The sequence below is a fragment of the Tachysurus vachellii genome, chromosome 25 (assembly GCF_030014155.1).
Source record: "Tachysurus vachellii isolate PV-2020 chromosome 25, HZAU_Pvac_v1, whole genome shotgun sequence".
NCBI classification, from domain to species: Eukaryota; Metazoa; Chordata; class Actinopteri; order Siluriformes; family Bagridae; genus Tachysurus; species Tachysurus vachellii.
In genome coordinates, this window is record NC_083484.1 from 7,207,609 (window position 1) to 7,351,787 (window position 144,179).

At 38.3% G+C, this 144,179-nt stretch overlaps 1 protein-coding gene across 1 annotated transcript; it reads right to left on the reverse strand.

Moving 5' to 3' along the window:
• Positions 1-5,074: 5,074 nt before the first annotated feature.
• hs6st1b (heparan sulfate 6-O-sulfotransferase 1b) lies at positions 5,075-74,554 on the reverse strand. The gene is made up of 2 exons (XM_060861355.1): positions 73,690-74,554; positions 5,075-7,437 (listed from the first exon to the last, which is right to left on the reverse strand). Exons 1-2 carry the CDS (start codon positions 74,208-74,210, stop codon positions 6,732-6,734), a joined length of 1,227 nt encoding a protein of 408 aa, XP_060717338.1. The 5' UTR covers positions 74,211-74,554; the 3' UTR covers positions 5,075-6,731.
• Positions 74,555-144,179: the final 69,625 nt, after the last annotated feature.

The following is a 144,179-nucleotide window of genomic DNA, read 5'->3' on the forward strand; positions in this document are numbered from 1 at the left end:
CATAAGCCTAACAGCAATCTCTTTACTAGCTATACCATGCTAACAATAATTCTAAATAATAATAATAAAAAAAAGTAAATGTGTAGAAATACCTTATTTACAATAATTACTGTTCACTGAATGATGGCTAATAATTTATTTATTAATACAATCTACAAATAAAAGAGTTTTCATGCAAATCATATACATGTGTATATATCCTCTATTGTTGAAGGGACATTGTGGTCTGCCATATTTATTAGAGCTCTGAAAGATTGAACAGAAACATGGAATTGCCTAGAGTGAGAAATATATATATATATATATATATATATATATATATATATATATATATATCTATATATATATACAGTATACAAAGACTTTGTTCATGTCAACTGACGTCAGTGTAACTTAGTGAAATACAGTAGTGTGTTAAAAGTGTTCTCATTTCAACAGAAGTTAGCCGAAGATAGCGGTTTTAAAAACAAAATACACTATCAAGTACATTCAAAGTTTCTTTACTGGGTCACTGAGAAACATACCGTGGACATAACGTTTAATAGTAATGTTTTCACAAACTACTTTTTCCAAACGTCCAGTTGAAGTCCAGTTGGTTTCTGAGTCCCTCTAAGGATTTTGTGATAGCTGAAACATCTGCACGTTTTTTTGGGTTTTTTTTAACATGACCTCAGATTTGGTCCAAGACACATTGTGTAACATTTCCATTTCCATCATTTAGCAGATGCCCTCATCCAAAGTGACTTACATTTTTAATATAACTGAGCAAATGAGGGTTAAGGGCCTTGCTCAGAGGCGCAACAGTGGCAGTCTGGTGGACATGGGATTCAAACTCACAACCTTCCGATTGGTAGTCCAACACCTTAACCATTAGGCTACCACATGACCACAAGTGTAACAAAATCACAACACACATTCAAACATGAGTACAGCTATCATATAAAGTAATTACATATGTGTCTTAACTGGCTGTAGTTGAATGAATCAAGTGTTTGTCATTTTAGCAAACTGAGAAATTATGGTATAAGATTTAAATGTGAAATGTACTGGTTTCCTACCAAAAAAACATCAGTAGGCGAAATAGTTAAGAAAATTGCTCGATGTTTGTGTGGACGCTGGCCTGTGAAGGACTAGTGTCCCTTTCAGGGTTCATCCCTGCCTCATGCCCTGTGTTTAGGGGATATGGGAATCTACTTCAACCCTGACCAAAATAAACCAGTTGGTGCTCCTGAATAACAAATCCATCCTTTCCCATAAGGCCTGTCTCCAGGCAGCTGTCGATCTGCATCGGTTATGCAAGGGAGCTGCTACCGGAAAAAAAGTCCTGCCTTTCCATCTGTATTATGAGTGGAGACAGATGGAGACCTGAGACAAAGGATCCCCGTCCAGAGTCCCGGAGAGATTTCCACAGTGTTGCTCTGGTGTTCCTCTTATTATAGCACTAATCAGTGTGTATATGCACTTATTAAACTCAGCAGGGTCTCAAGGTGAACCGGCTTGTTAGATGGTATACTGTAAGTAGTAGCAGTTTGTGTTGAATTATCTTCCATACGTTTTATGTGCCTAAAGTCAGCTGCATGTTGTGCAGGAAATGTTTAAAACCTCACACAAAACAAGACGCAACACATCCACAGAGATAATTAACACTCAGGAGACAAGAGGTGATTAAAAGCATTGGAAATGCCCTGTGCAAGGACACACACACACACACACACACACACACACACACAGACACACACATAAGGTGTGTCTCTCTAACTTGTGGAACTGGAATTAGCACTTAATTTATTTTTTGGTTTTACACTTAACAGTTTAGCATGAAATGACTTTATGCTCAAATATTTATTTATTTATTTATATATTTATTTGACACATTTTTCTTTATATTTTCTGTTAAGACATTTATTTAGCTGTTGTTCTTACCTTTTTGTTTTAATTACTGATGAGGTTTTCCTTGGAAAATTAACTTCATTAATATTCATTAATACAGTTCTTACTTCATTCAGTTTCCAGACATACAGCTGATCCTGACTACTTCAAAGACTTCTTTCAGATAAATAAATATCCCTCTTTATATGCTAATTTATCAGTGACTTTTAAAATCCATGCTTTTAATTGCTGATAAAAATGAGAACAGGCTTCATGCTGCTCTTTGCTATTCATTCAAGCACAGGTCAGTTATAAACAGTCTGAGAGACAGCATTATCCCGCTAAAAGAGGCGACCACCATCGTTGCCATGAAATGGTGTGCTTGATCTAGAACAATATTTAGTTGGTGATACGTGTCAAAATACCATCCCTACGAATGGCATCTCGTCCCCAGGTAAGCGATGCACACACACACACCCGGCTGTTTATATTATACAAATAAAATGTGATTTATCAGACCAGGCCACCCTTTTGCTAGAAAGCAACCTCCCATTGCTCCATGGTCCAATTCTGATGCCCACATTGCACAATGTACTGTGTGTTCTAATACCATTCTATCATAACACAACCTTTTCAGCAACATGTACAATAAAAGCTCTTCTGTGACACAGACAGACAATTACTTTTTACTTTACATTTTAAAACAGAACTAGCTTATTCAGCTAGCTAAAGATTTGCATGTCCTACACGTTCATAAGTCGGGATGTTTGCATAGAGTTGGTTGTTGAGTTGTGAAATGCCAGTATCGCTATACTTTTAATAGTTTACATAATTTATACAGTATATGCTCATCTGTCTCCATTGTCTGAGAAGCATTTGGTGCCTGAAGTGTAGACCTTCAACAGGTTGATCAAAATAATTTTCAATTTAATTCAATGTTATTTGTATAACAATTTTAACAGTGCGATTGTCTCAAAGCAGCTTTACAGGAATATACAAACTCTGACTAAAAATGACAAATTTTAACATTTAAATTTATATTTATCCCAATTTAGATTTTTTTTTATCTTTAATGAACCTTTCCCTTCTTTTAAAATAGATCATTGTAAAATAGATGCATTTGTTAACTATTCATTCATTCATTTTCTACCGCTTATCCGAACTACCTCGGGTCACGGGGAGCCTGTGTCTATCTCAGGCGTCATTGGGCATCAAGGCAGGATACACCCTGGACGGAGTGCCAACCCATCACAGGGCACACACACACACTCTCATTCACTCACACAATCACACACTACGGGCAATTTTCCAGAGATGCCAATCAACCTACCATGCATGTCTTTGGACCGGGGGAGGAAACCGGAGTACCCGGAGGAAACCCCCGAGGCACGGGGAGAACATGCAAACTCCACACACACAAGGCGGACGCGGGAATCGAACCCCCAACCCTGGAGATGTACGTGGAGGCGAACGTTCTAACCACTAAGCCACCATGCCGCCCTTGTTAAATATTATATATATAAAATATATATATGATGAAATAATCATAGTACTGAAAAAACATGCAGGTTGTTACTTTCCAACACTGCTTAAGATTTGATCATTTTTACTCTGATTCGTCAGAATTAAAACAATACGAAATGGACCCACACTCGTGGAATCAGCAGTCTGGGGTTCATTTCAGGTGAACATGTTTGTAGACTGCACTTCTGTTTTTAACTTCTGTTTTAGGTCTTACAATAAGTTGTAGTCTGTAGCCACTGCACATAGCAAGGCCCATAAAGACGGTTTTCCAAGGCTAGGGTTTGTCTGCACAGACCCATGACCTCAACTCCATTCAACGCCTTTGGGATGAACTGTAACGCTGGCCGCATGCAACATATCCTCATCCAAAAAAAATAAAATAAAAAATACCTGACCTCACTAACACTCTGGCGGATAAACGAGAGCAAATCCCTACACACAACATTTCGAAATGTAATCTATCTGTATATCATATTTTACTGTGATTTTGTACAGAGCAGAAGTCTGGAATTTATGAGAAATATTTGTGCGAAAACAATCCTGTCGTCAAGACACCCTGTTTAGTTAAGGGTGTGTTCTCGTGTCTAACTGCCTTCTTCTGTGTTTTTGGGACTGCATTAGTTACATACTGTTGCATGAGAATCTGGACTTCTGGCAAATGAATAAATGAAGAGTGTAACTATAATTGCGGTTAATTACATATTAACAGCGATTGTTCTAATTGCACTTAGACTCTATATAGTTAGTGTAACTATAACTGCAGACGGGAAAAGTGGTGAACTAATATTTTATTTTTTATTTTGATAAAGCAATATGGATATATTGAAAATGTGCTACTCAAACATCAACTGAAGTGTTTGTGTGTAAGAGAGGTTTAGGATCTGTTCTCAGGAAGCCACTCAGAGCACACCTAGGGAGAGACAAAATAAAAAGGAACCAGTTATACAACTTTTTCTTTATTTGCCACAATATCTCTGTACCATTGTTTGTGTGTGTGTGTGTGTGTGTGTGTATAATGAGCCTCCAGGCTGTTGGAGTGCTCACCCGAGGCTTCACTGCAGTCATTGCCATCTGCGTGCCTGTGTCGTTTTCCTCTCATCATCCTGACAACTCTACCATCATCTACCCTCTCACTTTCATCTTCCATGGCTTTTTTTTTTCCCTTCTTCTTTTTCCAACACAGGAAGACTTAGATAGCTCCCAGTGCTCCCAAGTCTTTAGTTAGAAAGTAAACACATCTGCGGCTTAATGAACAGTGAGAGCTTTGGAGGAGTTTCCACGATCGCTCCGATCCAGCACGAAGCGTTCAAAACGAGCGGCAATTAAACCGTCTAAAGGCGTCAAATGGAAGGATAATCGAAAAATAAATAATGATTACAATTAGAATATTGAATAGCATCAATAATAATTCTGGTGTTTTTCCTGTCCTGAAAAGATCCCGTTCACTCCGAGGATGTAATTCGTGTTCTTAGATTTGTTGTTTAGTTTAATTTAATGCAAGTCAAATAAAAAATAATGCATTTATGTTCAATTATTTTAAAATGCCCTTACAACAGGTCAGCCACGAACAATATTTTCTGTAAGAAGACAACATAAAATACAAAAAATGATATCATGTATTTCAATGACAAGTAAATCATTACATACGAAGATCAAATCAAAAATAATGGAGGCTTTTTTTATTAAAAAAGAAAAAAAAATTTTTTATTGGTAACTTTAGGGTCAATTTAGCATAACAGAAGTACTAATACAGTACAACAATATAGAAGATGAATGGAAAACAAAGGGGAGACGTATTTAAAATGTCTCATATTAAAAGGTTCTCTCACACAAATATAGAACTGTACACTCATACACACACGCTACATATTTCCACACTCTCTTATTAGGGCAAGTATGCTTTCATGAAGGATTGACAGAGTCGATTATGAAGTGCCGTCTCTGGCTTTGTCACATTTCTGCACAGGAATCGAACCACCTCGGTAATTGCGTCAGTGTTATACAGTTTGAATGCGTGGAATGTGAGAGGGACTTTAGTGTGGCGTCTCTATGATAAAGCTAAAGTGCAGGAACTGAGAGACTGGCTCGTTCGTGTTGAATGCACTTTCGTTTAGAACAGAAAGAAACAAAGCTTGCACGCACACAATTATATGTCAGTCACACACACACACACACACACACACACACACACACACAAATGTGCAGGTTTAAAGTAGAACTTCATGCTTTTCCCATTAAAAAAAGGATAGTGTTTGTTATCTTGTGTCCTAATTTCTGGTACTATTATTACAAGCAGTTGAGACTGTAGATGAAACCTTATTTCTTTATGGTGTGAACATGTCTTGGCAAAAACATCTCCATTTATCCGACGAGTAAAATGTCGTACCCAGAGAGGCTGAGCACTCACACAGTCAGCACATACAATGATAGAAACATATGCTGGAAATCCAAGGCCATGTCTGTCATATATATTACATATATCTCTCTTAAATCAAACTCAGTCGCCGCGTCTGTTAGTAATAATCTCATGTTGGAAAGTTCCAGTCTCTGCACTTCACATCAGTTCTTTCACAAGAAAAAAAAAGAGAAAAGAAACTTAAGATTTACACACAGAATATAAAACATTCTGAATATCCCCAGAATTTTGCATGACTTTCCTAAGACTTTTTTTTTTTCATTCTTATACAAAAGTAAGCTTTGTAGAATTCTGTTGCAGCTCAATGAAACAACACCTCACCTTACTGGGGGAGATTTTTTTAAGCATTTACAATTTTGTCACTTAGGTCTGAGGGTGGGATATTTGTTCACCCATCCAGAAAGGTGCACTCTCAATAACTACCATCTCTTGTAGGTCTGGCCCAAATTACAGCTTATTAGCTGGGGAAAGACGGAGAGCTTGCCATGATTCCTCTCTGTCTCTGAGCTGAGGAAGAAATAACCCTCTACCCATGATCTTTACCATTTCTCTGCCTCCGCATGTTTCTGTCTTTTCAAAGATTTCTGGGAGAAATGAAAGAAAGGGTCTATATAATGATCCCAATCTTTCTATATGAGCTGAAATAGAAATGGCTCCTTCACTCATCATTTCTCATTTCTTTCATTATGCACCTCTCTCTTTAAAGATTCCTGGGGAAAAGAGAGAGAGAATACCCATAATGATCCCTTCTCTTGGAAAAGGGCACTTCCACCACTCACCACCGTTGCCTGTTTTCCTTTGCATCTTATTCTTTAAAGATCCCTGGGGAACAAAGTCCTTGATAACCACTTTATTTCTCCATAGGCTGGCTCCATTATTTGTCTTTGTGTCTCTCTTTCTTTATAAAGAGAGATCGCCTGGGCTACCATCCACTAACAATCTGGTTCATGTAGTCCTCAGTGGGCAGCCGAGCCGTTCCCTCTCCCCCTGCGCCCTCCTCCCGTGCCAGGCTGTGGTAAGAGCCTCTATTTCGAAGCATCATTCTTTGCTCACGCCTCTCCAGCATGTGTGTGTACTGGTATCTCTGAAGGAACAGGTCCTTTGCGTAGTCATAGAGTTGCATGTCAAGCTCATTTAGCTCCTCAATGCGTTGCACGGTCTTCTCATCCAGGTCGACGCCGGCAGCACGCGTACTGTTGTACTGAACGAATGGCCGGATGAAGCGGAGACGGAAGGTGCGCTCGAACAGGTACTGCGTTTTGCGCTGAAACTCTGTGAGCCCGTAGAAAGCCATGTCACGCAGGTTCTTCTTAGCTGACTCGAGTAGGAGACGAGCACGCTGCTTATCTGGCAGAGTGGATGCATTATAGCAACCTACCAGACTCAAATCAGCTAACATGCGCACCTGCCGGTTGTTGGCCAGGTTGTATGGGCACTCCATGAACTGCTGAAGGGTGCAGCCCGACCAGTCCACACCATCGTAACAGGTGGGAAGCTCCTCGGGTGTCGGTGTGCGGCCGTCACACATGTGCAATGACGTCTTCCATGTGGCGCCTCGTTGCACGTGCCGCCACTCACTTAGGTATCTTGACACTGGGTCCCGAAGAAGTGTGATGTAATAGAACTTCCTGGAAAAAGCAATGAAAAAAATTGTCAGTGACAAAAGCATTTATTATTTTACAAAAATACATCCAAATGCGTCATCTGGGATTTTTTTTTAAAAATGATGCAGTGATAACACATCCCATATTGTCTAGACGGGGAAAAAATAAAAGACTATAAATAGTTTTTCATATCATTATCAATGTCTGCATTATCACATGCCAACATGTGACAGAGAACAAAGCTATAAAAAAAGGAAGTAAGGGAGACAGATGAGAAAAGTGAAGCAACACCGTCTTCCGGAAGCTTAGTGCTCCAGGCTATGGCTGCACTTCATCTATCAGACTGTAATCCCTAGTTACTAGTGCTCTTTGGTCGAATATGGCAAACAGGGATCTTATGATGCTTTAAAGCAATCATTTGAGAGCTTAGCCGTTTTCTCTGGTATAAATCCACACTAATACAAATTGTCGCTACTAGCTTGTAAACCAGCAATAAAAAGGTTCAAAGGTCAATAAAATCCACTACTAAAGACTAGCCAAGCATCAGCAATTAACATGAAACTGTAATCAGACAAAATAGGTCCTTAGTGTCTTGACAGTATTTGTTGATGTTCCAGATTATTTAACACAGTCATTTCAAATGCTTTACACAAGAATGGTGCAAACACAAAGATAAGGTTTTGGCAAATTTGGAATTAAGCACAAATTTGGCTTCTCAGAGAACACCACAGATTGGGTTATGCTTACAGTACAAAAGGACCTACAATGGACACTTGGGTTCAAGTGTTGTACAAGGAAAAAATATCTTGATTGGGCACAGGAGCTGGAAGTCAGGAAGACAGGAAATATGCCCGGTTGAGTAAAGCCAGGTTCTTATTGCATCATGCAAACTCATGGAACCGAAAGTGATGCAAGAAACAAGAGCTATCTTATTTAGTGTGAATCGTTCAGCCTAGAGGTGGTGACATAGTGTGGAACCTTGATAACTTACTGAAGAATCTGGAGATTATTACTGGTGAAATCGATCCCTTCATTAATACGATTTATATCATGTGATCATTTAGAGAAATTACAAGAATAACTCAAATTATACCTAAATTATAAACTGAAAGTAACTGATTCGTTTTAAACTAAATCACTTGAAATAAATCATTAGAACGTCCTCATGCCATTTGCATGCATGATAAATTATTTAAAACGTCAATGGTTTAAAAAAAAAAAAAAAAATGGTTAAATGTCAGATGTCTTATATTCACTGTTAAAAATGTTTGGGGGGAAAAAAGGTTACTGTGTTATAGTTACAAGGGCTAAATGGCATCGCGATCATGGAATCACCCATAAATCGAAGCCATAAATGTGCAGTCATGGCCTCTACATGTGCCCCAGAGACCCTGGCAGCTTCATATTGTCCATCACTTCTCTTCCTGTCTGTCCTGTCTGTACTCACAGAAATCCACATCTTGAAACATCATCACAGGAGAAGGAGAGAGAGAGAGAGAGAGAGAGAGAGAGAGAGAGAGAGAGAGAGAGAGAGAGAGAGAGAGAGAATTGCTGGAACATTCCTGAGACTGAGTGTAATCAGAGTTACCTGTAGTGCAGTGAAGCTAGAAGGCTGACTTTGACCTTGCTGACACAATCAAACATACTAAACATAGGTGCATAAAACACACTTGCCAGGGGGACGTGACTACTCCCAAGGCACGGAATAAACAAACAATTCATTTGTTCCAAAAACAAACCGACATGCCCACTGGTGCATACCAAATGAAAAGCCAATCATAACCCTAGCTTCAGCTCGTATAGAACAGTACTTTCCTTGTTTTAATACACTTGATGACTTCGGAAGACGCTGATAGTTAGCTGCTTAGATGGATGATGCGTTTTAAAGCACGGAAACCAGCGAAATGTTCAGGGTAGCCATTTTCCGGGACGATGGCTGGATGAGATGATCGTTATTTCACCATCTTTACGATGCGGATGGGACGCTTGTTGACTATAACGTTACTTTAGTATGTTATGGAAGCAGGAGTGATAAAAGGAGTATGTGTGTTTGAAGGTGTGTATTTTTCATGCCTTTTCCAGCCCCCACTATGGCAGACAGAATAAGATATTAGCTAATGTTTGCAAGGTGACATCCCTTCATCCTGGCCTTTTATCAACCAGACAAGATAGTGGTAGGGGAAATGGTAGGGGAAATCTACTGCAAAGCAAGCCTTGATTTAATCAGGAATCTTTGGAAGTGCACAAAAAAAACAAGAAATGACAAGACGCTAGGTCCTTGTTATAGAGCAGAAGTGTATACTAGATATCAAATGCTATTATGGGAATTTTCTAAAGCAAAAGAAACAGGAATATCAGGAAAACATTTAACTAAACCCCAAAAGCCATGAAGTCACTTGAACTTTATTTTGGAAAGCACCCAAGTTCCTAGCCTTTGCACAATCTAGAAAATCACCACACGGCTGCTATTTAACGGTGTCAAAGCATCGCAGGGAAAACTTTAACACACACAGCAGGTTGTATCTCAGGCTGAGATTCTTGTACCTTATACTGACAAGATGTCAATGCTAGTTAGCGAGTGTTCTTCACTTTTCCGCTGTGTTGGTAGTTCAGTTCCAGGTTTCAACAACCTGAGCAACTTAACTTTGTGTCCATCAAAAAAGTGGACAGTGCAAGAAGATCGGTGTTTTTCAGGAACAAATCATCGGATGTTTAATTTCTGTACTGTTTATGATACAGGTTTCAAACTTAAGGTTAAAGGGACAAACACCACCAACTGCCTGGTCTTCATTTTAAAAATTCTAAGCATAATAATGAAACAGTTCCTAGTGACCCCGTACTCATCATTTTTGCACCATATAGAATGATGTGCACACATTAAACCTAACTGCCTGGATCACTGTGAGTGATTACAGTGATAATCAATCTGATGTGTGTGATGAAACACATCAGATGTTGACATTAAATGTGATTCACAGATTCTTTCCAAATGCAAAAAGCATACATCGGTCAGACCTTAAAGATGTTGAAAAGAAGAAAAGTGATATGGTGCAGAGAAAGTGAGCTGGGAAACTAAAGCCATGCAGCCATGCATATATTTAGCAGAGATAAATGTGATATTTATATATAAAAAAAAATCTTTAAGCCTTTTAACCCTTTGTCCTAGAAATTCATTTCAATTCAAATCCAATTTTATTTGTATTGCAACAACTTTTAACATCGTCACAAAGCAGCTTTACATAAATCAGGATATAAATTATACATTTTAAATTCAGCCCTTAAAAACATCCCAGAGGTGACAGTGGTGAGAAAAACTCGCTGAGGAAGAAACCTTGAGTAATCCTCACTTGCGTAACACCGGAGAGTGCGATTATCAATAATTTCCCTTCTATAACAGTGTTCTTCACTGTTTAACAAAACATGAAGCCCGTTTTGTTGAAGTTGTCTTGTAACTGATGGAGAACTGAGTGCAAATCTGTCGCACTCCAAAGCCACAGTCATGATTTTTATAAATGTATCATCCAAAGCAATCCCATTTATCTCCAGGCTGTTCATCCAAGGCTTATTCTGCAAGTTACTGGCGTTAAACTAAAGAATACATGTTATATTATGGCTCATAATATTACTACTATTATACTGTATATAATATTAGGTCTTTAAATCATAAAATATATTCTCACACGTATAAAACTTTCCCACTTATTAAAAGCAATAATAGTTCATATTCCTGCACCTTTCATTAGTAAACTCAAACATCTGGTTATCAAATTGTTAAAATAAAACTGTTTGGTGGGAAAAGAAAATATTATAGTGATAGCGATTATAGAATAGTAACAACATTGCTAGTGGAAAATCCCTGGCATGGCACATGAAGTACTCTGAGCAGGCACAAGGGGGCAGAGTACACATATAAACTGCTTTGGAAAGAAGTGTGAGGATTAGTAGCATCTGAGCTACAGAAGTAACAGCTGACTGTGTTTAGCATGATAATTGCATATTTGTTCACCATGGCCTGATGATTTCCATAATCTTGCAGCGAAGGAGTGGAGATGTTTGGAGACAAAGTATAGAGAATAAAAAAAAGGGAAATTCTAGGTGCATAAGAGGAAGTGAGAGGATGTAGAGCTCTAAATAACAACTTTGGCAATAGGTGTAGTGGAAAAAAAAAAAAACTAAGAGGAGGAAGTGAGGAAACCAAGAGCAACAATCCACAACTGTCATAACAGGCACAAGCCTCAGAAAAGTAACCTGACACAGACAATTCCACCTCATTATATTACACATGTACAGTACTACATGCTAAAATAAAATCACAACCTTCCCCATGCAGTTTCAGACATTTTCAGGTCTAACGATCACTTCTCAATAGCCTTTTTCATTTCATCCGTTTACTGCTCTAAAACTCATCCATCTCTTTATCATCTGGAAAAATCTTCACCACGCTGTGAGACAGAGCATATTACGATTATCAAACTGGAGCGGTCGCAGTGAGAAGTCAGCTGAGCTGGCTTTTTAATAACACCGCTCCCAGTTTCCACGGTGATTAAACTCGTGCACACGTCCCAACAGATTAGCGGATCCTGTTCTATCCAATAAAAAGGTAATGGCTGGGCGGCCCACTCTCTAAAGCGCCGGTCAATACCAATAACATGGCTGTTGGGCTAATTAACCAAGCTAACCTAGAACTTGGCCCTGAAGAATGCTGCATAGAGACAGACACTAGATACCGATAGTGACTGAGTATAGAGTGCTGTCTCGGTGGAAAAAAACATCCCACACACAAAAAAACGTGACCTCAGCTATTCAGAAAATGTTTGTCAAAATAAGATACAGCAAGCCTGTACATAAAAATGTGTCTCAAGGCAATATGTGCCTACATTATCCAACTTGCTACGATGCCTTGAGTGCATTTATATGTACAGTATGTGTGTGTGTGTGTGTGTGTGTGTGTGTGTGTGGTAAACAACACAAAATCTTGGATATTGTATAAGCCTAAATAAACCAATTAATGTTTGCTAACTATTACTCAAAGATACATGGTAATGGTACAATGTGAACACACCAAACAATACCACCAAGAACACACCGATATTTTTAAGTTTCTTCACTACAACAAAATTAGAGGAGCTTTTTCATCATAGTGGCTCACATTGTGTGTATAAAAGGCGTTTTATTGACAGTGATAGTGAAATATATTTTTTTGTATTGAAGTAGTGTGGGGATGAGGGACAGCAAGGCAAGACAAGATGGTGACCCTATGAAGCACCATCTGCTATAAGCTCTAAATACAAATCGAGCGGCTTCGAGATATCGGCAGAAGACGCAGGTCTTTCTGAGGAAGAGAACTGCTCGGATTTTGACAAGTCACTCATTTTGACTGAGCTGAAGAAAAGCAGCGGTAGAGGATGCAGATTTTCCTCGTCAACGTCACAGTGTATGTTCTCAAATAGGGAGAAAATGGAGCAAAAGTTTGAAAAAATGAACGAGGGAAAAAAAAAAAAAGATACGCACCTAAGCACACTCGCATATTCAGATCGTGCATCTTTATTTGTTTGCACATTTAGGCGTCCCAATTTCTGCACGATTTCCTTATGCTGGGTTTAAATTTGAGAAGTGGAGCACTGGTACATTATTCATGTGAGGAAAATAAGAAAGCGAGCCAGCTGCCACAGGGTTCCCCTCAGCCTTCTACTGCATCCTGGCCTCACATTCTCACTGCCAAACAGCCTTTGAACATCACGAATCACATTTGCGAGCGCACAAAGAATAAGGTGCTGCTTGCTCCTCTGCACAGCACCGAACACACAAAGACGCTATCTTTCAGCCCGAGTCGCTCCGGCTCAGGGCTGCCGAATGTGTGATGCTGAGAAAACCTTCTTGAATGTCTTGTAGTTGAAGTTGCACTCCTAGTCTCAAGTAGAGAGGAGGCTGAGTGTCTTTGTCTGAACATCCAAGAAAGGCCATGTGAGAAAAATGAAACTCTTTCTCTCTCTCTAATTTCTAAATCCATTCGCACTTAAATTTATTGTTACGAGGATGTTCTGAATGCATTCGACGGTCAGGCTGCGACAAACGTTTATACGTTGATTAAAAAGTTTGACTATTTTAAAAATATTCTAAATATCAAAAACATCTGTAGGTAAACATTCATTACCAGCATTTAAAAAAAATAATAATACTATAGAACTTGTTTTCTCTGAATTTCCCTCAAAAATAGCGTGTATTTTGGGGTCCAAAATTCTGAGACTACACAAAAATTCTGGAAATGCTTTTAAATAAATAAACAAATTTTTTTTTTTTTTTAGAATTTTGCAAATTTCAAATATTTCATTTCAACTATTCAATACTGAAGATGTCGAATTTCTAGGTCACCATTTTAAGTTTAAGCAAATGTATGATACTGATGATGTTAACTCCTTTGTACAAAAGGTCAAAATTTCCACAAGTCTGATCCCTACCACTGTAACGTATTCAGGTGACACACTGATAGATTTGATCTTACACGGACCATCAGGTTGTATATAAATGTGTGGACGCTCTGTTTCAGCTCAAGTGCACATTAAAGCAAAATGGAGATGCACCAAATATTAAGAAACTAAAAAATTCACATACGTATTTTTTAGATTTTACTTTTCACTCAAGTTGCTGCTGATTAATATTTATATTAATGACAAAAAAATGTAATTTATGTTAAACTGAAAAAAAAAAATAATAATAATAATAATTATGGGTTCAGAATTCTTTACCACAATACACAATGTTAACTTTTTTTTTTTAATATTTAAAATAATGGGCAATTCTTGTTAAGTGAAACAGATTTTGAATGTATGTTTGAACATTTATTGTATTGATTGTATGTTTTAATTATTTATGGTGTTTAGAATTAACACTAAACACTGTAGCATTATTATATACTTTAGCATATTATGAGCATGGCACCGAAACCTGCCCGCTGCCCACTGCTCCGAGTGTGTGTTCACGGTTTGTGTGTGTTAACTGCTGTGTGTGTGCACTTTGGATGGGTTAAATGCAGAGAATGAATTCTGAGTATGGGTCACCATACTGAGCCGTATGTCACGTCACTCACATATATATATATATATTCTAATTATAAAATATAATTATATCATTAACATTAAAAATTTCTCTTTTTAATTCTATATAAATGTATGTACTGTATGTATTTAGAAGATAATCGTTCCATACAGCTTTGCTACTCATGGTCAACTTTACATAATGCTTATAAATGCATTATTAATGTAGTATATTACTTAATAAAATATGCAAATAAGATACCAAAGATAAAAGAAACAATGTTAAAGATGTAGGGTTAGGGTTTAGGGATAGGGTTATTCATATGAGATTATGTTTTGTCAGTTTCAACACATCAATTCATCATACAATTCATAAATATAACCATGAACATATATAATTATAGTTGGATAAACTCAGAAAGATGTCTGCCCTCCAGTATGCATCGTGTTTGTTGTTTCAGCAACAAATCATAATTTTGTCAGTTTTGTTTTTTCATTAATCATTCTAATAGTTTGTATTATCTTTAACACAAAGAGATGGCTGATGAAAAGCTAAGTCAAGCTAAATCAACACACATCTTATCTTACTAGTCATTGACAGCATGTACTGTGACCCAAGCAATGGTCCTTGTATTGTAATTATCAATACCTGCCATTTTATACTAATCATTACTACTAATCATGTAAATGGATGTCAGATCTGCAAATCTAACAGGAAAATACGATTCTACACACTTTTAATGATGATCTACATACAAGAACGTCACTTAATGAGATGAACACGGTGAGATTTAGCCCCTGTGACGTTCATCATATAAGTCAAAGATTCGTTTGAGCCTACTTCCTCAATCACTTCACACTCAGAAACAGGGTTATGTGCTGTGCAGTACTTTTCCTCTAATGAAGGTAAAAGTTAATGATACTGGGAACGGCTGCCAAGTGGCTTCAAATTATCCTCAAAAGTAAGTCATGCCACTGAGGTCAGAGGTAATTAACACTCGAATGACACAACAGTCGATCCTTGTGCTCTCTGGCTCTGCTGGCTGGATTCTTTTATAGCACTAGACGAGCTCTTTACAGAGGAGCGGAGCCGACTTCCAAGGAGCACCATGAAAGTGAACAAAAAGCAAAGGAGGGGAGTTCAGTTGTGCCAACTACACCAACAAAGGTGCCAGGAATGTTTCATCTATTAGGAAAGATTAAAGCGGTGCTTCTTCCTGACACCAGAAGGGCCTGACTAAGAGAGATGGTAAGGAGGAGACCAACCAAAGAAAATGATGTGTGTTCAGAACGAGAGACGGCCACGGAAAGATAAAGACAGATAGAACAAGAGAGAAAGGCATGAAATGGGATGAGGTGCTTGCTGAAGGAAGCCCATGGGGAGATAAAGGAAGGCTTGATCCTTTCTGCTGTTTGACTTTGGCTCTGCGATTCGTTCCAATAAATCACAGCTCCTTAGAAGTGTTTTCAGGATATGGGCCGTCCAACTCAGTGGACCAGATGGAACACACACTGCACAGGTGAGAGCACAGGGCTACACAGAGAGAGACCAGAACAGGACAGCTCATTATCCCAGGATTCCTCTTTGTCCCTTATTTTATTTTTTGTTTTTTTTTTACTTCCTTGTCTCACCCATGTTCTCCCAAATATAAACCCGCATAATACACTTCATAAACAAAAGGCAAATCATTTCTGTAAAGCTGTGTTTTGACAATATCCATTTTTAGAAGCAATATATAACGAAAATGTTATTCGAGTGTGTTACTGTTTCTGTAGTAACAATTTATGTAACAATGTTTTTTGTTACGGGTTAGAATTAAGAGTTAAAGGTGGGGTCTCCATTGTTTGAAAGCCAATGTTGACATTTGAAATCACCAAAATAAACACGCCCCTAACCCAAATGGGTCCCACCCCTGTTTTGATAGCTCCGCCCCACACATACTCCAGACAAGTATAACCCAAGTATAACCCAGACAAGTATTTATGGCGGAACCTGCTGGGGCAGCTGATCGAGGGGATATTTTTATCAATAAATGAACTCAATGAGTAATACTATGGTAATACAACTGTGTTTTTGTAGTACTGCGTGTTGTACCATGAAAGGTTTAGCTCCGTTTCTCCCGGAAGGAGACGGTCAACACCTAGAACCCGAGGCAGAGCTAATGTTAGAGGCAGAGGTCGTAACGTTGCTGCCGATAACATGGAAACAGAAGACTTGGAACGTGTGCGCATGTTTCAGGCACAAAGACTTGCAGTAACGCAAGTGAGTGTATTGATTGATTTAATATTCTGAAAAACGTATTCTGTTAGTCGTTCTTCTTGCCTTATCGTAAGCCTTTCTTCGCTTTCTTCCTTTGTTTTTATCCGCCATGTCAATGTTAAAACCGCTTTCTGCTAATGTCACACATGAGCACTGAACACTCTCTCCACCCATATTGAGAAAACACGCCCCTTTCTGCTCATTGGCTACACGTTAGTTTTGTTTTTGTTTTGTTTGGCGGCCCAACACAGTTTTCTGAAGCATTTCTCAAACAACGGAGACCCCACCTTTAATTATTAAGAGAGAGATAAATCAAGACGTTGGTAAAGGAATGACTGTTACGATTTAGAATGATTGCTATAATATATGTGATGACAGGAACTAAACTGTTTGTGGATACGGTTAAAAGTTATGACAAGATATTCATTAATAAATATTAAAAACGTAATCATTAGCAAACTGCTGAGAGGATTAAAATACTTCAGGATGTGATTAATTGGAAAATAATAAACTCCGATGTGGTAACCACATCACACCACCCTGACATTGATTATTTTCTAATAACAGCATGCAGTGTCATGTTTTATTCCTTACATATCAATAGCAAATAAATTCATGCATAAGAAATTAATTAAAGCAGAAGGGTACATCCTTATTCCACCCAGGTGTTCTGCATCAGTGTCACTGATAATAATTGAGCAGGAGACTCTAGGCAGTGTGTCGGTTTTGTGGTGGCAGGTGTACCACCACAGAGGAGGTGCTAGAAAAACTCTAGAAACCCTACTGGAATTCTGCACACTCCCTGGAGCTGTGCAAAGTGGAGACATCGCATCTAATCAAAGCAAGTGAATGAAGCCATACAAAAATGCTGCGTACTGCCTTCTGTGCTAGATAATCTGGTTGTGAAAGGGCCAGTGCATTGTGGGATTCAGGGCTATGAGCATCATTTATAACCCCTGTTCTGAAGTCTCTTTATAACTCACTTTATATAGGACAACATTTAGCTCTAATTGAGGACCAAGCAAAGTGTTTCAGAGACTGAATGGTGTACTTGTGAAATAAATAAATACGGCAACAGAGCAGATAACGGCATGAACGATAAGTTCCTGTAATGTGCAACAGAAACAGGTCATGAGTTCAAATCCTACACAGCCACCTGTGTCCAGAAGTCCAAGGTCTTGATTAAATATAAAAATCAGATCCTCAGTTAGGCTTATTACATTAAGCTACTGGGCTAAAGATGATCAGAAAAGGGACAATTTTCAACAAAAAATGAATTTGACAACAAAAACAAGAGCTTTGTGTGTTTGACAAAGTTATTATTAAAAATTATACACTGTGCACTTACACTGCTTTGTTTACAAGGGTCTAGTGTATGACTTTTAGAAGCGTATTATTGTCTCTAATGGAACGCTAACATTGCTACTACATTTACATTTACGGCATTTCACAGACCTCCTTATCCAGAGTGACGTACAAAAGTGCAAATGTCTTGATCAATCAATACATTAACACTGGTCCACTAGGTTACAGACTTGGGATACAACCTAAAACCTTTTTTTTTGGAATATACATATAAAACAAACAAAAAATAAAAGCCAGTTTCAGGAAGAGGAAGGTCTTTACCCATCATTTGAAGATGGCGAGTCTGTTCGGACATCTAGGGGAAGCGAATGCTAACACCTCGGTGCCAGGACAGAAAAGAGTCCTGCTGTATGATGTACAGCTGTATTATTAATCGGAAGTGGAATTTATTTCCCAGGTGATCGCAAATGGCACCATGACAAATGGCATATAATAAAGATAAAATGAATAAAATTACACATAAAATTGTGCTAATTTGTAAGGTGGAAAGTTCACTGGAGTGTCACAGGCCACCTTGTAGCCATAGCCATCTTCTGAGTAGCTTCTGATCTAGTCTGAGTAGTAAAATAGTGCAGAGAAAAGTGAATCGTGATGCATCTAAGATTTTAGATAATAAATGGGACAATAAAAGTATGTTGTTATTTTTCCAGAAGTCAAATTCCAAATACTGTAGACATCCCATTTGTTACAACTCAAGTCAAAAGCGGTAACGTGAAGCGCAAGTTGGCAGCAGTTAGTTGTCAGTTGCTTTACGGTACGTTTGTATAAATTTGGTGTAGCGGTACAGTCACAAATATTATTTGAATAGCCCTGGATTAGAGGTTTGAGAATGTTCGAATCCCAGGACCACCAAACTGCCACTTCTGGGCCCCTGAGCAAGGCCCTTAACCCTCAATTGCTCAGCTGTATAAATGAGATAAACCTAAGTCGCTCTGGTTAAGTGTGTCTGCCATAAATGTAAATTAGGTTTTGTAAATACATCAAACTTTGGGATTATCCTTAATGCTGTGGAGCTTCATAAAGGTTTTTTTTTTTTAAATAAAGCAAAAAGAGAAGATCATTCAGCTACAAGAATCAGACAGATCAGACCACAGGAGGAGGTTGGAGCCTGATTTAATAAAGCCAGCACATGTTGGGTCCCCACAGAGACAGGCATGACTCCTTCATGCTTATTAATGAGCAACTGCTCCCAGGTGAGTGGCGTGCAGTGAGAATCCTGCAGAAACGCTCAGGCAGGAATAATAACACCCTTCATAAATCCACAAGATAATAAGATCCTCTCCCCTGAGACGAGAATGTGCGACCTTTGACCTCGGCAGATTTCTTCATCATGGACGAGCCACAGGGACACGGAGCCGAGACCTAGACATGTCCGTCCTTCCTCCAATTACTTCAGAGACTTTCCGAAGTAGAGGGCATGCACAACGGACAGTCCATCAAGGTTTATTATTTTATATTAATTTATTATACATCACAGTACAGGAGGATGTTATGTTGATACAAACAGCTCCCCAGAATCTTCTAGGCAGAATATAATACAGAGGGAAAAATAAAAGGAGTAAGACACAAGAATAAGGTCAGGTCCCTCAGCACAACCCTAAGTAACTCAGAGAAAGAAGAACGTGTAAAACAATTATAGTATCTCTGAAGGTGCCTCTACTAATGGAGGAACATAGAAAAAAACCTTAATCACATAGCGTAGTTTCCAGTCTGATGGTCAAGTGAGGTCAATAGAAAGAAATTGTGCTGTGAAGTCTCTTAGTGTGAATTAGATTTTTTTTTTTTTTTTTTTTGAGGAAATAAAAGAAAAGAAAAGCAGAACCTTCAGCAGAAGTGAAGGTCAGCCAGGGCATTTCCAATAAAGGAGTTAGAAACACAGTGGCCTTGAAAAATTCATCACAGATTCTTTTTATTTTTTTTTTTGGTTCACTACACTCCAACAACAGGAAAAAGAGTAAAATAGATGCCATTATTGTCATTATTATCATTATTTTTTGTGGAATTAAAATGCTAAAATATAAAAAAAAAAAAGATCAAGTGAATACATAAAATTGTATTTATTTATTTCTTTGTTTGTTTATTTGTTGTTTATTTATTTATTTACCTACTTACTTACTTATTTATTTATGTATTTATTTATTTATTTTCTGAAGCCTACGTGGGCATGCCCTTGGTCCAGGAGAGGAAACTGGAGTGTACAGAGGAAACCATCAAATTACAGGAAGAACATAAAAAGAGGTCTGAGGCAAATGTGCTATTCATTAGTTTGTCCGGGAGTTTGCCTGCTACCTTTGTAGCAGTGATAGACTGATAGAGTGATTGTGTGTGTATGTGTGTGTGTGTGTGTTCAGTAGTAGTAGTAGCAGCAGCACAATAAACCCCTCTGATTGCCTGAGGGCTACAACACCATTCCCTCATGCTCTTTCTTTCATTTCTGACTGTACCTGAGCTGCATTTAGTTAAATCCTTATGTCGCTCTTCAAAAGAGATGAGAAAGAATGGACTGAAGAACAGCAGGGTTTTAAGGACTCGGATGTACTCATCTAGATTTCTAGATTATTTTCTAAACTGAAAAATAAAAGGTGGGAGATTTTTTTTCCCAGCAGTTGATTATCAGACCTTGCAATAACAGCAACAGGAGGAATGAGTTCAGTTAGCAGTGTTGAGGAAGATTCAGGATGAACTGCTCCAGACTGACACATTCTGGATAAACTCACATAATAGAAATGAGTTGAGAAATTTCAAGATATCGCCTCATAGACATTCGAACAGACGTGTATGTGTCTGTGGTGCCGTGTGCAGATTAATGATGATTCCCTGAACAGGACGGTTTGTTTCCAATGAGCAAGCAAACATAATTCCTGACTTTTCTTTTCTTTTCTTTCTTATTTTTTTTTTTAATTCACCTTACTGCCCACATGTATGATTATACACATCCAATTTAACTGAAACATCTCACTTTAATGATACTACAACAACACGTGATAGTTACTCCATAAAATAAGGATTTCCTTTTCTTTTAGCTAATAAATTAAAAAAAAAAAAAAAAAAAAAAAGAAAATCACTGACCCTCTCAGCACAGCAGCACAAAATTATTTTAGGATAATACATAAACCAATTACTTAAACATTAGCTAATATTAATAATTCTTAATAATGTTTAATATTTGGATCTATATTGTACTGTTTACTATTAGAACATTACAGATTTATTAAAATTACAAGTATAAAATCATTTATTAGCTCCCTTGACCAATAGATTTAGTAGTTTTAATGCTTGATCCTTATTTTTTTCAGTTATTTAAGTTTAAATCCATTCGGTTCAACTGTGCTGAACTATCCAGCTTCGTCTAAGCATCCATCAGCTGCCAAGAAACCATTTGTTGTTTATAGCTGCTAAGTGATTTTCCAACTTTTTTATTACTTGATCTATAGGTGTTTAAGATTTGTTTGTGCTGTTGTGAGCTTGCTTTAAACTAACCTCTATAATAATGCATTAGTAAATGTCATTTATCTGATCATATCTAGAAGTGATGAGCTCAGACGGTTTTGGTTGGATCAAGCTGAATTAAATCATCTAATACCAACAAGAACACCAACTAATTTGATAATGGTAGATTTAGATTAAAAAATAAATAAATAAATAAAAAAAAAAACAACTTACATTATTCCCGCAAACTTATAATTTACACATAACAGTTAAGAACATTAAGAGCATTGCTCCAAACACAAGTGCTAAAATGATCACAAAACTGCTGTAAAATAACATAAAGCTTAGTTATTTCAAGTTAAGGGAGCGAGTGAAGGATTATGTTTCAGCTCCATGCTGATTATGCATCAGCTGAAATTAGAGCAATAAAAAAAAAAGTGTGTGTGAAACGAATGCTGAGTAAAATTTCACAATCAGCAAAACAGCCACTGATAATGTTTTTTAAACATCATCTTTTATCACTTATTGTAGATCGTGTCCTAATGTTATTCTGAGTGTGGTTTGGCAGACGAAAGATAAAACAAAAAGGAGTTTGCTGGGATGAGCCTCTCGCATCCGGGGCGACGGATGGAACGGAGGAAAAATATTTCTGCCGACAGCAGAAAGCAACGGCTATAAACAAAACTTCAGGTCTGTCAGAGCATGTACGAAACTGTTTTATTGATCCTGGAGAATAAGCTGTCGATAGAAAGAAACAGCAACAATATCAGTAACCATCAGCTGCCTGCACTGCTAGATGTGAAGTATGTTATAATTGTAATTACTCATTTAACTTTGATGGCTTTTTTTTAAATGTTTTATTACAATGGATAGAAATAATAACATTAAAACCACCTGCTTAATACCTCCTAGGCCTGCCTTGTGCCATCAAACCAACTCTGGCCATCAAAGCTGTGGTGTGTGTGGTGCCAGACGTTAGCAGCAGGTCCTTTATGTCCTGTACTTTGACAAGTAAATTGTCCAGAAATCATTGCTTGTCCAGCACTTCCTACAGAAATTTGTCATGTTGTCATGTGAACTCTGTCATGTGTGGCAGGGATCATTAACCTGCTCAAAGAACCAATCATACCAACAAAATGAGTACAATCAGGCAGATTCAAGTCGAGAGTTTCAGATAATGTTCACATCAGAATGAAGAAAAAATTCATTTCAAAAGTTGCTGAGTTGCTGAAAGAATAAAAAATATCAAAGTTTTATTGGACACATTTTTTACTGATATCGATCACGTGTCTATCGCGATACATATCGTTATCGTTTTATCGCCCCAGCCCTACTCTAGAGTTATATATATTGAGTGAGGGACAGTTCTGTAGTCTAAAACACCTTGTTTATAGGACAGAGGAATGGTCAGATTGGTTCAAGCTGCCAGGAAGGGTATAGTAACTCATATAATAACTCTTTACAACCATGGAGGGCAACAGCAGAAGACTACTAGGTCTTGTTCCAGTCTGTCCAGCCTTCTGTTGTTGTTTCCAGTAACCTCAAAGTTAGTCATGTTGTGCAATCTGAAATGCTTTTCTGCTCATCATGTTTGTAAAGAGTGATTATTCGGTTTGAGCTGAATGGATGCCTTTAGCAACACTCTCCTGTCATTCCTTACATCCCTCTCATCAACAAGGTGTTTCACCCTGTAGAACCTCTGTTCACAGGATACTTTATGGACTGTTGTGTGTGAAAATCCCAGGAGCTCAGCAGTGTCTGAAAACCTCAAGCCAGCCCATCTAGCAACAACATCCATGTCATGATCAAAGACACAGAAATTAAGACACTTAACCCGTGTTTGCATGAGTTTATGCATTGTTCTGCTGCTAGCTGATTGCCTGAGTAGATCACTGCATTGATGAGTCTAAGTCATGACTACACCTCTTTTTTATTTGGGGTCACTGCAGCGGATCACGTGGTCAACATACTTTATTTGCCGCAGATTTTTCACGCTTGATGACCTCCCATTTCAGCTGGGCTTGAGAGTTAACTCATCAGTGGCTGGATTAAGCACAGGATGCCGCCGGACCACCAGGAGGCATATTATTATGGACTGCTCTTTTTTTTTCTCTTTCAGCTGCTCTCTGTTCATAGTCGCCACAACGGATCACGTGGTCCGCATATTAGATTTGACAAAGATTTTACGCAGTACGCCCTTCCTGACGCAACCCGCCGTTTTTATCCGGGCTTGGGACAAGCATTGAGAGTTAACCCTTCCCTAGCTGGGTTAGATCCCTGCCTGGGAATCAACCCCAGGCCACGGCAATAAGAGGACTGGATCGTGCCACTGAACAACCAGGCGGTGTATTATAATGGTCTGCACTTACTTCACAATAATAGCAAGGTTTCAATGAGAGCTGCACATTTTCCATATCCGTAGCAGCAACCTCAATTTAATTTACCATTTAAGTATGATTTTTAACTTTAAGCCTTCTATAATGGATTGTAATTTTCCACTGGTTATTCTTTAGGCACTATATCCAGGTAGAAGATCCAGTGCATGAGCCAGTTGAAAGATTTTGCTCTGTATACCTGGTGCATGACAAATTTACACCGAAATATTAATGGTGCACGCTTACAATGGGGAATTTTATGAGCTTGACACATTTGCGGTGTGAACACTGCATGGTTAAAGGCTACAGAACCTGTGTAAATAACAACAGCAATTCAAGTGCATGACTATTAAAAATGCTTAATAAGCTGAGCACATCCAGCTCACATCACTGCAGACGGCTCTAAATAACAATGATTTTCAGTTCATGTTAGCTAGCTAAAGCACTGAGATAGTATGAACTTGGGTGAAAGTTTGCTAGTGAATAAAGCATGTGTTTTAGAGCTGCTATGCAGTAGGGCTTTATTTCAGTCTGCAGCAGTTAGATACTAGCTCAATAGGTTGAGATGAAGTTTTGATGTGTGCCACTGCAGCTGGATATTACTGCATTCAATAATCATTTCTATTATTACCTCTATAAGGTCTGACAAAAACTGGATATTTGGATGCGCTGCAAGATCCAAGCCTCATAAAACAACTGCGCTGTTCTGGAACAAAGAAAAAATGTCTAGTCATTGATACAGTGAAGATTTCTGTAAGCACAGGTTTGTTTAATATTTATGGATGGAGTCTCAGGTGTACACACTTTTTTACAGATAAGGAAGAAGAAAAAAATTTCTCAGGACCGAAAGCTAGAAATTCAAGGAAAAAAGGGGAAAAAAGAGGCTGGTGAGGGAACCATTGTTCATAGCTATATAAATGTCAGTAAAACAGGAACTTAGTTGACTTGAGTTACATGTAACAAGTGAAAATTTCAGTTTAACAACAGATGACAATCACTGTTATACGGATTATTGTTCTATATCGCATCCCACCTCATCATTATTATTTTTTCTTTATTATTATCCCTGCTTGTCTTTCCATTTTTATTCCTATTGAAAAATTCGGAAAATAAATCCAAATAATTTGTAAATAATTTACCTCTAAATAATTTAAAGGCATTCAAACAGCTGTACAAACTCAAAAAACACAAAAGAATCTAAATGAAAAGAGAATCTCTCTTGAATAATTTCTTCAATTCCTACCCCACTCCCTCACATTCACTCTGTTCATCTAGATCCTGTACTTTCTTTCTTTCTTTCTTTCTTTCTCTCAGAAATCATGCTCTTTTATTTCTCTGAATTGTTGGTCCTTTTTGACTCAGCATCTCTAACCCTTCACCATCTCTAACCCTTGCCTTGATCCAATTGGCTCACTAATGAGGTTGCTATGGCGACATGCCGACAGGTGTGCTCACAGACAGTTTCACCATCACCAGTGAAAGCCTCCCTCTCATTTTTAAAACCACTGAAGTGAAAAGCACATGCTGCTCTCCTCTTGCTCTTTCTGCACACAACAGCCTGATTTCCTGGTGTCTTTTCCATGTAGCTGTGCAAGCGTGTGTGTGTGTGTGTGAGTTTGTGTGTGTGTTCATTTACTCGACCTGTGTTACACATCTGGGAGAATAAAGGAGACATTCATTAGATGGCACCTCAAAGGCAAAACATGATCATCTATCGGATATTTACTCCCGTATGAGATCCAGCAACATGTGCTTAGAACTTCAGCTCCTGTACGTAAGCAGCTACGTCTCTGCAGCTTAATGAAAGCAGTCTGATGGATCCTCATTTATTAGACTTATGTCTAGGAATTGTACAGAACACCTTGCATTAAGTTCATTAAACTTGTTGAATTTTTTATGAAGCACTGAAGCACTGTGACTTAACCTTAATAAACAGTGATTTAAAAGCCTTAATATCCCATAATAATAAGGGAAAATAACAACATCCATTCATTCATTCATCTTCTACCGCTTATCCGAACTATCTCGGGTCACGGGGAGCCTGTGCCTATCTCAGGCGTCTTCGGGCATCAAGGCAGGATACACCCTGGACGGTGTGCCAACCCATCGCAGGGCACACACACTCTCATTCACTCACGCACACACTAGGGACAATTGTTCCAGAGATGCCAATCAACCTACCATGCATGTCTTTGGACCGGGGGAGGAAACCGGAGTACCCGGAGGAAACCCCCGAGGCACGGGGAGAACATGCAAACTCCACACACACAAGGTGGAGGCGGGAATCGAACCCCGACCCTGGAGGTGTGAGGCGAACGTGCTAACCACTAAGCCACCGTGCCCCCCGAAAATAACAACATCATTTCCCTAATAAAAGGGAAAAATGACAGAAAATACCAGCATGATATCGCAGCACATAACAGTAACCTTAACAAGTTACCTAAAGCAGACGCGTCACGTGTCTATTTCAGCCCCAGTCCAGGCGGTTAGTGATTTGAATAACGAACCATCCCACTAATATTAGCTAAGTACATAAAGTGTGATTTCGGTAATATATTCCGCTCATTTTGTCTCTCCAGGTTTTTGTGTATGTGGAATTTTGTACATATGAGGAGAACTGAATTAGGTGCTAGGCCCACCTATTATTTGCGCCCGTCTACCCTATTATACGTAATTGGCTGGATCTCTGATCAAGTAGTGGAAGTAGTAGCCGATCGCACTCTGATGAACAACTTACCCCGTGCTGTAAGATAAATTATTACTTAAATTAGCCCATGCTGTGTGAATTCTTTTCCAAAATTTTTAAAATACACTGTATTCTGCTAAAGCTAGCTGCTCACATTACGTGTGCCATCGAATGGGAAATGGCTCGTGTTTCCGGTTAGTGTTATGATACAACAGTGTCATGTTACGACAACCCTTCTAAACCTCATACGCTAGACAGTAGAGTGCAAGGTGCATAGTGTTAAGTGCATAATTTCACAGCGAAGCAACAACAAAATAAATCTATACACAAATCAATATACATGGAAATGGTGGTGATTTCCTGTATCTAGTCATTTATTTAACGTTACAGCGTCTCTGCTGTCTCAGGACAAAGATCTTTCCGGTTCCTGTTTTTAAACTTCAGGTGATGGCAAAAAAAAAGATGCTGGTGAAGGAATAACTACTGATTATTGCTCTAGCATAAGTGAGTACAGAAGCCAACAGCTTCTAAAGTGTCCTATTACACGGAATGACAATAGGTTTATTTGATACATGAGCAATAATAAATTGATATTATTTCATATATATTTCATTTAACATTTATTTTCACACATTTTTAATCTTTTTTTTTTTCTGTGTTGTTTCTTCATTTGTGGCATCGACAAGTACAGATTGATTCTTCTGGGATCTTTTAGCTAAGCTTAATGATAAATAAATTCTTATATCAATTCAAGTGTGTGTGTGTCTGTGTGTGTGTGTTACATTAGTTAGATTTTGAAGCTTTTGCTTCAAATATTTAGCATTCTAATGCTTTTAGAATATAATTTTTCCTTTCTTAGGAAACTCCAAAATACCACATTCAAATTCTAACCTGTAACATTCACACTTGACTTTCGTTTCACTTTTAAACAGGTTTGTTGACTCATCAGTAGAAAATTGTGATTATTGATGTGCTCATTCATTCACTTCAGCATGAAAGCTCTTACATGGTCATCACTTTTATTACTGGCCAGTTCACTCACTCACTCTCTCTCACTCTCACTCACTCTCTCTCTCACTCTCACTCACTCTCTCTCTCTCACTCTCTCACTCACTCTCTCTCACTCTCTCTCACTCTCTCTCACTCTCTCTCACTCTCTCTCACTCTCACTCACTCTCACTCACTCACTCTCTCACTTTCACTCACTCACTCACTCACTCACTCTCTCACTCACTCTCACTCACTCTCACTCACTCTCACTCACTCTCACTCACTCACTCACTCTCACACTCTCATTCTCTGTATGCTTTCTTCACATCATGATAGTGTTGTGACTGTACACATAGAAACCCTAAGACCCATTATCAGTCTGTCTCCCTCTCTTTCTTTGTGTGTGTGTGTGTGTGTGTGTGTGTGCTTTATGTAGAATGTGTAAAAATGAAGCCCTGAAAAATGGTGCATAAGAAATTCTGTGCTTGTGTGTATCAGATTAGTTGCTTTTTGAAGATTTTGCTTTCATAAAATATTTATATAATATAGCATTCTAATGCATTTACAATATTATTTCCCATTTGTTAGAAAACTCCAGCAAACCACATAAAAATCCAGCATCTTCCACTCATTTCCCCCACAGGAATGGGTGTGAATATATAAATATTATGAACAGAAGGAATATTATTTGAATAGTGGAAATGTCCCGACAGCTCCACTCTCATTATTTATGAGATGCTCTTCAGTCATGATCCACTTCTACAAGCTCAAAAAACCCAACTTTATTCCAACAGCTTTTGGAAACTGGGTGTGTAATGGAGACAGATAGACTGCGATATACTGTACAGAAGGAGAGCAAACCACAGTGTTTTGAATATACTTTACAAATCAAAATCACTTGTTTGCATGTTGGTCTTCGGGTTCTAACCAAGGAGGGTGAGATTGAGGTCTCTTTACCTTCTCTTATTTTCCATCCATCTTTTGTACAGCTTATACTAAACAGGGCCGCACAGGAGACTGGAATCAATCCCAGGGAATGCAGGTACAAGGACGGGGTGCCAATCCATAGCAGAGCACAATCGCACACACACTTACACACCCATTCAAATATTATTGACATTTCAGATATGTCAATCAGCCTACAATGTATTTCTGAAGCCTGGAGTAGGAACTTCGAGTAACCAGAAGTGTGGACAAAATATTTACAGTGTTGTTTGTTCTTATTTGAGGTGGGAATTGGACCCCGAACCCTGGAGGTGCAATGCAAAAGTGCCAAACTACTAAGCCATGTGAACCCCTTTAATATTATTATTATAACTAGTATGAGTAGCAATAATATGTTGTTCTTTCTTGCTCTTGCTCTGATTTGTTTACTGAACATATAAATTGACATAAAAAGTTAGTAGAGTTAAATTTACATTATAAATGCTATATATTTCGTTAAAAAAAACAAAAAACTGTTAATAAATAATGTCATTTCAGTTAAAACAACTTCAGTTGCTCGAGTTGTTACGGTGATGAAACAAACCGGGAGCATTTTGACATTGTTTTTGTTGTCCACAATCTGCCTCTTTAGTGGAAAATGGAAAATGTGAAATGTTTCCAGAGCCTGCACCACTTCACTGGTTGAAAGCATCTAAACACACACACACACACGCCCCCAATCCCTAGACACCCCCCCCCCCCCAACTATCCACCCCCTCATTCTTTTTCATTGCCCGCTCCCATAGGTTCACTTTCTCTCCGTGTTTCTTATCATTTGTTTTGTGTCCCCCTTCCTCGGGCACACACTTGCCCTTCAGCACGATCGGATTCTTAAGACTAATGAGACAAAAATATGTCAGAGAGCTCAAAAAGTCTGTACACTATAGCAAGACTGGAAATATAAACAGGAAGACTGGATATTTAAAGTGACCTCGATACGTCCTGTTAATGAACAACTCATTAACTCCATTGTACTGATGTCCTCTTCTGTCTCCTGTGCACAGGTGGGTAGGTGTGAAACAGAGACCTCAAGAAGAAAGAAAGTGCAGTCATTTTCTCCCCCGCTGGTGGGTTCCCTAGCTCTCAGATCATTATCTGCTAATCAGTAAATGAAAGTGCTTTTGGCCTCAAGCAGCCTCCCACAATGCAGCCGAATGCAGCTCATTAGTGAGCCTCGTGTTCAGGTCTGAATCACCCACGCTGGCCTTGGATCATGTCACGGTGGGGGACAGACGTGGGTCTGGACTACAGATCAATGTGGAATGGTCCTCAGGGTACGCACATGTCCGTGTGTGTGAGCGTGTTCATGCGTCTTTGTCACTGTGTGTTTCTTTGTCCTTATCTGAGGCCATTAATGCCATAATGTCTGTGTGATGATTAATGAATTGATGAATTAATGAAGGAGTTTCTCTCAGACCACTCTTCCCATTGTGTGTGTGTGTGTGTGTGTGTGTGCGTGTACTCTATGTGTGTATATGTGTGTGCACTAGGATTGAAAAGTCCTTGTAAATTCAAACTTTCAAATATTGATAAGCCTGTAATACTGCCTCAAATAGAAAAAAAGAGCTCTTGCCTTTGTGAGTGTGTGTGTGTGTGTGTGTGTGTGTGTGTAAGAGAGAGAGAGAGAGAGTGTATTTGTGTGTAAGAGAGAGAGAGAGAAAGAGAGTGTGTGTGTGTGTGTGTGTGTGTGTGTGTGAGTGTGTGAGAGAGAGAGAGAGAGAGAGAGAGAGTGTGTGTGTGTGTGTGTGTGTGTGTGTGTGTGTGTGTGTGTGTGTGTGTGTGTGTGTGTGAGAGAGAGAGAGAGAGAGAGAGCGTGTGTGTGTGTGTGTGTGTGTGTAAGAGAGAGAGAGAGAGAGTGTGTTTTTGTGAGTGTGTATGTAAGAGAGAGTGTGTTTGTGTGTGTGTGTGTGTGTGTGTGTGTGTAAGAGAGAGAGAGTGTGTTAATGTGTGTGTGTGTGTGTGTGTAAGAGAGAGAGAGAGAGAGAGTTTGTGTGTAAGAGAGAGAGAGAGTTTGTGTTTTTGTGTGTGTGTGTGTGTGTGTGTGTGTGTGTGCACTAAATTCCTTATATATTTCAACATTTTCATATTGATGAGTGTAATAATACTTCCTCAAATAGAAAAACAGGAGCGTGTATCGCTAAATCCATGGGAAGTTCAACACTTTCATGCTTCTCCCTGACCTTCATTTTTATTTCATAGTTTAGAATTGGATTTATAAAGCACAATCTGACCCATGAAATAGTTCCTGAATTTTGACCGATTAGTTAACATAGTTCCTATATTGACCGATTTCTTTCTAAAACAGGAAGTCAGATTAAAGTTGTGTTGATGTATTAGCCTGACGCTACAAGCGTTCCAGATACAACACAGCACCAAATCTTAACAAACCTGAACAGAAGCTCAGCAAGCTAGAGAACATCCGAGAGTTTAATGAAAGACTTCTCCTGCTGACGGAGCCACAATGGTGTAAATGAACCTGCTACATAACCTTTTACGCAACTAATTAAAACTTCAGTTTATTCAGCATTCAATTTTTTTCCCCCTCAACCAAGCAAATGTTCAAGCAAACAAACAATTTTTTAAAAATGACCGAAGATGTTCTGCGGATTTGGGCTGAGACGTGTCACGTGACGTCATCACGACACGCATTCAGATCTTCATCCTCATCGATTCGTGTGTGTCAAACGTGAGTATGGCTATCAAAGAATTCATTACATACGTGTTTTCACCGGGAGGACTTTAAAAGTAGAATCCCGTGATTGCACTCGAGTAATAGTGTAGAAGAAAAAAAAAAAAATCACAAATTTTATTGCAAAATCAAGCATTTCTGGCTACAACAATCCCAAAAATACACTGTACAATCCTGTAGGGACTGCAGAGTGAATAGTGTGCAGGACAACACACAGCCAAAAACATACAGACAGCCAGGTTTGCACCTAATGAGCTCACAGACTGCTATTATAGAAGAAGACCCTTGTGCTGTGTACATGTTATGTCATTACAGAGAAGAAAAAAACTTATTGCCAAAGCCGGTTTACAAGCAGCTGTGAGATGGCGAGGATTGTTCATTTTTTAATTAATTACCTGCTTACAAGGTCAGGAACTCTGACAAACAAAAGGTTTCGATTTGTTCAATCTAAACTCTTTGCTCGTGAAGACGTTCATAGCTTTATCTGTTTGGAACGCACGGACGAACGGAAACGGAAACGCATCAGAGGAAGGAAGAGGTTTTGTTTTTCTGCTTCCAAGATAGATCGATAATTCTATACGTAATTCCTGATGCCATAGTCAATCATCCCAAGCCTCAAGTCCCAATGGGAAATTGTGCTACATCCATGTAATAGGATTCTTCAGACATACTTTGCTCATCTTTTGTATTAAAAATAAATAAATAAATTAATAAGAATAATAATAATAATAATAATAATAATAATAATAATGAGTATATGATACTACATAATGAAATAAATAAACAAGTAAAATAAAATAAAGAATAAACAATGAAATTAAAATGAATTGATTCTTGAATTGATTTCTTTTCGAACATCAATAAGCAAAAATGTTTTCATTTTGCAAAAATAAATAAATAAATAAATAAATAAATAAATAAATATAAGAAAAAAGATGAAAAGACTCAAGAATTTTATTCTCGAAAATAAGAGCTTAAACTTCGTGTTTGATATTTTTTATATTATCAAATACATATAGTTCTAGTGCATATATAGTTTCTCTCTTTCTTTCATTTTCCTGCACAATTTGCTTCCCCTTATGTGCCCCCGTCAGTCTCTCTCTCTCTCTCTCTCTCTCCCTCTCCTTCTCAGCATATCCCTATAACTCGCTTTGCCCTTAATCATAGCTTTGTATATGTTTCAAGACTCAGCTTTATAGTTCCAGCCAAAGAAAGCAGCTTAATACAGCAGGCTGCAATATGTGGGAGGCATTGACCATATGTACATGTTTGTGTTTCTTGCTTAGTACATGTTTGTGACAGTCTGTCAGTGTCTACCTTTGTCTCAGCATGGGCTAATTAGTCTGTGTGGCAGTAGGCAGTTGTAGGCAGTTCCTACATGCATTATAAAGCTTTTTAAGAGATTAACGGAGCGTGAGAGAGAGAGAGAGAGAGAGAGAGAGAGAGAGAGCGAAAGAGAGAGCAAGAGAGAGAGAGAGAGAGAGAGAGAGAGAGAGAGAGAGAGATAATCATCCTCATCATCATCATCATCAGCCACCTCCTCCTTACCATCGGCATCAACATCCTTCTCCTCGCCTCATCATCACTATCCTCATTCACATCATCCTCCTTATTCTCATCATCACCATCAACATCCTCCACTTCATCACATCCTTATCCACATCATCCTCCTTTTCCTCATCAACATCCGCATTATCCTCCTTTTCCTCATCACCATCAAGATTGCCTTCATCCTAATTATCACCATCCTCTTCCTTGTCACCATCCTCCTTATCATGCCCACACACACACACACACACACTCACTCACGCACTCACATTTATGCTTCAATGGCTTCAATAGCCTCCCTGAGTGTGTGCTATAGATGACTGCTTCTAAATATACAGCAAGGAAAGAATTCAGACCCGCTGGCTTTACAGAAAGGGTCTCGCTTTATCACTCACTTCCACAACCTTCTCACGTCGTAGTGGATTGCCTGACTCGGAATCACAGTACACCAGTACTTTTGGTTTGTTTCTATTGCAATTTCAAAGCAGACCAGAAATGTAAAACATTTGCTCAAAAGAAGGTGTGAGAAAGGAAAAAGCCTAGAAATCCATGTCAAGACTTTGATACACTGGACTGGAACATAGTGGCAGAAAAGCTTCAACTGTTTGCACGTACACACAGAATACTCAATCAAACCTGAAGACAGAGCCGGTGCTAAATGATAAGTTAACATTTAAATAATAATGTAAGCAAACAAATGAAACATATCAGCACATAGTGATAAAGTTATCAGAAATTACTGATTAATTATCTATAACATCGGCTCAGAGAATAGCACAATTTTTGTAGCCGCCCCGGAGACTGTCATGCCTTCTTTTGAACCACTGTTGTGTCAGTCAGCTGTATGGTCTGGTCTTTATAAGCAATCATGTCTGTGCTGATATAGTTTATGATGACCCATTAGTTCCTCAGGAGCTCTCAGTTGCACTATTACAGTATAAACTGTTGTAGAAAGGACATTATTTGCATTTACACTATTTACAGTAGTGTCACCCAAATGAGGATGAGGTTCCCTTCTGAGTCCGGTTCCTCTCACGGTTTCTTCCTCATATCATCTTAGGGAGATTTTCCTTGCCTCCGTCACCTCCGGCTTGCTCATTAGAGATAGGGATAGATATATAGTATTTTAAATTAATTTTAAACTTTAATTATATATTCACTTATTTATTTTTATTCATATTTTTTCTTCTTCTTCTTCTTCTTCTTCTTATTATATATTTATTTATTTTTCTCTCTCTTCTGTTTCCATACTTCTGTAAAGCTGCTTTGAGACAATGGGAAATTGTTAAAAGCGCTATACAAATAAATTGAATTGAATTGAATTTTTGTAACGACTTATATTATTTTTCTCGTTTTAACATCTTGTTTAGAACATCTAATGTAAGCTATACAACAACTTTTATTAAAAATAAATCTTCGCTAAAGTGTAATTTCCTGATGAAATATTTATTTTGAAGTTTTGGAAGAAGTGTTCAGTATCAGTTCTTTGTTGTTGTTTTTTTTTTAAAAACACTCAGGAAGCACTTCCAGTATCTCAAAACAAATGCTAAACGTTATGTTCTACGATATTTCTTAAACATGCTTAAAAGCTTTAATGATGATATAAAAGAAAAACATCAGCATTTATCATTTATGTTTGTGTTTAGTGTTATGTTTGTGTGCAGTTTGTGTTGAGTGTTTAAAAAAAATATTATTTTTTTAAATAAACCCGTCTACCAGACATTCAGTTCAGACGAGTATGCCACGCTCATCTGCGATAAAGGTTCAGCATTTGTTTGTGATTAATGCAGTAAGTGGTGGAGAGATGGAATGAGCTGTTATCTATTTATTTACCTGCAGCCATCACTGCCATGCCATCTGTCAGTGTGTTTTTCTCCCCACAGGGAGATGCCGATTAGAAAGGAGTGGGAGAAGCTTCTAGAAACATTTGGATTGCTCCATATATGATATAATCTATTTTATAAGTCCCAAAGGGAATCTACAGTTGCATAAATATGACTTCTACCAGACACACACACACACAAATCATAATTATTCAGAAAGCCTATACTGCAACCATCCATCATTCTAAAGCCACAGTCACATCCCAGGAAAACAAGACAAAATCCCAAACCATTGACACCTTCTGATGTTAATTTGACATGTTATGTCTTTTGTACATAATAACAAATTGATCCACGTTAGGCCTTTTCCACCCTTTTATCTGTAATTGACAGCAAACTGACCCCTTCAGAGCTAGAAAATCAAGTTTATTTAATTTAATCAAATTCAATTCAACACACACACACACACACACACACACACACCTCCTTCGACTCAGATTCTCCTCGATACCTTAAAGCTGATCTCTGTCATCACTCCCATTGTCCCAAACGCACTATTATCAACATAAGCTTTCTATAATATATAACTGCACTGCGGGGTGTATTATATTATGATAAAATTATTGAATGTCATTTGAAGATAATGATTATGGAAATGAATATTAAATGATTTCTCGAGATGGTTAACAAAAATGTTAAGCGATTATTTTTGTCAAAATAGGCATCAAACTATGAATCCATTTTCTGTACTGGTCATCCTACAAGAAGTCACAGAGTACCCGGAGAAGCGAGGACTCTGGGCACAAGGCAGGGTACAACCCTGGATGAGACACAAACCCTTCACAGGACACAATTACACACACTCATACTACAGACAATATAGAGATGTCGTTATGCCTACAATGCAGGTGTTTGGTCTAAGTGAAGAAGCCCCCAAAACACAAGGAGAACATGCAAACTCGTGGCAGGTCTACAGTACCTATGAACGTAATACTTCCTCTGCAAATGATCCAAAAAGCAGCTGCATGACTTGTTTTGAACCTGCCCAGGTTCGCACACACCACCCCACTGATGTGCTCCTTCCACTGGCTTCCAGTAGGCTGCATGGCATCAGATTCAAAACACTGATGCTTGAGTACAAAGCCAAAAATGGACAAAGCCAACTCCCTCTTACCTTAAAGCCCTCTTCTCTCCTCACAGAGAACCTCACTTCATCAGATCTACCAGCACTGCTCCCACCATCTCTCAGGGTAAGAGGTAGATATACAGCAAGACTCTTTTCTGTTCTAGCACCAAGGTAGAGGAACAAACTTCCCCTAGATGTCCAAACAGCTGAGTAACGCAGGATATCCTCAAACGACAGGTGATAATGTATCCTACTGTATCCGACAGCTGATGGTATCCTACTGTAAGTCTGTGACCTAGTGAACCAGTGTTAATGTATTTATTGATAGAGACACATCGCACTGGATAAGGACGTCTGCAAAATGCTATAAATGTAATTGTAATCTTTTCACACACACACACACACACACACACACACACACACACACACACACACACGCCTGACTGCAAGGAAAACATGCTAAATACACATGCTAAACTGCATTTTTAGCATGTCACGTTATAGCTGCTCAGCAAAGGTTCAGAATGCTCAGAGAATGAAAAACTTCCTCCAGAAAGAAAATGTCTTGTTTGAGATAAGATGTTAAACATATCTTGTGCTTAAACAAACAAAACAAATTCATTTGATAATCGCTCCAGAATCAGGGATAGGAAGGGATGTGGAAAACCACTAATGCTAGCCTAGCATACAATCTTCACATATAAGCACTTTACCAAGCCGAAATGAAGACAGAAACAAGAGTCAAATAACATCTTAATACATAACGCTTCATCAGAAGAGACATTAATAGTAAGTACTTAAAAAGTCGTGCGATTCAAGTCATCGCTTATTTTCCACAGTCTCTATTAATGCGCATAATTAGCTTGTCATATTTTTGAGTTAAATTTCATTAGTAATAGCCTTTCAGCCTAGTTACTGTAATTGGGCCTCTGAGCAAGAATAACATGGGACTGGTTAAATAATAAATTTATGGGTTTGTTCACCTTGATCACATCAGGATACTTGAAGATATTTTCACTAAGATTCTGCTAACAAATAAAAAGATAAAATAAGAGTAGGAGGACAAGGTCCTGGTGCTCTGTGCTTTTTGTTATTGTTTAAAAATGTATCTCTCTCCTGTTCTTCTATCAGAGGTATGAAGAGAAATGCACTGATCAGAGGAGCTGGAGGGGATGATGCAGGAAGATGGGGTAGTTGAAGATAGGGTCAGGGGGGTGGAGATGAAGTTGGTGATGGTGGGCGGGTTGGAGTTATGGGAAATGATATAAAGTGTGTGGTGGAATATTCACTGAACCCAAGCTGACATGCCGCCTCTGCTGAACTGAGTTAATGAGACTGAGGGAGCCTGTGCTTTATATCTAATAGAACCCCTCACTCTCTTTCTTCTTCCTTTCCCTTCAACACCCCCCCCCCCCCCCCGTCTAGCATGCTAATGTCCCCATTTTTCAGCTTTACCTCCCTGTGTAGCTTTGACACAATTACCTTCCGCAGCTAATGTTTAATTCAGTGCAGCGTGTGCATGCAAGTGTTTATGTGAACAGAAACTCCATGCTTGTGTGACCTGGAGTACACACTCATGTGTGTGTCTATGTGTGGGTGAGTGTGTAAAGGTTTTCACACTTTAATGAGGCACAATTGGGAGCTATAAGGTTGCAGAACTGAAGGGAGCTCATCACTGATATGCCACTTTAACAAAGATAGAAGACAACCAGCATATCACCAGCACCACACACACACACACACACACACACACACACACACACACACGCAGATAAGAGATGGATTAACAGTAGTTAGTGCACATGTGAGCATGGAGGAGACCAGACTCCCACTTGTGTGTGTAAAGCTTACCACATACTCGTTGTGTGCATTCGTTTGTACTCCTACATTCACAAGTCAAGTCAATTCAACAAAAACAATTCTCTAGACACTCAATGACCTTGAACCAACTAATTACGTTCTGAATCTGCGTGTCTTGTAAGAAGAAACAAATCACAGCATGTACTGTAAAATAGAGTACAGGAAAAGAGGCAGAGGTGAAAGAAGCAGATATCCAAGAGTTGAGAAGAAGGAAGAAAAGAGTAAGACAGACTGAGTGGGAAGGACAGAGACAGGACAAAAGGAGACAGAAATTAAAAAGGAGAGAGAAAGAGCAACAGATGGCGGAAAGTAGACCAAAATAAGAAGGTAAAATTCAAGAAATTGAATAGGCAGAAAGAAAGACAGATGCAGGTGGTGGAAAAAAAGCTTATCCGAATCTACACTATTATCCTTAGTGCATCAGTCAGACATGTCTAGACATGTTTGGAACAGATGGAAAATAGTTAAAAAGTTGTTGTAGCACTGAACTATAAATGACATAACTATAATAGATATACAGTTCTACAATTTACCCACGCAATATGATAGATTTTGTATTCTACTTGTTCGATTTTTGAAATACGTGAAACTATGCTGACTGAGGCTCAAATGTGAGGCCGTGTTTATGTGTCCATCACCCCATTATGCACCAAAACGGCATCCATACAACAAAATCAATACATCGTTCGTTATTTGGAGCATGGATTACCCAGATTTATTTTCTAACCTTCATGACCTTTAATAGTTTAAGGTTTTATTCAAGAGTCACATGAGCTGTTTAATGAAACAGGATTGAGCATCACACACGCGTCAAAAAATGTAAAAATAAATAAAAAATAATCAATATAGAATATCAAGATGATGCAATTACACTAGGCCTTCTGAAGGATATGAAATTTACTCTAATGTAATGTAATACACCTAGATGCAGGCAGGATGTAAGAGGTTATTTTTAAAAATGTCTTCAGGGCTTAGTAGTTCCTGTAGTAGTTTTGTCTAACAGACTGCAATTTTGGGATTAAGGCACTTTTGTTTGTAGAAAGAAGATTGCGGGATTGCAGACTGGTTCTGAGAAAAGGAAGGCAGCTGAGAAATGAGAAAAGAGTAAATGCTAAAGCCAAGAAAAGCTTGAGGGTGGGCATGTGCCACAGTCGATACAGCCCCACTGGCATCACCCATTTAGGTTCAGTAAACCAACAGCACAATGCCAACCTACAGCTTCACGACTCAGCACACACTCAACTGAGATAATCCTACTTGGCAGTGCTGTCTGCTGGTGTACCAAAGGGGCCGGCTGAAAACAACAGGAGACCACATACTACAGGGATACACACACATGCAGATTTCAAAGTCTGTTAAATCTACTTTGTATCTAGTCTCAATTTATAGGTATACAAATATTGATCTCATCAGTTCCTTAAAAAATTCCCACTTCTGCATAAAGTTTGACCAATCCCTCCTGCTTTAGCTGAAGCTTAGTTTGGGGCAGTGGTGGCTCAAGTGGTCAAGGCACTGTGTTGAGGATCAGAGCTCAAGCCCCAGCACTGCCAAGCTGCCACTGTTGCCCTTGAGCAAGGCCCTTAAACCTCCATGCTCCTGGGGCACTGTATCATAACTGCTCCTATGCTCAGACTTCAACTGCCTCAGTTCTGATATGCGAAGGAAAGAATTTCACTGTGCTGTAAAGTATACAGTATATGGCAATAATGCCCCAATTCATCACCATTAGTTTATAGATCCTGCCTAATCCTGCACAAATTTTGACTAATCCTGCTCACTCCTCAGAATATTAAACCAATCCCAGGTTGCTAGTTTTGGTTGTATCCAACTTCTGTTCCATAACATATAGACATTAAACCACAGTGGCAATGAGCAAAACAAAACATTTACATTTCCTCTTACATTCACAATAGGGTTTTTGCATTTGGCTCACCTTTTAGTTATTACTCTGTTCTTTCAAGAATAAATCAATAAGATAACATTCAGTTCCAACATACTGATGCTCTGGGAAACTGTAATCATACAGGCACTTCATCCGTTCAGAGTTAAACAAAGTGGAGATGAAAAATCTTCAGGATTTACCAGTAATGATTTACCAGTAATGATTTAAGTAAGTCAGTCCACTGTATGGCTATTTATACAGCAACACTTATGCACACACATTCCATACAATCTGGCAGGCAGACAGCAGCGTGTGAAGCTACATGATGAAGACATATGGCACTTGAATGATTTATGAACGGTAGATACACTCGGGCGGGTTGCCAGACATTCAGAGTGATGATTGCAAGAGTGTTTCCTCTCACAAGAAGGTCAGGGAGTTAGACGGAGTTCAACTGTGACTTCAAAGCACCATGTTACTGTTGTCTTGCTGAAGGAATGAAGTGCTACATTCCAACAAGTTAGCGCTCTTATGATGTGCACAAACAATACTAAACACTCAGTAAAAAGACTATGGTTTCAATGTAATAATATTGTATAGGCCATAAAACAACTAAACTAAGATGAAGCATGTGTCTGAAATCGTGTACTGTCACAGAACACACTGCCTTACAAAACAGAAGGCAGAAACAGGCTTGAATAAAGATTGGGAATTTATGGTTTTGACTTGTTTCCCCCATGCTTTTTGCTTCAGTTAAATATCCCGGTACTTTCTCAGCACTGATGAAAAGATTAAAACATGCAATGAAGTGGAATTGCCCAGAAGCATTAATGTAATTTGTAAAATGTAAAATGGGAACTTTACCCTTGAGACGTTGGTCAGTACCTACTGCATGGCTATTTAGTATGAATACAACTCGGTTAGACTACAGCAGTCGTGTGTTGATATTGTCATGTGACATATAACACTGTCATGACAACATGTCATGTTTTTTCTTGTTCAAACCTTTAGCAAGTTAATTGTTTACTCAGGTGTTGTGAAACAAGGACGGTTTAAAGACAAGGAATAGTATTTAATAGCTATAGCACTTAATAACTGCTTCCATCCAGAGCAGTACCGTTGACTTCCGGGCTGGCGTAGCGCCCTCTGGTTACACACTGTAGAATCTCGACGAACATCCGGTTATTTCTGACCTGCTGTTTTTATAAATCCTGAGAATTCAGATATTCAAGTCCTTTGGTGTATCTTTTCTGTTTTTTGCCTACTGTATAGAGTGTAGTAGGAAGTAGGGATATATGAACACATCTTAAACTACACTAAACAAACCAAGAACTAGCTAGAACTAATGCATAATCCAATGGATGGATGAAATGCATCCATGCATTTAATGTCTTGTTGAGGAATAATATTCACTGTTGTTTGCTAACATGTACAATGCAGACGAACCAGCATTTTTCCTCCAAACGGAAACTACCTAATAATGTGCTGATCTGATGCAAGACAAATCTTACCTTTCTCTTGTTATCTGCTAAATCAAGAGTCTTTGTGATGAACGTCCTTGTGAACAACTTCCTTTTTTAATTATTGATTTTTTTTGCAAGTGAACCTTCACACATTATAAACGATTCAGCTGTCATTAAAGTGACTTTTTTATTACAAAACCGGTATTTTTGCAGACAGCAAGTCGAAAGACCGGCATGTCTGTAGGGTAAAGGTGTTGTTCTGATGCCAGTATGATCCTGTGTCATGCAACACAAGCAAGTAGACACTGGCAAACACAGAGTACAGCTGTCCAACTGACCAAAATCTCAAGGGCAAAGTCTGAAATCTAGAAGTTCCCAAAGAAAAATTCCATGAAAAATGCAGTGACATGGGATTTCCCCGAAGAGTTTATCGGCTACATTCTACATTTCCAAGGGTGGAAAAAAACAACCAGTTTACATAAATAAAAATGAAAGCATTTAATCAGCCATGGGAAAGTACCTGGATTTTTAGTTTGAACAATAAGCTAAGTGTGGGCAAACAAGTCCAACCACAAGTTTCTGATATCTACTTTAAGGCTGTTTCTGCCTTCTTTCTTATTTCGGAAGAACTGCTTTGCTTCAGCACAATAAGTCTGTGTGACTAAATGCTTTAAAGGTTGGTTTTTGGATCTAGTTTTCCAAATATGTATGTTCATGATATAGTTTATTCTATTCTAAATTATATTCTTCAAGCTCTGATTTCACTTTAACCGGCATTTTGTTCCCAAACCTCCGAAAGCTAACACACTTAGCAGGCAATGGCTTTCAATTAGCTCAAAATCACAAAATCACAATCTCTAATTAAAATCTTCACCTTAGAATAAACATGGGATTAATTCCAGTTGCAAATGTCCACTACAGAAGTAAACAGCAACAAAGTTACCCAGCCATTTATCTTTCTTAGCTAACATATATATCTAATAAAATGTAATACATGCTAGTTATTTCTGAACCAAAATTTGAAACCTCTGAGATTAAATTGAATCTGTTTGCTGTAAAACATCAACAGGATTAAATGGGGTTGAATGCATTGGCTAATTATTTCTTTTTTTGAATCTTTTTTCCCCTATAGCACAGTTAACAATTTGGTAAATCTTGAATTTAACACTAACATAGTAACATAGCCATAACTCGTAACATAGTGTGCAAGGCTCAGTCTAAGGCTCAGTCTTAAATAAAACAAGCTATACAGAGTAGTGATGAATGTTAAATGAAGGCCGGAGTGTCCTGGCTGCACAGCTATAATCTCCATTACTGAAATAAGAACAGTCATACAAAGAGAAGAGCCCTCCTGTGAGATTAGCCAGGGCCCAAACCCTGCAGTATAATGGCTGCTCTTTTACGACTCCTTCCCTGTTTCTCTAACCCTGAGACATGGTAAGAGTTCACTAATCTACTATTAAAGCCCTTCTTACGAGTGCATTGCCACTCCTATACTCCCATGGCCTCCGTCCTTCCTGTTCCCTTCCTCTGCCTCTACACATGCTTGAACAGACAAGCTTTAATGCCGAACATACTTCCACCAATCCCCATCACCCTCATTATTCTAAACGCTGCATAACTGGTTCAAAGTGCTTTTCCTGGGAGGGGAGTGGAACATATTGCAGTGATGTAATTCACCAGTTCATGATCCTAGTGCTGATTCTTGTGCAATACTTGTTGTGTTTTGTTCCAGTATCTTGCTTCGTTCTCATTACGTGATTATAAATGCCATTAATGAGTTGAGTGAGCAGTAAATTGTGGACTTAAATTAAAGGACCACCACACACAAACACGAAGGCTGGCTCAGCTTCAGACACTTTAATGTTACACAATGAGGGAAAGTGCTGCGTATTGAATCTTCGTAATTGCGCAAACTATTGCACCAAAACAATACGGAGCCAAACTTCTGCACTATAAACATAACGTGAGTTAACCTTCATTTCATATGGCTTTGCATGACATAGTTTTGTAATTAAGAACACATGGAGCATTGTTATGGTCTGCCCTCAAGCACATTTTAATCAAAACCATACACACACACAGTATGAAAGCACTTCATGAGACTAAAACGAGAGGGGTTTGGCTGCTAATTGTGTAATGCAAGGGGGTATACATCAAAATAATTATCAGTAAAAAAAATAAGCCATATCCACCAACAATGGCGTGAATGGAGGCACAACGCTAACAGCAAACTGAAAGATCTATGCAGCTTTCTTCACTGGTGGCCAAGAGCAGAAAAAACAAACGGTCAAGAACTCAAAACAGAACTCAAATGTAGAGACAGAAGCTAAAGAGAATGAGAGTCGTTCAAAAATTACTCACCACCTGTGCACCAGGACACTCATTTCATTCTCATAGGGATGAATATTTCATTCGCAGAGACACAGACATACCCACTGCCTTTGCCATTCACACACAGCAGCCACTCAAAGAACTCCCTAAGGAGCCCACAGCTGCTACTCAAAGAACTCCCCCCAAGGAATATACATCTCCTACTGCGGGGGCACTCAGACGACCAAAACCACCCTAGAAGCTTCAAAATACTGCCTTAAAGATATGGATTAAAGAGAACTCACAGACTCATGGGGTGGACTGTTAAGAGCAGATGGACTCCGAGCAACCCCCATATCCATTTTGATTCTTTTTGTTGTGGCCTAGCCAACTGATCTCAAGTTTCATGGTTTAAAGGAAGAAAGCGACCTCATGGGGTAGCTCAACCAGAATTCCTGAAGATGGGCAAATATTAGTAAGAAGATTTAAGTTATTCTTTCAATTTAGTGTAAACATCTAACTTGTCAGTAGAGGAAATTCAATATGTCTACCAAACACCAATTAGGGTTCAATGGACCAGCACATCATGGTAGCTCTTTTTATGCTAGTCAGCTTAAACACTAGATTTCCTAAAGCTTAATCTCCACCTTGAGCATAAGTTCATCTGGCTAACTTGACATGAACAGTTCTCCTGAGATATTCTATTTAGGAATATCACTAAAATAGAACTGCACCAATAAGTCAGCTTCATGTATTGTTTACTTAAAAAAAAGCAAATCATTTAAAGGCATTAAGCCCTATTTCTTACGAGATCATAATACAATATTAAAGACACTCTGGATAGTCCTCTGAGTCTTCAAGCTTACCAACACTAAGGCAGAACATCTGTTTGATTATTTCAGAAACTACTGATCTCCTGGGACAACCATCTCTACTTTACAGAAAGGTTTGAAGAACAAAAAAAATCTGAATTCAATGAAAAGCCATTGGTGTGAGAACGACATTGGTGTGGTGGAAATGTTTCACTTTCAGACAAGATGCTGTTTATGTTGAGTAGACAGACTAGTATTTAACAAACATTATTATTAACATACATTTGGCCTTTTATCCCTCTTTTAATTAAAATTCATGACCCCACAGTCCTCATTCAGACATATCAGAGAACTAAGGAACAAGTGAAAGGATATACATCTGCTTAATGCAGAAACATATCCAAGCTCTGATAGAGGCAGTCCATTTAATAATATCTTTCTGTGGTCAGAAAAAGGGTATCTCCTACAGAAGCATAACACACTGAACACTAACAACACAGTACAGTCTTTTTAACACAACATTGTTTGCCTCCCTTCAAACACAAGTGGCATGTCTGTTATCTCTTGTCTGCTCCCTGATTCAAAATAGCCCTAGTTTAAATTGGGCCTTAATCAGATGTGGACAATACGATCCCATGGCTGAGGCGCTCAAGCAGAAGATCTGTGGCCTCCCCAGTGCATGCTTCAATCACGCTGAGATTCAAGAGATGCTGAATGTCCATGTGGCCGAAGCAACGCAAATTGCTGCCAGCTCCTACAGAAGGACACATGAGGGTGGAATCAGAAAAACAAAAATGTTTTCTTACCTTGGGTTGAAAGTCAAGAGGCAGAGGAAACATGGAAAAGAAAATGAAAAAAAAAAAGTTAATACATTCAGAAAAGTTTACTTTATAAACAGAGTTTTGCAGATGTATGTAAAATGGCATGTGCATCACAACAATTTCCATCCATTAAGCTTAGCTGGATATTCACCATTACAGTTTCTGTTGAGATTCTCTTACTTTAAGGCTGTCTGAAAATGAACTGAACTGCATTTAATTCCACATCCTAGAGGGATCAGCCAGAGGGAGCCATGAATTTATAATGAAAGTGGTTTGTACTCATTCCAAGACCTTAGGTTAACTTTTGCACTTTATGTTTATGTTTACGTTATCTTTTATGTTTGACAGCATATGAATAAATCGGATTCTGATTAATTAACTTGTCTTACACCAAAACATACCGTGATTTGAATGCGACTGTGGAAACGACTTCACGTGTGTGTGGAAATGATCTTCTGCTAATCACTTATTTACATGTTGTTCGCATCGCTCACGGTCAGATTTAACCTTTTATAGGTTTGATGGCTTTGATGAATGAGAGCCATTATTTGTACAAGGAAATCTTTCTGAATGATCAAACTCTCCTTTACCCAGACTTCCAGAGACAATACCTGCCTCTTAAGTCAAATTAATTCAGCAAGGGACCAACACTGTTCTTCCAAAGCAACAATGTTACCTGAAATATATTACAAATGCCTTCAGCCTGTGTAACCATAATGATCAGCAAGCACCTTCATTTAAAACTGGTCTCAAGTGAACATATTTTTAGATCATTACCGCTACGTTCTGTACGCCTCAATAGCCTTAGGTCAAATATCACTGTTACAACATATTGCTAATGTGCTAGTCGTTGTCTCCGTATCATCTTCCTTCCCTTCTTTCAGAACGTCGACTCTTTCCACAGTGCTATGTTTCACCCTTGAGAATCTCTGAATTGAAACAGTTTGGTACACCATACTGAGCTAATGTTACCGAATACATTACTTTATTATTACAAAGCTATTTATGAAAACAAAATGTTTCCTATTAACATTTAACTAGGAGCTACCCAGTTACATGATTATGACTAACCCTATTAGGTAGTTTCACCGCATTATGGTGAAATCTTCAATCCGCATCTGACGTCTTAGCTACACGTCTGTACGTGTTACAGGAAGGACAAAGATAAGCACTCGCATTTAATCTGTTTAGGCAATTCCGTCGTTCAATTATCAGTTAAGAGATGTTGAATTTACCTTTCAGATTTGTTCATCTTCCAGTTTCATTTAGCTTAACAAATAATAGACTTTTATTTGAATCTGTTAATGAGCATACGTTATATGTTGGTTTCACAAGTTCTGGAACATGTGTTTTTTGAGCAGAGATTGTAAAAGCAGATGTTCTCTGTTTATTGCTTTCACCATCCAGTGAACATGTCTTTCATACAATAATACCGATATAGTATGACTAGACCAGCTGTAATTACAAACCCCCCGTGACACACGAGACAGGGTGACCGTGAATAACCAGTATATTTATATTTATTTTGTTTCCTGTTCTAATTGTCTAAAATGAGGATCATAGTGTACAAACATTGTGCTGCACTGTGGCTGGCTACACAATCAAGGCATCTCTGCAAATTATGATTAGAATGTGCGTATAATAATATTTGTTTTGAGATGTCAATGGATCGCTATTAAATTTATGCTTCACAGTTTGTACACTAATACACTTCTTACAGCTGAGGATTTTTCGAGGTAATACTAAAGGAGTTCCTGACGCAACCAAAACTGGAAATGTCTGGATTCACCAGTGTGATGTATATCTGAGGCAATGCTATAATGTGTGTACCATATTCCTTTCCCCTGCTATTAATGCATATCACTTTGTAGTTCACATCAAACATCACTATACTGTACTGTTCTCCAGACACACACACAAGCCAAGCCAGCCATCCTACTTGACAGAAATTGTCAAACTGCAACAGCTCATTTTAACATATAGACCATCAAGTGTTCGTCTCAGAGTTATTCGAAATCGAAAGCTTCTATGTTAATGCATCTCTCATTATGATAAAAACACTATTAGAATGATAAAGCACAGAAAAAACAAGGCATACAACTTGGAAAAAAAAGGTGCCTAGTTTTGCTTTTGCCTTGTAGAAAAGAGTTCATTTGTTGCTAGCTGGAAGAAGGTTATTTCCTGCAATTCCCAGAGTTATAGGACCAGATAATGATATGTGAGGCAAAGCAATCAGAGGGACAGGGAGAAGATAAAATGAAAAAAAAAATGGAAGAGAAAGAAATAGTAGAGCTAACAGTAGAGAAGAAGTAGAAATGATAACAGATGATAAGGTCACACTAAATCTTTTGGCAGCTTTTTCCCCTCTCTGTATCTGCACTCCAATCAGGCTGGAGTTATGAGCAGGTGGCTGTGTAGAATAGCTCTTTTTACACTACTCTCCACAGTCAAATTACCTTTCTGAACCTCATGCCAAGGTATTCTGCAGAGGATAATCTGCACACCACAGGCCATCAGATGCACATAACCTTTACTTCAAAGACGTTTCAGAGAAATCACCAACATGGTTAGTCCTGTGATCAACAATAACTGCTTAGAATGGCAGATCTTAGAGGTGAATGTAAATTTTCACTTTAAAGGGTCTATAGAGACATTTGGAGAACCTGTTGGATTGCATCAACACGTTTTTCCTCTCTACTGACTCCAGCCGAGGACTTTTAGCAGGTGGTGAACCAGTGGCTCTTGGATCATCGAACCATATGGTCCCCCAGTGAAGCACACACCTACTCCAAATGTGACTTCCAGCAATGTGGCAGGATGAGAAATGGCTATCTGCATGGGCCTTTCTGTTAGATTAAAAACACCAGTCCATGAAAGAGGGCACCAACCCAACAATGCCAATGAACAAAGCACATCAATCAACCTAATGGCCTTTAAATAGCAACGCTCATCAGAGAGCATTGAACGCAGGGTCAAAATAACTTGAATATAACTAGTATGCAATAAATGAAACTAAAACTACAAAACTTCTCCAATGGCAAAACGCCCAGACATGAAGTGTCATGTCCAACAGTAACCCTCATTAACAAGATGAAACCAGACCCAGGACGATATATCAGAGTTTTAAGAGGTGACCTGCTCTTGCCCTAATAGACCCTCCTGCCATGCTCTGCTGGATGCTCCCTCTTAGAACAGGTCCAACAAACATGCTGTCTTCCTGGAATGGTAATTTAATCAGCCTAAAAGGGTCTGCTGCACCATCAAGAATTTACACCCCTTCTGGAACAGCAGACTACTCCTGACCTCTGACTTCAAGACCCTCTCCAACAATTTAGGTCCACGTGCAGGCTATTACTGACCTCTGGGCTGCTTTTAATGACCTAAGGGAGTATTCATGGGGAAATGGAGAAGAGAAGACAAAGAAATGGAGAACGGATGTCATTCTTGGAAGAAAAGGCAAAATAATAATACCATAAAATGGAATCTTTCTTTGGTCAGCAATAATATCTGCCAATGTAACGTAGAGGGTTTTTTAGCTAGTCAGGTTTACCTAGAAAATGAATTGCTACCTTGTAGTCAAGCTGCAATTTCTTTTTTAAATTTATGTTCATGACTGAAATTAGTCCTGTTTTTATGGTAAAAGTTAGTTACTTTCTACAGGATCGCAAAATCTATAGGAATTCTGGGGAGATGGAAATTTATTACATGTAGGGTAGCTATGGCAAAGAATGAAGCAAGCTAAATGTATGAATGTACTTCAATGACAATTCTAATAGTTGACCAGTGTGTCTTCCACATGAACACTAAGTGACAAAAAAAAATATATATATAATGACACAAATTAAAAAAAGACAAACAGTGCTTGTGGAACAGTAAGCCTACATAAGAAGCAGACAACACAGTGTGGTATGACACCAAATCCCCAGCCCTATATCATATTTGTTCATTGCAGTCCAAGCCTGCCTGATGGTAACACATCTAATCTGGGCAGGCCATGCCACAAAACCACAAACAGCTGCTGAGCAAAATTGGTCGAGCGTAATTACACCCTCATTGGTAGGTGAGGATGACCAACCATATAATTAGAAAAGCCCACCATGAGACAGAGCCAAACGGAGTACAGACTTGAGAGGAAAGGAAGAAATAATACTCTTAGATTAGCTCAAAAAGACACATACGCGTGCGCTTGAACAGACGAGCAGCATGGTCATCCTGAAGCAACCTTGCTGTTGACAAACACCAAATTAGCACAGCAGTTCTTCTCCTGCCTCTGACTTTGTAACATTCACCAGAAATACAGTCTACACCAAGCTCACGGCAAAAGTTTCATTTCTTTCGACTTCTTGCCATAAATACCTCCAGAGACTCTGAATCAACTGCAATGAGACAAAATCCTCATAGGACACATTGTGTAAAAATAGATTTGTGCCAACCTGTCCCTTTTACATTTCTCCTTACCGCACGTCGGCCGTTAACGATCGATACGCTATCCTCTTTGGATGACGGGAGGAGGAGTAGCAAATTAGCATGTGCTCCCAGTCTACATTTAACCACATTAGCATGTGAATGGTGGCAGTAGGTCGTGAGCTCTGGGGCAGTCCATTGTGAATTCAACTGTGCAGAACGAGGAGGCAAAGCTCAGTTAGCAAAGCTCAGTCTATTTAACCTGATGTGCACAATGAGTTGGAGTGTCAGCCTGAATAAAAGAGCCGAATATGTTCGGTATAACACGACGGTATATTGTTAAAAAAAGCAGGGATAGTCAGCATTCAACACTTAAAACAGGTAATACAAGAGCAAGACATGCATGTCTTCCTTATAGCTGTTAGATTCCTAACAGAAAGGTCAAGTATAATATAGAAGCAAATCGATCCTTGTGTTTCAATACTACAGCTGATCAGATTGCTGTGTGAAACAATGCTAGTTTTCCGAACAGGAAACCAGCTCAGCTTTGGGAGTAGATTATCTCCTGTGGTTTTACATTAAAACCTCTGACAGGTGAAGTGAATAACATTGATTATCTCATAACAAGGGGTGGATATATTAGCTAGTTAGAGAACAGTCAGTTCTCACAATTGATTTGTTGGAAGCGGAAAAAAATGCTTCTGGGATTGGTCATATTGTGATCGCTAGATAACTAGGTCAGATCAGCTCCAAAACAAATGGAGTGTCTTGGGGTGTTCTTTGAATGCAGTGTTATTACCTGCCAAAAGGTGGTGCAAGTAAAGACATCCAGTAGACCAACAACAGGGTTATTAGGTGCCAAAGCCTCATGAATAGAAAAAGCTATCCCTTCCTCAGAAGAGATAAGAACAAATCGGTGAAAATATTAATACTTGATATGGTGTCAGAACACAAATTACAAATTGTTGGGTGTGGGAATGTGTAGCTAATCATTACCAAAATGTGAGCATCAGAACTGAAAGTGCCTTGAAGTCTCCACTTTTTACTTTTCTTCCTGTAATTTCCACTAATTACGATGACAACACGCTACACTCCATAGTGATTTTCACCTGGTTCAAACTAGTGTTAGACACTTAGGATTTTTCAATAGAAGTGGAAGCTGATGGCTTCGGAGCCTCTGTAGCTTTCCATTTGCACCCGCCAGAGCAAGGCTAAAGCCATCACTCAAAGCTTAGTGGGGTATGATAACCCCAATAATGATGAGGTACAGCTGCTTCCTTTGGGAACACACACACACACACACACACACACAGAGTGTGTGAGAGAGAGAGAGAGAGGGATAGAGAGAGAGTGCTATGTCTTTGACAAAGACATGACCAAAAACATAAAAACGCATACACAGACATGCACATGTGCATATTTAGAGAGAGAGAAAGAACAGAGATTTTGGCTCTGAAGTCTAATTTGCACATCTTAACAGCAGGACCATCTGGGCAGCAGCACTCTGACACATAAGGTGATTACTACCTCAATAAATCATTAATCGCTTCCGCTGTTTCACTAGCATAAAGCCCTGACCTCTACACCCTCTACTGAAGTACGTAGCTTTTCTCACACACATACATGCACATATACACAGACACAGACCCACACACACACACACACAAACATTCATACCGAGCGGAAACTACAGACAAGGCCCACCTGTTTCACAGAGAACAGCTCTGGGTATATGGCTCTGAGGAAGCGTGAAAAGCAAAATTTAAACCATGAGGAACGGCAGCTGCAGGACCTGCTTCAAACCCACAAACCCAAAACCAAAACACCATATGTCTCCATTAGTGGTTGACTGATCCTTTTTAATACATTAACATCAGCCAAGAGAAAAAAACACAACAGGTTCTGAGACCTTTTCTGTCAGAATACAGAATAAACTTCAAGGTAAATCAGAGATAACTCATGCAATAATTTGCTTGTTAATGTTAAGCTACCGATCCATGAGAGACAATAAATTTGTAAAAGCAGATTAAGACGTGAGCTTCAGAGTGAAGTCGGAACGAGTTCACCATATGCTTGTTCACATACTTGTGATACTATGACACTGATGGGTGCTCTCTGTTTCTCTCTCAGCCCAAAAATGTTACACAAACATGCACTTTACATCAACGCAGGTTTACTCCACCTCGCAATGCAATCCAACCGTCGCAGAGTTTGGCTTGAAGCAGTCTGATGCTCTCGGGCAGGTTGTTCTGAGACACACTAGAGCAGAATTATTTATGTTCTCTTCTGCCCAAACAAACTGCACCAAGGGGGTTAAATACACTCGGGGTTGATTCAAACCAATCTTACTGCTGCACTGCAGTATGCAATGCAGAACACAAAACAAAACAAAAAGAAAAATCTCTGCCTTGATTTCAATTCTGAACCGTCTTCAGTGCTTTTATTAATTATTCAGTTATTTTAACATTTAACATTACTGTTTTTTATAATGAGTTCCCTTGTTAATGAAAAGTTCATGAGAAATATCCCAATATCCCAAAAGCCCTGCAAAACATAAATGGCACTAACTTTGTTTGTTACAGAATAATACAATTTCATACTTCATACAACACTTTGAAGACACCAGCATAACCGGAATAAGCATGTCTTTTCACTGCTGCCTGTAAATATCAACCCCCTGAAGACTGAAGGCAAGAAATTAAGGTAGAATTCATGAGCTCAAGGGCAGACATTCTGTCACTCATGTGGCACTCGTGTGGCTCCATTCTGCGTGTGAAGCCTAGTAGCTTTTTTTTTTTTTTTGTAGTTCAATATTTGTGACTCTGGAATTGATGTAAAAATCGTTGAAGCTAGCCAGTCATGAACGTGTATCTCCCTTATCTTTTTTCTTGTAAATTAGGGTTCAAGGTCCTTCTCCTCAAATTCCCGCTCCTGATCAGTAATCGAATTTGAAATGAACAAAAGCTATCTAGGTAGTAATCGCAGATTATTCTAACCTAATGAGCAAATTTAACATTTATGAAGATGTCCTTATCCAGAGCAGCTTACACTGATCTCATTCACACAAATAAGCGGTTGAGGGTTAAGGGCCTTGCTCAGAGTCCCAGCAGCGTCAGCTTGCTTATCCTGGGATTTGAACTCACAACCTTTCAAGCAGTAATCCGACACATAAACCATTCAGCTACCACCCACCCAATATGGCATGAATATTTAAAAAAAGGTGGTGGTGTGGTGGTGGGTTAATGTTGCATTATATCGAAACCCTTTTCAGAATAATAAAGTTTAATGTTCAGAATTTCATATTTTATTTCTGATCTTACAAACCATCATGTGTCAAACAAAAATCTCGACACGCATGCACACACAAATATATGTAGACACACACACTCACTCCATATTCTACTAATGAAAAATTCACTCAGATCATACAGTCCAGTACGGGACGATCACCATCACAGTTTGATGCTGTCCCTGCTGAATAATTGGATTCAGCGTCCCATTGGCATTCAACCCGACACTTCAACATCAATCTGAAATGACAGAGAGCTTGAACATGACACTCAATTATGGAGTTATGCTTCACAACCTACTATGAGAGCTCGTATACTGTATATACTATCTGGAGCTCAACAGATTGAAGGATTACATCTGACACCAGCAAACAGAGACAAGAGAAAAAGAGAGAGAAAGTGTGTTAAAAAAAAATGCTGACAGAAGGGAAAAAGAAATGAGATTAATAGAAATACGAGGAGGCCAGGAACCGGTTTGATTCCTGAGTAAGAGATGACCTTTGATTAACAGAAACTAGGTGAATCATATGCGGGGGTGTTTCCCAGCAGGCTGAGTCTTGATCCTTTGTATCACAGGCCCTAATCCACACACACACACACACACACACACACACACACACACACACACACCGGCTGCTGAATGAGGAACAAACTGACAGAAGAATGAAGTGCAGAGCCTGCATCATGCAATAGTTCAGAAGAGGGATGGTGAAGATCGCTGACTTTCACAGCAGTTTTGGAGAAGAAAAAAAAAAAAAAAATGCAGTGCACACAAGAGTGACATTTGATATCTCAGTTGATTTGAATGTCTGATATCTAGCACAGTCTTAACTAGATGGAAAATCATTCTCAGCATTTTTTTTATTTGTTTTCCTGAAATCTTGTACTGTGGGAGCATTGACTGCCATCTCTTTTGCGGTCCCAGACCCTTCCGTGAGAAATGATGAGTAAACGAGAACCACAGTCTGAAAAAGAAATCAATGGAAGAATATCATGCCACCCAAACCACTCCCTATACTCCCTCGTAATTAGAAAGGCAGATCTAACGGCAGGGTTTTTTTTTTTTTTCTTTTCTTTGAGGGACATATTTCACACCCCTGTGTTTGGGGTGCTCCGTTTAGCTTCCTGTCAGCCTAAGCAGATTCACATTCAGTGGGGGACGACCCAAATCAGCAGGAGGTAGTGTTTGCAGTTCGTCTGTTACTTAAAGCCTGTCCTCCCTATATTATCAAAAACAAAACATACGTGCGTTCTTGCCGTATCTGCTTGGTTTATTGTACTAAATATTACAATGGTATGCTCAACAAATTCTTTAAGAAGAATTCATCTATATTAAAGAGATCAAAAATAACTAAAAAGAACCCTTTCCAGATCTCTTGTCATACTTAATTTCCTTGGATCTGTCATATCAAAAGATATAAAAAATATATGTTTAATTAAACGACATCCCTGTGCTGAGCCCCACTGTGAAATGGCCCGAATACATCCCTTGGCAGGCAGAGTAACCGTCCCACATTTGCATTTTCCACAATTCGATTATCACGCTTGTCGACTGGTTGGCACGGTTCACAGCCCATCCACCCCATCTTACCCCATCCCATCCCACCCCATCCTATCCTATCCCAACTGTTACTCAGGCTTATGTAACCGAGCAGTGATATACACAGTGATCCTCTCTTTTTTCCCCACTGAACCCCGACCCATTTATGCCTTGAGCCATTAACCTGATCGTCCACCAATTACACAGCAAATCTAACCAGCAACAGAGATTTAATTGGCTTGCACACATGTGATAGGTAACTCATTGCCACAAGCAGAACTGTTAATAACTATTCAAATGCATTTCGCTGAAATGTCAAACGTCTGTATTTTCTAAAAGGACAAATCCAACCTGAATGACATGTATATGAAGCTACAATCACACATATCTTTTAGAGACAATGCACCCGAAGATCATTAAATTACAGCAAAAACTGGCAACTTCTGGTGAAATGAGTGACAGCGACCTTTGTTGACTAGACGTGGACGTGTCCAACGATTAACTACCGATGGGATTAAAGACAGTCAAGCGCACTGTCTTTATGATTAATGGCAAAGCGCAAACACTTCTTCTCCACACATGAATTTTAGATGTAAACGTTTTCTCTTTGTCATTTGGAACGTTAGTTGTGCCACCCACTGAAAACGGTATTACTATGGCAACCAGCTTTAGGAACATCTGTATGTGTGAGTGTAGCTTATGTGTGAATGTAGCCTAAGTCTTTATAATTCACATGTGACCTTTAATGGCATGAAAGGATTTATTTGTAATGACTTTTTTAGATTAACCTTTATCAAAATGTTATTCTATTTTCAATTTGGTTAATGCTTTCCGACGTCCCTACATTAGAGGTAACGCTACCTTTGACTACTATTTTAGTGGGATTTAACCCTTTCTTCAAGTTGAACTAAAAAAGAACAAAGTAACAGCACTTTTATCTTTCAGTCTGTTCATTTCTCTCACTTCCTCGTACGAAACCATGCCATATATCTGTACTGCACTCTAGAACTTTGAGTCTCCACTAGCTTGCCATTGAGGTTTATTAATATGACATTGAGCATCGCATATGACATTACAAATAAGTCAAAGTAAGTGAGAAAAGAGCTTGTTCTTTTTTCAACAGGAAATTCTATGTTTATCGTGCCTTTAATATCATGCCAGCCTCAATGGCTATTTTCATGTCAGGACCAAGGTATGGAAAGTGAGATATTTTAGTAGTTCTTATAGTATTACAATAGTAAAATCTTACAGTATTTCAACTAGGTCTGATACAGCACCCAAATGAGGTCCTTCACCTTTAATACTCTATAAGAACACCAGGATTGTCCATGGATTTGGGAAAATGAAGGAAGGATTTTAATTTTTGGAATAAAAGCTTAGATGTGTATTAATATCATTCTTATTTTACAGAGATCACATATTGGTGGTTCTTCACTGTTTAGTAGGAAGCCATATCTAAGTCCTGAGTGTCCAATATGGCAATTGTGTACACGGTCGTATCATCGTATCTGGATTCAAAATGAAGCAAAAGGAATTTTTACATTTATTACTTCTTGTCTCTCGGTCACATGGTAGTACACACATATCCTATGTAACGCATATGAAAATTTAGATTTACATATCTATCTCAGTCGTTTTAATAAAACAGTCACCGAGTTTCCTTCCTGTTCTTCATCTACATCCCCCTCGTGCCAGTACTTATTTATTTCCAACATATTAGCAACATATTAGCCTAAAAGAGCAGAAAATTGTTCTGAAAATTGTCTCAAAATCACTGATCTTTGATGTATTGTTTTGGATGGAAGCAGAATATTTCTTCTCAGTACATGATTGGTCTAAAGAAAACCCATACAAAGAATGGAAGAAAGGGAGGACTCAGGACTGCTAAGCTTTGGAGGCACTTTCAAAATTATTCCACTGCATTTATTCAGTTTAATCATGCTGAGACTGTACTCACTATACCAGGGGTCGGCAACCTTAAACACTCAAAGAGCCATTTGGACGCGTTTCGCACAGAAAAAAAAAAAAAACACAGGGAGCCACAAAACCCATTTGACATCTAAAATGAAGAGAACACTGCATATATCTTTTTTTACCTTTATGGAAAGTATAGAAAAAACTGTAGTGTGTTGCATTTATGAAATCAATGAACTGCTACCGAGTAAACGAAATTTTATTTCTACATCAAAATTTTAACTTGCCGGCTGCAGCAAACCAAAAATGGGTCTGCTTCTGTGTGTCGGATTCCGCAAGTCGGCAGTTATGACGCATATTTTGAGCGACAAACAAATTAAACACGGTTTATTTTAATGTTACAAGAGCATCATAATCTTAGAATTTAGAATTACATTTTTTTAAAAACTAAATAACTAAAATAAAATAAATTTAAATTAAATATTTATTTTCCAAATCTACAGGGAGCCGCAGCAGAGGGATGAAAGAGCCACTTGCGGCTGCCAACCCCTGCACTATACTATATTTTCAGTGGAAAAAAAAAAATCCCACCAGTAAAGTTAATACTGTTATTCCAAACTCATGTTTACAGATTTTATAAAAAAAATCTCCTCAAAGCTTTAATTCAATTCCGCCCTGCAATGAAATGACCTGCTGTAATGCATCTCTGCTTTATTATAGAAAAACATGAATCTTTTTAGAAGTACCTACCTAGAAATACCTTCTTTGTGATCCTAGAAGGTATTTGTAGCATATGGTGTTCTATTTAAAAAAGATTCATTAAGAAACACACAACAACAAGCAACAGCTCTAGAGGACACTAGCTGTGCACCATGCTGTCTGCTGTTTAAGTCTCTTTTTTTTTTGTAAACATTTAAAATAATGCACCAAGCAGAGACAAGTTTAAGTCTAGACTAGAGTTATATACATACTGGAGCTTGTCATATTTCAAGTCTTGCGTGACTGACGTCTTTGAGGAGGGTGACAACGAAAAACTATTTGCATGGTTCGGAATTTTTAATCACATTTGATTCTAACGTCTAATGAAAAGTATGTAGTGGCGTAAGTAGTGGACGTTACGCATCTTTGTAGACTTCTGGACTGCTGAAATGGACACAATACACAACTGACCAGTTGCTGAAAAGTGTACAAGTGATGGCACACAAGGATCACAAGGCTTTATTTGGAGATCAGACTAAGAACATCATGCATCGTGTGACTCTGACGGTGTATTTGGTCTGGTCGTTATTTACACACTATTTGTTTTTTTTGTTTGTTTGTTTTTTTTTTGTTTTGTTTTTTTTATTTTATTTTTTTTGGGGGGGACATGTACATCGGTACTCAAGAACTATAGTGTGTAGTATAAAACCCGCTGGGAAGTGTCGCTTCTCTGACAAGGTATTTTAAATGTCGGCTAAATTTTATTGTTCTGCGTTTTAAACGGGGGGGCACGGTGGCTTAGTGGTTAGCACGTTCACCTCACACCTCCAGGGTTGGTGGTTCGATTCCCGCCTCCGCCTTGTGTGTGTGGAGTTTGCATTTTCTCCCTGTGTCTCGGGGTTTCCTCCGGGTACTCCGGTTTCCTCCCCCGGTCCAAAGACATGCATGGTAGGTTGATTGGCATCTCTGGGAAATTGTCCGTAGTGTGTGATTGCGTGAGTGAATGAGAGTGTGTGTGCCCTGCGAGGGGTTGGCACTCCGTCCAGGGTGTATCCTGCCTTGATGCCCGATGACGCCTGAGAGAGGCACAGGCTCCCCGTGACCCGAGGTAGATCGGATAAGCGGTAGAAAATGAGTGAGTGAGTGAGTGCGTTTTAAACGTTGTAGATGTTTTGAAGATGATAGAAATGAGTGTTTCCTACAGTGTTTTCATACTGAAGAAAAAAGCCTACTAGTCCGGTCCTTTGTCTGAACACAAAGTTAGAAGAATGTAAAGGGAAAAAATCATTATTTAAGCAGGTAATGATTCTTGATTGATTGACATGAGAATATATGGATAGTTCATGCACAGATATTAAACTGGAATTAAATTTGAAAGAAATAAGAAGGAAAATAACTGCATCTGGCTGAAACGGCCTGGATGGAAATTGAATTAATCCTTAAAATGCTTTTTTCTTACATTACTGATCAAATGTCAGGTTAAAAACAAGCAGAATGAGACTATTGAATCTTGCAACATTCCCTACGCAGCTTTAACCATACTGTCCCTCAGTGGAACTCTACAGAACTCTGTGCAGTCTCATGATAGGCATTAATAAACTGCGCTTGCTGGAGTGTAAACTGGCCTCTGGCAAGCTCGACATATGTACATCTTTGTGCACAACAGCGGCAGCGGTGATATAAATAGTACCATACATGGATAATAATTTCACCAATGGAATGTACATCAATCTTATGTCTGCCTACCCTCACTCGAGTCTTGTGTCCATCTCTGGAAGAATGGAGACATCTAGAATACAGCATGCCTTTCGGATGTCCTAACCTTCAATGCGGCTGGGGCGTTTAGGGAAGGATCTTTTCTCTCCTGCTTTCCTTCCTGTCTCTGCTTGGATCTTCTCCTTTCCTCTCAGTTCATATCTGGCTGTTTCTGGGCCCCTTGATTATATACCAGGCCAACTGGCAGGTTGAAATCATTCAACCGCCACCAAGGAGGTCACGTGCAACCAAGTGGCAGCAGAGTAAATTGTAGACAATTCAAATTCCTGCTGGTTAGGGCAACTGCTCAATAAGCGTGCCGGAATGGTACATTTAGAAACAGCAGCAGGTCAGTGGTGGGCATGAAATTTCTAAGAGCTCTGTCTTGACACCCAAAGTACCTACTTTCAAGGAAGACAAGTTTCAAAAGCAAGTAATCATCGAATATAGCATCAATTATCCACAGAGATGGGACGAGACAAGACAGGATCCATGGCCTGCTTTATACATTCAAAAAGACCTGTCAGAGACATTATGGCTGATCAGTTCCTTCAGGATTACTCAGTGTTTTTGTGAACATTCCGGCCAAAAATGCTTGATTTTCCTGCAGTTTTTTTTTTTTTAATTATTATTATCATCATCATCATCAAAATTCGTGATTTGACTTTCAGAGTTTCTTGAATTGGCAAAAATGCAATCCCAGGACATATAAATAGTGTAAATAGTTTTTATGATTTTCAGTTGATTTCTGTGTGGTGTGAGAACATCAGCGTGTCGTATCGCCCACTCTCATGCAGGCTATAACACTCATATTTGGACATAACATGAGCATGTTCTCTAGGAGCCGGTGCTGTCACGTGAACCAGACCAGAACTCAGTAAGTTACACATAGCAAAGAAAATCCAAAAAAATCAAGTTCTGTGTTTCACTGTATAAAAAAAAAAGTCCTGGGGATAAAAGAAACCTATTGTGATTAATTAGACACCAAGTGAATTCTCACTGAAAGCAGTTCACCGAGTGTTTTAAACTCGTCTGTATTCGGCATTATGAGCTGCTTTTGTGTTAAAGCACTCCAAGCAAACATGAACACAAGGAAGAAAACTCGATTATGTTCATTTATACTCGCAGTTTAATGCAAACATTTTATCACAGAGGAGAAATTAAAGAGACCGGTTGAAGAAACTGACAGAATGTTGAACTGTGGTAATTACAAAGTATTTATAACATCATTTGTTCCTATCTCAAGCTGCTTTAAGGATTTAATGGATTACACATTCAGAAAGCAGTTCCATCTCCTGTAGAAGACGTAAGTTCTGGATGCAATGAGGGAAGGATTTAATGTTTAGCATTTTATTGTTTGCACTTGGAACAAAAAATGCTCTAGTTTAAACACCATTAATCTGAATTTGATTAAACCCGTAGAAGAAATGGCACAGCGTCTCGTCAAAGGAAACGCAGCTCCACCAACCAATCAGCATTCACCCGACGCTTAGCTCCATGCAACCCGGAAAACTCGACGTCCCTGCGTGTCATGTTTACCCATGATCCCCCTCTCAGCATCACAAAGCAAAGATGCAAATCCGTGTTCATGCAGAAGCATAAATCAGTATTTAAAAGACCGCCTTTTTCGCTTCCACAGTGAAACTGTACTTGATATAAACATGGTGCTTGAGGAGATCAGGGTAAAAACTGTAAATAGAGAGAAAAAAATTAATTCAACGCTATGACTGGCTTCAAATTCAGCTGTATAGAAAAACTCTTTTTCTAAGCAAAACAGTGTACGTATGTCTTTGAAGGTTTTCACATAGGTACTGGAGAAAATGAAGGCAAGTTTATACAAGTCGGAACTGGTCACGACTCACACGGTTAGTTACACAGTATGACGATGGTTAGCTCAGCTTGAACTTTTTAACAATACAGCTTTAAATTCAAGTGTGTTTATACATAAAGCTTTTTTTTTTCCTTCCCGTACATCATACTACAGAAACTTCAGCAAACACAATAAAGTCCAGACAGCAAGCACAAAACTCTAAGTTCAGGTATTTTATCACTGATTTACGAAAATGTGTCAGTTTATGAACTGTTGATGCTTTACAGTGATATACAGAGTCTCACAACACAGAATCAGTCTTTCTCCTGGACAATTAAACAAATAAAAAAAATTTATAGACTTTTGACTGTTTTTCTGAAAGGCCTAGATTAAAATAATAATACAAAAAAAATAAAATAATAATAATAAGAAAAACAATTTTGGTTATTGAATTCCACCTTCAACAAGCAGGCAGCTAACAAGCAAATCTTCATGTTTAATTAGCTCTCTTCTGCTATACAATCCTCTTTTCCAAGGTATTAATGAATCAAACATGATTGTAATTGTAACTCTGTGAATGAACCGTGTTGCCCTCAGTATAGTATAAACAACATGGCTGCAAAACACAATCAGCTCCAATTTCACATGTAAACACATTTTACTCTACCAAACCTGGATATACACTAAAAAGGCTGTTCTTAGGCTTGGATGATTAACAATATTATCAGGAATACTATCATGGTGTACAAATTAAATATCGGTCAGAAAATGTAGCTTAAATATCAGCAAAAAAATCTGTTTTAAATGAAATGACCTTAATGACCTGCTGCCTTATTCAGAACAGAGCAACAAAATGTCTTTCTTTTGCCTCAAAGATAAAGTTGTGAATGTCTTTAAAAGATGGATGGAGATTTTAAAATGAAGAAAATAAATCATGGTGTTTATCAGGGTGACTATATTATGAGTTTCTCTGGTAATTTTCCACCCAGAACACACTCATGTGTAGTTTTATATAATCCTAAATTCTAAATGAATATAATGAACATGTATCCAATGGCTAGTTATGTTTATTTACAGTCCAGTCCTCAGTTTTCAGTATTCATGACCTTTCTGATGCTTTAAAAAAAACGCTGACTAAGCACAAATGATAGCGATTGCAGCTACACTCTACTCATAAACAGCTTCCAGTATTTTTTTCCAATGTAATGGTGCAGCGTGACGTAGTACATAATTCTGACCCCACCTAATACTTTTTTCCCCTTCAGAGACACAGGAGATACTATTGTCAATCAGCATAAGCCATGGTAAGACACAGACAAATTACACACGAGATCACTAGCTCGGTTGTTCTGACAATTATTTAAGATGCTGCCTTCCCATTTTAATGGAGAATTTTTCAGGTGATGAGTTGTTTCCATTGAACAAGTCATCATTAACCTGCATACAACAGTCAGAACAGAGAGACAATATCTGGCATCATGATTCATTTCTGGCCAAATAACAATCCCAGACTTTTTTTTTTTTTTAAATGGACCAATAAATTTAAAGGCTAAACATGCAGTGTAGCCCTAACTGCAGTCCAGTCACGTACATGTAAAATGTACCTGACCATGTTTCTCTACACTCACATTTTATTTCGAGGCCAGCTACTGATATCCTAGTGTTAATATGTGCAGCAAGCTTGCAGGTTCGTATCAGTGGAGGAGGAGGTGACAGATTGCCTGAGATCACCATGATAGGCTTCTGATCTATTATTAGTCTGCTTCGTTGAGATGGGCATCTTCGTATTAAGTGTGAGACAAAACCAAGCAATCATGCAATCTCTCTTTCTCTCTCACACACTCTCACACACTCTCTCACACTCTCTCACACTCTCTCACACTCTCTCACACTCTCTCACACTCTCTCACTCTCTCTCACACTCTCTCACTCTCTCACACACTCTCTCACTCTCTCTCACACTCTCTCACTCTCTCTCACTCTCTCTCACTCTCTCTCACTCTCTCTCACACACATAACTGTTAAAACTCTTACCATCCTGTCTATCATGCTAACATTCTCTCTCTCACACACACACACACACGTATTACTGTCCATCTGAGGACATTCTCCATACATAATCCCTTACAAAAGTATACATGAAAGGAAAAAAGGCTCTTTTAGGGTTATTTATTGCTTTTGTATTAAAACAATATTCTGGACTGGGTAAATGTTGGGGGAAATTCTCTCTCCATTTAGGGACATTTAGTTCCCAACTTGATATAAAAACATGTGCATACACACTAGGGTTGCAACGGGGCGGAAAGTTTCCGGTAAATTTCCGGAAACTTTCCACAGGAACTTAATCTGGGTAATTTTGTGAATATTCAAAATTGGAATCTTTACGGGAATTTATGGAAATTTACAGGAATTTATGGGAATTATTTGGAAATATAGGGAAATGTATATAAACTATTTTGTTTGGTCATAAGCAGACATGCATGCAAGGTAATACAAATTTTAAAAATGACATCTTGACTGATTGTAAGATTGAATTGTCAGTAGAGCTTTAACTGATTCTTTCATTGAGTAACACAAAAGCATAATAAACATTATTATGCTTGTAATACACATACTGTAATAAACTTAATAATTGTAATAAACATATTTCCCTATGATTGCTGTAAAATGAAAGCATCCCCCACCCTTGTCCTTCTAAAAAAAGTCCCAATCAAAATGTAAAATAAAGCATTTTTTCTCAATCTTATTAGGTCTCTGCTTCTGTGGTAGTCAAGGCCTGGAAAATGGAGGTGAATCCCCCCTTAAGTGATATATGGAGGATTTTTTTTATTTCAGTGAGTGTGTTGGGGGGTCATCAAATTATCTGTGAATGTGGTAACACTCCTAATTTACTGCTTAATAAGAGTTAGTAAGGTAGTTATTAAGTTTAGGTATTGGGTACTATTAAGAATGTAGAATGTAATGCAGAATAAGGCATTAATATGTGTTTAATAAGTACTAATAAATAGCCAATGTTCTATTAATATTCATGCTAATAAGCAACTAGTTAAATGACCCTAAAATAAAGTGTTATTGTGCATGTTATGGTAGAATGCAAGTACATGCAGGGGGTTTGGCCTCAATGGCCCTCCAGTAAGCAGTGTGCTGTGTGCAAGTGACCGAGGAATACAGGGTACAAATTCAACTTAAATTGCCTTAAATCTTGTTGTTTTAAACAAAATTATGCTGCAAGATTTCTTTAACTACATTTAAGTTCCTTGTTATACTGTAGGCAACTCTGCATTTTTTTTAAATTCCCAGTTTATTTCCATATATTCCCTTTAATTCCCATGGAAAGTTTCCAGCCTTGAAAATTCCCGGAATTTTGCAACCCTAATACACACACACACACACACACACACACACACACACCATGTTCCAATAAAAGCCTGTCTCCTGGTTAATCAGTCATCACTCTGTAATTTGTCCTTTCCACAAATCAGTGTGATCTCTGGATCACACTTTTTCCCATGTCCAACCAGAGAGCAGGAAGAGTGGGTTAAGTTTCAAGTCGGCATGCACAGCTGTGGGTTCCTTATTTCAGACAACGATGACTTCAAGCTGTCAATTATATCAGTATTTATTCAAAAGTCGGATTTTTCTAAATTTCCCAGATAACATTTGTTAAAAACCATTTGAACAGAGGAAAGCTAGAAGACAGAGGATATATCAGGCAGTAGGTTAAGTAGAGGGATGTGGTTGAGATGTTGGCCTACTGATAGGAAGATAGTGAGTTCAAATCCCTGGTCCACCAAGCTGCCACTTCTGGGCCCCTGAGCAAGGCCCTCAAGCCTCAACTGCTCAGCTGTATAAACTGAGATAATATGCAAGTCGCTCTGGATTATTGTGTCTCCCAAATGCCATAAAGGTAAATGCACTCCAAAATCCCTACAGTCTTCACTACTGAAAGCTTTAGATTTATTTTCTTAGCTTTAATATGCTTTATAGAGTCTGCTCATGGCTATACTTTGTATTTTAAATTTATAAAAATGCGTTATAATGACATTTCAAAGCTGTAGTGGAGTAAATGATTTTAGTCTTATTAAAGACTAAATAATGATTAGTTTTTATACCCATGTTATTTCTGAGTGTAGGGCCTGGCCTTAAAATGACAATTGGTCTGATTTTCACAATAATCTTCGATAATCATGGATCCTCATTCCTTTTCCTAGTCTCCGTTCCTCCATGGAGAAAGAATGCATAAAAAAGGAAAACAACTGCCAGGAATAAAAAATAAATGTGTTTACAAAACTTGTAGAAACATCAATTTAAAGTGATCGCAGGATTTTAATTATTGAGGTCAATTCAAATCATTATTACATACTATATGTACATCACACACTTGAATGATGGCATTTGAGTCTAAACAATAAAAACTGTTCATCACCATTTCAAAGCAAGGGCCATTTTTTTAATTGTTTCCAATTGCTTACTGAATTAAAATAATTTTTCATATCATTGCATCATTTATTCTAATTTGGTGTTTTGGGAGTTCAAGAACTTATCGATCCTGATCTCCTGTGTCAAGAACTTATCGATCCTGATCTCCCCTCTCCTCATTTCATGATTCCTCCGAGCAGTTTTAAAAATACCTTCCTTAAAGATCGCAGACTTACATCGAATTTCAAGGTCATAGGCTAAAAGAAGTAGGATCGAGGAATCAATTTGTGAGATGTACTGGGATGGACACCTGAATACCAAATAAATGAAAAACAGCAGTGATGGCAGGAAAAGATACATAATTGTGACAGAGAAAAAAAAAATGTTGGGTGTCGTGTTCTGTTTTTTCATTTTAGGAAATTTTCCCTCAGATGTGTTTGGTCATGACTGCGTTCATGTCTGCTACCAAAAAAAGTAAACAAAGAAACTAAAAATCACACAGACTCTACTCATGGGGTACCAAATCAGTCTGGACCAATCATAGACAGTGGGAGGTCTCAAAAATGAAAACGTTTTGTTTAGCAGGTTTGTTTGTTAAAGTGTTCACGCCTCATGCAAAACAAAAACCACTGTGACGTTCTTGACCGAAAGACATCTTTTTACCGAAATCAACATTCAAATGTAAGGCATCATCCTGTGTATAAAATGGTGTGGAAGTTATATGGAAGTTGTTGAAGTTATCGATGCTGCACTTTTTACAGCAGATTTTATTAAGCAGGACATCGAGCCCTGGCAGTCAGTACAGCGATATTATCCGTGTGATCCCATCCTCCCACTGCATTACTCTTTCTTCTGCTTCCTTATACACGTACAGTTCAGCAGCAGCATTGAGCACTAAAGGGATTTGCATAAACGCCACAGTCTTCTTTGGTGTTGAGAGGTTTTAATCCACACTGATCTGATTGGATTAGCACACAAAGGGCTGTCCACAGCCAACCAGAGTGATACACACATACACACACAGTCACTATTCCCCAGGTACCGTACCTTTCGCCGTTTGGTCCCAACACCATGACAGAGTTGAAAGTCTGCCCCATTATCTGAGCAATCCTGGCTTAGAGCTCAGTCTGTAAGAGTGAATTGGGAGGAATGATATGCACCTGTTTCGTAACATGAGCACAGTGGCAAAGTTACTGTACCAAGCAAGAAACACACAGGGATGGACAAATTAGTAGCCCCAGTAGCTGGGACAAGCTGACTTTCTATGCAGTACTGTTTTTTTATTTAATGATTGAGATGCTCTTACAAAAAAATCATTTATTTGGAATGATGATGCTTCTAAATCTCTCACACCCCGGCCAAGACAATGTTTGGATGAATGGCTTTTAAAAAGTAGTACAGTATAATCACCATGCTCCAGTGACAACATCAAAAACGCTATGTTACTGAGAGTTAAGTCTAGTCCTGTAATACATAAGAAAATAACTGGTGCTGTTTTGTTCTTTGGCTGCTTCCTGTTAGGTGTCACCACAGCGGATCATCAGATCAACATAATTTTGGATTTAGTACAGGTTTTACACCGGATGCCCTTCCTGACACAACCCCCCGATTTTAAACAGGCACCGAGTGACTGGTTTAATCCCTGACCAGGAATCCTGGTGGTGTGAGAAAAGGATCCTTATAGGGAGGGAAATAAATAAATAAATAAATAAATAAATAAATAAATAAATAAATAAATAAAAATCACTTTTCTGATATACATAGTAAGATTAAATAAAGACGCTAGCTAGACACAAGTAATAATAGAATATCACCACCCACAGTTGCTAAACGTTGGCCAACAACTTGTTGACTTTTTAATTGTACAAACAATAAATGCAACATTACAAACATAGACTTGTTAATTTCCCTTAGTTTGTAATAAAGCACAAGCATTAAATGTTTCACTTTGTTATGTTAGCTCACATAGACCATTTTTAACCTATCACCTCCGTGGGCTAATAACTGTACGAGCAAAAGCAAAATTGTCATTTTTCACAAATTAGGCCAATGCTCAGAGTCTTGTTCATTAATACATAACTCTTTTTTTCTGATACATACTAATGCTGTAATGTAAATAAGGCACTTGTGGAGTTCCAGTTCACGCTCGGTTGCCAGATAGGATCAGCAGGAGTATGGTGAAAATTGCCCAATTACTGTCATACAATGACCATAGCAGTCTAAATGAATTAAGTGTACTGTAGTACATTAAGAATACATATTCTGATCCACTAACAGTGCAAAGCGGTGCTTAAAATTATAAAATCACCCCTTCACTCCTTCCCTTTCCCGTTTCATTCTGTGATGAGTACAAAATATAAAAAGAGTGAATGCTGAAAATACAGCAGTACCAGTGACTTCATTCCAATAAACCATTTGAATGATTTTTAAAGCCACACGAAGCGAGTGTTCATGTTATGGTCCTCTGTGTTATTGAGGTGATGGGGAGAGAAAGAGAGAGAAAGAGAGAGAGAGAGAGAGAGAGAGAGAGAGAGAGAGAGAGAGAGAGAGAGAGAGAGAGAGAGAGAGAGAGAGAGAGAGAGCGAGAGAGAGAGAGGAAGTAAAAGTGAGGTACAGCTAAAGAGAACTTGCTCCTCATTTGTCTCAGTAGACAGGCAGTTAAGGGCTTAGCAAGCTCTGTGCCAGCTCAGGCTGGCCTGTCCTCAGGCTTCATACTAAATCACATCCTGGAGCCAGCTCCGCTATTATTAACACCAGGACGCACCTTTCTCCAGAATTACACCAGCGGGCCAAAGAGCATTCAAACCCATCGAGAGGCTATCTATAACCCCTGATCCCAGTGCTCTCTTAACCTTCCTTTCATAATCAGCCTCCGAGCTTTTATACTGCCCTGTTTTAATAAAGCACATGCCCCATTTGCCAGCCTCATCTCCAATGAAGGTGAACCAAAAGTTCCAGTGTCCTTCATGCTTGATTGAACTTTATATAGTACTTATATCTCAGCGCTGTTGAATTCTTGATTGTGATTGGTAGGAAAGTGTAGATTTAGCAAGAACTGAATTCCCAAACTAGGTAGTATTGATTAATGTTAACTGCATGGCTCTGACAGCAGCTCCAGAAATAACATTAATGATCAATTTATATGAATGCGTCCCACATTAATCCAAGAACAAAAAAAGAACAAAGGAAAAACACCTAATCCTCGATACGGTGACATTTTCCGGTAAGACTACTACGCTACTGTAATAATCATTTATGAAAGGAGTCATTGGAAAGTGTCAGCACTTCGTAACTGTCAGTTTTAAGCCTAGCGAAATGGGAAAGTCCTTAGGACAGAGGACTCTCCAGAGCACTTTCCAGTTTCTCTGTTACATGACATGCTGCATTTATGTGCCTCATTAACTTTAACAGAGACAAAAAGGAAAAGCTGAAGGAACAACTGTTTTTTTTTTTTTTTTACAGCTTCTATAAAGTAAGTAGTAACAGGAACTAACTCGTCTTGTGAAAACTCTATTACTTTAAATGTAACCATAAAGCATTAAAACATGTGATGTATTGTTCATGATAGTAGAGTTTGTGCCAGTCCAATAATTTGACCGGTCGAGCAGCGTACCAAGAGGGTTAATATTTAGCGTAAAGGCACAAAGTAATTTCAATCTGTGTATAATATCGTACATCTGTGTTCATCACATAAAATTACACTTCCTGTCTTTCTACAGTAGTGTTAGTGACATCATCAATGGACAAAACATTTCTCAAAACAGAATGTTGGATTTTGATGTGAATGAACGCGTGTGAATTTTACCTGAAGCACCTTTATTGTGACCGTACAAATAAATATAAGGTAGCTCGCAAGCTAGCCAACAGGCTATAAAGTGACTGTAACTTCTTCTACATTTATTCCCACTTACAGAGCAAAAACATGGCAGTGGTGGCTCAAGTGGTTAAGGCTCTGGGTTGTTGATTAGAAGATCTGGTTTCAAGTCCCAACACTGCCAAGCTGCCAATTTTGGGCCCTTGAGCAAGGCCCTTGACCCTCCATGCTCCAGGAGCGCTGTATCATAGCTGCCCCTGCTCTCTGACCCCAAACTCCTCAGTTGGGATGTGCAAAGAAAAGAAATCCACTGTGTTCCAATGTATATGTGGCAATAATAAACGCTTCCATGCCCCATTTCATTCGTTCATTAAAACAAACAGCTATATTGTGTCTGAAATTCCAGATTCATGATATTTATTTCCTGTTTATTGACCGTTAACTGTTGTATAAAACATAACTCTTGCTTCTGCAATATCGCTTAATTAATACATTTTTAAAAAATGTAATCGCTGGCAAATCGCAACGCTTTCAGTAGAATAGCACATAAGTAAATAATCCACAGTGAATCTGGTAATATCACACCACCCCAGTGTGGATTATTTTTCATATTACAGCAAAATCCATTGTGTATTATTCTGCACATAAACTCTGGCAGTAGCTCCGGTGACTGTGCAGATTTTAATAAATTATCATTTCTATACAAACAACTTGTATGCGACTTGCATGGCGGATGCTCAGCGTTGTTGACACGGCGAATCGTTCTGTTATGAGACGTTTATCTATCGTTTTGGAAAGAGTCATCACGGTGCTTTGTATCCTTCAGAGGTAAAGCTGTTCTTTTTTTGTTTTCCATTATGAGTTTCTTTGAGACAGAGGGTTTTCTGGTTTCTTCACAACATCTGACTTCTTTAAAAAATAAAATAAAAATAAAAAAAAAAAGGCTGGTGAGGGAATGACTGTATATACAGTAACTGCTAAGCTTCTCCTTGCCATAAATATTTTATATCTTGCCAAATAGAGACAGAGTTAGATAGATCTGTCTGTTGCAACTCAATTTTTGTCTATTTTGGTGGCTCCGATATCTTTTTTGATAATCCTATAATATTTGGACAATGTTGGAGATACATTGATCTGCCCTTTACAACACACTGGCAAATTTGGTGGTAATGGGTATCCTTTTAATTTATTAAGACTTCCAATCGTCTGTCTTGTGTCAGTGCTGCTTTTACCAGGTCAGATTCTGGAGTCCTTAGATAAATTAATCTATATTGGCAACATATTGGCACCATATTATAGTGTGAAATGACTCAGGGAACGTACGATATCATATGACAGAAAGGTGGTAAATGTAAAACTAACTCCTTTTTCTGTTGTTGCTGTATGTTCTTTTCTCGACATTTCTAATATATTAAGTGGGAAGATTATTCTAAAATCAATATTCCTCACTTTATAAAAACAGGCTTCTCAAAACAGAGTTGCTTGTGTGGGTTCAGCTTGCAGGAAGATACTCGAGTACTGCACGTAGGCTCGCCATCTCAGAGACAGCTATCAGGGAGAGCTAAAGCTAGAGAACAGAACATCGATGCAGATTTTTTTCGGCTAATAGACTAAAGTAGAAACACTCAATTTAGATTTGGATGTAAACCAACAATTCACCCGTGCTGATGGTACATTTTGGACTTTTTAAGGATCTTTATTCAACTCTCTGGCTTCGTTTTCAATAATAAGGACTTCCTTTTAGACATTTTCCTGAAGGCATTTAAAGGTCAAATCAGCTCAAGAGCTCCAATGTCTAAATCAGTTCCACTGCAGAAAAACCCAGATGTCTGACAAACAAACACATCTTTTTCAGAAACCAGATACATGGGAAAAGCCTTGTTGCATTTTACCCACCCAGAACACACATAAGGCAGTAAAGTAGAAGAATTGTGCTATTTGCTGTGTAATTATTTAGTCAAGCAGCTGTTTAGCCTAGCACACAGATGTTGCCCAAAACCTGCTGCTATTGGCTACGTGTTAGTGTTAGAGAACTCGACGGCTATGCGTTTAATGGGGGCAATAAAAGCTGCTTCGAAGTGATAATAAGTGACTTACCTAGTAAAATCACAGCAAACAGTCAGACAGGAGGCCTGATGTTAGGATTCATGTGGTTAGGGGCCTTAAGAACCACAATTAGACCATTATGAGGAAAGGATGCCAAGGTTCTTCCCTGGTTACATGGTTGATGAGTGAAAAGAGTGAAAACTTTAGAGAGAAAAGCTACACTTTCAGATACAGTTCATGAATGAATTCAGTCTCGTGAATGCTTGCATTTCATCTAACAAAAGAAAAAAAAAACAATAGATGCATACTGAGAAAATTTTGATAAATAATGTTCCACCAGTGACATTTACTTGAAGATGACACAAAATTGCAGCCAGGGTTATTAAGTTAAATCAGGGGAAATTGACAATAACAGCAAAAGTTTGGAGAAATCAGTTTTTCATCTGATATTAGAACATCTATACGGTATATAAATCCACACTGCAGCTTAATAACTCGAAATTCAGAGCCTCCAACACCAATGCCATTTATCTGCCGCTGTGGTCCACCTTATTGTGAGATGCTAATCTTCAACAACAGCCCTCAATCTTCTAAAGCCACACTCTGTGTGTGTGTGTGTGTGTGTGTAATGTAATGTAATGTAATGTATATTACTGCAACATTACCCCCGGGACATGCCCGTAATCCTTACTGCACACACCATGATGATCATAATGAGCTTCTGCAGCTCCCATAAAACCCATTAAAGAGCAGGAGATTAATCCAACACTCACTCACACCAGGAACCAAAAGACCATTAATAAGCCTACCACTAAAGCACTTTTATTAAAAATGTGATCTTTAACTGGAAATTTTTGAAAAAGATATAAACTCGCTGCTGTTTGTGCTATATTAAAAAAAAAAAAACACTGTTTTTTCTCTTCATAACAAACCCTGGGAAATGTCTGTTTCTAGGCCGTACACAAACCGCTAGCTGCACAATACACAAATTGCATCTGGAGGCCATGATAGGTGCACTTCTGACCTTAGCTTCATTCTTACTCAAATTTGTGATGTAGCACAGATTATGTTTTTTCTTTACAACTGATGAATTCAACCAGCGGTGTACACTTTACAAACACTTCATCTGGTTTTTGACCCTGTTCACCCTTGTGATTGAACATAACGCTCGACATTATGTCTGCTTTGTCTTCACCACTGCAAGTTCCCCTTTCCTTCCTTCTTTCTTCCCCCCCAAAACATCCCAATGAAGCTGAGGAATGCAGGTTTTTGCCTCATTTCCCTAACCAATCACTCCAGCTGTTTGAAGCATGACACGCATCATATGCAAGAACAAACACTCAGAGGTGTTAATGAGCAATGAATAACGTTCTTCTGTTGACAAACACACAGTTTGGCTCATTTCTTCAGCAATAAAGTGATCAACACCTTTTTTTCCCCACCTGCGAACAAGCTGACGGGTGTCTGGAATTTTAACATCGTCTTCCTGTTGTTGGTTTTTTTTTATGCATATTATGCCATTGTACCTCCTGTAAAATTGTACCCCTGGAGCATTGCCATATTCCAGAGGCTGATGACAGGAAATCGCTTTTTTTTTTATGCATTTAGACATTTCACGGAAATTACTCACAACAGGATACACTATTAAATCATTACAGAAACCACATAAGAATTTTATTGTATCAGCATTTTATGGAACCGGATGTAAAGTTCAACAAAACTATGATAGTTTTTGTAGCAATCTATAAATATATTCAGTTTGTTTTTCTGGAAATCCTTTTAAATGGTTCCATATTCAGGGCTATAAAAGAGTGTTTCCCGTTTACAAATGTTAGGAAAAATAACAGTTCACCTCCCAAAGTTGCCTTGGGGGACCCTGATAGTGGACAACACATGAAACAAAAAGAAGTACCTGTGTAAAATAATCTATCTCTATAGAGAGAGAGAGAGAGAGAGAGAGAGAGAGAGAGAGAGAGAGAGAGAGAGAGAGAGAGAGAGAGAGAGAGAGAGAGAGAGAGAGAGAGAGAGAGAGAGAGAGAGAGAGAGAGAGAGAGAGAGAGAGAGAGAGATGGAACAAAATTGTGTACCAAGGTTCCTAATTTACAAATGTACTTCTTTTTGTTCCATGTGTTGTCCACTATCAGGGTCCCCCAAGGCAACTTTGGGAGGTGAACTGTTATTTTTACAAACTGGCTTACTTACAACAAGCAATTTTGGAATTTTCTTTTTTTTTCCAGGAAAGAGAAACATACTGAAGAATGCTTACTGGAATTTTAACCTCGCCTTCCTGTTGTTTGTTCAGGATTTATATGATGCTGTCAGAACTGCAAACTTCCAGTCACAGAGCTTTGTCATATTCCAGAGACATTTTTTTTTTTCCTGCACTCTTCACCTCACTCGTTTTGGATACATAACACAGAGAAATGACACAGAAGATGACAACTTAAAACAGTAAAGTAGCTCCAAGCAGAGTTCTAGAAATCAGTGGTGCAATTTCTTTTAGAAAAAAAAAAAGGAGAGGGGGGTTTACATCTAGCTGAACATAGGGTTCTTTACTTTACAAAAGGTTTTTGTCTGGCTTAAAGATACAACCTCTTTTCTAGAAATTGTTTCAAACGTATTCTAGCAAAGACAGAACATTAACCATCCGCAGGCACAATAAGAAATACGGCACTCTTAGAATAAAGGCTACTGAACTGTCCTTCCCTTGTCACTGGGATGGTAACCTCAAGCACACACTTTTTGAACCTCCATCAGGGATCTTTTACATAGTGTATAAATGTATATAGTGTACCTTTAAATATTTTACTTAAATATATATATCTTTTTAACTGTACACTACCTCCACATTTCCCAGTACAGTACAGGAAAGACACAGTTTAGTACCACCCTGTGTGGTGTATAATACACTGAGTAACAACAGGTATGTGTGTAAAATAGAAACCAGAATATATTTCTATTCACTATGAGCACTTTTCCTGCAGCATCATTCCAGCTTTACTTCCAGGACTTTAAACTGGATCAGTGACATGAACCAAAGCGCATAGTCACATCCAGGCTCATTTCCAAGTGTGCTTATGAACTCAGATGAAGGGGATTTAAATGCACTGAAGGCAGAAACTCACCTCAGTTTCTTTGTCTTGCTTTCCTTCCTGTTGAGGACTCCAGGCACGCAGTTGGTCAGTTCGGTCCAGTCCGCGTGCAAGCCGCAGCTCCAGCCGGTAGAAAAGCGCGAGAAGAGCCACGTCTCCTTGCGGTTCGGTCGGTAGCAAGTGCACTTTTTCTGGCCCGGCCTGCAGTCACATGGCACCTCCAGTCGCACGTTTTGTACCAGGTGCCGCCCGAATGTAGTGCCGCCTGTTTTCTGGATGTGCAGGAACACGATCACGTCCTCGCCCTTGATCTCGAAGTCCACAACGCGCTCCAAGTCCTTCACCGGAAAGTAGTACTTTTTCACATAGTGCGGATCCGGCGTGGGGAAGATGGTCATGTCCTCCTCGGGGAGGTAGCCATGCGCCGGCGTGCCGAAGTTGATCGCACCGGGTGCTACGTACTGGTACAGAATGAGCATGAAGAACACGGAGCCAACGACGATCAGCACGAATTTGCTGGCCCGTTCAGCCATGGTCCTTCCCGCGATGTTCATCTGTCACCATGTCTCACACAGCGGGGTCTCGGGTAGCGGATTTGGCTCCGTTCTCGCGCCCTCCATAGATCAACGGGACCGGAGCGGCTCAACAGACCGCAGCGCGCGCACGCAGATTAAACACTGACACATTATTATCCACTAAGAGCTTTGTGTGGCACGAGCCTCTGAAACACCCGGAAACACCGAGCCTCTGAAACGAAGCGAGCGCAAACGGGACTTTCAGAGATTGCGCTTCCGCTGAACCGCTGCTGTGTCCTACGGCTTCCTTGTCTTGTGTGTGATCATTGTGTAGCGCTCGAGTGAGCGCACAGCGACACCCACTTGCCTACACACACACACATACACACACTCTCACACACACACACTCAAACACACAAACACACGGTTCACACAAGAGTAAAAGCAAACCGAGCATTTTTAATACTCTGGTTGGTGTCACACGCCGACTGTGTATTTAAAAACAAATTTACCTCCGAGATTAAAATCTTACACGTGATACACTTTTAGCTAAGTAAGCAGGCCAAAATAAGTAAGAAAATAAAGACTATAACAGACCTACCGTAAGAATAGTAAGAATAAGATGAAGAATAATTCCTTTAGACTATAAAAGCTTCAACAGTATGATGATGACATGTATTCACATATATACCAAGATAAAGAATAAGAATTCATACATGAAATTCAGCTAGGACAGAAGGAAAATGATCGTTTATTTTAAAAAATCAACAAACAACAAAAATCAAACTTCATACTATTAATCTCCTGATATAAGTGTTAAGGGAATCATTCACAAAAAAAAGTACATTTTTCAAGAATGTGTCTTACCAATGTAAGGCCAAAATATTAGGCTAGTAATAGATATTCAATAAAACTGCAAACATTTCATGGATTTCGAGTGCATGTTGTGCATGTAAAAATGTTCACGATCAGTAAGGAAGAAACAGATAACAAGCGTAGTTGATGGACAAAATAGCCTGGCATTGTGTAACACCTATTTAGAACCGTAAAATTTAGCACACAACAGACTGGGAGGTCTCTGGCAGCAGAGCCTGTTATGCTGCAATGACTGATGGAGGCACAAGGTACACAACTTCACACTTTTTACAATTGCTACTAAGCACTGTGCACAAAGAAAATCACATTTTATGCATTTTTTTTTTCACACATGTTCACATTACAAACACCACAACCATTTCTCAAAATAAATGCTTTCATAAGGAACACTACCACTACATTTCACCAGAAGCACAGTGTCCAAAACACAGGGTGCGACTTAATCAGCCCATAGTCAGCAATAGTCAGGATTTTCAAATGCAAAATACTTCCAGTGCACTGGAACATTTACTATCTTAAAAAAAAATCCCACAATGCATTGCAAACATTGAGTCACCATGTTCCCTTAATGGAAATGGCGTTGTGTTTTCTGCTCATAAAATTTCCACTTGTCACCTAGGTGCAATAAAAAGGGGCCAAAGCATAGCCTGAATGTTTTTGTAATGTGAGAGGAAACCAAAGATCCCAGAGGAAACTGATACAGACAGAGAGAGAACATGTGAAACTGAGGGGGGGTGTTCACAGGGCATGGTTTGGATGAAAACAGGGCATGGTTTGGATGAAAACTGGTGATGTGATAGCTGTCCTGGGGACCCTGTACATGAAGAACACATACTTTTTGCACTTTTTGAGGAAGTCAAGTAAAGTGATCACAGGAAGTGTAAAAAGCACCTAAGACTGGTCTAAAGCATGGATGTATTGTGTTTTAAAGGGTGAATTTAATACATAATAAAGTGAAGGCTATAAAAGTGTATATAATATGCTTTAATATGAATAACAATAATTACTACGCGCTAAAAATATTAAAGAAGCAGATTGTATTTCTTAGAGCCCTCTAGTGCCAGTGAAGAGAATTGCAGTTGTTTCTTAAAATAACCTTCATATAAACTTCAAATTGTTTTAATATAATCTTCTAAAACTATGTGTGTATAAACATAAACTACTGGTAACATTCAGAATGTCAAATATTTATTTACAATATCGATGTTAAAAAAAAAGTGTGTAACTGTGTAAAATGTGAAGCACCGTAATCATGATACACGCAGTTCACTTCTGATAAATCATATCTGTGATTGAGAGCTGTTACATTAAAATGTGCTTTACTTTTGATCCTTTCTGTCATCTGAGTGCTGGTGTTGCAACCTATTACTGTTCAAACTCTATTTGTATATGTGAGTGTAAGCCAGCAGTGGGAGGATTTCTCTTGACCCCTTTCTGGTCACACAGTGATTATTTCTCTCCTCGAAACACACCATAAGCTTCAACCTTCAACAAATGTACAAATATGGAAATGTTCTGCTTAGATTCAACTGACATTTCATAATATATCTGTGCTTTATGCATTATGAGGTTAACCATTTTTAACATTACTCTGGTGTTCCATTATGCCAGTGGAAAGTCATTTGTCTTATCGGACATTTTCTTTCAGAATAAACAAGTGAATTATTAAATATAAAATATAAAATGAGTCAGGACACTGTTGACTTTCAGTGTGAGATGTCTTTATCTCTGTTGGCATAACCTTATACAGAAATTTAGTGGTTGAAGATAACACCTTTTAATTTTAGTTACTCATGAACAAGCACTTGGGGCATCGCAGAGAGCAGATATGAGTTAATGTCACCATTCGCCTGAAAGATATAAACATCTGTGAGAAAAAAAAGGTTTTTGTTTTTCAAGGAAGCTTTTCTAGGAATATAATACCCCTAGTAGTCTATTAAGCACCACTGTGGAGTGTGACGTGACAAAGACTTTCATTCAACATGGACACAAAAAAAAAAACAAGCACAAATTCTATGTTTGTTAATGATGAGAAGCTGAAGTCTGCCACTGTATAGATGGATTTAGAGTATACGAGACCAAGTAGGTTCACATTTGTCTATTAAAGTGTAAAATGATTACAAATAGGAACAACCAAACAACAGCAACTAATATCGACTGTGTACGCCAAACTGAGGTTTAATCTTCAGAGAGGAAATAACTGTTAATTGAACTGCCATGGCTTAAGATGAGATACAGATTATCCAATATCCTCAAATCATATGATTGTCCAGGAAGTGAAAATTGCATTTCTTAAGTTTTATTTTAAATACGTTTGTGAGTAGCCTCTTCTCAATGTCAAGGCAGAGTAATGGTTTCAATTCCCTTTATTTCAGTCAGTTTTCAAATTCATCCCTTATGCAGTAACTGGCCAAAAATAGTATATATGCACAAAACATGCGATATTGCTATTTTAAAAAAAAAAGTAAAAGAAGAAAGTCATGCTTCTTCCCCAAGGTGTTTTATTATCCTGTACAAAGGCAGCTGGTCTAAATGTGCTAGCAGAGATAAGGTCTTTTGTTTTTCAAATATAAAAAGACATCAATTTTAATTTTTGCATCAAAGCTTACATCAAATAACTTAAAAGTAAATTATTTTGAATTTTTGTGGAAATAATCAACGGCTCCCTTCAACTGTAAAGTAAGAAAAGTACACAGTATAAAATGAAAAGGAGATGAAGTGAGGGTTGATTTCCTCCGAGCCCTGACTGCAGATTAATGCAGCCTCTCACTGACAAGCCATGTCAGGTGATCGCACAGCCTGCAACACCACTAAGACGGTTGATTTCCTCAGCCTGTTTTGCTGACATATCTGTAACAAATCATCTACAGTGATGATTGAGAGTGGAAGATGGATTATTCTCAGTATCACTCCTTTTCCTCCAAATTCCTTTGGTGAAGAAACTACAAGTCAGTAGACTGAGAACATGTTATAGTCTATCCATCTATTTTCTGTACCGCTTATCCTACATAGTTATAAACCAGGAGGCTATCCCTGGGGGCTCGGGCCGAAGCCCGACACTATGGACGGGCTGCCAACCAATTACAGGACTCAAACACACACACACTCTCACACTATGGACAATTTAAAGATGCCAATCAGCCTACAATGTATGTATTTGGTATGGGATAGGACAACAGAGTATGTGGAAACCCCATAATGGAGAATATGCAAGTCTGTGCACAGAGGATGGTAATGGGACCACAAACCCTAGACATGCAAGGCTAAAGTGCCAATCATTAAAGCACCATGTTTCCCCAATCATAGTACAAAGTACACAAAAGGGATATTAACAAAATGTAAGGCACTTTAGAACAGACTTGAAAAAAAAACAAAAGAAAAAAAAGCTAGGCACAGATATCTGATTTTAGCTCCGTATCTAATATTTCATCCATCTATTGTCAATTTCATGTAAATATCCATGTTATGCCTTTGTAATGTAGCATATTATAAAAAGAAACTCTATAATGATGCTGAATTCACTGTAAAATGGAGTGACACAAAATCAACACAAAGACCCCTGGATAATGAAGTGCACTTGATGCACATCACATGAAGTCTGGCCTTGGTTAGCAGAATGCAAAAGCTTTCTGACATTAACCTTAGCTATTTTCCTTTAGGGCCTGAGAGCAGCGAAGTGTGGAGGCGGCTCCACTCGCCATAAAGTGCAAGGACACAGTACCCCAAACCTCCCTTTAATTGCATTTAATTAGGCCGCTTTGTGACCAACGGGCTTAGATTCTGACCCCTCCTGAGAGGACGACCACTGAGAGCTAGACAAACTATCAATCAAGTGAGAAGGGAACATGAGGCAATGCATTTGGCATTACAGATTATTGTTGTCTGGTGTTTGAATGATATCCGAGAGCCTTGTGATGTACAGATCGTTTGCATGTGTCGAAAATATTTTTGAGCATTATATATGCTTTATTTTGCTTGTCAAGAAAATATACTGTACATTCTCTACAAATCAATTTACGTACAATTTAGCTATTTGCTATTCACTAAAAAGTGTAATCGTGTTATGATGTTTTTTTTCCATTACATCTAAATGCATTCAGCATTTCTAAATGCATACCATGTGTGAACCGTTTAGGTTTTCTAAGAAATAAAAACCTAAAAAGTAGAGGTGGTATTGTGGTGCATTTGGTAGAATTGATGCCTTACAGCTCCAAGTTCTATCCCAAATTTGCTTACTGTCTGTGTGGAGCTTCACATGTTGTCACTATATCTTTCCGGGGTTCCTTCAGGGGATCTTTGGTTACATCCCATCTCCAAAAAAAATGCCAATCAGTGGACTGCCAAAAATAATTACTCATAGATATGAATGTGTGTGTGTTCTCCAGATCCACTGGGACTATTACCAAAATAAATGTTTCCTGAAGATGAATGAGAAAGCATTGTGGCAATACTCTCATTCCTTGGTTAAATATTGGCAGGAAACAAATTGTGTAACAATTAAGCTTGAACAATTATCTAAACAATTTCCTTTCTCCACAGTGTCTTAGTAGATGCAACCAAGCAAACTCATCCATCTGTTAAGACTTAGGCAGCTGGAGAAAAAAGGTAATGTGTGTCTCATTAACCACCAAAATAATTAGGAAGTGACAAGAAATCAACCAGTCATGTTGGAATCCAAACAGGTGGGAGAATTCTGTATGTATCATAATGAGTTTGCGAAATCTGGGATAAAATGGGTAGAAATAAAGAAGGAAGTAAAAAAAGGAAGATGTTTGGTCATAACAAGCTTCCAGAACAGCTTCAATGAGCCATGGTATAGATTGGAACAGTACTGGATGAGTACCATTCTTCCAAAGATATTCCCTCAATTGCTCTATTGATGATGATGATGATGATGATGGTATAATGGGAAATTGTTTTCTAACACATGGTCCAAAATGTCTCATAGGTGTTCTGGTTGAGATTCTGTAAGTGTGAAGTCACTGGTATGTGATTTATATAATTTTCATACTTCAGTAAACCCTTGTGTCCTGTGGAAGGGACGTTGTCATGTTAGAAGAGACCACTTCCATCAGGTTATAAATGTTTCATCATAGGATAAGGACGATCGGTCAAGATAATTTTGTATTGATTTGTGGTTACTCTTCCCTCTAAGGGGACAAGTGGAGCCAAACTATGCCAGTAAAATGCCTCAGACAGCATAACAGAGCCTTTTTCATTCTTTTTTCTTTTATTTGTTGCGTGTAGGTTTACAGATAGATGTGAACTTAAATGTGAACATTTTAATGTGAACTTTGTAGCATTTGGAAAACTTATGAGACAGTGTCACAACAAAAAAAAGGTATATTATCGTGGCCATTTGTTTTGTTGTGTTTAAATGATGGAACACCAGATATGAAATAATAATAAAATAATGATAAAACAGCATCTAATATCCAGCGATTTTGTAGAAAAGCATGTAATAATTGAAATAAACAGAAGCCATTGTTACACTTTCTTGTATTTTGTAAAAGTGAGTCCATTCAATTAATTTGTGTTACTTTACTGCCAAAAAAAATGTTCTTTATAATTTAGTTACATTAATTACTTAAGTATTAGTATTAAGTATGTAAGTATTTGTTATACACAATTGAATTTAGATAAATAAATGAATAGATAAATAAATAAATAAATAAATAAATAAATAAATGTCATAGACTGTTATCTTGACGATAATTTGAGGATACGTTGAGTATCGTTGAGTAAAGTTGAGTAAAGGAAAGGGTATCTAACATTTCTCATTATGTGAGAAATATTCTGTATTTACCTCCTATTTCTATAACTGTATACAAATTTAAACAAATTATTTAAAAATGAACTACAATATTTTGTAATATAAATACACACATGCACAGAGTATGATCTTGACCTTGTCCAAAGACTATGATCTTGTTCTTGGCCAAAGAGTATGATCATGACCTTGGACCTTGGCCTGTTGTATTTCCATTATTATTATTATTATTATTATTATTATTATTATTATTATTATTATTATTATTATTATTATTATTATTATTATTATTATGTTTTGTTTTGTTTTTTTTGGGGGGGGGGTGAGTTTTGAGCTTTAGAAAGTCTGCTGAAAATCCTCTCGCCTTCTACTTGTCGGGTTCTACAGCCCTTTTCTATAATATTATGTCAGGTTCATCAACTGACTTCAAGTTCACCTTGACCTTTCTCAGTGCCGGTGTGTAATCACAGTCACTTGACTTTGCGGCTTCACTCACTCACTCACTCACTCATTTTCTACCACTTATCTGAACTACCTCGGGTCACAGGGAGCCTGTGCCTATATCAGGCGTCATCGGGCATCAAGGCAGGATGCACCCTGGACGGAGTGCCAACCCAACGCAGGGCACACACACATACTCATTCACTCACACACTCACACACTACGGACAATTTTCCAGAGATGCCAATCAACCTACCATGCATGTCTTTGGACCGGTGGAGGAAACCGGAGTACCCGGAGGAAACCCCCGAGGCACAGGGAGACTTTGCAGCTTCAGTAAAAACCAAAAAGCTGTTTTTTGTGGTCCCCAAATCCACACAAAGGCAATAAAATTGCCTCAAAAGACCTCCCAAAACAACCCTGTCATAATGGAGCATTTTGCTTGACACCACCCACAGACTGCAAACATTAGTGTATTAAGGTAAATCACCACAAAAAGAAAACATTTGGTTTAACGAAGAAGTAAAGGGTTAAGTAAACTTGAAAAAACCTATAGGAATGTATGGCTAGGAGAGGTATTGTATTGTACACATCTTGCCTGTATGAAAGAAAACAGATATTTTTTACAGTTCAACATGCAGTGCAGTTTGAAGTTTGCACAAAGACACCTGATGGATTCTGAATAAACCATTGCAAAAGGATTTATGGTCAGACGGAACCAATGCCTAACCATTTTTTATATGAATTCCAGCATCTATCCCATCATCAAAACACAATCCAAACAGTGACGCACAGAGCTAGAAGCACAATGTACTGTTAATCTGCAGGGACTGTGGAAATTGTCAGGATTGAGGGGAAGATGGATGGAACCAAGTACAGGAAAATTCTGGAGAAGAACTTGAGAAAATGCAAAATGTCATTAGAGCAGAAGAGCAAGCATAAGGCCAAAGCTACCATGGAGGGGCTTGCAAGAAAGAAGGTGGATTTCTGGAGTTGCCAGCCAAAGGCCTTATCTAAATACAATTTACAAATACAAATGGAAGGACTTGATTGTGCTGTCAATTAGCAACAACTAACTAAGGCTGGCTACACATTAGGTGATTTCCAAATCTTTACTTAATTTAAAAATGTGGAAGACCACAGACATAAGGGCAGTTTTAACCGATCCTCCAATCACACACAGTAAACAATTCGAACAGACCGGGAGACCACACACATGCCATTTGTAGTAATGATTTTATGCTGGCGATTCTACAGACATGAAATTTCACAAAAATATCTTGTTGGTGACTCTTTCTGGGCTGCACGGTCTCATCGGCTATTGTGGGTATTCTGTCAGAACCTCCACGATCAGGAATTGTAAACATGTATGATATCTAAGATTCAAGATTGGGGAGGCTCCGACTCCATCAGGATCAATAAAATAATCGTATTGATACCATATATTTGAGGATTATTTAGACAAATAATTGGCTGCACCTCCCCCGATAACTGGAGGAAGCAAATCGGCCCCAAAATCGCGAACCACAGAAAGGTGGTCTGTGTAGAACAGAAAGGAAAAGATCTCCAAATCCATGTGTACCAATTGTGTGGAGAATAAGGTGCCTCTGTGGGGGTACTTAAGTTAAAAATAAAGAAACTATACCATTCATGTGGTATGCTGTGTTTTTTGGGTAAGGGAAATCAAGTTCCATTTAAATCTATAATGTTCCCTAAATATTTACTGCATTATTTATTTACACTAAATATTTTGAATGGGTGTAAATATTTTGAATGGGAAGTCGTGGCCTAATGGTTAGAGAGTTTGACTCCCAACCCTAAGGTTGTGGGTTCGAGTCTCGGGCCGGCCGTACCATGACTGAGGTGCTCTTGAGCAAGTCACTGAAGTGGTGTGTGTGTGCGCACTTTGGATGGGTTAAATGCAGAGAACGAATAGGGGTCACCATACTTATATACAATATACAGCTATACAATAGCTGTATGTCACGTCACACGTCACATCTTCTATCCAGTGTGACATAGGTCATAATGAGCTGTAACCATTTCCACATATTTTCCCAAGCTACAGTACAGAGCAAATAGAAAAGCCTTATTAGCTCCAAACTCTTCTCTTTTTTTTATTTAACACCAGGTTTCAGCCTAGCTCTTCCAGATGCTTACACAATAAATATGTATTGTGAACATTGTTCCTGAATAGATAAATGTACGTATGATGTACGCACTGCACAGCTTTCTGGGTCATTCACAAAGAGTTGCTTGACACTCCACCCAATTCACAGCATTCATTCATTTCTCTATCAAAATCACACACTGAGACATGGGGTGTGTGTGCTTTAGAAGGATGGGGCTTAATTCTGCACTGCATTGGTTATTTCTATCCAAAACTGTGTAACATTAACAGCTGTTGCATCAATCATTCAGTATGGCAGAAAAAAATAAATAAATAAATAAAAAACTCTCGAGATTCAATCAGCAGTTGTTACATTATAGTTAGATATACAAATAAATACAGCAATTATCAATCATACTGCTATCTCTTTTAAAAATTAATTGCAGTTATGACATTGGATGTGGTGATAATAAAGGGAAATTAAATGCAGATAGGAGAAGAGATAACACAGAACAAAGATGGCAACCACACAATGAAATATTATTGCTTCGCCAATGAAGTTTAACGAGTCAGCTTCAAAGAGAAGGGGATTTTATGGCTAGGGATTATTTAACCATTAAAGGCATGTGGCTCATTAACCGTAATCTTACTGACCTCTACATAGAAGCAGTCAAAAGCACAGCTAATATGTGTGTGTGTATTCACAGGGCTAATTTCTAACTATCGTTACTGAATATCTGAGTATTAAAACGAAAGGAAAGTCATAAAATTGAGCACGATCTAATAAACATTGCAGCCAACTAACAAGAATAATGAGACAATTTAATTCCAAATTCCAAATTTAATTCCAAAGACAGTCTTATCTGTGTGGTACTAAATCATGACAATGCCCTGCTGTTATAATTTTCTAAATTAAACGAAATAAAAATGTATATATATAAAAAAAGACAGCCAATATTTGAAAATGACAAAATGGAGAAAAGGATGTAAGAAGAGAAAGTTCAATAATGTGTATTAATTAACGTATGAATAGAAAAGTAAAAGACAGATTTGTTCAACAGAAAGGGATTAAAATAACACTGGTTATAATTAGTGATTCTTTGTTAGTGCCTCTTTCATCAAGGAATTTTACCTAAGGCTCATTAAAATTTGCATAATTCCTAATCTGTCAAATGCTAGCTAGCTTTGAAATACAGTATCCGATACACTACATCTCGACTCGACAATATTTTCCACTTTTTCTTGCAAACACTCTTTTTGTAAGAGCATCTTTCTGTACTCAGCCTACTTCAGGTCACCTCACACATTTTTAGATGGAATCAGGTTTGAGCTCTGGCTAGATCATTCAGAAACTTTGATCTTCTTTTGGTTAAGCCATTCCTTTGTTGAATTTTGATGTATGCTTTTGGTGATTGTTGTGCTGAAAGGTGAAATTCCTTTTCATCTCCAGCTTACTAGCAGACACCTGAAGGTTCTGCAATAAAATCGAATGATATTTGTATTGGTATTTAGATTCCCACCACCTTAAAAACAGCCCCAGTTCTAGTTGAAGAATGGCAGTCCTAAAACATGATGCCACCAACACCATGCTACACTGTGGGTGTTCTTTCAGTGATGTGGAAATGTTTTTCACACCAACTATCTATCCTACATCCCAGACATGTGAAGAATATAAGAAGTGTCACCTGCAGGAAGTAATCAGTATTTGTCAGATTTTCTTGCAGTTCCTTCTATAATTCTATAATAATTCTTTAATGCTTGCTGTCTCTCTCCCCAAGCAGCCTCCCTGGTAAGAAAAAAAATCCTTTTAGGTTAATCAGAATAATTTAATTGTGTGAGGGAGAGACAGGTAAGGACCCGAATGCAGATCGTAGACAGTGTTCAAATTGAGTCTTTAATGGGAAAGGGTTCAACACAAGAAGGGAGATAAACAGAACAAATAGTCCAATAATCCAAATCACAGATAAACAGGGTAAGGCAGGACAGGCAGATATAGGAGTCATACACAGTCTAGTATTCCTAAACACAGGCAAAACAGACAATGAAGTGTAGGTAGGAGACAAGGTCACAAACAGTCCAATAATCCAAAGAGCCAGAGCAGAGCAGGCCGATACCAAAAGCAGGGAACAGGCAGGGTCTAATAGGCAGGCAGAGAAGGAGCAGGCAGAAACACCGACGGTATAAGAGGCAGGGCCAAACCAGGCAGAAGTGTAGCAGGGCAGGCAGAAGTCAGAAACCAGGACCAGAGAAACAGGAACAGGAATGAAGGTGGGATGACTAAACAGAACCGTGAGGCAAGCTGGGAAGACCATCTGGCAAGAGACAGCATGTCGACACCGTACTTAAATAACACATGGTAGCATATAATGTCCGATAACCCAGAAATGCTCCCTCCATGATGGCCCACGACCAGGAAATGATGTCAGGGACTCGAACGTGCATGCCGCTCACGCTAACAAATTGATGACAGCTGTATAATGTTGTATATTAGCTGTATAGATAATGACTTCTGAAAACAATACTGAATTGGTGAATGGTATATTTCTGAACAAAGCTACAGACTCAATTATAAAATAAATTATAAAATTTTCACACTTATGCAACCAACCCATCTAAAATGTTTCTTACTGTTTTTCACCTAATGCAATTTACATTGTACTTTCACACTTAGCCTGGAATTTTTTTTTTTTTTTTTTTTTTAGAATTTATCTTGGTTTAATTCTTTTTCACCACAATAACTTGCCATATTAACAGGGTTGTGTAGACTTGCACTGTACTGTATGTGTTTCTAATGCATTGTTTATCTTCTTAAATTAAATGTATTTGGCTGATGATTTTCCTTAGTGATTTACAACTCAGAAAAGAAACCGAGGAAACAGAGCAGATTAAGGATTCGGGTCTTGCTTAAGTATTTACCCAGTAGTGTTGATGTGCTGAGATTTGCATTTCTGATACCAAGTCCTTAATTCATTGTCTTTGCCACTTTCAAACATGTTTTATCTCTCTATATCTATTTTTATAAGGTAGGAAAACCCCAGACAAACTCTGAGCAGTCCGATAAGCAGCAAAATTTAATTAACATGTGGAGCAGAATTCAAATGCTGACCATCTTACCCAGAAATCAAAATGTCCACAGCAGCACTAAGTTGTGTCTCCTGAGATATAAGGAGATAATATATAGTTTGCCTTATGACAGATGTTGAAATGTGAGTGTTAATTGAAGAAAATTGGATAAAATGAGTAAGAAGTAAAATTCAGAAATCATCTTTACTTTATATTAGGATAAGAAGAGGTGGAATCACTTGAAATGAATACGATTATTATGAAGGGTTTACTCACGCAAAGGAAAGTTAACGTTAGAATATATCTTGAGTTGGATAGGCTGCTTGTTCTAAGAATCGCATTAAATACTATTAGATATGATTAACTCTGAATATTGAGTCTCGTTAATCAAACTGGATACGAACAAACGTATTCATAAATCGTTTGCAGAAGCATTTACACAAGAAATATGGTGTCCGTGAAAAAACAGTGTGGCTGCCATTTATCATTTTCAGCTCTCTGTGAGACTTGTGGTGTTTTGCGTTTGTCACTAAATGTAAATCAGCTGTGCCAATATGAGCTAACTTGTGTGTAGGTGATTGGTATTCATCAAGATATTTTTGTGAACCTTCTCTTAACATTTTACCTTGGTTTTGTCAGGTACAGGAGCTCGTGAAGCATTTCTGCTGCTCTTTGACTGACCTACAAATAATGTAGTTGTTACTCACAAATAGAGTATATAGAAATTACACCATTTGCACTCTCTAAAAATCTGAAGTGTCCCATGCCCTTTTCCAAGTGTCAATATATGTGTGTGTGTGTGTGTGTGTGTGTGTGTGTGTGTAAAGAAAAAAAACACCCCGCACCACCTATCATGTTCTCCTGTCAGCTCTGTCCTGTTCATGGCCTAGATCCATGTGTGAGAATTCAGAATGTGTGAAACCTCATGAACAATCTTATCTCAACTCATGTCTCTGTGCCTTTAGGGATGAAAGAGGCTAAACAATTCATTTTATGATAGCTGTTTAACCCTGTATTATTATTTTAACACTGTTTATAACTAAGCATTGATCATATTCTGTATTGCATGGTACATAGTCAGGGCTAGTTAGTGTAAATGAGCTAGTATGGAAAAATATATCAAATATAAGGGACAAATACAGTACTAAAACCCAAATTAGCAAATGGCAAAGATCATTTTATAAAAATTTTTAGATAAATATTAAAAGATTGTATATGCACCCTGCTTAGTTAGCAGATTCCATCAAAATTTGCAGAAAAAAACTAATTAGATTATCTTACTTGTAAATCCCATTTCTATTTTTTTATTTGACTATTTATTTTATTATACCTTTTTAAAACACTGACCATCATAAAACAAAAGCATTTTACTGCATGTCATACTGTGCATTATTGTGACAAATAAAATTTTAATTCCACAATTAAAAAAATAAAATAAAAATAAAATAATAAATATATGCGGGGTTTTTTTTTCAGATGCTCTGACTCAGTGTTCTAGTCAACAACTAACTCATATGACTTTGTATGACTAATAAAGGCCGCGTTCACACTGCAAGTCTTAATGCTCAATTCGGATATTTTGCTCAGATCTGATTTTTTTTGTTTGGCTGTTCACATTACCTTTTAAAATGTGGCCTATATCAGATACCAGTGTGAACTGTTTGCTGTTTCGAACTGACCCGCATGCGCAAACGAACAATAACAATGACGTCACACGCAGCATGCCGTTGCGCTAAAAAGTTGGCGAGGTTATGGAGGAAGTATTGTATCATCTGGTGCAAGCAAACATATCATGTAATGCTATAATGTGATGTATTCGATGCAAGCATTATGAGCTGGTTCACGTAACCACTTTAAATAACACTCTTAACACACACGTTACCAGTCACGTTTGTGTCACGTTTTCGCCGGCGCAAAAAAAAGGTTTCGCCCGCGCAAAACAGAAAAAAAAAAAAGAAAGTTTTCCCCGGCGCATAATTGTGACGAATGTCGATGTAGATTGACGTAAAAGTCGCATCAAATCCGCCTTGGCTGTTCACACTTCGGCGACATTGGAAAAGATCAGATTTGGGTCTGATTCAGGACCACATATGGAAGTGGCCCAGATCTGATTTGAAAAAATCAGATCTGCGCCAGATTTGAGTGTTCACACTACTCCTGAAGAAGTCTGACCTGGTCACTTAACCCAAAAAAATCGGATTTGGGCCACTTTTACCTGCAGTGTGAACGTGGCCTATGTCCATTCACCAATTTTTCCTGTTTTTAACACATCGACTTTGAGAACTGACTTAAATGGCTGGCTAATATCCCACCCCTTGTGAGGTGCCAGTGTAACGAGATAATCAATGTTATTCACTTCCACTGTCAATGGTTTTGAAGTTATAAATTCTGTGTATACTGTATACGATACAGATTTTCACTAATTATCATTGTAATTGAGTACGTCAAAAGATGCCTGGTGCCAATCCCCTCTCTTACTTCTGAGGGACAAAGTGAACCCTCAGACAGATTGTCAGGACAGGTGTGTTTCTCCATTACTGTTGGCTGCCTCAACTTGGGAATGGACGACACGCTATCACAGTAAACCCGTAAACCCAGCTGCTGATATTCCGCTTCATAACATTCAGGCATATGCTCTGCTGTTTGTTGGCATATGGTAGTTTCCAACAAAGTGCTTCTGGTCTTTGAGACCTCAATCCAATAAAGATCTGGCACACTGGAGGTAATGCACCTAAATCTCAGGAATATTTTTAATGCTTGAACTAGCAGTGGAAAATTTGAATATGAATAAGAATATAGAGTTTGGTGGACACAGATCTTATGGAATAGATGGTTAATGAAATGTAAATGAATTAATTGACAGTAGGGGGCTGGTAAACAGAGTGGAAGAAAATACAATAAAGGGTAGATGGATGTAGGTGGCTCCCAGTGGTGCAAAGAGAAGCATTCAACCTATCATCTAGAATCCTAATGATGCCACAGATATCCTTGGCCAGGAGCTAAGGGAGCAAAATAGCTCTCTTCTGGGAGAAAGTGATTCTCTCTCTCTCTCTCTCTCTCTCTCTCTCTCTCTCTCTGTCAATCACAGCAACAGTACAACAGTAGCCAAGGTGAGCATTTACGAGCTGTAAAGATGGCTTTCACACAAGGCACGTTTTCTGAATCCAAACCTTATGGTGATTGTTCCTGCCCCCAATTTGCATCTTTTGTCATCACAAACACACAGAAAGAACACAAGACAACTCACCAATTTCACAAAAAAGAAAATATTTTGGTGCTATTATGTTTAATTGCGCTTTTAACAATTATCTCTAACATCTATCTATAATAAGAAAGCCTGAGGCAATGGTGGCAAGGAAAAAGGACTCAGAAGGACTCAGAAGGAAACCCATCCTCATTTGGGTGACACTGGACAGTAAATAATATAAATGTCAATAATGTCCTTTCTACAAGAGTTTGTGGTGAAGTGAAATCGTGCAACCAAGAGCTCCTGTGGAATTAACAGCTCAGGATAATTTATGATTTCTTCCTACAGAAGGTTCACTGATGAAGACCTGGGCACAAATCTGACCTATGCAACAGCAGTTCAAAAAGACAGTGTGACAGTCACCAAGTGCATCAGATTGAATGACATTTGGCATCTATGTGCATCACATGGTGTAATTCGTGAGATGTCCAGGAGAATGCAACATTTTGCTGCTCACAAACATGTTAATTAAGTTTTATGGTAAATAATGATGTCATTTGGTGAAACACATGCACAGGTACTTCCTGAATGTGCAGAACTAAGTATGATGTGTGTTGTCATTCATAGGAAACTCAAATGTTTCCTGATCTGGAGTTCAGTAGCCTGCATGAAAGAACAATTTTCCATGCAAACCATGCTCTGTTTCAGACTAAACTGTCAGTGTGAAAGCCCCCGAAGAGGGCAGATAGCAGTATGTTGCACTACCCTGTGACACTGCATGAGCAGCAGTTTGATGTTAACCACAACTGACTTCACATATCTTGGTGGAATAACTTCTTAGTCTTCACCGTCTTCAGTTGTTATGGGAGCATAAGCTGGTTGGTGGGAACTGACAGATGAGAAACCACTTGACGCAACAGAGTTCGTATAAATAGGAAACTCAGAATATACAACGTATACACAATGTAATTCATTCATTCATTCATTCATCTTCTACCGCTTATCCGAACTACCTCGGGTCACGGGGAGCCTGTGCCTATCTCAGGCGTCATCGGGCATCAAGGCAGGATACACCCTGGACGGAGTGCCAGCCCATCGCAGGGCACACACACACTCTCATTCACTCAGGCAATCACACACAAGGGACAATTTTCCAGAGATGCCAATCAACCTACCATGCATGTCTTTGGACCGGGGGAGGAAACCGGAGTACCCGGAGGAAACCCCCGAGGCACGGGGAGAACATGCAAACTCCACACACACAAGGTGGAGGCGGGAATCGAACCCCGACCCTGGAGGTGTGAGGCGAACGTGCTAACCACTAAGCCACCGTGCCCCCCACACAATGTAATAATTGATAAAAATTATTAAAAAAATATATCTTTTTTTTTTTCTTATCTTTGTCTTGGTTTTGTATTTCCTTGCTCATTAGGATGCCTATAGTTAAAGTCATATATAAACTGCAGCCTTTAAAAAGCTTTACTGTCGGAGGAGCTCTCATGCATGTCACACACATCTTTTCTTGTGTTCATTATCCATGCTTTTCAATCAGCCCAAATGTGTTCACTTAATCAACAGTGCAAACAATAAAAAGTCAAGAAACAGCTCAGACTCTCATCTCTGATGCATCTCACATGAAGGTGTGTGTTAAATCATAATCACCTGCAGCAGCACTCACTTATTTCTGCATGCTAATGTAGAATGTGAAGAAATGAAAAGAATAAATGAAGTGAAATCCATTTTCATAATATGAAATGCCTGCTAGAGAAAAAAAAAAAGTTGTTTAAAACCCTGTTGAGGTATTAAGGCAGGCTACAGTGATGTGGTAATCAATGCTGAACTAAACTGGTATTCACTTTATTTCCCATGGGACTGACATTTGATATGTTCATATGATCCAGCTGTTAGAACTACAGGGTTAATTAAGACCTGCATTCAATAGTGAAGGCTAAAAAGAGGCACTTGCTGTGTGCAGGACAGGAGTGACAGCTCAGGCTTCAAGTTCAGAGGAGCAATAATGAGACGTAAGAAAATAGACAGACAAACAGGGTCAGATTTTGAATAATGTATTCTTAAGCTTTTTGACAGATCTTTTTTATATGAAAAGTATTTGGAATTATCTGAAAAGCTCCTTCGATGTCATCTTTTTAATTCCATTTCAAGTAAAGTCTGGCATTTTAATTTCTCAAGCTTTGGCCTGCTTTGGTTTTTAGGTGATCTCTAAAAGGTGATATCTACAGTAGCATAGAACTATACTTCCCACCTGAGGTTGACATCTTTAGCAACTAGAGCTATCATGTGATTTTGCATCCTTAAGGTCATCTGCGATATCTGTATATTCATTTTTGACTGAACATCCTGCTTTACTAAAAGTGCTTCTGTGTCACATTAAAGGCTAGTGCTTTAAACTCCAGTGAGTTGTCAGTCCCCTCGAGCTCACCCTCCTCATCTACGGGTGCTGGATCAGCGGGTTCTCTTGTATCCTGTGTGTCCTCTTTAAAGAGGTTACAGTAAAAACGTCCTGGCTTTTATATACAGTACAGCAGTAGTCTCAGCCAGTTGATTAACTGTTTTTTTACTCTCACTTCTTCTGGAAGATATTTTCAGGAATCTATAGTTTAAGATCCTCACCTTAGTTATTTCTATCTCTCTGTCATATCATCACAGATTTCACCACAGTCTACATAGATTACTTCCATGGACTCCAACTCCCAACTCCCACGCTCCCAATCACCATCCTTCTAATTATGTTCACCTTTGTTTAATTAGCATGTTCCACTAGCACTGTTTAAATGCATGCTTTGTTTCAGTTTATTTGTGTAGTATATATTCTTTCACATCTGTGATATTTATCAAGCTCCGTTCTCAGACACTGGAATTATTTCCTCTGCTCTTGCCCTCGATTTCTGAAGCTTGTATGGAAACGGTTTATATCCTGATTGAGCCATGCCTATTTTTGACCCTACTTTCTGTTTGCCGTCTTCATTGTTCCTTTCTGTTCCAAATTTTTGACCGGTTTTCTAAATCTTTTAACTATTCCTATTTTTGCGATGCTCTGAATCAACAATCTACATTTGCATCTCCAATTGTCTGTGTTCGTGACTCTCTGCTTAGTCTTAAGCAAAACTTTATCTGGCAATAAAACATGCTTAAAATTTAAAAAAATAAATAAAAATTCAGACCCAGGTGGATCATTTAACTTGAACTAGTTCATGAAAGTGTACAAGAACGTGCTCAAGAGTTTCATCTATAATAAATGGAGGCATTAAGAATGAATTTCTTAAGGGGTTTAGACAGCAGTAGAAAAGGGACAAATTTATCATTGATTTTTAAACCATGCTCCAGTCCCTTTATTCATCCCAGATGTTGACATAAAATTCTCACCAGTCTCAATAGCAACAGCAATTAAACAGTGTCCAACTGACACTGGCTCCTCCGGCATGCATTTACAGCTGTGTCGAGCCATCAACACCAGAACACCACCTGAATTTCCCCCCATTGTTTCCACTGTCATGCTCTCATTAATGAGAAGTGCTGCAGTTTCAGGTGTCCAGACCCATAAAAATCCAAATTTTGAATCCTGAAAAGTCCTCCAAATTTGTGACAGCTGTAAACATAGACTGTTACTAAAAAGAAAAAACGTAGTAGTGTCCGAGACAGATAAGGCACACTGACCATCAAAAAGTGCATCTAATAATTACAGCATAAAAATAATAAAAACATACAAGGAATGTACAGAATTTAAACAATTATTTGGGAAAAAAAACTGTTTCAAATATTCAGAATTGTGATCGACGCAATACAGAAAAAAATATGCACCATCACACCTGAATGTGTGTCTCTCCAAACTGTAAAGTATTATAGGCATAGATTTGCCAAAGAGTGGAAAGCATAGCGACTACAAAGAGTCCTGACCTCAACCCTACTGAACACTGATAGGATGAACTGGAATAATACATTCAAATTGGACAAAATCTCAAATCTTCTCATGCTTCAAAATCTAGTAGAAAGCCTTCCTATAAGAGTGGGGGGTTACTATAATAGCAAAGGGGAATGGAATGGACATATAGATATTATCAGGTGTCCACAAACATTTGGTCATATAATGTGGTGAATCATCCGTAGCGTCCGATATTTTTGATTTAAAAAAAACAAACATTTTTTAGATGTAATATTCTGTATGTATATAAATATATGAATTCTAATACTTTAAGTGATTTAACTTATGCAAACTCTCTTTAACTCCAACTGTCATGACAAGTTAATTGTGAGTTATGAGTACATGTAAGTTGAAACAAAGGACATCTTCAAGTTCAGTTCATTCACCAAAAAATCAACCACAAGGCAAAAGGTAAAAAAAATGTCTCTAAGTGTAACCATCTTGAACTTTAACGTGCTTTAGGGTGTTTTATGTGCTTTTAACTGCATGTTTTCAAGAGGCTCTCAGATGTATACACTTAGTCTCGTGTTTAATTGTTTTGTTGGATATTTCTATTGATTTGATGTCTGTTGTGCTGTCTAAGTAGACAGAACTCATTCATTGTTCACTTATATGTGGAAGGAATACACCTGAAATGGGAAACCAGCCCATTTTATGCCATCATGTACAAATTCATGCCTTGGGGAAATCTCGAGTCACCGATCCACCTACCAGTATGCTTTTATACAGTGGAAAGGAACTGAAGAACATAAAGGAAACCCACACAGACAGGCAAAACTGCTGCCAGCAATGGACTGGATGGTGGCTACAATGCCACCTCACAGACCAGATAAAGTGGCTAAAGATTGTAGTGAATTTAAAACTGTATTGTTGAAAAATTACACTACTCTGTGTATAGCTACATCCATATCAGTACAGGAGTCTATAGTCTTTATTATGAAAATAGCAAGAACAGGAACATACTAGCATTTGACCAACCAAATAGAGCCATCGGTGCAAAATAAATCCATTTGTGATTTGCTAATTATGCTATTGTACTTGTTTATTATGCTCAGCTAGTTAAAGTCTATAGGCAGCAGAATGGAAGTGAAATAGAAGCATAAAAGATGATAGACATAGAAAGAAGCGGAGAGAGAAAGACACAGAGAAAGACAAAGACAGAAAGAAAACGTATGTGCTTTATAGAGAACAAATTATAGACTGCTGTGAACTTTAGAGGTATAGACTGAGAAGAAGATTCTCACATTCATCTCCATCCAGGTCTCCGTCAGACTAGCTTATATATCACTCGTGTGTGTGTGTGTGTGTGTCTATAAGTAAGTGTTCACAGAATTATATTTGGAAACAGGCAGGCAGAAGCCGGACACATGGATATCCTCAGGCTGTACACACATGGAGCCGAGTGCTGGGAGTCTGTCTTTGCCATGATCTCATCAGGCCATCTGTTCCACCAATAAACTGCATTGCCTACAGCAGCACAGCGGCCAATCTGGCGGGAGAAAAGAGATCTAGCCTCAGCATCAGAAGCTTTTACTCTCCAAATGTAGGGTGGGTGAGGAATTCAGGAATTCCTCTGGGTGCAGGTGTCAGCATGAATTGTAGTATGTTAAAGCATACGTGATAAAATATGCAGTACAAAAATAGAAATAAATGGAAAGGCACAGAGGAAGACAGCTGCATTTTAAATAGTAGTGTCGTCTATAGTTTTGTGCTGTTGTGCGATTTTTTGTGCGATTGCCAATGCCAGAATATCGCACTACACACTTAAAGGCAAATAGAGATTTGTAGCCATTTGTAAGCACATGACATTTGTGATTTGAATTATTTTCTTAAGTGTTTCAAAGTGCCTTACTGAAGGCATGTCGTGTTTCTACTGAATACCAAACATGCTAAAGAGAAAAGCTTTTCTTTCAGACCAACAACACATAATTATGTATCTTTGTATTTTTTTAGTACATGCGTGCTTAGTCTAACTACTTTTGGTTTCTTCTCCAAAGTTATTGCAGAGTAAATAATCCAATTTATCACACATTCATGTGCTATAGATGAGGCAGGATGAAGATAGTAGCCATAATAAAGATCAAATCTGGGAGGTCATTTTTAAAATCTGTGTAATGGCCTAATCTGTTATGAAGCCTACAGTAACTGATAAACTGAATGAATCTACAGTCTGGGCTACATAGAAATCAGCCCCAGCTTCATACTTCTTCTGTGTCTTTTATTTACTGCCACTAGTGGTGGTGTTACACTTGGTTCCACAAAAAATCTAAAGTAACCTTTCTTTTATTAACAGTAAATGATCTGATGTGATTACCATAAATGAAACGTCATATTCATGTCTTTTTATCTCTAAAAAAGAAGAAAGGCTTTAACCCTGCTAGGACATTTACTGTACACTAGCCACCCCTGCACATAAATAATGCACATTTGTCAACAAAGGTCTTTGCATAAATCTAACAATTATAAACAACTGAAAATATAGCAACATGCTATTATGAATTATAAGTATATATTTTGTAAGTAGCCATGTTGGCCCTTTTTGGTCTTAATTACCTTGAAACTTTTCGGATAATGTTTAGATTGAATAAGTGAAATGCTGTTTTACACTTATCGTATATTTCTTACAGAAATCTTGCCTTTTGAATTAAATGTATGACATTAATACTTTAGGGCTGTATATTATATTTTCCTTTTTTTGTCTTATTTTTCTTCATTTAAAATTGAGAAATGTAATAGGGCAAATAGTTTAGATCTATAGTATCCATGTTACAAATAAAAAGAAAGAAAGAAAGAAAGAAAGAAAGAGACCACCTTTTAAGGCTGGTGGGTTGAGGAAATATGGCAGCTGTATTTTCTCTTTCTTGAAGGATTTGCCTATTATAAACTTTAGGAAGCCAACAGTTATTCTACTAATTCATTCATTCATTCATTTTATACCACTTATCCAAACTACCTCGGGTCACGAGGAGCCTGTGCCTATCTCAGGCATCATCGGGCATCAAGGCAGGATACACCCTGGACAGAGTGCCAACCCATCTCAGGGCACACACACTCTCATTCTTATTCTACTAATTAATTCAAACAATTAATTCAGGTAGCATGTATTCTTTGTCCTTACAGGGTCAAAGCTAAATCTTTAAAGCTCCCTGGATTAAAAACAACAGGGAGCCTTGTTTATAATTGTGAGGGGTAAAGGTTAAAAGAGTAAAAAAATATTAACATGCTTTCTAATTGGTTATGATTAAGGTTAGGTAAACAGCACTGTTTTAGTAACTCTGGTGTCAAATGAAGGCAGTATATAAATGAATGCCTAATAATAGTACTACTACTACTACTACTACTACTACTACTAATAATAATAATAATAATAATAATAATAATAAGAAGAAGAAGAAGAAGAAGAAGAAGAAGAACAATAATATTTATTTTTAGTATTTTTTATTTATTGTTATTATTATACAGATGCATATACATGTATGTGTGTGTGTGTGTGTGTGTGTGTGTGTGTGTGTGTGTGTGTGGTAGAGAAAGAGGGCAAGAAGTGAAGTGCATAAAAAACAGAAATCGTACTAAATGAATATGTGGTTATTCTGATTAGGAAGTACCCTTGCAAAATGAAAGCAAAGCGTTCACCCATTTTGACATGATTACTTCATTTGCCTGTTATGAAACCACAGCTTTAGCACGAATGCTTGCACAAGTGAAAGCATCAGACCCTGGGGGACCTCAAAGCATCCAGATCTGTATAAAGTTGTTATCCCTTGATTCCAAGCCTGATTTTACAGGAACCCCTACGCCCTCAATTAACACAACTGAATTGGAAAAAGTGGGATTCACAGCTTCGGTTAGCTGCTTATGCTGTGTACAGGAGGAGCCAAACTAAATCACATCTGGCTGGATCACAGGGCTGACAAAATGGTAATTAACACTTCTCTGACAGCTACAAATGTCGAGAGAGGTATATGGTAAATACTGCAGCCTAGGGCAAGAAATCTCAAGTGAATCTCTAAACTTAAACTTTACACTTGTACATCCATGGTCAACAAACACAAATGAGAGTTGACGAGGGGAAAGAAAGGTTATAATTTCACTGAACAATAAATATTGAAATATTTTCAACAAGACAATATTCAGTGTAGAGTGAATCAGCTTGATTTCTTTTACTTACTTTGGCTTTGCAGCCACAACGGCCACTTGAACCTTGTCGAGTCGTGATGCGGCGATCCTCCCCTCCCTTACACACTAGCTGGCTTTATTTAGACTCTGACTCAGCGCGTGGGCTGCTGAGTGGAAGTGAAGCAGTGAGGCTATATGTCTAGGCTCCTCAGTGACCCTCACCCACTGCTCTAATGCACAGAATGAGCAAGAGCGTTTGATATCCACTCCACCCTCCTCCATAGCTCCGCACTAAGAGACTGAGCAGGTCCCACAGGGTGGGAGGGGGCCAGAAACACACAATGCTCTCTGAAGTCCTGCAGAAGAAGTTGTGCTGTGTTTGCAGTTCACTATATGAAGAGGATGACCAAGCTGGGTGCTTTATCTCTCAAACAGTGCAAAAAGGGCAGAGAGTTTCCATTCTCATACTCCTATATATATAAAACTAAATTTCTACTTGAAGTGTTTGTCTGAAGAGTCTGAAAAGCCCTGTGCAACCTCAACCCAAGGAGTGCCTGGAGGATAAATCTGGGTGGGTGTACAGCTCACTTCAGCTCCCTAGATCAATATTTGCTTTGAGCCTTGAATTCCATTAGAGCTACAATGACTAAATACCCAACTGTGTATAAGCTGCTAGAAATTGCAATTATGATAAGCCTCGAATTAAAAAAAACAAAACATTGTTGAATGTAGTAACGTTTGGGTACTATTTCAACATAATATATAGCTGCAAGCAGCGATGACGGGCCTTCGCACGTTTGCTATACGGTGCCTTCCAGAAAACAATGCACGGTGGGCAAGTGCATCAAGTAGGTAAATATCAGTGGACTATTTTATGTTGTTACTGACCCATTTGGGGACTGTAGGTGAATGAAACCCCACATTTTAGACAAACGGGGGCGCTAGTGAGCCACTTAAGAGACTCACCTTTGTCTGACCTTTTTGTCCACACTTAACAGCCGACAAATGTAATGTATGTGTCAAATTTCAAGTTAATCTAAGCATGCCAAAAGCCTTAAATATGCCTGAAATAAAAGTAAACTTTGACACGATGCCATGGCAACAGTGTTTGAGATATCAAAAATCTGTTCCCAATTTCGCATCTGCAATATCTCTGCGTCATGGTGGCCAAGTCTGGTCTCAATTGCATGAATCCCCTAGGATGAGTATTTAAAAGTTTACCGCATGCAGCTGACAAAAAATCCACCTTTGTGACTGACACACTTCCTGGGGCCTGTTGGTGGCGCTATGTCCGAGATTCACAATAGGCACATCGATGCGATCGGAATCCTTGGCCGAACATACACACCGCGTGTCTTCCCAATAAGACATTTTTTGCTTTTGATATTAGACACTTCCTGTTTCTCTGAATTCGCCATAACTTTGTCGCCTCGCCATGGCAGCACCGTTCGAGATATCAAAAATCCCTTCGCAATTTAGCAAGTGCAATGTCTCGGCATCATGTTCACCACGTTTGATGTCAATCGCATGAATTCCCTAGGAGGAGTATTTAAAAGTTCACCGCATGCACTTATAAAACAATCCAAAATGGCCGACTTCCTGTTGGGCGGAGCTCATAGTTTAGAGCGCGAAAGTTGTTTGTGTCGATGAGATCTATATGCGTACCAACTCTCGTACATGTGCGTACATAATTGCCCGATCTGTGCACCAATGTTTGTTTTTGCATTACAGGGGGCGCTACAGAGCCCCCCTGCCACGCCCGTATTCCAACCTTTGTCCAATCCTAGTGTCGCGCGACTCTGACGTGTGTGCCAAATTTCAAGAGTTTTCGAGCATGTTAAGGGACCCCAATTGGCCAATGTGTGGGGAAAAAAAAATAATAAAAAAAAATAATAATAATACTCCAGAGGAAAAACAATAGGGCTTCGCACCATTCGGTGCTCAGGCCCTAATGATTATCCATTTGAAAATAAGATGTTTTAGGATGCAGATGTTGGATAATGTTATTGTTGTGATTCATCAATGCATTGTGCATTTTTCTGTACAAACTTTAGACCTTATTTTTCAAACTGGATTTGCATATTCGTACATATTTACACAATTAATATTGGATCCTGTAAAATCCATTTAGTCAGGCAAAGCATCTGTAGTTACTGCAGTTTTACATGGTGCCCTTAAAAAAAATTGTAGTAGCTAGCGTGTGTCTATTAGGCCTGAAAAGCAACTTCAGTGACTGGATTTGTATCTGAATTTCTTTAGGACAGAAATTATCTGTATCTGTTATATCAGATATGGGTATGGTCCGTACCTGGAGGCTTTTTTTGTTTGTTTTTTTGTATTTGTTTTGTTAGAAACAACTCATTTTTATTCCCAAATTATAACAACAAATAGCAATTTGCAGAACAAAACTTTATGCAGATGCCCTTTGCACATTCCGGGAATCTGAAATTGTAAAACAGTTGAAATGTCTCAGTGACCAGTCTAACTCAAAAGAACAATTTCTTGAATCAAGAATCTATTTACTTTAGTGTATTATATTAGCACGACTCACTTTATTTTGTAACATTTCTGATGCTTGAATTGATTGAGTTTGTCATAATGTCAGATTAATAAGTCAGATCAGATTAAAAATTCCCCTGCTTTTGCACAAGTTGATCACCTCATAACACTACACTTGATTACTGTTATTTTATTGGGAAAGCAAAGGTAGCATTGAAGATAAAGAGAAGCTCTGCCCAGCAATAATAATATGGTGTAATCTAGCTAATGCCAATCCACTCATATCAGAATCAGAATCAGAGTCAGATTTATTGGCCAAGTGTGTTGACACACACAAGGAATTTGGTTCCAGCAGTTTGTGACTCTCAAAAGTACAGACATACACAATACTATACAAACAATACAAGACAATGCAGACGATGGGATACAATATAGACAGAATGAGTATAAAATATGAATATAGAATGAATAAAATGTATAAAATATGAATATAGAATATGACAGATCAGTTATGTACATAAAGTGTGGGAGTGCAAATAACAATATTGTGCAATATTATGCTTTTGTACAATATACAACAGCAGTAGTGTGTAATATACAGATGATGTGATGACTGACAGTCCTGATAATGCAGTACTTATGATAAGAAGCAGAGAATATAATTAATTATGGTGAGATGTTGATCAGGGTGATTGCCTGGGGAAAGAAACTGTTCCTGTGTCTGGCAGTTTTAGTGAGCAGAGTTCTGTAGCGCCTGCCAGAAGGGAGGAGCTGAAAGAGGTTGTGTCCAGGATGCGAGGGGTCAGTGGTGATTTTTCCTGCCCGGTTTCTGGTTCTTGTGTCGTACAAGTCCTGGAGAGTGGGCAGGGGGGCACCAATTATTTTTTCTGCTGTTTTTACTGTGCGTTGCAGTCTGTTTCTGTCCTGTTTAGTTGCTGCAACAAACCAGATGGTGATGAATGTTAGGGATGAGCGAGTACAGCATTATCTGTATCTGTATCTGTTAACCATATGAATTATCTGTATCTGTATCCGTACTCGGAGTGGGTGGGGCCTAACGCGGAGGTAGGCGGAGTTTGTCTTGAAATGGGCGGGGCTTTACCCGGTAATAATTAGTTTGTAATATTTATAACACTAGCTTACTACCTTTATGTTTTTATGAAATACAGCAAAAACGTGTCAGACACTCAGTGTCTGGTTACTGGTTAGAGACAGCTGAAGGTTTAAAAAAGAAAAAAATCTCTGACAGGCAGAGACGCAAAGCGAGTCGCATTCTACCAAGCAAGCACCACGTCTGACGAACCCACGTTTACCAGAACTCTACTGGTTAGTAAGTACATATTATTAACGTTATAACCCGAAGTAAAAAGCTGAAGAAACCCTAAACATTAAGGGAAAAGACCCGCGAACCCGAGTGACTGAGGGAGAGACAGAGAGCTGTTCTGTGTGTGACTGTGAGTGAGCAGAGCGAGACACAGCAACACAATACATCTGTATGTGTGTAGGGGAAGGGTGCTGTGACTAGCCTGTCACAGAACGCTGACACAATCAGATACCCAATGATGATTTTCATTCAATCCGAGCACAGATATTGACTCGTATTACTCGTATAATACTCGTACTCGGCAGAAGTGCTTTATCCGTACCGGATACTCGTTTCAGCCGTGTATCCGGCTCATCTCTAAGGGATGTGCACAGGAACGATTCAATGACTGCAGTATCTGCCTATCCAATCAATCAGTATCTGCCTATCCAATCAATTGCACTTTAGCCATAACTACCAATATAACAAAGTAGTGAACCACAGCCTTGTGTTGTTAGCTATTTGTAATAGTTTCCATTATTATAATCCACAACAAGGTAGTTCAAACTGTTGCACCATGTGTTGCACCATCCTTTGTTGATGGCCCAGTTCTGATCATATCTGAACGTGTGAACATGATTAAATCAACACTAAGTGACCGACTCACCCCTGACCCTTCCATCCCTTTTAATTAGTTTTCACAATTCTTTCTACTTGTACTGTCATAAGTGAGCATGGATGGATGGATGGATGGATGGATGGATGAATAGATAGATAGATAGATAGATAGATAGATAGATAGATAGATAGATAGATAGATAGATAGATAGATAGATAGATAGATAGATGCTGATTTTTTTTACAATACACAGAAATGGTGACTGGAGACTCTCAGAATCTCTTATGAAACTGGGATGCAGTTATTATATTATGAGTCTGAATCCTTATCCTGAATAATCATTTTAGTGCTTTAATGCCATTTAATGTTGGAGAAAAATCATTTAATAATGATGAAAAATGTAGGACTTACATTCTTTCATTGTTTTTGTTGAGAGCGCCTAAGAAATGTGCAGTTTTTTATTTTTAATAAGTTCTGACAGATTTCTAGTATACTGTCTGCTTACAGAGTGTTGCAGAGATGACATATTTTTGTAGGCCAACCTGGAATTTATTATCAGCCTGGTTCCCTTGACAAAAAGCCAATGGGATTATTGCAAAAAAAAAAAAAAAGCTCTGTGTCCCATAAAAGTTGATTCTTACACAGTTTCTTCATCAAGATAATCTTCATGAATGAACAACTTTCATACGTTTTTAAGCCTGAATACAATCACCGAGTTATACAGTTAGGCTATAAATGTACTATACCATGCACAGTCACATGACTTTAATGTCACTCTTTAAATCTTTAGTGAAAAAAATAAAGGATCCGTGATAAGGATCTATTGTGCTCTTTTAGTGGATGAATCTGAATCAATAAAAAGTGGAATAGTTTTAGAGCACAGGTATAAACACAACAACGTTGTAGTTTTCCTGTTCTGCACAATGACGCACAATGTCCTTGACAACCTTTGTAATCCCACTGCGTTTAACATGCATTATCTTTTTAATTCAAATAGCACAGTAATATTTGATTACACCCTTAGTTGTCCTTGGTAGGTGATTCACAGCCATGTTTAAGACGAGTTCTTCCATCCTTCAGTTGTCATTGTATTGTTTTCAACAACAATATTGAGTTTTTTACTTTTACTTTTTTTGTGTGGATTTATTGAGCCAATGAATGTAAATAATGGCTTAAAGATGGATAAATAAGTGTGATTGATTAAATGTTAAATGTTGGTATTTGTGCTGTACAAATTAGGACAAATTAGGAATTGATGATAACACTCATACGAATGAACAGGCTTTGGATAAATATTGCTTGCTAAGTACAGTAAATCTACTATCTAATTTGCTAAACTATAAAATTGCATATTAGACACCAGCACAAGGTGATTAGTAATCAGCGCAGTCACCAATACACAATGTCATTTTAGTGTAGAATGAGCATGTATATGGAGCGAACAGAAAAATTAAAGATGCAATGTGGATTTAAAAATAGCCTCTGCCTTTACTGCGATTCCTGTGCAGCGCTTGTCAGAGTTCATGGATAATTTATTCGCTGTAAATATAAACTTGATCATACAGCACAATATTTGAGAGCGTAGGCCACTCTAACATTACCACTGCAGTTTTTAGTGTAGGCTATTAAACCCATTCCAGCTCTGTTTTACATTTTGTATATGAATCTGTTAAACTACTGCAGCAGCGTTGATGCCTGTGCACTGTTCTACTTTGTTCACTGATCTAGATTTTTTTTTACTTTTGTTACATTGCACCAATATTTGTTCATTCAAATTGAAAATTTGAGATCACTAATAAAAGTTGGTAATATTATTAGACAAATCTCAATAAACAGATAAAAACGCCTCAGCTCCATTTGTGACAAAACACATTTTTTGTTCTACAATTAACAGGGGGTCTTTTTGTAAGTGCACATGCCAGGACTGGGTTGTTACGAGCTGAGACATTTTGCACATTGTGTGAAACAGTGTTGGATAATGCATCACACAGCAGTCTAAAACGCCTTTGGCTGTCAGGGAGCAAGGTCAGCAAAGCTGGCTGCCACTCCTATCGCCACCCTCCCTCAATGTGCCAAGGCGATGACCCAGGGGAAGGCGTCCTAATTAGTGCCTGTATGGAACTAAGGTGGGGTCACAGCCCTGTCATGGTTGGGCTGAGGTGTCCTTGAAAGATGTTCATTGTCACAATGTAAAGGCCTTGGTGTGAGAAATGTGGAGAATAAAGGCATTTAATTAAGAGCTGAGGGCTGTGACGTGACATACGCAGAGGAACCTAAAGAAGAACTAGAGAGATCGGAGGGCAGATGTGAATATAACTCATATCTTATGCTCTTTCCAAACCTGCAACAAGTGTAACATTTAAACATGGCTCATTCAAATACAATTAAATTTTTTAGTTATATCACTCTAGTGTTAATTATAATGATTTTTCTAGTAAAACAATATAAAACATTCATATAAAAACATTCTTTATTTAACTAAATATAAACTGGGTTGTAGGGGGTTGGGGGGGCGTAGTGGCAGTTTTGCCTCACACCTCCACGGGTGGGGGTTTGATTCCTGCCTCTCCACCATATGTTTGTAAAGGTTTTAGTGTGTATTTCCTCTGGTGTCCTCCCCAGTCCAAAGACATGTGTTGTACATTTACATCATTTACATATACAGCATTTGTAAGAATCCAGAGCAATGTCCAAATGTGCTTTGAAGTCTCTATCAATGAATACATTAACACTGATTCCCAAGGTCACAGACTTAGGATACCATCAACCTAAACTCTGTTCAGGGTATTTCTATAGACATAAAACAAACAAGGAAAATAAGTGCTAGTGTAAGTGTTTTAGAAAGAGATAGGTTTCCAACTGTTGCTTGAAGACAGTCAGAGTCTCAGCTGTTTGGACATCTAAGGGAAGTTCATTCCACCATCTTGATGCCAGAACAGACAAGTCCTGCTGTATCGCTCACTCTGAGAGATAGTGGGACCAACTGAGTAATGCTAGTAGACCGATGGGAGCATGTTGTAGGCTAATTGACATCTACAAAATGTCTCTAGTCTCTGAATGGGTGTTAGAGTGTGTGTGCCATTGTGCCCTGTGCATCCTGTCCAGGGTGTACCTTGCCTTGTGCCCTGAGCAGTGTTGGGCAGTAACGCGTTACTAGTACTAGTTACTAGTAGCGCGTTACTGTAACACAGTTACTTTTGACAGTAACTAATACTCTAACGCATTACTTTTTAAATAAATTAACTCCGTTACCGTTACCATATGGTGTGTTTGTCCGTTTTAATTTAGTTCATAAAACTTTTTTAAATTAGTTCATTTTGGCTGAAGTGTAGCCTACAGCCTAACCTGTTTAAAGCAGCGCATTGTAGGATTGGTGGATGCCAACCACTGTAAACATGAAGAAGACGCACTGTGGGCATGTTTCTGTTTATTCAAGTGTGTGCGGCAGTAATGGAGAGTCAAGGCGAGAGTTTCTCAAAGTGGAAATATGGTCATTATTTCACTTTAGTTGAGCATAAAGACAAAAACCTTTTAGTCAAATGTAAGCTGTGTCTTTCTGGTTCGAAGGTCCTGTCTACTGCGATAAACAGCAACTCCAATTTGTCAAAGCACCTCCAGAATCTACATGCCTCAATGAAGCTACTGTAGAAGCTAACCCGGTGTCGGTGGACACACTCGAAGTGACTCAAGCCCCTTCAGCCAAACAACAGCGACTATATTTTAACCGGACTGTTAGCCAGGGACAGCAGAGAACAAATGGATGGATTCTAAAAGCAGGGAAATCAGCGTTCCTGAAAATTCAATATTTAAAAAAAAAAACTGGTATATTTCTAAAATGCAAATAAACTGTGCCATGCATGCACATGGTCATGTATGGCGGGTGACCTGTGTTCAGCATTTACAGTTGAGTGCAAAACAAAACAAAAAAAATCTGGTGAAATATTTTAGCTGGATTTGCAGCTTTACAGAGAAATTTTACGGAAATGTTGATTAAACTGTATTGTTGTATGGTAAGTTTGGGATATGTGTTTATTACTTAATCAATTTTGTTTAAATAATAATTAAATTAATTAATTAATTAATTAATTAAAATTATTATGATTTATTAGTAGAAACATACAGTAGATAATAAAATGAATAGAAAAACAGCTGGCTAATAAGATAAGATATACCTTTATTTGTCCCACAATGGGGAAATTTCATAATCCTTAAATGGTTTAGATTCACTTGTATCTCTGTGCAGGAAAAATTAGTCTGAAACTATACAGAGTTTTTTGGACTGATCAGGTGACTTTGCCTTTGGTGAATCTATGCTGATATTCAGTATAACCTCAGTCTTACTTGTGTGTTTTTTCTTTTACTTTATCTTTTCACTTGACAGCTCTTCCAGAAAAGTATCATGCGCCATGTTTGGCGATAATGTCACTAACTCTATTGAAGTAGCTTCTCAAACTAGGAAATTAAATTTTATATGTTGAACACAGACCATGCAATGATGCAAACAATAAAATATCCCAGAGCAGTTATAGGAAATGTATGCGCTCTTTGAATGCTACTCAATCAAATTAGTGGTTCGGAACTAAGTATTGTTTGATATGATTTCTACCCTGATGGGAGTGGTCTCTACAAGGATGATCCTGCCCCTATCTACAGGTCATGATGGACACGGAATAGTCTGATGAGAATGAAAGTGATGTAAATCATATGCCACGACCTTTAAAGTCATTAGATCTCAACACATCTGAACACCTATGGGAGGTTTTGAGTGATGTAATAGACAGTACCCTTTCTAATCCTGGACAGGGTGCCAATCCATCACAGCACACATTCATACTTTATGGACAATTTAGAGATGGCAGTCTGCCTATAATGCATGATTTTGGACTGGGGCAGAAAATAGAGTACATAGAGGAAACCTCCAAAGAATGGGATGAACCTGTAAACTCTGCACAAGTCAACAAGCGTAAACACGAATTCTAATTACTATATTTTGGTAACACATTACAATACAGTTCCATAACTCACAGTACTAACACTTTTAGTGTATTATTATTTAGTAATAATTACTACTATAATCTACCAAGGAATATTGGCTAGTTATTCAGTAAGGGTTTGGATTATTTTACTATTAACTAAACAGAAACTTCCGAGCCTTATAATTCTCTACCGACATATCACAGTAGTATTAATTGCTAATTGCCAGTCTTTCCTTAAGCTAGGGAAGTAGGATAAGATGTTGGACTACTGATCACAAATGTTGTGAGTTCAAATCCCAGGACCACCAAGCTGCCACTAGTGAGCCCTTGAGCATGGTCCTTAACCCTCAGCTGCTCAGTTAAATAGAGAGAGAGAGAGAGAGAGAGAGAGAGAGAGAGAGAGAGAGAGAGAGAGAGAGAGAGAGAGAGAGAAATCAAGTTGCTCTGGATAAGGGTGTCGGCCATATGGCATAATTGTAAATCTATGACTTTTGTGTGAGTTCAGAATGGACTAACATGGCATAACATGTATGGAGTATGTATGAAGTGAGATGACATGGAGAACTCCTCAGAGGTCATCTTTAAATTTGGGAATTTTCGTGTGCTTCTGCTTTGCCCTTTAAGTCAGCAAATGCAGGATATTTGAGGACGTCTCTTCTGAAACTACTGCTGGATGAGATAACCTGATAAGCAAAATGAATTATGCAGCATGCAGTAATATAACCTCTGAATGGCATCACCCCAGAAGGCCCACAGCCAATGAAGTCTTGTTTTTAAAAAAAGATGCATCCTCTCTAAGGAAAACAGCCATGATAACATCTAGCTGACATCTTCAAAGCTACATCATACTGAAATGGAGAATTATTCACAGTGTTTATTTCCCTTCCATTGATTGCTGTCTCACCAACGTAAAGCAATCATTTATGTCACTGAATCAAAAATACCTCACAAGACATTTTGACACAGAATTCATCTTTGCCTTTAAGCAACATAACACCCCACCACCACCACCACCCCCACAAAAGTTCATTCAAAGCTTATGAAGACAAACAAACTAGAGACTGGACTACAAGACAAGTTGTATTCACTTAGTATAAATTGATAGAAAATGATAGACGCAAAGATGTGTCCGGGTCTAGTGAAATTTTATCATGTCTGTTTTCCAGCATTTATTTCTTTCACCCACACATATAACAGAAAAGATTTACCACCTCTCCTACCGCCTCTCACATAGCCCCAGCCTCATGTGCTCCACCCACAGGAGCATATCTTTTGTTCACTTTTCTGACCACAACCTTCAGGATCTTGCCAGCTGAAGTTTGATTGGCTCTCAGCACTTCCTTGTGCCACTTTCCAGTGAAAAAACAAACAAACTTTTGTACAATGAGATTCAACACAGAATATAAGTACTGGACTGAAAAAGTTTGATCTTTAGTTATCAGATATAAGATTTTGTGTGAAGCTATTAGTAGTGAGTTACAGATGATCAGTGTTTGCCATGGTAAAAGCTCTGTTGTTGGTCATCTGCCTTGTCAGTAAAATTGTCTCTTTCTGTTAAGGCAGCAGTTCTTGGCCCAATTTTGTTACAAAACAAACTGTATTCTCTGGGGAAGGTCTGACTTGTTAGATTTATTTCTGTATAACTTTTTTTTTTTTTTTTTTTACAAAATCCAACTAGCTTAATTGCAAATGGTATGATGTGATTAAGAAGCTTTTTTAATTGCTTTGCTGATTTTGACAGGAAAATGAATGAATTTTCTGATATATTTAATAGCCTGTAGATTCATATGGACATGGCACATGAGCTGCAGGCCTAGATTTGTTACATTGCATGAATTAAGATACTTAAAACCATGAATCTTATGGTAACATATATTTATTCTAGCAGTGTGTCAAGCTCACACCATGTCATGTGTGGCTGGGGTTCGGCTGAGGGGACACGTACGTTGAAGCTGGAATGATCATCAGAACGGGAGATGTATGACAGCTGGAGCCTGAGGGGAACTTGTCTACCATCAATCACTCACCCACCACCTGCCATAGCTCCCAAGCACATTCAGTCTGTGTGTGTGTGTGTGTGTGTGTGTGTGTGTGTGTGTGTGTGTGTGTGTTTGTGAATGTTGTCACAAGGAGACAATCTAAGGTGTGATCACTAGTGAGGTGGACAAACGGCCAAAACAAATGGACAAATGGCTGTTTGGTTATCAGGGTCTGGATAGATAGATAGATAGATAGATAGATAGATAGATAGATAGATAGATAGATAGATAGATAGATAGATAGATAGATAGATAGATAGATAGATAGATAGATAGATAGATAGATAGATAGATAGATAGATAGATAGATAGATAGATAGATAGATAGATAGATAGATAGATAGATGCATATATAGAAAAATACACACACACACAAAATCATGTCAAGCCTTGGGACAATTCAGGATAGGATGAAGGCCACACAGACTCAGGGAGAACATGCACAGATTTTACCCCAATCTTAGAACTGAACTTCGTGTTGACAGGGAGGTAACTGAGGGGTAAATATCAGAATTTAAACAATAGGACCGCTACTGACATTTCTATAATTTCTATAATTTACTGATAATAATAGAATTCAAGTCAAGTCAAGTCAAGAAGCTTTTATTGTCATTTCAACCATATATAGCATATATATATATATATATATATATGTATATATATATATATATATATATATATATATATATATATATATATATATATATATATATATATATATATATATATTGTGGCCTATGGTTAGAGAGTCTGACTCCTAACCCTAAGCTTGTGGGTTCGAGTCTCGGGCCGGACACGACTGAGGTGCCCTTGAGTAAGGCACCGAACCCCCCCAACTGCTCCCTGGGTGCTGCAGCATAAATGGCTGCCCACTGCTCCGGGTGTGTGTTCACGCAGTGTGTGTGTTCAATGCTGTGTGTGTGCACTTTGGATGGGTTAAACACAGAGAACAAACTCTGAGTATGGGTCACCATACTTAGCCGTATGTCACGTCACTTTACTTCATCGTTGCAGTACACAGTGAGATGAGACAATGTTTCCCCAGGACTTGGTGCTACATAAAACAAAGACAGAGCTAAGGACTTAGTAAGTTAGTCCTAGACACATAAATTACAACTGTGCAACCTGGTGCAAACAGTGCAGGACAAGACAAAAAGACAGACAAGACAGTGCAGGAGAATTCAATACAAATGTAACACATCAATCATCATCATCATAATCACAACAATCAGAATCATTTTCTAGTTACTTTTGCTTTTTTTTTTCACAAAACATGGCAGCTAGTGTTCTCAGGAAGGCATTTTGAACATTTCCCTGCTTTCCAATGCTCTTTGCTGACGTTTATGTGTGTTTATATCCCAGCACTTAAAAGGTGTCAAAAAGTGTTGAAGTTTCAATAACAGCAGCTCTGACAATAGAGGAGCTGAAAGTCAAATCCCACACCGTACAACATGAGAGCCTGATAAAGTTACCTGAACTTATTTCTTCTATTGAATTGTCATGAAAAATTTTGGATAATGAACTAAGATTTTTTTTAAGTAATTTTAATGTTCGTTTTCCCAAAAGAAACTTAAAGTAATTCACTGAAACAATTCGATTCAATTCAAGTTTATTTGTATAGCGCTTTTTACAATTGACATTGTCTCAAAGCGGCTTTACAGAACAAAATTCAAGATATATTTAAATGTGTATGTATTTATCCCCAATGAGCAAGTCTGAGGTGACTCAGTTAGCAGTGGCAAGGAAAATCTCCCTAGAATGGAAGGAAGAAACCTTGAGAGGAAATAGGCTCAAAGGGGAACCTCATCCTTATATGGGTGACACTGGAGGATGCGATTATAAATATACAGTCAAACAAATGTTGTAATGATGTACAGTAAAAGACCAGCCTCATCTCAGTCTTCATCGCACGGAAGACGATCGGAGCTGGTACAATTTCTGGATGCCTCGGGATGGGTAGAAAGAGAGAAGCAGTGAAGAGGGATTAACGTAGCTGCTGTTCATAATATTTGCAAGTCTGATGTAATAGTGTACAATATTATGGGAAGTATTATGTGTACGCCTGACTAAAGAGATGAGTTTTTAATCTACATTTAAACTGGGAAAGTGTGTCTGAGCCCCGAACACTATCAGGAAGACTATTCCAAAGTTTGGGAGCTAAATACAAAAACACTCTACCGCCTTTAGTAGACTTAGATATTCTGGGAACTACCAGGAGTCCTGAGTTTTTTTATCTCAAGGAGCGTGAAGGATTGTAACGTGTTAGAAGACTAGATACATGGGAGCTAAACCATTAAGAGCCTTGTACGTAAGTAGCAGCAGTTTGTAATCAATTCTAAACTTAACAGGTAGCCAGTGTAGAGATGATAAAATTGGAGTTATATGGTCATACTTTATTGTCCTAGTGAGAACTCTGGCAGCTGCATTTTGGACTAACTGTAGCCTATTTATTAAAGATGCAGGACAACCACCTAGTAATGCATTACAATAGTCCAGTCTAGAGGTCATGAAAGCATGAACTAGCTTCTCAGCAACAGAGACAGACAGGATGTTTCACAGCTTGGCAATATTTCTAAAGTGGAAGAAGGCTGTTTTTGTAGTATGGGCGATGTGATTTTTAAAAGACAAGTTGCTGTCTAATATAACACCCATGTCTTTCACTGTCGAGCTACTAGTAACAGTACATACCTCTAAATGGAAGTTAAATTGTGAGAGATTCTGGGTATTGGTTTTTGGACCTACTGTATAAGTAGTATTTCTGTCTTATCGGAGATTAACAACAGAAAATTACAGCTCATCCAATATTTTATCTCTCTAACGCACTCAGTTAATTTGGACACTTTAGCTATTTCATCTGGGGTTTGCATGTTCTCCCTGTGCCTCGGGGGTTTCCTCCGGGTACTCCGGTTTCCTCCCCTGGTCCAAAGACATGCATGGTAGGTTGATTGGCATCTCTGGAAAATTGTCCCTAGTGTGTGATTGCGTGAGTGAATGAGAGTGTGTGTGTGTGCCTGCGATGGGTTGGCACTCCGTGCAGGGTGTATCCTGCCTTGATGCCCAATGACGCCTGAGATAGGCACAGGCTCCCCGTGACCCGAGGTAATTTGGATAAGCGGTAGAAGATGAGCTATTTCATCTGGTTTTGATGAGATATATACAGTAACTGTATATAGTCAGCATAACAGTGGAAACTAATCCCATGTCTTCTAATGATGTTCCCTAATGGAAGCAGTCTGAAACAAAGTGAGATGAAAAAAGAAATAAAATTTAAAAGAAATAAAAATAAGTTTAATCATCTAGAAATTCAATGATATGGTGAAGTTTTGTGTGATGAGACATTCATTTAACATTCATGGAGGCAGTTTTCTGTATCAGTAAATTATAAAAGTCAGAGGTGACGTCTTTAGGGGAAATTTTTTGCTACTTGATTTTGTCTCATTAAAATGGTAGAACTATTTGCATGCTATTATAGGAAAATAATTAACATAAAACATCACACACTGTCACGTTTTATTCCCTATTTATAGGTAACCAATGTGGTTGTAGCAAAATAAAAGGCTACATTAATATGTTATGATTGTCTTGTTAGTTTCAACTAACATATTAAACATTTCAATTGAGTATTACAAGGCTTTCCCAAACATTAGCTAATATCAGCTGTACTCAGCATTGTTTGAGGTTTGTATGAGTACTTGGTATTTATATTAATTAGCCTTCCGGAAATATTGTTGCACATAAAACATTTCCGGAAGGCTAATTAATATAAATACCAAGTACTCATACAAACCTCAAACAATGCTGAGTACAGCTGATATTAGCTAATTCAAATTCAAATTGATTTGTATAGCGCGTTTTATAATTGATATCGTCTCAAAGCAGCTTGAATGTTTAAGTTCACATTCAAGTTACTGTGCAGTAAACGCACAGTAACTTGAATGTGAACTTAAACATTCAAGCTGCTTTGAGACGATGTCAATTATAAAAAGCGCTATACAAATCAATTTGAATTGAACTGAATATAACCAGAAGCAGGAGAAGATTTGTTCGTAATTATGAAAAGTCCAGCAGACTGCAAGTTTCTCTGGAATATAGCTCAGCTCAGTATTTCCTGACTCATCTGCCCTTTGCTGTCCCCATCTGCGATGCTAATTCTAAAATGGCTGCTGTCCCAAATCAAACAAACCCCCATGTTCAGCTGGGTTTAGAATGGCCTCCCATATCAATAACCATAGCTATATGGTGACTATTCTTATTCTTATTAGTACTATTATTTTTCAGTCAGTATTTTACCAATGTCATACGAATAACTTAGCAAACCTTGCTAATGTAATTTCCACTACAACATCTATGGGAAAGTTCATTTCGTCATTGTCCTACAATATACTTCATAAAATTTAGCTTAAAATTATGCTAGCAATGATAATTTATGCTGCTTGCTAGGTGAAAAAAAATGTTGCTTAGGTGTATGTGTTGGTATTTCACCCCACTTTACACTGCCACAACAATAAAGACATCAGCTGCAACCCAATGACGTTCAACACATATTTACACTAGGGTCTATATTCTCTACTGTTTAGTGTGTGAATTTTATAAGGGCGGTATTGTCTCAGATGGAACACTAAAACAATGTCCCAGTCACGTCAAATGCATTTAAAGCTATGTTTAGCAGAATACAGAGAATTTAACTCAACTAGGAATAATTCAAACATTAAAGAAAAGACATTTGTGAGATATCCTGTCCACCGGAGTCTCTTCTGCAATCTTGAAATCTTATCTAATGTCAGCGCCTGGTAGCTCAGCCCCTCTTCCACTAAGCAAATAAAGTGTCCAACATTTTACAATTTGTGTTTTCAGTTGAATAAGAGCATCATCCAGGTCTTCTTGTAATTTTTAGTGTGAACAAGCTACTCATACTATTTATAATATAAAACATAAAGGTGTTGGTGTCCTACCTGACAACTATGCTTGTACAAATGTTAGGGTACAGCTATGCTACATCTCCACACGTGTGTCCAGGGTCTGCCAAACTGCCACTGCTGGGCCCCTGAACAAGGCTCTTAATCCTCAAGTGCTCTCTGTTTATTAAGGGTGTCTATCAAATGCTGTAAATAAATAAATAACACAGACCTGCCCACTTCTCTCTATATAACATATTATAAGCCTTCGGATTTCAGCTATGTAACCATTTTGAAATGAAAGCACCGCATCGTCAGGGTTGTAAAACAAGGATGTTTACTTAGTCTATAGTCTTCCGAACTGCTTTCTTTCCACTGTGATTATTGTCAGAGCAGAAAATTGTATTTAATCAAAATGTTGAGATATTGATTCAGTGGAACGAAACAAATATTGACCTTTCACAAGTGCGAAAAGGGAATTTGACATTTACAGCAGTGCAAACATCAAGAACTCTTTACACGCATGTGTACACTGTATTACATTATAAAGCAGGTATATTTACTGTTTGGAGTACATATGACTCTATATTTATTTCTTCAGAATATGTGAAAAGTCAGACACCTTAACTGTACTGTAGTTCTCATATGCAAATATTGTTGACTCTTGAGATATTTTTGCTAGTTATTTTGAAGAATATGCAGTTCATACTCCTGACTCAGTATGGAAGGTTTTCTGGGTCAGAAATCTGTCAGATTAAATTTAACATATTCAGAGTCTTAGTTGACAGCCATTACATTTAGTCTGTTTGAAAGTGATGTTTCATGTTTTGCTGCGCAAAGCTGTAGCAAAAAAAAAAAAAAAAAATCCTATCCTTACACTAAAAACAACCCAATAAGATTTCACACAAAAGAGCTTTCTTTTTGTTTATAGCTGCACTTTATTATGTTAATTGTGGAAATGATTTTAAAAATGTATACGCCCTTTTAGAACTTTTAACTCACGTCATTCTCTTGTTGCCTGTAAATAATTATAAGCTAGCATGTGTCAGATTTTACAGAACTGTCTTTGGTGATAATTCTATATTTGTATATGCAAGAAAACATGTTTATACACGTTCTGAGTTGTAAATAATTGAGATTTCTGTTTATAATGAGTAGATTTGCAATAAAAGAGCAAGAAAGAAGGTAATTCAGTCTTTCTGAGTTTTATACATGTTCTAACTGTGTGGTCCTGGTGTTTATCTGCTGTTTATGGAACAATTTACTATACACACACACATGCACACACACACACACACACACACACACACACACACACACACACACACACACACACACACAGATGGAATCTGCTTCTTCTGTTTCAGTCCAAACAGCAAAAACAAACTTAGACTGTCCATCTCTTTTTAATCAAATCCACCCAGTCAGAAATGCATGTTCTTTCCAGACTTTTTTCATTAAGTAATATCCGGTAGTGTGAAATCACTCTATTATTCAGCCAGTTTCCTGTTTAATGGTTCTGACACTGCATAAACAATGTGGTTATTCAGAGAATTGGCTTTCTTCATAAATGCCAAATTAATTAAAGAACTTTGCTGAAAACATAGCGAGACAGCCTTCCTTTTTTAAACATGAAACAAATGCACAAACTGAGGCTTTAAAAGGAGTTAAATGAACTTACAAACGTACACACATGGTTTTTAGACATTTCACATAATGTTTCAATTTGATGTGCGTTTTTTCACATGATTGGGATTTTTTTAAGCATGATTCATTTTTCAATTGTGATTTTGCATTGGTTCATTTCATCACATGACTTTTTAAAATTATGTATTTATTATTTTTTAATTAAAAAAAAATAAAAATAACTGAGCTAATAACTAAATAACTGAACAGTTCAATATACTGAACATATTCTAGCCATCTAATCTAATAAGAATACCTGTACTCCTGCTCATTTATGCAGTTATTTCATTAATTTGTGTGTGTATACAGAAATATGAGCAAACAAGTCCTTGTGAAAACAAACCCTCAAACCATGTGGCATTCTGAGGAGATGCTAGCCACTTTGTCAAGGCAGCTGACATAACACTGCTCTTCTCTGTTAATTAACTGTTATTTACAATGGTATGGGGAGACAAACATGTCTCACACTTACAGTTCTTTCTGTGCATGACCTTCTCAGTCTAAACAGAGGGTGTGGAGTGTGTGTGTGTGTGTGTACTTGTGTATATATGTTTGATGACTTTTTTTGCAGGGTTCCTAAGTCTGTTTGTAGTATGTAGAATAGTTAAAAAGGAAAAACCAAAATAAAGTGAGTTGATGGTAGTCCAGATATCTGTTGGTCCAAAGCTCTATATAATGTTCAGACCTAGTGGCTGTTAAGGTCGTATTACACGCTATAAAATCAGAAGTGTGTGGACGCCTGACCATCATAGCCATATTTGTTTTGTTGAACCTTCCATTCCAAAGTTAGTCCCATCTTTGGTGCTATAACATCCTCCACTCTTTTGGGAAAAACATACAATATTTTGGGATATTTCTGTGGAGATTTGTGTTTGTTCATCCACAAGACAGTAGGTGAGGCACTGATGTTGGACAAGAAGTCTTAGAACAGTCAGCACTTCGGTTCTTCGCGAAGGTGTCCAGTACGGTTGAGGATTCGATTTCTTCCACATCACATTCTGATGTTTTAGACGGGTGTCCACATACTTTTGGCCATATAGTGTATGACTTCATTATTTTAATTCTCAGCAAATGATTCATTAAGACCTCTTGCCCTGTGGATAGGAGCAGAATCATCCTAGAAGAGACCACTCCCATAAGCAAGGAAGTGTTTTATCATAGGATAATGGGGATTAGTCAGAATAACCGCCTATTGATTTGGAATGACATATTTTTAAGAGAAGAAATGGATCTTGACATTCCACCAAAATGTTTACGACAAAGAGAGACAGACAGACGGACAGACACCAGCTTTCCATTAATTTGTCACTTGTACAGTATATGGACTTATGTCTACAAGTTATGTAATGTATACAGCCCTCTACAAATCTCCCTCTGAGTGCAATTTATAACTATTCCTCAGTACAGTCATTAAAGTAAACATAAGAGGAAATGGAAAAAAGGCTTCCCGCGGTTAAAAAAGCACCTTGCAGACTTTTTCAAATCAAGGTTCAGAGGCAGGGTGGCAATCTAAGGATCAAATTACATTCAAAAACCTTTGAGCCCATGCCACAAATAGAGCCAAAATTGCAAAAACCCCGATGTCTATTTCATTTCCTCTGGCATGCTTTGGTGTATTATCAATATAACGCAGTGTTTCAGATTCATCAAGCTTCAGAGATTTCACCCGCTTTGTCTTCCTCTTTGCCAGCATTCAGTGGCGTTTTCCCAAGCTAGAATGGCACAGAGCAAATTCAATTTAATTTCTCAGTCTGAATAACGTCATTTGAATTGTGTGTAGCACAAAGATGAATGTACTCTGTTCAAGTGTGGTGTAGAGAGACAAAAACGAAGGAGAAATGAACTGTGATATTCCAGCAAATGCTGAGAGCTTTAGACATGTTGAGTCCATATCTGCAGAGAATTTGTTTCTGGAGCATGCAATCAGTCACATATATACCTCTGGGCACAACCATGGGGGTCATTTTATAGTTCACAAAGTGCTCGCTTTCTGGATGAGTTCTCTAAATGAAGAACAAAGAAGAAAAGGAAGAAGAAGATATCAGAGAGAGAGAGAGAGAGAGAGAGAGAGAGAGAGAGAGAGAGAGAGAGAGAGAGAGAGTTAATGATATACATAGCAGAGCTGTGATGGATATTACACATTCAGTTCATTATAATGTAAAATATTAAAATAACTAAGCAAACCAAGGCACAATTTGCTTTACAGTAGGAAGAACAATTCTATGCAAGTAATAATTAGGGTTTATTTTATTATATAAGCCAATAATTATGTTAATGCTCTACATTTATTTTAGCTTATTACTAGAACATTATCATCGTATCTAGTAATGATTACTGAATTGAATTCAATAACTACACTATAATACACTATTATATACACTATTATAACTACACTAACCCTAACCCTAACCCTTGGCACTCCTGCCTTGATGCCCGATGACGCCTGAGATCACAGGCTACCCGTGACCCGAGGTAGTTCGGATAAGCGGTAGAAAATGAATGAATGAATGAATGAATGAATGAATGAACTACACTATCATTTATAGAAGGTAAAAGGATGAGGGATTTAATCCAGGTCTTAGAAGAAATCTTATAATTGTGTGGAGATTTGTGAAAATTACATAAAATTAAAAACAAACAAACCTTTTATATGCACATTACTAAATGTTCAAGCTTTTTTAAGCCCGGTAATTTCTGTTTAAAAAGTATATAATTTTGTAAAAGGGGGAATGCATTAATAGATTATTAAAAATCATTATTTTATTTTATTATAAACTAGAATTGGTGAAGTAATTTGACGTTTCCTTTAGTTTATGATATCAGCTGGAATTATTTTAGCCTTTAATTTTATTATTTAATATTACCATGACAGGCTATTATAAGTATTCTTGTAATTCTCTGCTTTTATACATACTAATCTATTCATGGACAAAATAATATTAGTTTACATTAGTGGCAGTTTATTAAATACATTTTTAGTGTACAATAAAATAGAATCATTTTATCAGTTTCTGTGTCTTCAACAGAATCAAGTGTATAATGAGCAGCAGCCTCTTTGTCTGTTCTTACGTCTATGCTGAAATAATTACTGATTAATTCAGTGACTTGTTCTGTCGGCTAAATTTCCTGCTTTTTTTTTTTTTATAAGAATTCAAATACTGTAGTTCTCTCTCTACAGTGTCAGCAATGGCCTGTGTGCATCACATAATTTAACAGCAAGATATTTTTTTGATTTGTTAACTTATTAATCTTATCTATAAGCCCATTTTACTATAAGTCTTATGTTGTTTGCTAATTAATAACTTAATCTAAACATGACATTCACTCCACAAGCACTTAGTGACAAATCTAGTAATTAACATGTCTTTAGGGAGACTGCATTTGTTAAAAAAAAACCTGCCTTTTTTAAACTTAATTAATGAATGTGATCTTTGCAGCACGTTGCTTCCTGGCCATAATCCATAGCTCAGTGCAACTGCATTGTATATATATATATATACAATAATAAAAAGATCATCTGACCTAGAAAATGCCATGGTAGTCGTGCTACTGTAGCATGTCCCTCTCACAGGAATCATGGAAAAAACCACAGAACTTAAAAGATTATCAGCAGAAAGACTAAACATTATGTCTTTGAACATAAATACCTTTCATATTTAATCTGTTTCACGATTAATGTTATAGCACCAAATTAGATCGTTAACAAATATCACGAAGTCCACTGTAACTGAACACACTTTCCTTTATAAAAGAAAAGTGAAACAGAGAAGAAATAAATCCAATCCCATTATTATGTGGTCACAGCTAGCGACCCTCTGTTCCAGCTTCATAGCCACTCATGTAGAAATAACAAGAGAAAACAACAGATGTGCACTCACTTCATCAACCCGCGGCCTAGTCCTTGTTCAGAAAAGCATTAGGATTAATAAAGTTCACTAAGTGTTCATTTTGTATCAATTTAGGATGTGCAATCCTTTGAGCGTGTTAACAAGCAAGACTTTGCAAGCATGAATAATTGAGCATTTATACAGACAGCACAGTTCAGATCATTAATCAACAGCTCTACGACATGGGGATTAGAAGTGAAGGACTGAAGCTTGACGCATACATCTTTAGAAGCTTTACCGTGAAACAGAATTTCAGTAAGCCCATGACAATAACTTAATCTCTAGATGCTGGAGGATGTTATTATTTTTACCATATGCCATAGCACTGTTTAATGCTTACTTTTGACTGTGTAGAGTGAACCTGAGACATGATTATTCAATATGGCTGAATAATAAATAGCAATAAATAGATAATTATCAGCAACAATAACTGATTAATTAATTTATTTTTTGTTGTCTTACAACCATGGGAAGATAACTAAGTTTATACGTGCTGCAAAATCTTTGCACACTTTCTGGTCTCAGTGGGGTATTAAGATGTGATTGGCTGTTTCTGAGATTGGCAGTGATGATGGACAGCCTGATCGACCAATTGCTGAACAAAATGAGGTAGATAATAAGGAGCAGGAATAAAGAAACAGCGACCAATAAAGAGAAGTTGGAGGGAAGACACAAAATAAAAAAAATAAAAAAACAACCACAAAGTTCCCAGCTATATCTGGGCATGTAACAGTAATTTTGTTGTCAAATTTAGTAGGTTGTAGACAGTAAGAAAAGGAAGGAGAGGTGGATATTTATATGGAAGTGACTCTTTTTAGCTCCTATAGTGAAAGTGATAGCAGGGCTTAACTGTTTTTTTAGATGATCCACAATATTAGAAGAAGTAATTATGCGTCACATATCAATATACATTACAGCACAGAGAAATATTAGGAAGCTGGGGTCAGACATGATACAGGACCACATATGGTTAAGGGAATCATACAGTGGCAGCTGGGCAGTAGTGGGCCTTGAACCTTTTTAAACAGTAACCCAGAGCATTAACCACTTTGCCACTGATAAATATTATGATTACACACGCAATTATAAGAATTTGAAATTGTCCCTCATGTCCACATTGCTGTTTTCCATCAAGTGCACACTGTTGAGTAGTCACGGCTTTATGTACCCCAGTATTATCAGTATTTTAGAATACAGTAGGTGTTATATAACGAGATCACTGACCTTAATCTTAAACATTTCTTAGAATAGTTGTTCTGGTCCAATAACTTGTTTAGACGGGCAGTGTTTCAAGAGTTCTGATATGGTTTGTATTACTCTACCACTCTTGGCTGTGGTCTCTGTATAAAATTCCAATTCTAGCAACAGTTCATTAAACGAAAGCTCTTACTACAGACTGTCAAGCGAGTCTCTGCACTGCATGCAATGCTTTATTCAGGTGTTAATTCTTTAGGAGCAATTTTAGTTCACAGAGCAAATATATAGGCCATATTGTGCCTACGAAATCTATTGTATAAAATCATCACAACACATGCAATTTTGCTTGTGTTTGTACTTTGCGTTGATTTCGTACTTGGCTGTAATTGTTTTGTGGTAATTCTACACCTGAATCACAGTCATGCTGATATTCAATACAACAGTATTCTAGCTCATGTTGTATTGCTTAATTATCACATCACTTCTCACTTTTGTAGCTGTGAAACTTTAACTCCCTCGATCCTCAGCTAAATCAAGAAATTCGTACCGATTGTTTTCACCTATGCTATCCTGGTCTTCGTCCTCAAATGTTTGTACCTATTTTAAATGTTCACTTAACTATATAAAGTTGCACTTTATCTCATCTTTGTGTTCCACTTTGTGTTTTTCTGTTTCCGTGTAAGTGCATATAATCAGGCATGGCTATATTTTTATGTAAAATTTATCGTCTTGTGCATAAGGAGTTCTCCTGTGGGCCCACCACCTGCAGGAGGGACCGTAAGGATTGGGTGGCAGTCGAAGGCGGGGGCCTCGGCGAACCAATCCCCGGACACGGAATCTGGCTCGGGACATGGGGCATCTGTTTCGGATGGGGAGGTGTTCCCCTGGGGAGGTGTTCCGGGCATGTCCAACCGGGAGGAGGCCCCGGGGAAGACCTAGGACACGCTGGAGGGACTATGTCTCTCGGCTGGCCTGGGAACGCCTCGGTATTCCCCCGGAAGAGCTGGAGGAAGTGTCTGGGGAGAAGGAGGTCTGGGCGTCCCTGCTTAGATTGCTGCCCCCGCGACCCGGCCCCGGATAAGCGGTAGAAAATGGATGGATGGATGGAAGCATAAGGAGTGCTTTAAACTATGGTCTCACCACAGATCTTTACAAAGTGTTGCTCCTGCTTTTTGACAGTAGCCTTAAGCCTTTTGTATAGTGACTAACTTTGTTTACATTTTTTTTTAAAATCTCTTTGCCCTTGAATTCTGTCAGCCTGTGATTTAAAATTAACTTGCACTTGAATTCAACCTGCCAATGATTTGATCCATAGATGCAGCAAGTTACTATGATTTACTTTAGATACTTCCTTTCTGCACACGGAAGCATTGTTAGAGACAGCATTCATGCCATGCTCAGTGCTCTCCAACCCTTAGCAACAGCTAACTCCCACATCCACCATGACAACAACATGATTGCTCACTTATCCCTGCGGTCATGGTCCACCTCCTTTACAGGAGATCCAGTTCCAAGAGCACATGCACACTGGGCCTACCAGACGCTCAAGGATCAAGCATGAGCAGTGAAAGGAGAATGAGGTCTGTGCTCCTACTGTGGTAAACCTACACACTATATCTCTCTGGTCCTGAAAAGCTTTCATTATCGCTATCTGTAACTGGCATGTGAACCAAGAGAAACGGTTCACTGACCAGAATCTAGCAAAGAATCTTGTGCTTGGACAAAATTTTCAAAATTCACCTATACATGGCCATGCCCTGGATGAACAGGACAGAAGAAAATTTCATTCATAACCATCTCTTCACCTAAATATCCCATCACACAGGGTCTTCTAAAGATGGCTTGAACCCCAGAACCTTTGAATCTTCTTGTTAGAAAGAGAAATCATAGCCTGGCCTTAAACAACTCACTATCATTATAGTGTCATCCCTCTTTGAATGTCCTGACAGTAAACAAAAACTAGATCGTCCCTGCTGACAATCTGAGTTCAATAAAGAGTTTAACAAAGTCATGCACTCTACCACCAAATCACCCATACAACTGCACAAACTCCTCTCTAATTCTTCCCCTCTTCACGCTCAAGTAGATATACTGTATTACCAGTTGCTGACAATGAAGCTAAAGCGGAATGCCTGCCAAATCAACCACTTCAGTATGCTTCTTCTTCATGCAGAAGAAGTGGACTCTAAAGTATATCATCATAATTCACAACTGTTCACAATAACCTAATTTAAATGGGATCTCTTGAGGAACACTTGTATAATGCTTAAAAATTATATTCCTTAGACTCCTTAATAAGCAATTATTTGAAAAACAATTGAGAAACGTGCGAGTTCCTTGTCACAAGTATTGCTTTTCTCAGCTACATTATTAGTTAAGGGCAAAATAAAGATCCATGCAGTAATCAATCCCAAAAGTGCCAAAGACTTCTAAAGTGTTCTGTTTTTTTTTATTTTGCAAACTTCTATAGATTCAACAGCTTAATCAGAAGATTCATTTCAACCATGGCCCATGCCACCTTTTTTTAAAATGAGGTATACAGAAACTGTCATGGACATGACAAGATGATGAGATTTTAATACAGAAAGTTATTTTCCCAATATGAAACCCTATAGGCTGAGTTACTTTAATAAGCATAAACAATCCCAAAGCAATATCACATACAGTATATCACCACTTTAGCCATGGTGCATTTGCGGTAGCCAGCTATGGATTAAGAATTCCTAATAAAGCTTGGAGGATAAAGGCAAGGTCTCCAGGATTCAGATCCCCAAACTGCTTCCCTGTATACTTTATTATGCTTAGTAACTCTGAAACCTGACAAGGATGCAAAAGGCACATTTTCAGAGGTTATTCAATTAACATTTCACAATCTATTAAAGGTTTGCTCCTGTGGGCCTAATTGTTTCTGTTTGTTAGAGCATGCATAAGGACATGCATACGGATTTTGGAAGCTCATTAGCCAAGAGCAAAGTCAGAGCATGCCCTCCTGGAAAGGGCTGGGTGGCAATTCCATGATCACACAGAATTAAGAAGAAAAAACATCAAAAGATCAGGCTTCATACTGGCTGTTCATCCTATTCATTTGAAGCAATATGTGTTCAGAATACCATTTGTGCCATAGAAAAGCTAAGAACAAAGAAAAGAACAAAGCGGGAGGAAGAGAAAAGCAATGCCTCAAATCAAATCTGTATCCACCCAAGTCTGAAGGCCAACAGTGGACGTAAATAGAGCTTGGGACAGACACATTTGTTGGTATAAAACAACGAGTAAAAGAAATCAATATCAGCATTATGTCTAAAAAATAACTGCAGGGGAATGACAAAATAGTCCATAATATTGAGGGGTGTATAGTGGGGATCAATATAGTTTTCAGAATTATTTACATTTCCATAAGTATTCAGGTAAATATTCTTATCAGTGTTTGTTAAAATACAAATTGCACCTAAATACTGTATGCTACAGAAAATGTTACATAAAAAGAGTTCTATAAATCAGGGTTTGGGTTTATAAAAAAAATAGCCCCAAGTATAAACATGCTGCAGAGCACCACTATTCAAAAATGCAAAGAATATGCACATCGTTCCGGCAAAACACAGTCACTGACTGGGTGTGATGTGCATGAGTCAGAGAGCCAAATAGTCATCTGAACAAGTTAGTGCAATCACTTATACAGCAATATTAACAGCTTATTTTTAAATAGAGAAAGTGACACCAAGGTTGCACATGGCAGCTGTGTGTCACTGCACTCTTTCCCCCAGAGTGGCCTATTCATTATTTTTCAAAGCAAGCTGGGAAGAAAACAAAAAGCAACTACACACCATGTGTGTCCTCCTAAGCACTGTGTCACAGTGAGTGGTGTGTTTTTGCAGATCATTTAAATGAACCAAAACTTTCACACACAAAAAATTAACCATAGCAAGACTGTCAGTGGGCTGATGGAAATGTTTTTTATAATGTCTAAAATGAACCAGAACAGTGACAATGTCTCAAGGATGTATTTACAAAAACATGTTTTTAGTGGGTTTTTTAGTTAACGATACATATGACCTTGAGGAACCTGATCGAGTTGAATCATCCAGACTGACATTTTGTTTCTTATTACTTCCTTAGTCTAGTAGCAAGCCTTTTTTGTCCATATTAGTTTCCTATAAATAGTTTTAGACCAACGTGGCACTAAATTGGTCAACTTTGCACGAGTTCATGAACCGCAGAACAAATTCTCTCACCAAAGATAGAAGGCAAAGCCGGAGAGGAAGGCAAAGAGAGAAGGCAAAGCCTGTGTTATTACAGGAAATGTGATAATTGTCACATGGACAAACAGCCCCCTGAAGCTCCCAAGTGACATAACTAATTGGTCTTAGGACCCTGCTTTGACATGCCAAGACACACACCTCACAATTTATGTCATACAGGACACACAAGAGACAATCTAAACACTTGAGGATGTTGAAAACAGACAGGAAGATGCTGCCTGCAAATCTCAGAGGTACAAAATGTGTTTAGATTTATTTTCAGTTCCATCCTTATCATGAAGAAGATCATAATGTCAACATCCCAATTTTAAGGGGTTTAATTGGTACAATAGAAAGATCAGATACCATTAATTATTTTTAAAAAATATTTAAAAAAAAATCACTAAAACTGTGGTATAAAAGTAAAGTGATCACAAAATAGTCCACCCTGGAACACATTAAACATTGAATTGTATGACATTACTGTATATGACAAACAGTAAATCGAACTGGTTCTAAAGGCTGACTATTTGTAGCACCAATGGCCAGTTTTCTCTATAAATAGCTCCAGACAAATACAAATAGCTCCAGTACATGCAGTGTACAATTGTAACATGAGCATTCAATATTCCATTCTTTTCTAAACTGCGATTTTTTCTTGTGTGTAATACAAATAGAAAGCAAGAGAGTTTCAAAATAATTAAGCAGGAACGCAGTTTGAAGTGAAGGTTGTGCGCATGATTTTTTAAGAACATACTTTTGAAATTGAAGCACAATTGTTTCGTAGTACACCTACAGTATATGACATTTAATGCTATGATTAAGATGGTTTTACTGTGTGTGTTTCAAATTATTTGTTTTATCTCCTGTGTAAGTTTTCGGCACTGTAAAATGATGGCTATATGAAATGATGACACCGGACTGTGACATCCTTATGTGATCGTTAATAATCCATTTCAAAACCATGGGCATTCGTTTGTTTCTATAGCCTCAACTCTTCTGGGAAAGATTACCACCAAATTTGGCTGTGGGGATTTGTGCCCATTTAGCCATAAGAGCATTAATAATGAAGCACATATAAAGAAGTTAGACATATTTTTCATCATTTTCATTCTTATGAATCATAATTCTACATGACATTCAAGTAAATGTAATGAATAGAATTTGCTTTAGGACAATCCAAACTGTTTAAGGATTTAAATACAGGTTTCCAGATCAGTAAACAGCCTTAAAAATGCTATGAATGAAATACATGGAAAAAAGAGAAATAGATGAAAGTTTAGGGAAACCTTTATTGGAGTAAAAGTGTTTCCCAGGACTCTTAACAATACAAAATATAACGCCTGGGGCTATCTCCCAGTTCTGCTGGGTGCTCATAAACATGTCAGGGATTCATGACAGGGCCCCTACTCTCAAAGCACCAACAACCTGCTCCACTGCACTCCTTCTGGGTTTCCAGCTTCTATGGAAAAGATATCCTCTCATGGTTGTGTAACACTTTAGGCTCTCATGCCAGATCTCTGATCTGGAAGCAGGCAGAGAGAGTTGGGAGTCACCATATCAGGGTTAAATGATTGAAGAAGGGTGGGAGACACGGCCTGGAGCAGCGCATGGGACTAAGAGCATGGGACTGCAGTAGGGCAAGGCCTGGAGCAGGGCATGAGCCAAGGCCTGGAGCAAGGCCTATAACATAAGCTTGGCATGGGATTGCAGAAGGGCCTGCAGCATGAAAATTATCTGTGACTGCAGCAGGGCCTGCAGCATGGGTAGGGCATTGGACTGAAGCAGGGGCTGCAACATGGGAATGGTATGGCATAGAACATGGAAGGCTTGCGAGGCTTTGTGCTGGAGATTGCCCTGTCAAACTTTGGAGTGAACTCTGTGCTGGAGGCTCTACTATCAGCCTCTTCATGGGACAGGGCTTAGAGCTCTGCACTGGAGGCCACCCTGTTGTCTTCTGGAGTAAGCTCAACACTGGTGACTGCCCCTTTGTTTCTTCGAGAGATCTCAGCACTGGAGTGCCCTGTCTGCCTGTTCATTGGATGGGATTAGAAATCTGTGCAGGAGGCCATCCCTTTAACCTCTGGAGCAAGATTAAAACTTAATGCTGCCCTGTCAGGAGACCATCTCATTGGCCTCTGGGGAGAGCTCAGCATTAGAAGCCAAACTGCCAGCCTCTGCAGGGAGCTTGGGAGTTGAGAAGGGCCCAGGGTGGCCATGTAGTAAGAGACCAAAGGCTATGCTGGCTCAACCATCATGTTGGCTCTCCTCAGACCATTTAAGATCTCTAATGGGTTTGCCAAACACCATACTGTAGCATGCACAAGTTCCCCCACTTGCAACAAGCAGGGGCACTTCAGCAAGACACTTTCCACTGGAGGCCTCAGGAGGCAGGACAGCAGGAACGCGAGCGACTGTGTTAAAGAAATATATTTGGGCCTGAAAAAGGAGCCCCAGGAGTCTACCCTCATAACCGTCAAAGGAGGCCAGAAATGGCAGGTCTGGCTTAGTTCACTGCCAGAAGAAGATGGAGTCAGGCATTGTAAGTTCCAAAGTGGCACTACATTGCCCTTTACCCCTGCTGCATCCAAGTGAGTAAATCTCACTATGTTCTATTGTGCTCGGTGAAACAGGACAATAGGACAGGAGACTTAAGCTTCATGTTTTAATAAGAGAAACAAAAGAAAATCCGAAACATGGCAAAAGGCAGGTCAGGAACAGAACAGTCTCGGAATACTAAACATGGCACAAAACTATGTCTTGGCTAATACAAAAAACAAAACAAGGATTCAGGCATAACAAAGACATAAAAAGGGCAAGACACAAGCATCAAAATACAATACATGAGTCACGTTTCAGACAAAGATTCACTAAATGTCTAGATTCACTCGTCAGAGTGTAAGATGAGGTTAAGGCACTGTGACTAGCCTCAAACACAGTTTAGCATTAATACATTTTGGTGTGACATCATATGGTTCATCAGTTCATGCCTGTATAAAAATGTATTGTTTTTGGTGTTTAAAGTCTTAATGGTTGTTTGACATGTGTGTTGAATTGTGTGTTTGTGCTTATTTATTTTGATAAATGTATATTTTGTTGCGGAGTGATTGAACGTATAGTCAATCACCTATAGTCAGAGGGAACTCTTATAAGAGGGGGGGGGACTTATAAGAGTATAAAATGGCTCCCGCACAGTCAGTCGGTGTGGGTTATTGTATTGAGTTTGTGTTTGTAGGCTGTATACAGAGTAAATGCTGTTTTCTTGCTGATGTGTTTCAGATCAATTGATTTAGCTGAACTAGCTTGTAAATGTCTTGTATATAGTATACATTTTGTACAGCTTTATTATTATTTTTTTGATTATTTTATTTCTTTTACACAATGTGTTGGGGTGTATTACCACTTGGGTGCACCAATAAATCACCCTTTACCTGACTCCGAGTGGCTTCTGTGTCACATTTGCCTCCTATGTTCGTTGTTTCCCTGTGACAGTTGAATGCATACTGAAAATTTCTTTGCAAATAAAATTGAGCTTCAGTGGTGACAAAAGCTGGGATTGAAGCTTCATTTGCCACTAGGGAAGTCTCCCTAATCAGCAAAATCATGAAATCCCTCACTACTCCTTGACCTGTGCAATGAGCAACAACTGCACTTTGAAGCACTTGCTCAAGCTTCAGATGCTTCTGCAGCCCACCACATCTGCAGCTGCGTCCAAAACTATCGTCCAGAAGTTGAAACAAAGACGAACTCCGCAAATGGATACTGAGGCCTCCATCAAGCTCTTTTAGCAGATGGCGGCTGTGTGTGAATGGCCAATTGATGAATGGACTTAATGACTCCTCCCCTTGCTGCTGGGAAAATCCAGCCTGCCATGATGCTGGAGTATTAGAGCATCCAAATGATGGGTCAGATAGATAAATAGCAGCACCATTGACATTTTCAGTCTTAGCAGCTCATAGAGATAGCCTGTTCCTTTACCTGTAGCAGGTGAGGGATTTCTGTCGGCTGTTGGCTTTCCTGAGGAAGGGCTTCAAACTCATTGTGCAGGTTGAGGAAGACTTGGTGAGAGACCTAATGATTTTAAGTCTCTTAAACTCCATGGTGCAGAAGCTTCCATGGAGACATGTGAGTTCTAATGTAGCACCCAAAGTGTGTGTCTGTGTGTGTGGAAGAAGACTCTGGAGGAAGGTGGGTTTTTATCTAAGCTTCAGCTTTCTTTAATTTTCCCCAAAAGCACATTTCAGTATTCATTAACTGTAACTACAAAATCTAAATGATAACAATTCTGATTTGTTTTCTTATAAAGAAAATGAAGCCATGTTGTATAATTAGGATGTTCAATGATCATTTGCAGTTGAAACCTCATTTGGCGTGAAATTCTGCTTTGACAGTTCATTCACACCCACTGCAACACAATCATCAGCCATCTCACAGACACTTGTGGTCCTCATGCCTCCTCTCTCTCTTTCTATGATAAAGCTGTCTCCTGTGGACAGGCAGGCACAGATAGAGGAGATGGAGAATGATAGGCTGGCTCTGTGCTGGTGCAGATGGTGAGGAATGACTTAGCAGGTGTGGGATATGAGAGTGAGTGCAGGGGATTATGGGGGATCTGCTCACAGCTGTCTGCCTCACCGGTGCTGCTTCAAGTCAACTAACTCTTTTCTAGCAGTCTTTATCCTCCTGTCTTTTGTGTGTTATGTTCTCTGGGTTCTCTCTGGGAGTCGATCATATCCCATACTAACAGTACTAAGATCTTCTACCAGCATTACTTAAGACCTTCATTTTAAAAAATAGATAAAGCAAAAAAATCACAATGAAAACATTCATTCTCAAAGCTTGCTTAAAAAATAAATCAGTCCATTTACAGAATGTAATTTTATAGGCATCTAATAGTAGCCGATGTTTGTCCTTTTACTTATGATGAGTATCCCCTTTGTCTGACCTTTGCAGCAAATTATATGCTTCGGGTTAGGAGAAAACTTACAGCACCATTGTTCCTGCTGTATACACAAAACAGAAGAGACAGCCAGTGACAAGGGGGCTGAGAGTGAAAACATGCTGCCTGATGAAGCTCCACTGATTCTGACAGTCAAAATAAACAGCTGTCATCCTGGACAACAGATAGACTAATGCTGTCAACATATTGGGCAGAGGAACAACAAAAGCATTGTCCAATATAAAACCCAATGTAAAACTTGTAGTAGAGTTGAGTGCAAAATATTGCCCTTGGATTTATATATATTATATGTGTTTAGAACACCACCATTTTCTGTCAGAAAAGCCTCAGTTCTTTATGCCATTGATTCCCAGAGAGGATACAAACATTCCTTTAAGATTCTGGTCCATATTGACATGATTGCTGCAGATTTGTCAGCTGTACATCATGCTGCGACGTCCTGTTTTGCCACGACCCAGTGGTGATTCAGACAGGGTATGTGGGGAGACTACTGAAATATACTGAACTCCATTACAATATTTTTGGAATAGACTTTTTTTGTGACATGGCACATTATCTTGTTTATAGTAGGTATTATAAAAGTGACGTATGTAACAGCAACAATATCATCCACACATACTTGGTTGGCCCAAAATATTCCAAATACTATTACACCAGCCTGAACTTTTGAGACAAGGTAGTTTGTTACTATGGCATCATGTTTTTCCAGCATTCGACTGTCCAGTTTCAGTGAGCCTGTGTCTAGTGTAACCTCAAATTCCTGTTCAATCCTGAGACAAGTGGAACCTGATGTGGTCTTATGCAGTTTAAACCAATAATACTTAAGGATTAAGCGAATACATTTTGCCCCAATATTATACCTAGTTGTGTATTCAGTTGAATACATGCAATTCTCTATAAAATCCATGGTAGGTCTGTTTTCTAACTTCTAAAGAGCTTTGAGAGCTAGCTTAGGCATTTATCTCACAACTTTTACTAGGAGAGAAGTGTCCTCTCTCAGTGTTTTTATCAGCTTTTTATATATGATTGACTTATTTAAAATTAACTCTTTTTTGTGTGTGGCCTTGCCCTTCATCAACTACTCTAGTAACCTTAGCAGCTAGTCGCAGCAATCAGCTTTTCGCTGATTGTTTTCCAAATCCCATGAATCTCATGAATTGTCAAAACACATCACGGCTATTGCCATTCTCAAAATTTCAGCAAACTTTGGAGGCTAAGACTTGGACCAGTCCCTTGGCTTGAGCTGCTCTGTGGGAATCTTATCAAACAATCCATAATGACAGAAGTCGGAACGTGTTTCACATTCGAGATACACCGGTATTCACATCCACCAATGTTTTTCAATTATTTCACCTTTAAATCAGAACTGACTGAAGAAAGGCAGCAAAGGAACAGAGAGAAAGGGTGTAAGACAGGACAAAAAAAAAATGAGAGAGACAGATAGAGGAAAAGGAAGGAGAGAAAAAGAAAGGAAAAGGAGTTTTTGAAGCTGGGGAGGATAAGGTCAGCAAATTGAACATGGCACAGGATTGACAGATGAAATCATATCCTAACAAAGCCCATTAATCATCTCTCCCAGCCATTTCAATTAAACATCAGGAAAGCATTCTAGATCAGACAGCCGTCGTTAAGCAGCAGTGAGCAACTTAGGCTAATTCATTTTGAAAACCTATTTGCAGCATAAAAGAGCACTCGCTAATTGAATGTGATATATGAATGACTTTCACAGAGATTGTGGCTCACACTCTATTTTTCTGTTCATGACTTGACACTGACGAAAATAAGAAGAGTCATATTTGCTTTCTTGTTTACATTCACAGTGGGCAGTTTTCATCCAATTAGATGGTTGAATAAGGAGAATGGCAGATATGCTGTATAAATTGTACCTGAACATGTATATTGCTGTTTAATCTTTTTAATGTGCTCTGTTTGAATACATGATCTTACTTACCCCCACCACCCACAGCCCAGTGTGTGGCATTTTCCAGATAGCAGGTTTATGTACAGCTGTAAATAAATAATCTGATCATCTACACATCATCTGTATAGAGATGTGATCATGTGATTATAACACTTATATTTCACAATGTTACACTTGATATGGTATGAACAACCATAAAATACTATAAATGAGATTTTCTTTTAAATCAAAGAAGAAAAAATGCCAAATTCATTATGTCAGAATTATTATTACAATATTACTTTATAAAGTATTATTCTGACTATAAATAGAGCTGATCAGGATTATCTGTTTGTATGCTATATTATATCTTTAAATCTAATGTTTAATTTTTCAATTTGTTGAACCATTAAGCCAATAGTTCGGGTTATTGGCTATGATAAGTTTTGTACGTTCACCACCATACAGGTTTTTTCTGTTTCTTTCCACCTCCCATTTTGCTAAGATAAATTTCACTTTTCTGTGTATGATAGAGTATGCGTGTGTACATGGTCCCTGTAATAGTCCAGAGTCCCATTCAGGGTGTACTCCCACCTCACACACAGTGTTCCAGGGGTTTAGATGATCTGCATCCGTGAACAAGATTAACTATATTAAAATTATGATGGTTTTCACACTAGGCCCATTTGCTACATTCTGAATTCAAGTGTGATTAGCGTCAGATATACATAGATATTTTCTCCCCAAAATTCAATAAAAAGTAAGAAATTTATTTTTAAAAAATCAGTTATATCAGATATATCATATAGCTTCTGTTGTTATGCACTGCAATGATTTTATCTTTATAATGCAAGATAGCTTCTTTGAATAAGAATCTCCCAAACATCTTTGGGAGATTAAAGTAGGCAAGCTTCCAAGGTGAAAAATAATGATTGAACTCCTTTCCAGTTTGTATTTGTGGAGGTTCTCTAAGGGATGACAAGTGTCACAATTGAAGAGCTACAGCGACAGCTCACTCCACCTATACCATGCATGGTCTCAAATTAATTGCCAGGAGAATGCGAGCTGTCATGTATTAGCGCCAACACATCACAAAACCGGGAAAAATTTCATGCTGCAGGCATTTTAGAATAAATTAGGGCTGGGGAAAAAAAAACATTTAAACCCTGAAGATACACAGACAAACACAATGAAACACACAAAAAATATGCTAATATTAATAGATAAATTCCCTGCTATCTCAGGGGACAGAAACTGATGGATCTGATGAATGCTTTAGGTTTTTTCTTTAATCAGGTCGAAGTACTTGCATCTTAAATCTTAAAATTGTGGTATTTATAAAATTTAGAAAGGAGGGCAAATATAAATAATACAGCAGTGCTTAGTCAAGATGGCAGTTCATTAGAATAATATAGCAAATCCTGAAATATTTAATAGGGATGATTTCACAACTGCAGCTAGAAATACATCATTAATCGTCTAGTTTACTAAAAACAAAAGAAGTCAGAGGAATGCCTGTGATTTTTGTGTAATACAATCCATGAAGTGTGCTGTCTAGACTGATCCTCTTGATTTGGGTAGATTTTATAGATTTACATTTACAGTATTTGGCAGACATCCTTATCCTCACAGACTCACAGAAGTACTTTGTATTCTCTGTGAAACACAAATCCTTATTCTAGTACTTATTTAGTATGACAACAAAATTTGTTACACTAATTTCAAATGGAACAAAACAAACAAACAAAAAAATCAGCATCAATTAGAAAAAAAAAGAAAACAACAAAGAGAATTTCATCCATCTTCTCTTGTGCTTAACCGACACAGGTTGTAGGTCTGGAGTCTGTAGTCTATCTTAGGGGATACCTTGGACCGATTTAAGGTGCCAACCCATCACCTGGCACAATCACTCATAGTCACACACCCTTTCATACACTATGAACAATGTAGAGATGACAATCAGCCTACAGTGCATGTCTTTGGACTCAGGGAGGAAACCAGAGTATCAAGAGAAAATTCTCATGACAACATGCAAACTTCGTGCACACAAGCCAAAGGTGGGAACCAAGGGAGGAGGCAACTGTGTTGTTATTATTATTAGTAGTAGTAGTAGTATGATGATTATTGTTGTTATTATTATTATTATTATTATTAGCATCATCATTATTATTATTATTATTACTACTACTATTATTATTATTAATAATAATAATAATAATAATAATAATATTCTTAATAATAATAATAATAATAATAATAATATTCTTAATAATAATAATAATAATAATAATAGGGTAGTAGTAGGGTCAAAATTATATGTGATGTCAATTGCACAATTATTTACAAATAAAAATCCTTGCATAAACACAAATACTCCATAAAACCTATGAACTGGCTCTTTTGAAAAGAGACAAAGTCAAAGCATCATATTTGTAGAATGCTACTGAATAATTACATATCATTATCACATTTTGACAGTAGCAGAGTGCAATAACAGACACTAAAACTTTTTTTGGGGAACTTACATTTAAATTTAATTTGCTGTGCCAGATTAGACTTTCATAAGGTTCAGATTCCAACCTTCCACTTATTGAATTATAAGTTAAAAATGATAAAAGAGACTGTGGTTGGAGTCTTGGGTTCCATGGTGGCGTAAGTGCCCCACCTCTAAGGTCCCAAGTTAATTGATGAGCTCAGGTTAGTACTGTCTTTATAGAGTTTTCCAATACATGTTCTCCCCATGTGCATTGGGTTTCCTTTGGGTTCTCTGGGTTCTCCGGCCACTGTCTAAAATTATGATACAAGAGGGATTAGATATGCTCAGTTGCCTATAGTTGAGCAAGCTTATGTGCATGATGCCCTGTGATGGCCTGACAGAATAAAGAAGCTACTGAAGATAAATGAATGCATGGTAATTAAATTACATCTGATATTGCAGAGTAAGAGCCTGATAAGGTTGTGAGTGTTCTTGCTTTGCTGTGATGTGTTAGGGGCTTTAAAGAGACAGAGGTTGATGGTTCTGTGTTTAACTGCTGCACAGTTGAGCTACAACCTGGCTCCAATTTAGTCCAATGTGCATATATTTACATACAATTTTGTCCATATTTACATATCCATTTTGAGGATATACATAAACTAGTAAAATCTCTTATTCGAGACTGTATGTTAATAATGTATGTAGAGTCTACTATGGTCAAATTAGCGAGGCCACCTGGCTCTCTGACGGCAAGGGCATGGCACTGTGCCTTGCACACCTGCTATGATAAATTGCCTCAGCGTCCTTTTTTAATTTTCACTTTTCCAGCTTACAACGAGAAGAGAGCAAAGAAAAATTACTTCCTTCCCTAAAATCTCAGGATTATGGAATTTCCTACTACATATGGCATGTGAGATTTATAGCAACTTGGAGCGTGCTTGCCCGCAGTGTTGCTCCGTCCTCGTGCTGTCTCATGGAAGTCATATCATTTTGGAAGCCATTTGTCTTACCCAAGTGTGTATAACTCACAACATATCTCGGTGCACCTTAGAATTAATGCAGAAAAAAATATTTCGATCCAGATTTACTCTGATTCAGTTTAGTTCTTTCAAGCTCCGAGTTGGGAGCTTTGTTGTTATAGTAAGAGTTCAGTGTACATAAGAGGAATGTAGGGGAACTGCAAAAAATGGAGAATTATTTCGCCTGCTCATGTTCAATTTCACAGAACGCTGTCCCAAGCCTGAGGATCATTTTTCTCTTCCATTCCGGTGCAATCGAGGATGATCAACCGTGGCCAGGATCAAATTTGTCTCCCTTTGGTCAGATCTGTCATTGCTGTGACTAGCATGACCTTTCGTGCTGCTCTCACAAATCAGGGTTGTCTAAACAATCCCCTTGCTGCCTCAACTGCCCCCAGACCCAAGCCCTCCACCTACCCCACACCCCCCACACCTGCCCAAACAGTCACCCACACAAATCCCTTGAGGTTGTATTCACTCTTAGACAAAACAATACATGCTGCTGGAGCCCGAAAGTCCAAACACATATGACTTCTCAATTCCTTTTAATTCACATAGGCATTGCACAATGTCATTCAAATCGTATCGCATTTTTTACTGCATTAAGTCACAAGCTTGATATTTAAATGGTCATTAAGCAAAATAATCCTTATATGTATGCACCCTGTTGCCAGCTCCACCATTTTCTCGCATAATACAGTGAATTTAAACATGCTGACATGCATATTTTCTTAAATTGATTGAAAGTTTTAGATTTTTTAATTTTTTTTTCAGTTTTGGTGAGCCGGTATTTATGTTGTAAGCTCAGATTCCAGTTTTTGGCTGACAGGAGTGGAACCCAACATCATCTTAGCCCATCCATCTCAAGATTCAGCATACATTCTGAGATGCTTTTCTGAGACTGCTCACCACAGTTGTCTGGTCATTCTCTTCTGATCTCTCTCACCAACAAGATGTTTCCACATGCAGTACTACACTCATTGGATGTTTTTTTGTACCATTCTAAAAACTGTTGTGATGCAAATCATTAAATCACAGTAAATCAGTTTCTGAAATATTCAAACTAGCATGGCTGGTAATAACAACAACGTTATGGTCAATGTCAATAGTTCTTATGTATTTACATTAATAGAAATTTGCAGAACCTCTTATCCAAGGTGACATTTATGACATTTACACAAGTGAAGGTTAAGTGGCAGCTTGGTGGTCCTTGGATTTGAACAATTTCTGATCATTATTCTGAGCTAGCACTATTATACCACTATGCGAACACTGTGTGAACTATGTGATGACTATGTGAACATGTCCTAAATCCTTTTTATGCATCTGTATAATTTCATGATTTCCTCCTAACAACATGGATGATCTTGGTCTTGTAAACACAGAGTGTTTAAACATATCCATCAGTGTTGGAGTATATGATTTTGAGACCTTTTGACTCTTTTTGCTTTTTGTTTAAACTTGTTTCTCCAACCGTAGCTACTGTATGTGGTGGATCTCAGGTTTGAAACACTTTGAGCTATCTAAGGACTTTAAGGTGGCAGCCAGTAAAATATAGAGAAAAAAGATGCATATATCCATTTTACTGGCGTGAGTTTTTTAATCATTTTCAATGGAACTGTCGTAAAAGTATTTTATTTCGCACACCTATTAAAGTGATTCATATGGCAAGATCGGATGATGGTAGACTGTGCCTTAAATAACGTCACCACATCTAGTATTGTCTGGCATCCAACCAAATAACTTGACTGTATCAATGTAAATGCAAAGATCGAGTATGCTATGATTTTGTTTAGCATATTTCCTCTTCCCCCTAAAATTACTTCCTGGCTATGTTAATGCTTTCTTATATGCAGCGTTATTTACTTTCACACAGGCACAGAACTTTTTTATAGGGTTTAAAGGTGACAGCAGATTATCATTGTTAGTTTAGTATTATTGTTGTTAGTTCAGCAATGTCAAATTAACACAACGCCCCTTTCAGACAGACTCATTAGGGTTTTCCACACTGGTTATTTTCATTCTAAACTCTTTCTTTTAACCCAAGGTAGAACGTAGAAGCAGGTTTAGCACTGCTTTTTACCTGAGGGCTATGACACCCTGCTATGAAGTAGGGTTGGCTGATTTTGCTGTGTTAACCCCACATCGTGGTGCCAGACATGTACAGAGTGAAATGATGCAGTGTTAGAATGTTATAGATAGATGCTTAGTAAAAAAGACAGAGAACCAGAATTTGAACAGCGCATGCCACATATCGCATGATTTGTACAGACATGGAAACACACATTGTTCAAGGGAAAAAAAATAATAATAATTTTGAAATGTGGAATGAAGATGAGTTTTTATATATGTACGGTATATGGCCTGTGTGGTACGATCCAACGGACAAGCTACTGACTGACAGCTGATACTGGTGACACTTTTCTAATGTGTCACAGTTCTAAAGAAATGGTGTCCGAATACACAGTGCATTGCAGTTTGTTGTGTATGGGACTGCATAGCCGCAGACCAGTCAGGGTGCCCATGACAACAATGGGCACATGGGCATCGGAACTGGACCACAGAGCAGAGCTTCTTGTCTAGAAGAAGGTGGCCTGGTCTGATGAATCGCGTTTTCTTTTACATTATGTGGATGTCCGGGTGCATGTGCTCACCTGGGTAACACATGGCACCAGGATGCACTATAGGAAGAAGGCAAGCTGGCAGAGGTACAGTAGTGATGCTTAATATTTTTGCTGGGAAAACTTCCAACCTTTTACTTTGACATGTACCACCTAGCTAAGCATTGTTGCAGACCATGTACACTGTTTCTGGAAACAGAATTCCCTGATGGCTGTGGCCTTTAGCAGCAGGATATTGCGCCCTGCCACAAAGCAAAAATGGTTCAGTTTGAGTTCAAGGTGTTGATTTGGCCTACAAATTCCTCAGATCTCAATCCAATTGAGCATCCGTGGGATGTGCTGAACAAACAAATCCGATCCATAAAGGCCCCACCTCACAACCTAGAGTACTTAAAGGATCTGCTGCTAGCATCTTGGTGCCAGATTCCACAGCACACCTTCAGGGGTCTAGTGGAGTCCATGCCTGGACGGATCAGGGCTATTTTGGCAGTAAAAAATAAAGCAACACAATATTTGGAAGGTGGTCATAATTACAGTATAGAATCACATGTTGTGTTTTTCCGGTCATCATTGGTGACACTGCAAATATAAAAATAAGAACATTAATCCAAGGTTTAGGAATGGACAATGTGAAACTTATGAATACCCAGGATTATGATCAAGAATGAGCAGTGTGAAATGTCAAACAAGATAACACAGGATTTGATTACCCAGAATTTACAATAAGGTCACTATTTCAAGCATGAAAAGCTCAATTGTTACTCTAAACAATCTTTGATACTTTATGACTTTATTGCTTATGAGATTCTTTTCTGTAGCATATTCACACATGTTCTGCCATGTTTCTAGAAAGACTGGATAGGCATATTTGCACCAAAATATGGAGCTCTAACAACACGTTGGAGTGGACAAATAAAAGGCGCACTGACACTTCAAGCCTCTATTTCCAACATTCTGGGAATGCAGCCAAGCTGTGATTACACTGGCATGATGTGCCAGTCAGCGCTAACAATTTGACATGCCTGGCCAATGAAAAACACTCAAGGCCTGAGACATGTAAATGTGCTGACAGCGCTAACACCCAGGAAAGTGCTGACAAAACTATAAATCTCTAGCATGCAGATACATGCCAGTGCAGTAAATATATGCAATAATCTGCCATGACATCTGATTTAAAAATGTATCAGTGGCTACTATGTCTGTATTGTGCATGTGTATATAATGTAGGGTCTCATAACATTGTTATGAATGAACTTTGGTTTGTATTTTGACTAAAACTCCATGTTGTTTATACGTTATATATAATCTAATATTAAAATATCATTATTTAAAACCAACACAAGCGTTTTTAAGAAGAATATTTTCCTGATTTGATGGATATAATGGCAGGATTTTTTCTCTCTAGTTTCTCCAAGCCACAAACACTGAAGTGTTTCCTCTAAGCAGACATTTTACTCACAGCAACGAGTGTAAATCAGGGGAGTTTCACTCATCTTTCCTTAAATGTATAAAAAAAAAACCTGTACACATAATCAGACATATATCCTGCCATTGTCCAATTCCCAACACTCAGATCTGTGCTTTTCATTATTGGTTCTTTGAATTATTGAAGAAATTACATTAGGCTTATTCTTCTCAATTCCCACAGCTCAAACCTCGCTCTTGTTCCCTGACTCATTGTCAATACATTCCATTTTTGACACTTTCTCCATTGCCAATGGTGCACTGTAACAGCTGACTGAAACAATCTCCACTGGGAGAAGATCTCATTACTTTTGTCCAGCATTTTTACGATTCTGTCAACACACCTCCCCTGCTATATACTATAACTTTAAGTCCAAAAGAGTTTATCTCATCCACCTATATGCCAAACTATGAACAGCGACTTCGACCTAAGACTGTGTTTTAGAATGTGCTGGAAATCAAATTATATAGAGGGAGGGAGCGATTTTATTTCCAGGTGTGCTGTGGTAATAATGACTATAGGGAAAAACACACAATGTCCTTTTGCTACACAGTAAAAGCTGTATTGAGAATTGCTAAATTAATTGAAAAAATACCTCATTTTTTCCACAGGGAACGTTAGTCTTATTCAGGGCCGGGTTATTTAGGTGTTTAAGGTGATGTTCTCGATGGTTCATTCAGATTATTAAAACTTACCTGTGTCATTCATGCCCCTGAGATATTTCTTGAGTGGTGTATAAAATGAGATACTTAATTGCATCTAGGCCACTGACTTTAAACGCAAGAACATTTCATTAAGCTTAAAAAGTTCAAAAAATTGAATTGAATTGAAATAAATAAATTGGAATTTTATAAAAAAAAAGATTTACCTGATTTAGTCCATCAGCATGAAGGTTTGATGTTGTGACATCTGAGATGCTTTTCTGTTCACCGCAGTAATACAGAGTGGCTATGTGAATCACTTCAAACCAGTCACAGAGCTCTCTTTCAGGCAAAAATCCAGGAACAATGTCATGAATTAATTAATAGGGTCATCTTTACATATTAATATTGTTAATGAATTGTTTTGTATATTTACAGCACAAAACATAATGCCAGTATTGCACAGGAAATATATGTAGACTGCATCGAGTTCAAGACGCAAGATTGATTCGATGCTTAATTGTGACATGCCCTTACTACTGTCTGGGTATGGTGTACATCAGTAATTCTGTAGTTATTACACACAGGTGATTCTATCATGAGGTAGAAACCTGACATAATGTATATGCGTACACACACACACACACACACACACACACACTCACACACACACATGCACACACAGTGTCTGATATTTGTCAAGATGGAAATGATTTCCCATTCCCATCTATGCTAATTTCAACAACTGTATCTCCTGAGAGCAGACTTATTTAAACTTATTTGAAGTATAAATAAAGGGAGATAGGAGATAAGGGGTAAAGAAGATTGAGGATGAAGGGGAGATAAAGTGAAAATGAAAAGAGTGCAGAAAAGAAGAAAAGAATACACATCATGTAAGAGAGAACAATTTGAGACAGAACAGGAAGAGAAGAGAAGAGAGGAGGAGAAGAGAAGAAAAGAGAAGCGAAGAGAAGCGAAGAGAAGAGAAGAGAAGAGAAGAGAAGAGAAGAGAAGAGAAGAGAAGAGAAGAGAACAGGAGAGGAGAGGATATAAGAGGAGAGGATAAGAGGAGAGGATAAGAGGAGAGGATAAGAGGAGAAGAAGGAGAGGAGAAGAAGGAGAAGAGAAAGGAGAGGAGAAGAGGAGAAGATAAGAGAAGAGAAAGGAGAGGAGAAGAGGAGAAGATAGGAGAAGAGAAAGGAGATGAGAAGATAAGAGAAGAGAAAGAAGAAGAGGAGAAGAGAAGAGAAAGGAGAGGAGAAGAGAAGAGAAAGGAGAAGAGAAGAGGAGAAGAGAAGAGAAAGGAAAGGAGAAGAGGAAGGAGAGGAGAAGGGAATAGAAAGGAGAGGAGAAGGGAAGAGAAGAGAAGAGAAGAGAAGAGAAAGGAAAGGAGAAGAGAAGAGAAAGGAGAGGAGAAGAGAAGAGAAAGGAAAGGAGAAGAGAAGAGAAAGGAGAGGAGAAGAGAAGAGAAAGGAGAGGAGAAGAACAGATAAGAGCAGAAGAGAAGAGAAGAGAAGAGAAGAGAAGAGAAGAGAAGAGAAGAGAAGAGAAGAGAAGAGAAGAGAACAGGAGAGGAGAGGATATAAGAGGAGAGGATAAGAGGAGAAGAAGGAGAGGAGAAGAAGGAGAAGAGAAAGGAGAGGAGGAGAGGAGAAGATAAGAGAAGAGAAAGGAGAGGAGAAGAGGAGAAGAAGGAGAGGAGAAGAAGGAGAAGAGAAAGGAGAGGAGGAGAGGAGAAGATAAGAGAAGAGAAAGGAGAGGAGAAGAGGAGAAGATAGGAGAAGAGAAAGGAGGGGAGAAGATAAGAGAAGAGAAAGGAGAGGAGAAGAGAAGAGAAGAGAAAGGAGAGGAGAAGAGAAGAGAAAGGAGAGGAGAAGAACAGATAAGAGCAGAAGAGAAAGGAGAGGAGAAGAGAAGAACAGATAAGAGCAGAAGAGAAAGGAGAAGAGAAGAGAAAGGAAAGGAGAAGAGAAGAGAAAGGAGAGGAGAAGAACAGATAAGAGCAGAAGAGAAAGGAGAGGAGAAGAACAGATAAGAGTAGAAGAGAAAGGAGAGGAGAAGAGAAGAGAAAAGAAGAACAGAACAGAAGAGAAACAGAGAGGAGAAGAACAGAACAGAACAGAAGAGAAACAGAGAAGAGAAGAGAAGAGAAGAGAAGAGAAGAGAAGAGAAGAGAAGAGAAGAGAAGAGAAGAGAACAGAACAGAACAGAAACAGATAAGAGAAGAGAAGAAGAGCAATGGAGAGAAGAGAAGAAGAAAAGAACAGAACAGAAGAGAAACAAAGAAGAGAAGAGAAGAGAAGAGAAGAGAAGAGAAGAGAAGAGAAGAGAAGAGAACAGGAGAGGAGAGGATATAAGAGGAGAGGATAAGAGGAGAAGAAGGAGAGGAGAAGAAGGAGAAGAGAAAGGAGAGGAGGAGAGGAGAAGATAAGAGAAGAGAAAGGAGAGGAGAAGAGGAGAAGAAGGAGAGGAGAAGAAGGAGAAGAGAAAGGAGAGGAGGAGAGGAGAAGATAAGAGAAGAGAAAGGAGAGGAGAAGAGGAGAAGATAGGAGAAGAGAAAGGAGGGGAGAAGATAAGAGAAGAGAAAGGAGAGGAGAAGAGAAGAGAAGAGAAAGGAGAGGAGAAGAGAAGAGAAAGGAGAGGAGAAGAACAGATAAGAGCAGAAGAGAAAGGAGAGGAGAAGAGAAGAACAGATAAGAGCAGAAGAGAAAGGAGAAGAGAAGAGAAAGGAAAGGAGAAGAGAAGAGAAAGGAGAGGAGAAGAACAGATAAGAGCAGAAGAGAAAGGAGAGGAGAAGAACAGATAAGAGCAGAAGAGAAAGGAGAGGAGAAGAGAAGAACAGATAAGAGCAGAAGAGAAAGGAGAGGAGAAGAGAAGAGAAAAGAAGAACAGAACAGAAGAGAAACAGAGAGGAGAAGAACAGAACAGAACAGAAGAGAAACAGAGAAGAGAAGAGAAGAGAAGAGAAGAGAAGAGAAGAGAACAGAACAGAAACAGATAAGAGAAGAGAAGAAGAGCAATGGAGAGAAGAGAAGAAGAAAAGAACAGAACAGAAGAGAAACAAAGAAGAGAAGAGAAGAGAAGAGAAGAGAAGAGAAGAGAAGAGAAGAGAACAGGAGAGGAGAGGATATAAGAGGAGAGGATAAGAGGAGAAGAAGGAGAGGAGAAGAAGGAGAAGAGAAAGGAGAGGAGGAGAGGAGAAGATAAGAGAAGAGAAAGGAGAGGAGAAGAGGAGAAGAAGGAGAGGAGAAGAAGGAGAAGAGAAAGGAGAGGAGGAGAGGAGAAGATAAGAGAAGAGAAAGGAGAGGAGAAGAGGAGAAGATAGGAGAAGAGAAAGGAGGGGAGAAGATAAGAGAAGAGAAAGGAGAGGAGAAGAGAAGAGAAGAGAAAGGAGAGGAGAAGAGAAGAGAAAGGAGAGGAGAAGAACAGATAAGAGCAGAAGAGAAAGGAGAGGAGAAGAGAAGAACAGATAAGAGCAGAAGAGAAAGGAGAAGAGAAGAGAAAGGAAAGGAGAAGAGAAGAGAAAGGAGAGGAGAAGAACAGATAAGAGCAGAAGAGAAAGGAGAGGAGAAGAACAGATAAGAGCAGAAGAGAAAGGAGAGGAGAAGAGAAGAACAGATAAGAGCAGAAGAGAAAGGAGAGGAGAAGAGAAGAGAAAAGAAGAACAGAACAGAAGAGAAACAGAGAGGAGAAGAACAGAACAGAACAGAAGAGAAACAGAGAAGAGAAGAGAAGAGAAGAGAAGAGAAGAGAAGAGAAGAGAAGAGAACAGAACAGAACAGAAACAGATAAGAGAAGAGAAGAAGAGCAATGGAGAGAAGAGAAGAAGAAAAGAACAGAACAGAAGAGAAACAAAGAAGAGAAGAGAAGAGAAGAGAAGAGAAGAGAAGAGAAGAGAAGAGAAGAGAAGAGAAGAACAGAACAGAAGAGAAGAGAAACAAATAAGAGAAGAGAAGGAGAACGAAGAGGAGAGAAAAGGAGAGGAGAGGAGAAGAACAGAACAGAAGAGAAATGCCAAAGAGAAGAGGAGAGGAGAACAGAAGAGAAGAGAAAAGAGGAGAGAGGAGAGAAGAGAAGAGAAGAGAAG

Coding starts and splice junctions, on each gene's coding strand:
- hs6st1b (XM_060861355.1), bottom strand. CDS start 74,210: ATGAACATCGCGGGAAGGACCATGGCTGAACGGGCCAGCAAATTCGTG. Junction 7,438..73,689: donor AGCAAGACAAAGAAACTGAG/GTGAGTTTCTGC, acceptor TGCTTTTTCCAG/GAAGTTCTATTACATCACAC.